Source organism: Cupressus sempervirens, chromosome 9 (assembly GCF_028749045.1).
Source record: "Cupressus sempervirens isolate cs-2001-9-10 chromosome 9, ASM2874904v1, whole genome shotgun sequence".
In the NCBI taxonomy this organism is placed as follows: Eukaryota; Viridiplantae; Streptophyta; class Pinopsida; order Cupressales; family Cupressaceae; genus Cupressus; species Cupressus sempervirens.
The window spans coordinates 760,110,335-760,254,513 of record NC_143126.1 but is presented as its reverse complement, the minus strand read 5'-3'; the positions used below and the strand labels follow the sequence as shown (position 1 = coordinate 760,254,513).

The window sequence follows — 144,179 nt, the reverse complement described above, 5'->3', positions numbered from 1 at the left end:
TTGTCAATTTTCCAATCCTGATGCCCCCTATCCATGGGAAGCCTTTTCTTTTGTACATTTTAGTAATTGAAACATCTCTGGGAATCTTATTGGCTCAGGAAGACAACAACAACAAAGAAAGAGCTATTTACTACTTGAGTCACACACTGATCTCTTATGAGAGGAACTACAGCATCATTGAGAAAGCTTTCTTGGCAGTTGTCTTTGCTTCCTAGAAGTTGAGGCAGTACATGCTTGCCCACACTACGTGGCTCATGGCTAAAATAGATCCATTAAAGTACTTTCTCAGTAAAGCAGCTCTTATAAAAAGATTGGCTAAGTGGGTTATGATACTCAATGAGTTTGGCATCCAATATGTTGAATACAAAGTTATCAAGGGACAGGCAATTGTAGATCATCTGGTCAATGCACCTATGTAGAGTCTCCTGCCAATGAACATTGATTTCCCTAATGAGTCAATCCTGACACTCACACACCAAAGGTGGGTCATGTTCTTTGATAGGTCCTTCACACAACAGGGATCTAGTGTTGGATTCCTCTTCATAACACCACAGAGATATTCATTACCCAAAGCATACAAGATTATGTTTCCTTGTACAAACAACATTGTTGAATATGAGGCTTTGATCAATGGTTTGAAAATTGTAGCCGAATAGAGAGTCGACTAGTTAGACATCTTTGGTGACTCTCAGCTTGTCATCAATCAGGTTAATGATGTGTACCAAATACAGGATGAGAAACTAATTATGTACAAGCACATGGTTGATGAACTGAAGAAGTATTTCATGCACATTACCTTCCAACAAGTTCCACAAGTAGATAATAAAGTAGTTGATCCCATTGCTACTTTGGCCTCCCTGCTACAGATGCCTAAAAATGATCTCTAACATGAGTTCTTAGTAGAAGCATTACACTACCCAGCCAATGACACCTCTGATTCTAGGATGATCTATTCTATTGTAGGACAAGATTCATCCTGCTACCATCACATCTATTCCTATCTTCATAATCAAACCATTCTGGAAGGTCTGACCTAGAATGAGAAAAGTTATCTAATCCATAATGCTTCACGTTATGTCATTATTGCTAACAATCTGTATAGGAGAGGTCTAGGTGTTTAGAACCCAAAGAGTCCAAATGTGCACTAATTGATGTTCATGAGGGCATTTGTGGATCTCACTCAAATGGCCTAACACTAGATCGCAAACTCCTTAGAGCTGGTTACTATTGGCCTAAAATGGAGCAAGAAGCTATCAAGTATGCTAGATCCTACAAGCAGTGTCAGCTTCATGGGAATCTGATTCATGCTCCAGCTAGAGAGCTGATTCCCTCTACTATGACATGGCCATTTCAACAATAGGCCTTCGACATGGTGGGTCAAATTCACTCAACCTCTTCTAATGGACATAAGTTCATTATCACGGCTACAAATTACTTCACAAAGTGGGTATAGGTAGTACCTCTTGCAGTCGCCAATGGAAAAACTGTAGCTCTTTTTATCACAAACTACATCATTTGCAGATATGGTGTACTGTCCTCAATCATTACTGACAATGGAGGACAATTCAAGAACAAAGACCTCAAGGAACTATGCAAGAAATTCAAAACCACACAACATTGGTCTTCCATCTATTACCCCCAGGGTAATGGCCAGGCTGAGGCATCCAATAAGGTGATTCTCAAAATTCTTCACCACATAGTCAACAAATCTGGGAGAGATTGGCACCTCCATATTAATCCAGCCTTGTGGGCGTATAAAACAAGCATTAGGACTCCAACGGGCATGACTCCCTTTGCTTTGGTGTATGGAGCAAGTGTTGTGCTTCCAATAGAGATCAAGATTCCTACCTTGAGAATCTCTATGAAAGGCCTTATTACTGATGAAAATTATAGGATAGCTTAGCTTCAAGAGCTAGTGTTACTGGATGAACATCAACAAGTGGCGTGTGATCATCTACGAGCCTATCAACAACGAATGTCAAGAAGCTACAATTGGAAGGTAAGGCCACATGACTTCCAGCTAAGTGATCTCATCCTAAGAGAGAACCCTAATAATCAATAGCAATGAGTCCAAAAAGGGAAATTTGAACCAAATTGGTTTGGTCCTTACATCATTACTGCAGTATATGGATCCGATGCCTATCAGCTTTCCACAACTGAAAGAGAAGTGCTCATGGAACCTATCAACACTCTCCACCTGAAGTGATTTTACAGTTGATCTGATATCAGTAGCTCTTTGTACATATCTATATGTCTTGAAAAGAATCATAAAAATTAGAAAAAGTCCTGAAAAAAATTGTTACCCTAGTGAAAACCTAGCAATAGGCGCCTTGGTAACACCAAAAAAATACAAAAAAAAAAACTTAAAAACATCAAAAAAAAAATGGAAAAAACAAGAAAAGTGTCATGGTGAAAACCTGGAAATAGGCATCATAGTGCCAAAAAAATGAAAGCTCTACCAAGAAGGTGAAAACTTGGTAAATGGGTGCCTCTTGTTCCCAATGCTCCATCTAGCAGTGCATCTTCTGGCCCTCTGTATAGTTGCTTTATTATTTTTCCTACTTTCTACTCATGTATCCATGGATTGAGTCTTTTCATAGCTCGAGGGCATCCCCCTTTAGTGTCACTCTTCTTAAGATTCTCCTCATAAATTCTCTTCTGTGACAGTCACCAGTTGCTCTGGCTATGTTTGTCTACTGTTGCTAAGTGTCACTCTTTTCAAGATTCTCCTCATAGAATCTCTTTTGCAATAGTCACCAGTTGTTTCAGTTGTGTTTGCCTACTATTGCTTGGGTCACCCTCCAGATTCCTTTATGGAAGATCTCTCTTGCGTCAATTACTAGTCATCCTAGCTATGTCTATCTATTGTTTCTCAGTCCTCTTAGGTACTTCAACTCGAAGATTCCTCTTTGACCTCAGTCACCAATCATTCTGACTACGTATGCCTACTGTTTTCACCCTACTAAAGATATTTCTTTCAAATATGTTCTAGACACTGATACTTGACATCAACCCTATAACACAAAAATGAACTCAAAACAACATACTTGTTTAGATATGCTGAGAATTTTCTTTATGTGTTTTGTTTTTGCTTTATCACGTCTACTTGAGAAACTCAATGATGTCATTTTGATTAGAGAAGTAATGATTGAGGGCATGATCTTTTCTTTGTTTTTTGTCTGCGGTTTAGTTCCAATTAGTTGATCTATTCCAATAAAAGGGGTGTCCACTATAAGAGCCTCCATCTTGTATTGGATGGTTGGGTGTACCTCAACTTTTTTTATATGAATATATCAATAACATTGGTTCTTCTCCTTGTTTGTTGGAGTGAACTCTTTATGCTATAGTAAATACTAATACTCATCCTGTTAAGTGAACGTATGGGTCACTATGAGTATAACAGGCACACTTCTATCTCAAGTTACGAATGCAAGGGTCATTGCAGATAGAATACTTACTGAATACTTAGCATCAAATAGATCTTTTGTGCGTTTGGTGTGTCTGACACGCAAACAACATTCTAGTCATCCTAACGTTTATGTTTTGATGCTTATGTTAACTTGCTACAGTAAAAGGGACAAATGTTCTAATCATTATGGCATCTTGTGCCTCAAATGTTTACATTTAATCTCAACAAACTTACAACATATGTCTTATTCATATTCACATGAGTGCAATGTCAATGGGAATTGTATGACATATGGGATTTTTTTCTATGCTCAATGATTATAAATGGTTGAGGCTTGGTAATCAGACCTAGGGTTGCATTTAACATAGTCTTGCATTGCATACTTCATTTGCATAAGCACGTGATTCCATTGCAACTATGTTTCATCCTTCATGATGAGGGACTCTAGATCTCTACAAATGTACTAGAATTCTCCATGGCTACACAAGCATTTGGTTCTTTGGTTCGTATTTGCACACTCCTCGAGGGGTACCTGTTACTATTGAGAAAAAATATGCAACACTACATGGGATGTTAGTTCATTTCCATATGCATTGCATCCATATGATCATATCATCTACACTACATAATCGCATCATATCAAATCAAACATGCATTCATAACATAACACATGCATCTTGTAATCATCACATAAACATCTCAAGTACATCAAAGTAAAACACAAACATGGACAATGACATGTACATAGGGATACTCAGCTCAAAATCTCATATATATGTATATCAAAAATGTGTCAGTACAAAAAATGGGTGCTCCTCGAGCACTATCAGTCAAAAATGATACAAAATGGTGCTGGCACACCAATGGATACATAGCCAAAATCAAAATCAGGGTAAGAGCATCAAAGAGCTAGCTGTGACCTGCACCATCTCCCCTAGCAGCTAGAGGAGGGGGAGGAGGTGACATATCTGGTCTGGCAGGAGGACATGCACCCTTGGAATCTCAAGCATATTGGGAAAATCACGGCACCTGCTGAGCCTCATCAGGCACAACTGTAGAGTATGCTGAGAAATAATAATCTACTCGGGCCATCTACAATCTGACCTCATCCTGCAGCATCTCCACCCTCTGCTCGGCTGTCTGCACCTACTCCCATAGTCTCAAGATCTCGTGATCCCGCTCAGCCAATTGTGCATCCCTCATCACTACTGCAATTTGTAGCTCTCCAATCTATTGGGAAGCCTGTCAGATCCACTCCCTCTATCATCAAAACACCTCCTGAGATCTTGTGGCAGGCTGCTCCTACATCTCCTCATCAAGCATCTCAGGTGCCTACTCCTCCACCCTCGGCCTCTATCATTGTCTCTTCCCTCCACCACTACCTCCAACCCTTGGATCTATGGTGCAGGAGCACCTAGGATAACCTCTACTAGTTAGTCAATTTTGGCTTGTACTTGACTCTAGCCAAGTCAAGAAGTTAGTGTAATTTGGTTGAGGACCTTAGAAGGTCTTTTTTTATGTTGGTTAGGTGAATTAGTCACTAGGACTAAGGTCACTAATTAACCTTTGTTTGTTGTTATTTCAATTTCCTAGTGTTAGGAGCTTAGCTTAAGTTGGAGTCTTAAATGTGTTCTAAATACATAATGGTTGTTGTAAAGATTCCATAAGGTCATAAATGGATTTGGATCCATGAAAAATGGGTGGTTATGAGTCCTAGAATATAGGATTGAGGCACATGAAAAAGTTGCCAAGTGTTGAGAAGAAGTTGTCTTCAATTTTGCAATTATTGCAAAAGAGTGCATGCCATTCAGGTATCTTTGGATTCCCTAAGTTATAGGATGGTTATGCTGCATCCAATAGGCCCTAAAATGAAGGAAATGGAATCTAATGAGACCTAATACTCAAACACAAAGTATGATGGAAGTATTGTAATAGTTTAGAGAAAGTTTAGAGAGCTCTGCAAGCATTTTTAACAGATTTTAACTGGTGTTTGTGTTGACAGTCATATTTAATGGAATGAACGACTAAATATAATTCTTGATTAGTGTTCTATAGTTTTTTTATGAAATTTTTCATTTGGATATCAGGTCATTTTGAGTTCATCTAAGTACTGGTTTTGGGCATTTTAGTTCAGGCAGTCTATTTTCAGCTTATTTTGAGTAGTTTAGAGAGTCATGACTCCTCCATGAAATCTAACCATGGATAATCATTCATGATAGATGGAAATGGAAGAGGAGTCATTTTTGTATATATTTTTATGAGTTAGGAGTTGTGAAAGCATGAAGAACTATATATTATGCTAGGCCCTAGGCGAGTTTGTGCAACCCGGTTAGAGGTTTAGAGGGGAAAAGAGTGAAGAAACATTGTATGGTTGTGCGTATCCGTACTGCTCCAAGAATTTTTCATGAAGATAAACATCATATCTATCCATTCTATGCATATAGGAGTCATACCAGTCATTTAGGATTTACTTTGAGCAAGTTTGCTATCAAAACCACAGTTCAGTCCTAGAAATCAGGCCTATTAGGCATCTTGTCCTTATTTATAGGAACCCCGTGTACAATCACTTTCAGACCCAGAACCCTTAATGAAAGTTTTAAAAATTCCAAAAGGGTATCCAAATCAAGTTTTATTTTTTTTAGTTTTTTGGAAAAAATTTACTAAAAAGGGGGAAAACGGACTGGTGAAGACTACAAGGAAATAAACCTATTTTAAGGTCTCTACATGATGAATTGTTGAAGCTGATTGGAAGATGATTCAAGATCCTTCCAAAATAGTTCAAATGGAAAATATTATGATTTTTTACATGATGGAGAAGACCCCTGCAATGTTGGAGCATGTTTATAGAGATTTGGCACTTAGAGCCTTCTAAGGGAGTGTGGAGAAGTGAATCAAAACTAGGGTGTTGATCATTCAAGGTGAAGTTTTCAGAGATCGACTCTTATAGAAGAGTTTGAATAGGTCTTAGTTAATGATATAAGCCTATTGGAAGATCCTATAGAGAAATAGGATACTAGGAGGCAAGTGAAGTCTCTTGGAGGGTGTGAAAACAAGCCTTGGAGTTTTATCTTACACCATATTGGTATCAGAGCTTGGTTGATCAAGCTTGTGGTCAATGCATCAATCTTTTGAATCAGTAGGAGAGAATACACCAGCCCAAGCCATGGTGACTAATTCTGAACTAGCAAAGAAGGTTGAGGAACAAGAAGAGGATAACAATTTGTTAAGACAAAGAATAGCTCAAATGGAGCAGCTCTTGGGTGAAGTCCAAGACAAAGCTAATAGGGTCAAAGAAAAGATTGACCTTAAAGAAGAAGCTGAAGAAAAGGAGAAGGAAGTAGAGTTGGAGGAAGAAGCACCAGCTCCTGATCCTGTTCTTCCTGAAGAGCCATTCTTGAAAGCATTGAAGGCATTGAGTGGCAAGGCTTTAGAAGGTGTTCCACTTTTTAGTGGACAAATGGATCCAGATTCAGTTGTGGATTGGATAGACAGCATTGAGAACCATTTTGAATGTGATGGTATCTCTAAAGCACAAAAGGTAATGGTGGCCAAGTCTAGACTAAGAGGTTCAGCTCTTACTTGGTGGAAGTTTGTGCAAACCGAGAGGGAAAAGGATGGTAAAGGTCCTATTGTGACATGGAAGGGTATGGTATCCAAAGTCAAGAAAACATATCTTCCTGATGACTATGAAGTCCAAATGCATAGAAGGAGACAAAATCTTAGGCAAAAAGATTTGGATGTCCAAGCATATACCGAGGAGTTTCAAAAACTGTGTTTGAGGTCCAAGGTAGTTGAGGATGAGAGCATCAAGCTAGCAAGGCATTTGAATGGTCTCAAATGGTCTATTCAAGAAGAGATGAGCCTAGTGAACTTCAAATCCATTAGGCAATGCTATCAAATGGCCTTGAAGATAGAGGAGAAGAGCAAGAGAAAGCAAGATAGCTCCAAAGGTAAAGGCAAAGGAAAAGATACAAAAGGTCAAAGAGGTGGCTATGGTGGAAGAAGTTCTGATTCTAGAGCTCAAGGTGAGGTAAAATTCAGTGAGCAGCAAGAAGGAAGCTCAAGTAGAGGTGGTAGAGGAAGGAATTCTAACTCTAACTTTAGAGGAAGAAGTGGTGGTTCTTCACAAAGTGGAAGAGGCAATTATTTTGCCAATATGAAGTGCTACCATTGCAATCAAATGGGGCACCCTGCCTATAGATGCCTTGAGAAAGGTGGCTCATCACAAGGAGGTGATAAGAGAGCTAACCTTGTTCATGAAGACACTAATGCAGCAGCTAAACATTCTGAGATTCCATTAAATTCAGAGGAAGGGGAGAACCTCATGATGAGGAGAACTCTAATCAAGGAACCGGTGAAGGAGGAGCCAAGCCAAAGAAGATCTTTGTTTAGAATCAAATGCAAGATAATGGGAAAAGTATGTAGGGTCATTATTGATTCAGGCTCTACTGATAATATAGTGTCAGAAGAAGCAGTCAGCAAGCTCAAATTGAAAAGGATATCCCATACCAATCCTTACAAGGTCACTTGGCTCAATAAGGGTCAACATGTGTTAGTAAATGAACAAGCATGGGTGGAGTTCTCCATTGGAAGGTACAAAGAAAAAGTTTTATATGATGTGTTGCCTATGGATGCATGTCATTTGCTCCTAGGTAGACCTTGGCAATTTGACCATCAAGCCATACATGATGGAGGAAAGAATTCCTATTCTTTCAAGAAGGATAATACTACCTTCAAAATTCAGTCATTGTTGGAGGATGCTGAAGTAAAGACAGCAGGTCCAAATGTTCTTATGGTAGGTGAAAAAGAGTTCCTACAAACCATGGAAGAAGGTGAAGGCATAGGGTATGCATTGATGTTGAAACCAAGAGAAGGAGATGAAGACAAGGTGACTAAGAAGACTGGATTACCAAAGGAGATTCAAGGTATGTTGCAGACTTACCAAGGCATTGTAAGTGATGGTCAACCTTCAGCCTTACCCCCTCAAAAAGCCATAAGTCATAGGATAGACCTTATCCCAGGAGCTACCCTACCTAACAAAGCAGCCTATAAGATGACCCCTCAACAAAATGAGGAAATAGCAAGGCAAATACAAGAGCTCTTAGACCAAGGCCTAATTAGAAAGAGTATTAGTCCATGTGTTGTACCCACCGTACTTGCACCTAAGAAGGGAGGAAATTAGAGGCTATGTATTGATTCAAGGGCTATCAATAGGATAACCATAAGGTATAGGTTCCCTATCCCTAGGATTGAAGACTTAATGGATTGTTTAAGTGAAGCAAAGTACTATAGCAAGATAGACTTGAAGAGTGGCTATCACCAAATAAGAATCCATGAAGGAGATAAGTGGAAGACAGCCTTCAAGACTAATGAAGGACTGTATGAATGGCTTGTCATGCCATTTGGATTGTCAAATGCCCCCTCTACATTCATGAGGCTCATGAATGAAGTACTCAAGGACTACATAGGCAAGTTTGTAGTTGTATATCTAGATGATATACTGATTTTTAGCAAGACAAAGAGTGAGCATTTGAAACATCTTGATATTGTCTTCAAGAAGCTGCATGAAGAGAAGTTGATGATCAATTTGGAGAAGTGTGAGTTCATCAAATCAGAACTGGTATATCTTGGGTTTGTTTTATCTCATGGCAATCTGAAAATGGATAAGAGCAAGGTAGAGGCTATCATGAATTGGCCTACTCCAAGGTCAGCAACTGAGGTAAGGAGTTTTCATGGTCTTTCACAATACTATAGGAAGTTTATAAGACAATTTAGTGCAATTTGTGCTCCTATGTTGGATACTATCAGAGGAGGAATGAAAACCAAGTTTGTGTGGAATGAAGATGCTAACAAGAGCTTTGAGTTGTTGAAGGAAAGAATAGCTACCCAACCTATTTTGGTGCTGCCAAGCTTTGAGAAGCTATTCACCATTGAATGTGATGCTAGCAATGTAGCAATTGGGGCTGTTCTAAGCCAAGAGGGTAGACCGGTGGCTTTCCATTCTGAGAAGTTAAGTGAGGCTAAGAGGAAGTACTCCTCATATGACTTAGAGATGTATGCATTGGTCCAAGCTCTAATAAAATGGAGGCACTACTTGCTTCCCAAGGAGTTCATTGTGTATTCAGACAATCAAGCACTTAGCTTCCTGAATTCACAAGAGAAGTTGAGTCACAAGCACATGAAGTGGGTTGAGTACCTACAAGCCTACACCTTCCATATCAAGCACAAGAAGGGTGTACTAAAAAAGGTGGCTGATGCATTGTCAAGAAGAACCCTCACACTACAAGAAATCCAGTTGAAAAGCATGGGGATAGATCATTTCAAGGATCTATATGTAGATGATGAGGACTTTGCTGACATCTATAAGGTATGTGCTGAATACAAGAATCATTTTCATAGCAAATATGCTGATTATACTTTGCAAAGTGATCTCTTGTTCAAAGGGAATCAATTGTGTGTTCCTAGAGGTTCTATTAGAGAGAATTTAATTCAAGAAAAGCATAATGGTGCTTTGAGTGGTCACTTTGGGATCACTAAGACTCAAGACCTTGTTTTACGGTTTTACTTTTGGCCTAGAATGAATCTTGATGTTAGGAGGTATGTGGAGAGTTGTCTAGTAGTCAAAAAGCCAAGGGCACTTTGACAAATGCTGGTCTTTACCAACCACTACCTATTCCTACTAGGCCATGGGAATGCTTAAGCATGGATTTTGTAGTTGGGTTACCCAAGACAAGACAAGGAATGGATAGTGTGTATGTGGTTGTGGATAGATTCAGCAAGATGGCTCACTTTGTGCCATGCAAGACTACACATGATGCAAGTCAAATAGCATCTCTATTCTTCAAAGAGATAGTGAGAATACATGGACTACCAATCAGCATTGTTTCAGACAGAGACACAAAATTTATGAGTCATTTTTGGAAGACTCTTTGGTAAAGATTGGGATCTAACTTATCCTTTGGGTCAGCCTACCATCCCCAAACCAATGGTCAAACTGAGGTTGTTAATAGAAGTCTTGGAAACCTTCTAAGATGCCTAACTAAGGAGTATGGACAGCAATGGGATCAGTTGATTGGGCAAGCTAAATATGCCTATAATGACACCATAAATAGATCAACCGGCAAGAGTCCATTTGAAATTGTATATGGCCTACATCCTAGAGGTGTCTATGAGTTGAGAGATATAAAAGATGGAGTCAAGGCAAGTGCATATGCTGATGACTTTGCATTTGCTATGCAAGAAGTTCATGAAACAGTGAGGAAAACATTGACAGAGAACACTATAAAACATAAAGCCAAAGTGGATGAAAGTAGAAGGACAGTTGATTTTAATGTTGGTGACTTGGTTATGGTGCATCTCAACAAGTCAAGACTACAAAAAGGAGTCCCCCACAAGCTACAAATGAGAAGGATAGGACCCTGTCCTATATTGGCTAAATATGGTGACAATGCATTCAAGGTTGAACTGCCGGAAGACAGTGGATTGTCACCCATTTTTAATATTTCTGACTTAGTCCATTATAAAGGACCACAACAAGACATGGATCAGAATCTTCATGAAGTGATCAGAGATGTAGAGGATCTCCAATTACCTACTGCTACAGTCATAGGCCCAGACATCGTACTAGATACAAGAGTCTATAAAAAGACAAGGACTAAAGAGTACAAGGAGCATCTCATTAAAAGGCATGGACAAAATGATGTTGATGCTGTTTGGATAAAAGAATGAGAGTTCAAAAAGAGGGATTTGATCCTACCATCATCAATCCAAGGATGGATTGAACTTCTTATTTTGGGGAGGATGGTGCAGGAGCACCTAGGCTAACCTCTACTAGTTAGTCAATTTTGGCTTGTACTTGACTCTAGCCAAGTCAAGAAGTTAGTGTAATTTGGTTGAGGACCTTAGAAGGTCTTTTTTTATGTTGGTTAGGTGAATTAGTCACTAGGACTAAGGTCACTAATTAACCTTTGTTTGTTGTTATTTCAATTTCCTAGTGTTAGGAGCTTAGCTTAAGTTGGAGTCTTAAATGTGTTATAAATACATAATGGTTGTTGTAAAGATTCCATAAGGTCATAAATGGCTTTGGATCCATGAAAAATGGGTGGTTATGAGTCCTAGAATATAGGATTGAGGCACATGACAAAGTTGCCAAGTGTTGAGAAGAAGTTGTCTTCAATTTTGCAATTATTACAAAAGAGTGCATGCCATTCAGGTATCTTTGGATTCCCTAAGTTATAGGATGGTTATGCTGCATCCAATAGGCCCTAAAATGAAGTAAATGTCATCTAATGAGACCTAATACTCGAACACAAAGTATGATGGAAGTATTGTAATAGTTTAGAGAAAGTTTAGAGAGCTCTGCAAGCATTTTTAACAGATTTTTACTGGTGTTTGTGTTGACAGTCATATTTAATGGATTGAACGACTAAATATAATTCTTGATTATTGTTCTATAGGTTGTTTATGAACTTTTTCATTTGGATATCAGGTCATTTTGAGTTCATCTAAGTACTGGTTTTGGGCGTTTTAGTTCAGGCAGTCTATTTTCAGCTTATTTTGAGTAGTTTAGAGAGTCATGACTCCTCCATGAAATCTAACCATGGATAATCATTCATGATAGATGGAAATGGAAGAGGATTAATTTTTGTATATATTTTTAGGAGTTAGGATTTGTGAAAGCATGAATAACTATATATTATGCTAGGCCCTAGGCGAGTTTGTGCAACCCGGTTAGAGGTTTAGAGGTGAAAAGAGTGAAGAAACATTGTATGGTTGTACGTATCCGTACTGCTCCAGGAATTTTTCATGAAGATAAACATCATATCTATCCATTCTATGCATATAGGAGTCATACCAGTCATTTAGGATTTACTTTGAGCAAGTTTGCTATCAAAACCACAATTCAGTCCTAGAAATTAGGCCTATTAGGCATCTTGTCCTTATTTATAGGAACCCCCTGTACGATCACTTTCAGACCCAGAACCCTTAATGAAAGTTTTAAAACTTCCAAAAGGGTATCCAAATAAAGTTTTATTTTTTTGATTTGTTTGGAAAAAATTTACTAAAAAGGGGGAAAACGGACTGGTGAAGACTACAAGGAAATAAACCTATTTTAAGGTCTCTACATGATGAATTGCTGAAGCTGATTGGAAGATGATTCAAGATCCTTCCAAAATAGTTCAAATGGGAAATATTATGATTTTTTACATGATGGAGAAGACCCCTGCAATGTTGGAGCATGTTTATAGAGATTTGGCACTTAGAGCCTTCTAAGGGAGTGTGGAGAAGTGAATCAAAACTAGGGTGTTGATCATTCAAGGTGAAGTTTTCAGAGATTGACTCTTATAGAAGAGTTTGAATAGGTCTTATTTAATGATATAAGCCTATTGGAAGATCCTATAGAGAAATAGGATACTAGGAGGCAAGTGAAGTCTCTTGGAGGGTGTGAAAACAAGCCTTGGAGTTTTATCTTACACCAATCTGATCCCATCTATCGTGCAGGTATCTCTACCTACCTAACCCTCTACCTCACCTTTGGTAGTGGGCCCTATGGTGTCTACTACTAGACATCCTATTGTGGGGGAGCCTACTGCTGTTGTGTTGGTGCCTGCTATGGGGTTGGCACTACTCCCCCCAAGGGATCTATGAACTATTGGAAGGGGTGACCAATAAGATACACCTGGTATGCTGTCGTCACCCCTGCATCTACTACCTCTAGATGGTAGTCCCACTGTGTTGCAACTAGGTTGTGCACATCAATCATAGACGCCCTGCATCTAGCCTCATCGGCCATCATCATGTAAGATTCTTCGTGACTCGTGCATAGGCACAAAACTCCTTGGAAATGTCCTATTGCCTCCCATATTGCCTCCATACTCTATTAATAGCAAGCCACTCAATAATCGGTGTCTTCCTCCCCACCAGCAATTGTGAACAAAACATCCATCCCATCTCTCTAGGAGCATCATCCCACTCCTTTGTCTCTCACCAAGGCTGTCATACAATGGAGACTAGGTCATCGAGATGGGCCCGCCAGTGCTCCATCTTACCCAGGCTTGCCTGGGTAATCTGCCCTTTATATCTACAAATGTATGGCTCTACAAGCTCTCGAGTATCCTCAAAAATAGGTCATGTGACTAGTAGGTGCTCCCGTGCCCAGACCTGTAGAACATACACAGCAGCATCCATACTCTTCTGCTTGTGGTACACTATCTCATGCATCTCGTAGAACATATGGGCGAGCATGCACTGACCCCATCCAAATCTCTCTGGAGAATCCAACATCCTCTAAAGTAAAATCCCCCATCCACACTCTAGTTTGTGCTACCCTCTATCCAGCACCAAGAAACAACCGATGAATATGGCCAAAACTACGGCCAATTTGTGCATCTGTCCATATGTGTGGACGAGCTCATCCCAAGTAATGGCTCCTCTAATAGCTAGCTCCCTCTAAAAAATGGTACACAAGGGCTCTATATCTTCCTGGGGCACTATGTCATATGATACTCTCACCCCATGAAATGGTATGCATAGGATCTTGTATATGTCTCGGGAGTCACAGTCATCTCTCCCTGAGAAAGGTGGAAGGTGTTCATTTTCGAATGGAAATGCTCCGCCAAGGCAATCAGTAGGCTGTGATTGACCAGTAATGCTAGGATCCGGCATAAAGAAGTGAGCTCCAATCTATCAATATGTGCCATGTCTGATGTATCCAAGCTCCACAACAATGCCCCATACAGCGAATAATGGGATCTGAGTAAGATGTCACCAAATACCTCCTACACACACAAACAACAACAGTGACAAGAAAATAGTCAGTACTCGATCAACAAATCAGAACGACAAAGAAGGTTGAAAGCACAAACCTGTGTCACCATTTGTGATATTTGGAGGGGTTGCGACCGAAATAGTTCTAGTTGTAACAGTTATGGCCAAACACATTTCGATCATAAATACATGGCAGGTTTTCTTGTCGACGTGGCATGCAAGGTTATGGCCGAAACACTTTCGGCCAAAACAATTCCAACCATAACCCCCATGTATCAAATGACTCAAAATATCATTAAAAATAGCCAAAAAGTGATTGATGACAATTTTATAAGCTTGGGTGTTTTGGCTGTAACTGTTTCAACCAGAAGTGTTATGGTCATAACTGTTTCGACTGGAACTACCTATGTGGCATCCTAGGTGGCAACCACACAAGCAAAAATAAGAACTTCTTCAAACTTCTCACTTTGAAGGCCAATTTGACTTACTAAATTGAAGTTTTTTTTAAAACTCAAAATATATTTTTTTAGGTCTTGGAGTCAAGATTATGATCATATAATTTTTTTACTATTTTGATTATGGATAATATGTTATAATTTGAAAATAGTACAAGTAGGTATTTTAAGATTCAGGAAGATGTCTATTCAAAAATAAGAAAAAAATAGTAAATCATGTTCAAAAATTATTATTTTTTAATGTTGCACTAGAGGAGAGAGTCTTCTTCAAGAATATGTAATTTGTTTTAAAAAATATGTAGATTTGATGAAAAAAGTTTGACGGGAGAAAAAAATTGTCAATTTCTGATAACTTTGACTTTGACCCGTTATAACTTGGAAAATATTAGCCAAATTTCAATTTTTCTTTTTTGGTGCACTAGGTATACATGTCAACTCTAACATATTCAAAAATAAAACCAAAATATGAATATTTGCATATATTTGTTTGACAGGAAAAAACTCTATATTTTTAGCATTTTTTAAAAATTAAAATATAGACTTAAAAAATTAAAAAATAGATAAAATTTTCACTCAATTTTTTTAAAAAAATTATAGACATAAACTTCATCTAATTTTACACGTTTCATTAGTTTACATCATCTTCAAATTCTAAGCACAAATGCCACTTTTATGTCATTAAAGATGAAGATTTTAAATTCTGATATCACTTTTACTTTATAAAAGGTGACACAGGTTTATGCTTTTACCCAAAAACAAATGCAAAAATCATGCTAAAAATGTAAAAAATGCAAATTTTCACTACACTGCTATAATGGATTTTTGTGCGAGGATGTATTTCTTCGGGCAAGAACTCATTTCTTCGCGCGAGATTGTGTATCTTCGCGTGAGAAAACAAGTCCTCGTGCGAAGAAATGTGAGCCCACATGAACGATCAACACCCCGTGCGAAGAGAGACTCTCTCATGCGAAGAAACAAGTTTTCGTGTGAAGAGAGACAGTCTCATGCGAAAGGCGAAAACCACCAATGCAAAATTCTCACATTCTTCGTGTGAGAAGTGGGTATCTCCCACGCGAGAACCCCCACTGACGCGCACGAAGATACGCCAGGTTGGTGAATCTTTGTGCGAGAAGAGACTGCCTTTGCACGAGAAAGGATAGTCTCACATGAAGACTAATTGGGACTTCCTAAAAACATGCTTAAAATGCAATAAATAACCTCAAAATGTGTGAAAATGAAAGTACAAAGGACGATTATCGATCACTCACTGGTGGTCCATAGTCTGCCAATCGACTGTGTCGTCAAGGGCACTCAAAACGATGATATCTCACATTCACTGCCATCTGCCTCTCAAAGCTCCTATTCACAAAAAGTGCAAATGAATTGAAAATGACCCCTTGGGCCCTTATATAGGGTTTGACCTAATTTTGCAAAGTGCTCTAATTTGCACAAAAATCACACCCTAGCTAATTTGACCATTCTAAATCCATTTTCGGGATCGAATTCAAAATTTGACACACCTAAGCAACCCAAAAATGTGTTTTGAAATTTGTGGGACCGACGCGATCGAATGCTTGTGCAATCCAGACTTTTCTGATACTTTGTGATTCATGGACAAAATTCTTCCAACTTTCAATTTTTATTTTGGAAAAAATCACCTCAATTCAATTGTGGTAAAATCTGGTCAACTTTTGGTCAAACTTGGTCTTCTAGACCTCCAAATCACTTCAACTCAACTCTGAATTTTCTTCTAATCATTTTGATATCGTCTACATTTTTCTCAATCTTCAATTTCTTATGTATCTCTCAACATATTGTTTTGCATCATGTTTCTGGTGTGTCATCTTTTGATTTCACTCCCGAGGGGGCAGGATGATTACATCATTGAATCCTTATTGCTCAGAGCATCTCGTTCCCATCTTATGTCCTCATCATTCGAGGCATCTCACCACTAGGGGCATCTTGTTTCCCTCTTTCTGGCATCTTTTTCATCTATTTCATCTTGTCATCGGTTGATTACAGGTATCGAGACAATCTAAACCTCGACTCCTGAGGATTAGGCCTCGTTCTAGGGATGATTCTATGACTCATAATTCGATTTTGATCTCTTATCAATCTCAGGTATCTAGGTGTTCTATCTGGATCTTTAAAGAGTAAACTTCGTTCTAGAGATAATCTTTTAAATGCTATCAATCTCAGATATCTAGGTGTTCTAACTAGATCCTTAAATATTAAACTCTTTTCTGGAGATAATCTTTTAAATGTTATCAATCTCAGGTATCTAGATGTTCTATCTAGATCCTTAAAGATTAAACTCTGTTCTGGAGACAAATTTTTAAATGCTATCAATCTCAGGTATCTAGGTGTTCTATCTGGATCCTTAAAGATTGAACTCCGTTCTGGAGATAATCTTTTAAATGCTATCAATCTTAGGTATCTAGTTGTTCTATCTGGATCCTTAAAGATTAAACTCTGTTCTGGAGATAATCTTTTAAATGCTATCAATCTCATGGATCTAGATGTTCTATTTGGATCCTTAAAGATTAAACTCCATTCTGGAGACAATCTTTTAAATGCTATCAATCTCAGGTATCTAGACGTTCTGTCTGGATCCTTAAAGATTAAACTTCGTTCTGGAGACAATCTTTTAAATGCTATCGATCTCGAGTATCTAGACGTTTTGTCTGGATCCTTAAAGGTTAAACTTTGTTCTGATGGAAACCTTCAAAATGCTTATCATTTTGGGTATCTAGGTGCTCTACTTGGATTCCTTGGGATTAATCTTCGTTCGGGAGATAGTCCTTAAAAGTTTATCAATCAGTCTTTGTATCATCAACTTTGGAACCACTCCCATATTTGCATCATGCTTCCTAATTTTCTTTGAATTGAATGTGCTACTCACACATTCATTCAAAGAGGGGCAAAATGTAACACCCCAAAATTGGCTCATTGCCATGATCACCAATTCTGGTCTATTTTAATCAATCCTAAAGCCCTATCTCATTAGGCAACTCTCATTCTGATTGTCGCTAATTGACTTAATTGTCAAATGCAGAAAAACATCATCTGCATTAATCATACTCTCTATTTAATTCCTAAAGTATCGACTCATATTAGTCACATTAAACCTATTGATTAAGATTTAATTTAATTTAAAGTGTTTATACTTTAATTAAATTAAATTATCACCTAAGGCTAATGTACTAAGGGATTAAATTTATTTAATTTAATAATTATGCTTATTTTAATTAATTGAATATGATTATTCAATTAAAAAGAAAATCCATCTATGAGATCATACCTCACTTTATTAAATTAAATAACATCTTCAAAATCCTCTCTTCAATTCTAAATGGAAACTCTGAGTGAACTACTTCTCGAAATTAGAATCAATCGAATTAACTTGCTCTCACACTTATGAAAAGTTCAGTTAAACTACTTATCACACTCAGATTAGAAACAATTCACTTCACCTGCATAAGTAAGTTTCCATTTCAACTGAATCTTCTATCTAATCCTAACCGTTAATCAAGATTGATCCTGCTCGTTGATAGATTTTAGGAATTCTATTTAAGGGACTCATAATTCCTCATTACATAGGTTGGATTTTTATGCTATCAAATCTCTACTAAATTGCATACTCATTTAAGTTTAATATTTTCATAAAGCTCTCATTTTCTTAGATTAATATCATTTTGAAGTGATATGCATTCATTTAGTTAATTCTATTTATATGTTCTTAGATTAATTGCATAATCATTTAGATTACTTGCATGTGCATATAGATTAATCATTTTAAAACCTTCATTCTAGATGGTCCGATTGCCTGTACCTCAAATCTGAGAGCGTAAACAGGCAAAATCCACCAACAGTTCATCTTGTAGGACTCCTCTTGGGTGAACAATCTCATGTTCATTCTAGGATGAATCCGCATATAAATACCATGTTGAAGTGTGTGTGTTAAACAGAGCCCACATTTACACATATACAATTACAAATGCATGATCAATTTGGTGAAGAGAGCTATAAAGGACAAATCAAATATCAGCACTATTAGAAATGTGTGTGTCTATACCTTTTGTATAAAGATTATACCATTGTATATGCATGTTTGAGCAGTGGGCTCAACTTGCTACTTTTATTGTAATACCAATTGCTAATAGTGTTGAGGCTTCTAAAAAGGCCTAGTCCTCTAACAAGGACATATACACTTTATTATTGTAAAAGACTTCAAATGGGGTCAATATCTTTCACAAGATACTATTGATCAATGGATCATTTTGTGGGTACCATCCCCATAGGGGTTTTCCCTTGGCCAAGGTTTCTCTAGTTAACAAATAATGTTGTTATGAGTTGCATTATGTTATTTTTATGTTTACTTTTTAGTTTGATCATATATGCAATTTTAAAGATTGTTAAAGATATCCATAGTTGGGCAAAAGTTTGTGGAACATTGATTCAACACCCCCCCCCCCCCCCCCCCAACCTTCGTAATTTGCATTTCTAACAAGGAGGTAGCCACTAGGTTAGAGGACTTGGAAAGACATTAATATAGCATTTATCAATCATGATTTTCATATTGGATTGGTTGTAAAAGTTGGAAAGAGAATGAAATAAGTTTATCTATAAATTTTTAAGCTAATGTTATGTGTATTTTTTCCAAAAACTTGACGTTTATTTCTATTATTACAAACTCATATGAAAAGATACAGGCCTACAACTTAGATTTTTAGAATGTTCTTTGAGTTAGATTTGATTTGGGTTTAGTTTGGTTTAATTCTATTGTTATTTGAAGAAGATGGTTGTTTTTACTGCAGATTGGTTTGAATCTACTTCTTATGTAAGTAGTTTTGGTAAAAGAGTAATACCTTTTATTCTACTTATTAGTTTGGGTTGTAACTTTGGAAAAACATGTTTAACTCAATTATATTCAATATCATAACAGGAATTCGTGAAGCTCATTTGTAAAATTTATGAGTGAATCTTCAAAGAGTTTTGATATTATCTTAGCTTATTAATTTGGTTCGAATTTATATGATGTGATAGAGCCCACTGTTGAAGCTTCTTATATGTTAAACCCACGAGAAGTGTTCCAAAGGTATAGCTCTGCATCATTCGTGATAGGGACTAACCACCTCCTATGGATTTTATGACTCTATTAATTGTATCAAGCATTGGCAAGTTAGTCTTTTGGTGCAATGGCAACCACAACTACAATAAGTGGTATCAAATCTTTGACACAAGTTTGAAACCCCATGGATAATGCTAAGGGGGGAATTATTGGCAAAATAATCAATGCTTCTCTCAAAGTTTGTGATAAGGAACTAATTGTCTCATGTGGATTTCATAAGTCTAGTGGTTGTATCACACATTGATAGGTCAATCTTTTAGTGCAATGGAACCACACTTGTAACAATTAAACTATATTTTACTCCATAAACCTTTGTTTTTGTATCTTTTTGATAAGTCATTTTCTATGTTATGATGACAACCTATAGTTTTTTAGTGAGGAGCCTCATCAATCCCCAAGTGGGAGATTGTTAGATTGTGGTTCAGGGTTAGGTTGGGCCCCGAGTGGGGGTTTGGGGATGGCAACCCACAATACAACTGGGGTTGTTAGGCCACAATTCTCAAGGGTTTGGTGGCAGAGCCTCTAAGGGAAAAAAAATTGGGACTACTATATCGGCATTTTATGGTTGACATGTTGTAACTAATTTTAACCCTAAAGCGACAAAAATACTTGTATAAAAGGGTTTAGGGTTAGGGATTCTTTCATAATGTGTGATGCAAAAATTGCTTCTTGCAGCAGTATTGAGTTGTAAGGGATTACATATTGTAATCAGATTGTAATCACTAGATCGTAATAATATTGGACTTGTTGTTTGGTGGACGTAGCCTATGGATTGGTTGAACCACGTTAAATATTGGTGTCTTATGTTCTCTTCTGTGTGATCTTTTTTTTTTTTTTATTGTTTATGTTTGCATGTAATTGTTATTTCTGCCTAAGGTTTAATCCTAACACCTATCCTATTATGATGATGTCATCTTTTATAGAAACTATGATCCTTGTAAGTACAAGAAAAATATAATTTTTCATGAATTATTTTGGTAATTATTGTATTTGAAATATTAATGCATGAACAAAAGATATGTGTGGTACTAACCTTTTGAGTGCAACTACTTGATTAAGTCAAAGGATATCAAGATTCAGCAAGTCTTTTGAAGTAGTCAAGGCATGTCAAGTAAGGGGGAAGTCAACAAAATTTATGAGCAAAAATTTAGTTGTCTCTTTCACAAATACTTATTCAAAGCAGTTGGAAAAGCGTTTACCTTCCTAAGTGATTTGCATGACTGATTATAAAGAAAATTTAGGACTAAACTTGGTTCAAATTATGTTTTTACAAAGTCCACTACATTTCACTCTTTTTTTGTTCCTAGTTTCCATTTTTTATTAAAAGAACTCTCCCTAGATTAAGATGTTGACTTAGTTCATTCTAGATCTCACGTTCTATACAATCTCCCACATTTTCTTTAGAAATTGTTGGTTGAGCAATGTAATGAAGTATTGGTTTTATTCTCTAAATAATAAGCAATTTCCATCACCTTTTTGTTATCAGTATGGTTAAATGATGATGTCTTTGATGTTTATCTTGATAATATAGTTGTTAACGAGGAGTATCCATCCAAAGGGGGGGGCACTTGGTGAGGAGTGTTTTTACTTGTTTTTTTTTTTTTTTTAGTCTAGATGTTTAATGCTTTATTTCTGTTATTTTAGTTATTGATTATTCTAGCTACTATCGAAGCTCAACTTTGTGACTATTCTTGTAGCCAAAGAAAAGTAGCATAGCTAGCTTAGTTAGTTGAATAATTCTTGTTTCATTATTAGTTCAAGTTGATTTCTAACATAGAAATATATAGAGTGGGGTTTTTGTGCATTTCCTTTTCAACATTCAATTTGGTGTTTCTTCCATTAGAGATAGGATACTATGGCTTCAAAGATTCCTAGTGCACATACTATGTTGTCCCATTTCAAGTTGATTTCTAACATAGAAATATATAGAGTGGGGTTTTTGTGCATTTCCTTTTCAACATTCAATTTGGTGTTTCTTCCATTAGAGATAGGATACTATGGCTTCAAAGATTCCTAGTGCACATACTATGTTGTCCCATTTCAAGTATGTGTCCCTCGATTGAAAACTAAATGAACCTTGATAATAGAATTTGATAGTTAGCAGTTAGGGCAACATGCCCCTAAGCTGAGGTATTACACCCAATTATCTAGATATCATCAGGAGCCAATAGAGTCATTCACCCCTAGGGATTTCATTATCTCAAGAGTGGAAAGTCCCCTTCTCTAAATAGAACATAGTACATAAATTAACACATATATGTATTAGGTCAACTCATAATGGCTAGTAGAAGCAAGTCAAAATTTTAATTTTAATGTTTAATTTTTCACACTAGCAAAATTGATCTAATTTAAAGAATAATAAGTATAAAAATAAAGATAAATTTCTAGAACGAATAACAGTAAAATTAAAATAAGATAATAGCATGTGTAAAAACCATACAACTCTGTAACACTCAAAAACTTTTTAATATATAAAAGATACAAATAAAGAATAGATATTAAAATATAAATAGATATATAATTATTATTATTTCAAGTACAGAATGGCAATTCATGATTGAGGTGTTGTTTCCTAGAGTATGCTCAGAAAACTATTATATGATTTTTCCACAAAAAAATTATTATATAATTCAACGAATACATGTTATATTGCATTAAATATGATGAAACATGATCATTTTTTAAAGACCATGGAGGGTACAAAATAAGATAATGAACATTGGGATGATTTTGGGGATGGGCCTAGATCCAAAGAGCTTCTAGTTTAGTGCAAATCACAATTATCAATTTGACGCAATTGGACCCTTCTTTGACTTCAAATATCACAAAGATTTGCATGCTCCTGGTTTTGTGGTTGCCTTTGACAAAACATCCACTCTATTGTGACTTCCAAGATTATCATAATTTGAGAGTCAAAATCAAAGCAATGGTCTTTCAACTTTGTCTTGTCCTTGTTAAATGTCCTTTAATTTATTTCTAATCAAAGCTACCAAAAGAGAAGCGGAAAGACATAATGTATGATTTCTTTGAATATGGTTCCATAATTACTAAATCAAACTTGTGTAAAGTTCCAAAGTATATTGGGAATAAAGCCCACTTTTGCATAGTTTCATCACATTACTAAATTCAATATAAATGTCATGTTATGTAGTAGCTTTTTCTTACACAAATTAATAATTTTGTCAAGGACAATTTAATGAGGCAAATATTTTGTAGTTTTGGGTTAGAATATCTGATTTAAAAGGATATTTATTTATAGATTATTATTGTATCATGAACACTATTCGAAATGATTAATTATTTGATTATAAAAGTATTCAAAAAAAAAGTAATTAATAAAAAAAATCAAAAGATGTATTTGGTCAATATAACTAAGGATGGATCATGACACATAATTGTTATCTTTATAATAGAGTTTTATAATCATTTGGAAAGAATGGTTTTGTTGGCTTTAATGAATATTAAAATAAAACACTAATTTTTTGAGTTTGGTCTAGTCAAACAAACTTAAGTAAACAACATCATGGGGTCCAGGGTAACTTTCCATAACTAAAATTTGGACTTATATGGTGATGTTTGAGTTCAATTAAAATATTTTGGAGGGGGCATGTTTGAATATTTTCAACAAAGTGGGTGGCACATGGACTTGTCCATTATAATGTTTTTTGTAAGTATAATATGGACTAGTACACCACTTGGAAGAGGGAATTGAGTCTTTTAATACCTCGAAAAACATTATACATGCACTATATGATGACTTTTGATATGTATTCAACTATTTTATTGTTTGTACACATAATAAATCCAAGGGTTATAAGCCCAATGATCAAATTATTTTATAATCATAAAAGTTATCTCTTCAACACAAACCAAATTGTCACATTGGTCAATTTCAATCCTTAAGTCTTTTAAGAATCCCCTAAAACGTTGAGATGGAGAGCAAGACAATGCGATGAGTGTGTAAAATATATGTTTCGGCCATTCCACATTATGTTGATGGTGAGATTTGGCATGGTGCATTAGAATTTTTCTATTATTCAATTGTGGATTCCAATTTTCACTTTAATGTTGTTTATGGTGGCAATTTGGAAGACCAAAAGGAATGGCTAACTTGAAGGTGATAACGAACCTAGGATTTGGATGGCCTATTCTACGAAAATTGTTTATAAGAAAAAGTTTAAAATAAATTTCCTAATTATACTAGTAATAATTGATTGTTTAGATATATGGGTTATGTTTTATAATATAAAATTTATTTATTTTTAAAGGGAGAAATGTAAATTTATTATTTAATTGTATAGATAACATTATTTATATATAGTAATAAGTTTGATTATTCTTGATTGATGATTGTAGTAAGAAGTCACGTCTATAAAATTAAAGATTTTAGTTTTAAGGTCTTTTTATTAAATTTAGAACATGTTAGGTGGGTACCTAAAAATTTGGTATTTCTTACATATTTTACAAAAATATATACGTTATTTCTCTAGATTATATAACAGTAAACTAGTTATAACTATGGGGAGTTTACTAAATTATATATGTTCACGCTCTAGCGACAATATATATGTTAGTTAGGAGATCAATTTAGTTTGTCTCTTAGATAAACTTGAATAATCATTTTTTTGTCCATAATTTTTTTAAGACCTCTAATAAAACATCACAAAAATTTATGGATTAGATATAGGTGGAACTTAGACAGGCATACAACAGTCAAGTAGAGATAGTTTTAAGGTGTTAGGATCAAAATTTACTAGTGCCCTAATGTTTAAATGGAAAATAATAATGGCCGACTATATGTGTGAGAAATCTGAACATTCATTACAAAAGGCCTAGATCAATATCCTGGTTGGATGTTGAAATCTTAGATAGGTTAGAGAAACTTAAATTTACAAAATCCACTTCTATATTTTTTGAAAAAAAAAATCATATCATTTTATTTATCTTAGGGTGCATATTCGTCTACTAATTACCACTAACAATCCTATACTTGATTTTTTTTAATACAAAAAATTAATAGTTGATAGTTTAGAATAAGATGAAGAAAACTTGTAAATATCAAATTTCTTATATGGTTATAAAGCTCAAAAGATTAACAAACATGAAATAAACATGTGATTACACCGTTCAAAATAAATACAAAATTGTCATACCAAAAGAGACATTAGTTTTATGTGGAGAAACCCTTTTGGGGAAAAACTATCAAAATAAGGACAACTATATTTTTAATCTTCAAAAGAGAGACTAAAACAATAATACCCTTCATTTCGCTCCAATTAAAATTGGAATTTCTCAGACACCTTAAAGAGGCTAGTGATAAAACAATTATGTCTTTGTTCCAATTATGGGAGAGAGAAAACCATTGTTGTTTTCTTAAAGCAAAGGGCAATAACCACTTTCAAAAAACCTACACCTTAGAGAGAGAATAGACCATAGACTTAATAAAAACCCTCTTCAATAGACTCATTTTTAGTGCCAAACCCAAAGCTACTTAAGTTGTTGACATTTGGAATGCTTTATAACTCCCAATTTAGATCCCCAAATAAACACTTCTTTTATTCCCAAACTTGGGAGTTTAATGTATGATCCTTAATGTCTCAAAGGGGATGGTGGAAGTAGTGTGTATTTTTCATTTTAATTTATCTTTATCTCATCCTCATCTTCACCTCTATAAAATTCAATTATAATTAGTTTTGAAGTAAAAATATTAAATGTTTTCCTCATATATCCTAGGGAACACTTTCATAGGAACATGGAGACATATGAATGGATTAGGATTACCAAGGTTAATGCAATTGCATCACACCCCACTAGGGAACCAGAAGGACAAGGCTCAAAGTTGCTAAGTCTTGAATTTTTTTTTTAAAAGGCATATTTACCCAATGGTTCATCTAACATTAAGTTATAGTCCCTCTAGGTTCCCTTACGTTACTAGTTTTATTCATAAATTCATTAACCATTTACATGTATTAGTTTGAATGTTCAATCCCGATAATATAGATTGAATTCCTAACATTCAAACTACAACTACCATTTCATTTACTTGATAAATGGATGATTTAGATAGCGATAATTTCCAATAATAAACTCGAAACTATCTGCATTCATTACTTTTACTTTTCTTTTCCATTTCATAAACTATTTAAATTTTGTATAAAGATAGAGAAGAGATTTCACATACATGACGAAACTTTCTTTAGTTTGCATAAAACATAAATTTTCATTGTTTTACATTAACTATCATTCTAATGTATATTGTTTTTCTCAAGTTTAGACAAAAGAGGGGTAGGGTAGAGCTTTCTAACATAATTTTCTTTTATGATTAATCTATCTACATGATGTATATTTTCTCTTTGAACCATTTTCCCTAAACTGCCCTTCACATTTACATTACTTTTCCATCAAATACATATACATCAAAATAGCCTTTTAGGGTTTACATAGCTTGATTACATCTTTTACATCATAGAAAGTGATACAATAAGAAAATCTTTAATTTCATCCAACATGCTTTCTTGAATCATAAACAATACCTCAAAATATTTCACCACCCAACCACACGAAACCATAAATGATCCAATCCCTTGAGCTAGGAGATAAGACCATGATCCACATAAGTTCTAAGGCAAACTAAGGTTATTAATCACCTTACACAAACACTCACAAACGCAGGGGTAAACAAATACACACAAGAGAACCATAGGCAACAACATCAATAATGGTCTAGAGGAGTGTCATTACACATCTTTTTTGTGTTGGAAATTCAGCCAAGTGATCATGGCCAACCCGACGCACCTAGGTCTTCTCAGTGATTGCATATTACATAGGTTCTCTAACAAGACATATACAATCATAATAACATCCTTATTATCTTGTTTAGTGTAATGACCTAAACCCATTAAACTCGATTCATTTTATTAATGTTTTCACTTGATTACAACTCACATGTAGAGCTAGCCTACTCAAGGCCCTAACTTCTATTAAATAGCTCCTCCAGTTAGCCACTCGCCTAGGGGGCACCTAACCAACCCCACTCAACATGCAATCAAGATGTTTAGGCCCATAAAACATCAAAATATCCACTCATGAATGTTTAGGAAACATCCTCGATCCCATACCCCTTGGATGACATTAAACCCTAATCCCACTATTAAGGGATTTGCACAATGCATCAAGAAGAATACAAACATTATGATCAAAGCATAAGCATGATAAATCAACATCATACAGACATACTATGAACCTTTGGTGACCCTAAGACATAGATTTCCACCGACAAACAAATATGCAAACTATTACATTCTTAACTTTGGCAATATTAAATTAACTTAGAAAAATACTTATAAAAAAAAAATTACTAATTAACAATTATTAATAATAAAATGTTTATAATTAATAACTGTCAATTAATTAAACTAATTTTAATTTTAAATAAATAAATTTTAAAATATATATATATATCAATTACTAATATGTGTTATGAATGGTTATCAATTTCAATTAAATTAATTCTATTATCTTAAAGTTTTAAAAAAAACACATAATAATTAATGGGGGATACTCTATTTTTACTCCTCTTGGTATTCTTTTTTATTTTAGTAGGGAAGGAAGAGGACCTCCAAACCTCTTGCTTATGAGGGCTCCAACTTACCAATATGATAAATGATATCCTTAGAACAATTATCTATTATGATAAAAGAATAATAAACTATATATTAAATACTAGTATTTATGTAAGTAAAAATGAACAATGTTTAACTAACACTTGCACCCAAAGAAGGTGCAAGGGGTACACCAATAAGGAAAATAAGTGCAAGTTTATATAAGATATATGTGTTTGGGTGTATTAAATTGCAAGTATTATACAATTGAGAATATTGTAGACATATTATGGCATTTGTTGTTAAAATGTAATATAAAACAAAAGGAAATGTAGAGGGGAAAAATTAAAACAAAGATATTTAAATTAATTTGTGATTTCCCCACAATATGAACTATTTTTGAAGAAGAATAGTATGAGCATGTACATAAAATTTTATTTGTAAGTTTAATATGATGTGTGCATTAAACATTAGTTCTTGTCTTGCACATTCACATTAATTAAATGTCACCATAAAAGATTAGCTATTTTATTTTTTAACAAGAAAATGTTTTAATACATCAAAGAATATTGTTTATAGGTGCATGACATGAAATAGTTGCTTCAACTTTGGCTTTCAAGAGAGTTTCACAAAAGACTATTTATGGTAAGATTTTGAGAATAATCAAGATTCATGCTCAATGGGTGTGTCCAAATGTTTCATCACCTTCACTAATGACAAGCAAAGCCCATAATAATGAACACAAATATCTCATATCAAGACCCAATCAGACATTAATTCATAATTTAAATGCACAACACATCCTTTTCAAACCCTAATTCTTCCCAAGGGCCCAAAACAACTTCTAGAGATTATTTTATTGTGAAGAATCATATAAAACTCATTTTAAGTATAAACAACTATTGAACTACAAAAACTTTCAATTAAACCATTAAATTATGAAAATCATTAATTTAAATATTAACTCATAATTGCAATAAACTTCTTATGAAATGCATATAACTGTAAGAACATGCTTGTAATGGAGTCTTGACATAGAGTCAAGGTCGTTGAACACTACCAATAATAGTACCTAGTGGGTAATGTGACTCTCATAATTATATAGATTGTAATCAACTATTCATGATGAGGCCCAGCTTAGGGATATTTTCCAATGTGTCCTCTCTGAGAAACCACCATTGGGGAATAGGCATGTTTAGACCTATTGAGATAGGTGGAGTCAGTGCTTTGTATCTACAACCACTATAATACTCACATGTAGCCAAATGATATATATGAATAATTGGAGCTATTGAAATGGAATTTTATTAGCTTAATCATTTTTATTTATTTGAACGTTATGATGCCACCCATTTTATAAATACTCATCATTTATAGCATTATTGTAATAATATCATCTAATGACATCCATGAAATAGCCACAAAGTCTTCATTGGAGGGGCAATACAATATCATGTGCATTCATATTGGGGGGTTTAAAATGAGAAAAAAAGGGGCAAAATATTGCCTAAATGGGGGGATGTGACTGGGGGTAGGGGTGACGGTATTGGAGGGGGCCAACAAAAAATGAGTTTGGGATAATAATAATAATAAAATTAAATAGGAGAGTTATTTAGTATGCAATGTATGCACGTGCTATGCTTCAAGTTTACTAAGTGAAGCCCTCATGGAAATAGTGAGATCACATAACCACTAACCTCATAATAGTCCACTTCAATCTAACATATATTTTTTACTACACTAATTTAGAATTTAATGTCAAATATAATTCATTGTACATAAGCATCAATTCAAAAACATAATGCCTTCTTGCCATGACAAGGTTGGAGTGGCACTATAATTTGTCATTAAAAGTGAAAAATAATACATGATGATGCAAGGAGAGGTTCTAGGTCATTATGTTTCTTAATATGGGAAACAAGTTAATCCTATGAGGAAGTTATAGAAAGACATTAATGTGTCATCCAAGCAAAAGGATGTATGAAATTTTCTAAGATATCTTGGTTACTGGATAAGTTTCACTATGCAATAAGATTGTGACACCATTATGCATTATCAAATATCAGGTGTTTGTACAAACTAATAATTCAATAATAAGATAATAAATAAACCTATTATTGGTGGTAGGTAGGTTAGATGGTTACTTCTATTATAAATTTTGCATATAACCATGCTAGATAAACCAAGTAGGGCCAAGTAGTTGTAGATTTCCTTTTTAGGTGTGGTCATGATGAAGATGGATACCCTATTATGATGAATCCTTTATAAATGAGCATCTCTCTATATTCCAAATGCATATCCCATGGTACTTAAATATTACCAATTAAGTAGTATCAGAAACAACACCAACTTACTTCTCTTTTAAATAAAAAAATGTTAGCTATTAGAAAAACATTTTCCATACACTTGGTTGCATGGGGGTATTCATAAGGGACAATGATATAGATGATATTTTTCATGCTATTCATGATGAGCCATGCGGTTACTTTGTAGCTATGCATTCTTTCATGACCACATTGAATATTGGTTATTGTTGGCCATTGCTACATAGGTATTTGATAAAGTATACAAGATAATTTCATTTATTTAGTAGATAGGGAGCTTAAAAGATCATATAAAATGCCACTACATCCTCAAAAGTAGTGATCACATCATTTGGTAAATGGGGATAATCGTCATATGTTTAAAAGATCCACTATCCAACAATAAGGAGTATATAATGTTATATACTGATTAATTGACTAAATGGGATGAAATCGGAGGAATGAAGCATAAATAAGGTGGCAATATTCCTTTGTGAACGAATTATTATGAGATATGGAGTTCTCAAAGAGATAATATCAAATGAAGGAAAGCAAGTCACATAAACTCTCAAAAGCATTGATGAATTTGTGTGGATAGGTAAGAAATCCACTCCATATCATCCATAGTCAAATAGAAAAGTAGAGTTGACAAATAGGTAAATATATCTTAACATTCTTACTTAAATAGTTTCTATACATAAGGAGGACCAGGGTTTATGTCTACATGGTCACATGGAAGGTAACTAGATGGTTCACCTTGCTTGAGCTTATATATGGGTAGAAAGTTTCCAAAACATAAAACACTGAGGACACCATTAGATCTAACCTCTCTGAAGGAAAAAAAAAATTGTTGATTATGACACATAATTAATCGAATGAAACATGAAAAAAATTGCTCCATCAACATAAGTAAATCTAATATTAACATATGAAATGATATATCATATATGTAAAAGAAAATAGTTTGAAGTTTACTAATGTACATTGATTACAATTCTAGATATAAGGATTGACAAAGGAAGTTTAAGACACGTTGTGTTGGACCATATGAGATTTCAAAAAAAAATCTCAATGGGTTTGTAAGGCTACAAACCATTGACCCAATGACATTCTCATTGTTGCTCAAAGGCCATTGAATGCACCTATGTAAGAAACCCTTGAAAAATGATTATTTTCTTTCAAACATGTAACACAGCGCATTTCTAGAGTCTCTTTCGAATGCATCGCCCATGTTACAAGCTAGTTACACTTTTGTAAACATATGTAGCAATAAAGTTTTCACCTATTGAAAGATTTTCAATCTCCAATAAAGCCTCGTCCTAAGATTGATTTATAGGAATATGCTTATTGAAGGACCCATTCGAGAAGGAAGAGGACCTCCAAACCTCTTGCTTATGAGGGCCCCAATTACCAATATGATAAATGGTTTCCTTAAAACAATTACCGATTATGATATACTTAATTACTTGTTATCTACATATGAACTATTAAAAGAATAATAAACTATATATTAAATACTAGTATTTACATAAGTAAAAATGATCAATATTTAATAATGAAATACTTGTTTAATATTGATAACAGGTATTCAGTTTAAAATTTAAAAAAGCTATCTTCACTATATTCTCATTATTATCAACACCGAATATAACTAAATACGAAAAATATTAAATAAGTTTGTTGATGATATTACCAACTATTATGGTAACAAAGGTTTATGTATTGTATATGCCTACCTATCAATCGAGAATGTTTACGTCAAAAATATTCCGTCATGCAGAATGGAATGGTTTCAGATCTGGGTACGAAATTTGAGAAGAAAAAAATTGGGTGATGGAAGTTGTTTCTTCCCTATAAACTAAGTTGTGAACTAGTTAAAAAGATACTTTTAAACCACCACATGCCGTTACCAACATCTCTAACATGAATGTAATAAAGGATGGGCAAACTTGGGGCAGTGATGTTTTACTTCTTTTTAAATATGACGATAAGTTAATAAAAATCTGAATGCTATTAGCTATGGAGTAGATAACAATGGACCGAATGCTATTAACTCTTGGGTGGATAACGATGCCCTAAATTGCATGTCTAATTTGATTAGAAATCTCATGCCAGCTATTAACAATAGTTTCAATGGTACGAAGTTATTTTACATTTAACCATTTTTCCAGATGCAAGACTTCTTCTCCCACTGAGCAAGCCCTACTCATGGAAATTGGCTAAACAGCTAACTCAACCGTAAAATAAATAAGAAGAGTTTGATAATAAAAACTAAAATCAGCTAACTAAACCGTAAAACAAAGAAGAGTTTGAAAAGAAAAAAGTACCCTCCTTGGTAAGACATGCATTTTAGTTTGCTGTTTGGACATTGCCATACTCATGCAGCAGACACATTAATTACCAAGAACCTACCTGATAATTTGAATCGGGAGAGGTCTGAATACCAAATGTTGTAAGAATAAGTGTACAGTAAAGAGGCTATTGAGGTTTATAAAATCTCATTTGAGGCTGGAAGGTGTTAATCTCTTTCCAAACAATGCCTACTGAATTTAAGCTTGAACAAGAGGTTGGGGGGTCGGAAAAAGAAAATTGGTTTTTCCTGTCATGGCTACGCTCTTGTAGTTTTGTTCATTGCTATCGTTATGTGCAGCAGTATATATGTCGAGGCCACATGGAAAAGAGGCCCAAACAGACTAAAACAAGCCGCAAGTTGGATTTGGTCAAAGTTCCAACAAATTTATTTTTTCAATTTTCTAAAATCTTGAATCAAAACTGTGAACCAACTAGGGAAAGTTATGTACATCAGAACTGATTTATTTTTCACTGTCCAGAACTTAAACAAGAATCAGGCAAGCAAATCCAATATTCATTTTTTTCATTGTTTGCCAAAACTACTCAGCAGACACACTTATTTTTTCGATTTCTAGCATTATGTGTCAAAAATGTACAAGGAAAACTTATTTAAATCAGTACTTCAATTTATTTAACACTTGAATGAACATAAAGAAGAATCAGGCAAGCATATTCAATGCTAATATCTTTCAGTGTTTTGCCAATGCTGTAAACCATCTGTAAGCTATATGATGACTCCAACTGCATGGCAGCCTTTCAAATTCCAGGTCAATTTAAACACTGTATAGCTCCAAGTGCATAACAGCCTTTCAGATTCCAGGTCAATGGAGACATTCGTGAATGAAGAAAATAATTATTCTTAAGGTCTTTCTATTCACAATTACTCAGAGATAAAGTCTTCAACTAAAGCATAGTATACAGAAATTGTCATTGCATAACCAGAAGTTTGAAAGCATATCATCTCACTGAGGCAAAAACAATTTTTTGCAACATTCTAATGTACAGAATAGGTTGCACAAAATATCTACACGTAATAGATCATACCCACCTCAATAAGGCTAATATGTGGAATATTCAAGGCTACAGCAGGACCCCTGCAATTCTTTCTAAGAAATGAATACCCTACATCAATTGCAAATTTCTTTAGAAATGATGATGACTTCCTCGCCTTGATATATGAGTGACCTAATATGTAAGCAATTCCTGCATCCTTTGCCTCAATTAATTCCGATAGCTCCTCCATTACTGAGGGATCTATCGCAGGATTCCTAGGCACTTCAAATCTTATTTGACGTCGCCTCTCTGATCGAGGGGACTCTATCTCATACATTGTCTGAAGAGATTGTAAAGTTGGAGATTTACTGCTAAGAAAACTGCCCACGTCACTATTTTGATCTGAAACCACCATCCTCACAGCAGATCTAACTGGAGTGCTAATTACTGCCATCCTTCCATCCAATGACTCGCAGCTTGAAGAGTGTGATCCTTCTGCTTCCATCTGAATGAACTCAGCAATACTGAGAATAAGACGATTCTCAAAATCATTGTCATCTTTCTGAACATCCTTGTATCCATACCTCACAATGCATCTATACATGCGGTATACTTTTGGACCAATGCGGCCAATAAGATAGCGTTCTTCATGAGGGACATAAGGAACAGGCACTGATTTTATGCACACAAACACAAGTACCTGATGAAATGCAGGGAGATTTGTTACAAAATGTGAGAATATGGCAGGAACCCCTGTAACGAGTTCAGTATAGATCAGACCAATCCCAGGAACACGAACAATTCCAAGGCTTGGCCCGAGTGTAAGAATCCATTTCATAGAAACTTTGTTCTGCAAGTCAAACATATATTTTCTTCTTGTACCATAATGCCATACATACATGATTACCATAAAAACCATTGCCAAAACAAGAGGAGCCCAACCTCCCTGGGGCACTTTTGTGAAAGAGGCTGATAAGTAAACTCCTTCAGTCGATCCAAAAAACAGAAGAAAACCCATAGCCAGTATAACGCTTTTTCGCCACACAATGACTATAACAAGTGTCATAAGGCATGTTGTCACAAACATAACAGTAATAGCCGCAATGCCTGTGAAGCAAAACATAAATTTGAAAACATGAGCCCCAAAAATATGCACCAAAATCCCCACCATGCAAATAATATGATGAATTTAACAAGTAGCCTGAGGCACTCTGTTACAAATATTATGATGACAGAAATGCTTCAAGCAAAAGAGAGAACTATTTAAATTTTAAAACTTGAACCTAGATAAATATGCTCAATCTTGTTAACCACCAAGGACAGAAAGTGGGGATGAAATTCCCAACACATACCATAAGCATTGCCAATAATGGTTGTGTCCTGGAATCCTATTGTGACAGCCAAGCAGAGAATCATGAGAATCCAGTTTATTTCTGGTATGTAGATTTGTCCATTAATATGCCTTGAAGTATGAACAATTTTAACACGTGGGAAGCAACCCAAAGCATGGCATTGTTTGACAATAGAAAATGTTGCCGAAATAACAGCTTGGCTCCCAACAATTGCAGCAAGAGTGGCTACCACAAACACAGGCCAAAAAACATGCTCTGCAAAACAATATTGCAATAGTATCTTCAAAAACACATATTTAAATGAATTGTAGAGGCGAAATCCATACTAACAAAAATATGAATATTTAAGAAATTTAAATATATTAATTGTTAAATTGTATACGAGAAATCCATGCTTAAAAAATATGAATATTTATAAAACTAGATATCTCTAATTCGTACCAGGGATGGATTCATAAAAACTTTCGATAACCATATTCTTGGAAAGAAAAGCAGCTTGTCCCAAATAAGATAATATCAAACAAGGATAGACAAATCCTGCAAAGGCAATCTACATGAAAAGGGATAGAACATTTAGAATGATGTGAGTCGCTCATAAGCATTTTCAAGGAATGCATTTTCAGAAATTGCACAGACCCGGATTGACAAAGGAGTGAAGTGTCCAAGATCTGCAAACATGGCTTCTGTACCTGTAGCAAGAGCAGAACCAGGTGATTTAACACTATATTCATGACAAAAACATTTAATTAATTGGCTTCTTCTTCTAGTCATGTTAAATTTGACTATAAAGTGACAAAAATGCCTTCTAGGAAGACATAATACATTCTCCACAAACCTGTAATTGAAAGAAGTATCCCTCCAAGAGCCATCCAGCCATCTTTACCAGTCCGCCTAAAGAACTTGTATACATAATAAGGAGAGAAAGCACGCAATATGCTAGGATTCCAATGAACAACATTATATATGCCCACGGCACTGATGCACAACAGCCAAGCGATCACAATAGGAGCAAACAGAAAGGCTACCTTCTGGGTACCAAAATGCTGCAGAGCAAACAAACCAACCAATATGATGCAGGAAAGCAGCACCACCTCCTCTGCAATAGAATATAAATTCAAAAACATTAAAAGTTATACTAATAATTAATAAACAATTTGTATAAAAGACTAAACAGGTCCCTTTGTAAGCATCAGATTTAACTTTATGGATCATTTCTCATACAAAATGTTTCTATTGATAAAAAGATTTTATCAAAGCATCCCAGCTAGGCAATATAGCCAGTCTCCTTCACCATAATAACTTGGTGTTTTCATTGTGTGAAAGTATGATGTTTTCATCAGCATTCGACTGAGTAGTTTTAAGTCAAATTCATTGACTTATGTTTCAGCAAGAGCATGAATGATCTACTTAGCAATTTGCAACCAGATAATGCTCACAAGAGGGATGCATCAGTACTTCCTGGAAGGTTACCAATCTCAATATTACTCCAACTCTCTCAACATAGAGTTTCTCCAGAGGTCAAATCCACTTAGCAAATGAGGTAAAAAGTGAAGTAGGCATAAAGCGAAGTGAGCTTGACATTAGAGAAAACTTCATGGTTAAGCACGCACGAGTTTTAATAGTACTAGAAAGGTGACCTGCCACAAAATCCTGATGCTTCCCTCATATGCACACTCCTAGGAGCAATAAATACTAACGTGAACATTCATGCTCGTGAGAGACAGGTTCATGTGAACCACCACTCATGAAATATGAATCGATGAATTTGACTAGAAGACTACACAGTTGAATCCTGATAAAAGTATCATAACTTAATGAAAAGATTAAGTCATTGACACTACAAATTTTTCTGATGCCTTTCACTTTAACTCAAATCTCAAGTTGCACTATTCCAGGGCAGCAATAAATTTTACCAGACGTCTCAAATACAGATAATTTAATTTTGCATCTTTACAAGTCTAAGTTATCTGTGTTCTTAGCATAAAATATAGTATGATCATTGCCAAATATTTTCTGTTACCCGAATGATAGTAATCCACAGTGCCAATTCATTGACCAGTACTTGCACAATGCATATGCTAACAACATAAGGGATAGTTTGACTAAATTACTATCTCTCTTGCATATTTTATGATGTTCAGTGAATATTTTTATTGGTTTTTGAGAAGTGGAATAAAATCTAATTTAAATTAATTACCTCGCACTACAATCAATATTCCATGGGGACACATCCCCAGGGGTCTGCTTGACATCCCGTACAACCAAAAGACTTCGGAACATTATAAAGGCATCCTCTTCTAAAAATTGTACAACCTGTTCCATTTCCTGAATAAATATTTTAAAAGGTATAGGTATCTTTGTAGGGACAAAGCTTATCATTGAAAATGTGGCACATTCACTATAAAGTTTCAGCTGTTCTTAGTTTGCTTAAGGTATTAAATAACCATCCCCCTGCTCACCCTCTACTGTCACCAAATTTGGGGAAAATATTGCTGTCCACAAAACCCCATTCCTTGCATCCCACAGGAAACTTAGAGAAACACTGTAAACATAATATTTCTGTTAATCTTGGTGACCTTGATCTCTTATCCAAATTGATAGAAATTCTCGTTGGCCCAATGCATTTATGCTCTGACCACCAAGAAATAGAGACAAACTTTCAAACCAATATGATCAATAAATGAAAGGGCCTATCAATTACCAAAAATTAAGCTAGGAAATATACATTATTTTAAATTTATTATATCAAATAAGTCTAGAATTGGAATCACCTAAATTTTGGTACAATGCACAGTTGCGATTGGTAAGATTTGCATCTATTTCAAGTCCAGCATCTGGAAGAACATAATGCCCAATAATTTCCATGCTTGATTGATCAAGTCAAATATATAACAAATTTTGTTGAGTTTGATCGTGCTCAGGGCCATAAATTTGCCTCTAATGGCCTTAATAAATCTCTAAAATTGAATCTACTTTCTTCTTTTTTACTTCTCCTGAACACTTTGAATATGCAATAATAGAGATTTCCAGTTGTAGCAAGCATAGCATTTATGTTAATTGGTGGCCTTGATCTCTAATCCATAATGATAGAAATCTAATAGGGCCATGCATTTATGCTCTGACCAACAAGTATAAGGGAGATACACTTTCGAACAAATATGATAAATAAATGAAAGGGCCTGGCAAATAACAAAAATCAGTAGCAGAACTGGTAATTTAAGCTGGAAAATATATATTAATTTATAACATCAAAGAAGTTTAACATTGTAATCACCTGAATTTTAGTATGAAGCATTTGAGACTTGCATTTAATTTAAATCCAGCATTTGGATGAACATAATGTCCAATTATTTCCATTCTTGAATAACCCAAAAATGTAACCATCCAGAAGTAAATATATCTGTAGCATCCCTGAGTTTGACCATGCTCAGGGTTGTCCAATTTGCTCTGATTCCCTTACTAGAATCCCTAGAATTGAATCTCTTTTCTTCTTTCAGTTTCTACTTAACACTTTGAATAAGGGTATTTTCAAGGTACTTACCAAATTTAAAGTAATCTGTATCCCAGAAAATCCCAGGTTCCTACAGAAACAATAATTACTCATTTGCCACTTTTTTTGTCACATTTGAACTTAAATGTCTCACTGGTATGGTTTCTAGAAAGGAATAGACTTCAGGACAGGTTTACTCTCAGTTTTTGCGGAAATTAGACATCTCTATCATAATTTAATGCACAGGAAATTTCAAATCTTCCTAAGAGCTCCTTTTGCATAAGCCAAAACTAGAGCTGATGATGCATATATTTTAGCAGGAGAGGATTGAGGAGAAGATGAGACAAATACTACACATTTGGACAGTCTGCTGATTTTATAGCTAGAATGAATGGGTCAGGTTTGTGTTCAAGCTCGGGTTTGTGTCAGGATACTGGGATTCAGTACGCACTACAGTGGAATAAATTGTGGTTTGGGTTCACAAATTCAAAGGAACTGTAGAAAAACTATATGTACACAGCAATGGAACAGCAATCCAAAAGTATAAAAGGAATTTTATTACGCAGGTTTGAAAGGGGGGAAATACAAGTTAAAATACTCTAGATATAATTAAATTTACTATGATTTTGTAGCTTTGGTTTTATATTTTACAGCTTGCTTCTGCACTCACTGTGTGATGTTAATACTTTGATTTATATTAAATGTATTCAGATGGAAACAGAGCATATAAAAGCAGGGTTGTCCTTCAGTGGACTTGGAAATAAGAAAATGAAAGAATCACAAATGCTGCTTTTGACTTTGAGTGCTAAAATCGCACATCAATGGAAGATGTCACTATTCTCAGTATTTAAATGGGAATACCGATATCAGCCAATCAATTGATGGTCAATAAATAAAAAATTATTGACCTCCACAAGAATGTAGTTCTTTTACCATGTTGCAATACACAATAATGACAAGACTTTTAAAACAGAAGCTACTATTGACTTATATGAACCAAAAAACACTCCTGTGAAAAATTAGTCGATGCAAAATGAATATTGATCTTATTTCTAAATTGAAGGGAAGCGAACAATTTAACCACAATCAATTCTATCATAGTATTCACAAAATGGAATCTAGTTACTTAGATTTTCCGAAGGAATCTAATTGTTTCAAAAATTAAGGAAATTCAAGAAACTTTTGAAAAATTGCTGAATAACATATACATCTCTAATCATATGATACAATGATTATTTGGACAAATCAAAATTCATATTTGTAGTCAATACATGCATTGATTTATATTGTTTTGTAACTAGTTATGTAATATTTAAGTAAACTTAATTTTAACTTTAATTTCCTAACAATGTATCCTTTGAACCTCCAATGGATGCAAGTGTTAGTGAATATACCATAACCATTATGCCCACTACCAACTTTACTTTCAAGTTTAGTTGGTTTATGCAAATGGCATCAAATCATTTAAGCCCATTAATAACTGTTGGATGATTTGGAATCAAGATAAATGTATTCCAAATAAATACTGCAATGTGAAATACGTCGAGGAATTGTCTGAATTCTATACTACAATTAAAGGCTTGCTGGCAGCATTGTTACATATGTTCAAATCCTATACAGAAATCGTACAAACTTAAACCTCAAAACAAATAAAGACAACTAAGAAAGAGGACAACAAGAGAGATTAAGAAAGGCCTCATCCAGTCATAATTCCGCACTTCTTCAAACAGACCTCTATATTCTTCTTATTCCTGGAACAATTTCTAATACCTATGACATGTCAGATTCATGTTGAAAGGTGAAGAAGAAGGCAAAGATAGCCAAGTTTCTCCAATGAAACACAAACTTGTGGGGGATCACCATATGTTCTTTCTTCCACTGCTGCTCAAATGGGTCTCTTTTAATTCTTTTTGTTGCTAGAACCACTATGAGTTCCCATGGTGAAGATAGTTGATATTCATGCTGGAAGATGATGCATGAGATAGATGGTTTCTCAAATCCACTTGTCCCTTTGATGGTGTAAATCTTATGCTATTCTATCACTGTATATTAATGCAATTCTGTTTGTAGTCCAGGTATTGAAGATACTACATATGGTAAGGCTTATATCAAATCATTCACCCATTAACCTATCCCACCTGTTGTTCTGAGGTTGTAAATGTAACGTCCACATTTCAAAAAGGGATTTGATAATAAAATAAGATATAAAAAATATGTAATATCATTAAATTTAATGATATGGCATTAAATGAAAGGTTGTGACTCCCTCAAAAATAAGATATAAATGAGAGAACATTTCCTTGGGAGGAGATATACTAGGAAGAAAAAAAAGCAATGGTGAATATGAATCAAGGAAGGATTAACAGCAAGGAATGGGAAGAAAATAAAGAAGTGGCTATTTCAAAGGGCAGAAATTATAAAAGGTTTTACCCTTTCAGCAGAATGTAATTGTAAAAGACTGTGACTCTGTCAAAGGACAGATGCGATTAAAAGGTGTGACTTCTCCCTCAAAATGGGAGATATAAAAAGAACATTCAAATTGAGGACATGGAAGAGAGATCGATTTGGAAAAAAATTTATTGTTCTGAAAAGGCAGCAACAGTGGGTGGTGACCCAATTCTTATGAAGGTGGTCACCCTTTCACCAATGAAGGAGAAATCATTGCAAGCATTCAAGGATCCCTTATCAATCGTCACTCACCAATACGTCAAATCAGCACTCACCCAATCATCACTCATCACTCTATGTTACCAATATATCAAATCATCAAATCAAAGGAAATCATTCAATCATTCAACAAACAGTTAAGAATAAAGGAATCAAGAAAACAGACAAACAACCAATCCTTCCATCAATTCAATCAGCCTAAAATTAATATTTCAAACATCAATAATTCGAGCATGAACTATTCTATCATCAAATCATTCAAATATTAATCATTAAAGCATCAATTATTTAAGTATCATTTAAGCACTGACTTATGAATCCTTCAAGAAATTATGATAAAGAGAAATCAAGCAATCAGTGATACTCTAGAAAACTCCTTGAGCAATCAATTTTAAATTTAAGGAAGTGTCTTGTAAATAAATGGCCCCTTTCCACAAGAGATGAATGTATGCTCCACAACTCATGCTCTTATAAAGTATGCCACACTGAGATGAAATGGGTGATCAGCCTTCCATGCTCATGGACCAAGAGATGAAATGGATGGTCCATCTTCTATGCTCTTAGATTTGATCAAGGGGGATGCCCCCCTTCAAAGTGGACTGGGAGTTAATGGGCCCCTTACATACTCTCGCCAATATTGAGGATGACCCACCTTAATATTGTTATTTGCAATTATTTCTAAGAATTTCACAATATAATTTGCTATGAGGAGCATGCTATGATGTATTTATCCTAATAAAAATGATGATATGATAACACTTACTTGTGGCTTGCTTACACAAGCATGAGAAACAACATCAACAAATGTGGGAATGTGTCTTCAAAATCCTCCATCTTTGCCACGTGTGAATGCAATTCTGCTAGGTGGAAGCTTCGGTGTTGTAAACAAGAGAAGATAGCAAGGCAACATCAAACAGCTTGGAAGCAAAGGAAGATTGATCATAAACCCTAAGATATGCTTGGAATCACCTCCAGTGTTGCACTCTTTATAAAATGGTGTGGTTTCGAATGCCCTAGTAGGTAGATCATAGAATGGTCGATCAGAAGCTGTGGAAAAAGGGTAAGTATTAGTTCGCTCTCCTATAAGTCACCGAGGAAATTCCCACATTAGATTACATTACATGGCTTGGCCCAGAACTATTCCAACACTGAAGCCAATAGAAAGATGGGTAGATGTGGGCACCCTTTTGGAAGTCGGGAAAGAATTTTTCTTTGGAAAATTGGACTTGAAAGAAAAAATTCATGTGTACCTAGATCAAGATAGGGAAACCTTCGAGGATCTAGAGATAATCATAGAAAACAAAAAATGCCCACACAACATCAAAATTAGTCAAAGGGAGGTTGGAGGTTGTTGCATTATGGTAAAGGTATTGAAACAAGGCTACTCCCCAAGGTGCTAGGGAGCCCCAACAACCTTAGAGAAACTCAAAATGCCTCTAAATGAATAAAGAACCTTGAGCCAGTGGCAAGCCCTTAATAGGTTGCAAAAGAAATACTTAACAAAGGTGAATTCATGTGCTCAAGGCAAAGATGGAGCAATGGTCTTATGGTGATAGCAAAAACAAGGGAGATTTCCACAAACACAAGCTTTCTCTAACCCTTGTTCCTTAGAGAAAATGTGCTGGCAATCTAATTGATGCTAGGGATAGCCTAGCTCAACCTACGTTGGTCCAACTCAAGGAAGCTCCCTAGTCTCAACAAATCCTATTAAAGTGTCACAACAGATAAATGTGGTCATTAATCACTTTTCGAGCTAGGATCAATTGAAGTCTTGTTTTCAATTATATTGCAAAAATGATACACAAGTTTCTCTTTGTTGGGGACTTAGAAGCTTTGATCTTCACTTCAAAAGTTCAATGCTTCCCTACTTTGGCTCAAACCATTTTTTGATCCATCTACAGATTTTGGTGGAGATGTACATAGCAAGGTACTCTCTCCCTTTGAGCTTAAAAACATGTGAATGAAAGATCAAGATTATTCAAGTCGGTAGATGGTTGGTGGAAGGAAGAATAGCCCAATGGCTACAAGATCTTATGTTTCGTCACCAAGCTCAAACTTTCGAAGCAACGAATTTGAACATTGGAATCTAAATCATTTTAAAAACATAATCAACACCAAGGAGAAGATTGACAGAGGATATGAAGGATATCACTAGAGAAACAGTAAAATTTTTCTTCAAACTTATAAACAACCTAGAAGGTTCATACCTTCGAGCATTGCATAGGTTGATTGTCACATCCCCTCTTAAGTTAATGGGACCAAATACAAAATGCTAAATGAGAATGTTGGTAAACGTATTGTTCTTTTTTCTTTTTCTTTTTAACTCTTGGTTGCCCAAAATGTTTGTCTTCTTGGAGTTGAGAGATGAGCACTTGAACATCTGCAACAGTGGGATCTTTAGTAATAGGCATTTCGGAGATGCTTGCTAATGGGGTGACCAGTTGCCTGATGAAGCCATTCAGTTCTTGTATTTTTGCCTTCATCCGGAGCTTTGACAACTTAAGGCTCTCCAGCTATCCTTCAATCACTTCATTTGTTGACTTCCATAAGCCAACTTTGGTATCATGTCTGGCCTCCCCAAGATCCACTGAATGCAGAGAAAAATCATCAGTAGACATATCCTCAATCCTTCCCTCCTTGGTAGGCTTTGTTATCTCCATTGTTAGATGCCCTGTTTCTGGATCTTGTCCGAGAATGGACAATGTCTTTTGCTTCTTAACCTTACTCAATGTTGATCCGGAGCTAATAGCAAGAGATAAGGTATCCTTGTTGGGGACGACTCCATCTTTCCTTTTTCTCTTCCTGTCTAGAGTATCCTCCAACCACGAATCTGTGCTTATCACTTTGGAGACCGTTCCAAGTGATTCTATGCTAAACATCTTTCTCCAAATCGGAGTGATAGCTTTCACAGTCGAAGAGAAGGGATTCTTTAGGGCATGTGAAATGAGCTTCGAAGAATCTTGGCCTTTCTCTGCGTCCGAAGTCTTCTTTGTCGCCTCATCAGATTCAATGGATTCGCTATCACTACTTCCTCCATCTCCTAAATCCACTACCTGCACTTGAGGACTACTCGATTGGAGAAGTGCAGCACTTGTAGATGGAACTGGACTACCATGAGGTGAGGGGACTGGAGTAGCTACAGTATCTTTAGGATCTTCTGCTTTCTTCTTCTCGGCTTTCTTCTTCTCGGCTTCTTATTTATTTAAATAGCTCATGCAAGTCCCAGTGATGGTGATGCTCCTGTGTCTAATTATTTTCTGACAATGCTTCCACCCCTTCGACATGTTTCCTGTAAGAAAATTCTCCGCAGTTAAATCATATTATCAAGGAGGTAGATAATCGTAAAGGAACATGAATTTCCTAGAGGGTGCCTTATAGAACATGACGATATATCTTCCGGTCATCAGAACAGAGTTTCCAAACTCTAGAAACTTGGTCGCTGTGTACACGGGGCCATGGAGGAAATACAAGATCGTTTGAGTGTTGTCAAGGATTTGGCCAGAGAGCATTCTAAATGGCTCTTGAGATATCCTAATCTACATGTCCATAGGCATGAACAACTAATTCCAATCATTGTAGCCGATAAGGCCTATAAGACAAAAGCAGAAAAGGGAAAGAAGGCGAAGTGATTCATATTCTGCCTCTTTCATATTTTGTTGTAATCATTGTAATAGACAAACTGGCTCCTTGCCATTTGTCATTTTTTGAGGAGATGAACCGATTGAACTTCTTTTGTAACGGTCATCTCGGAACCCTATATGTATTGTATTGAAAGATTAATAAAAGGTTGACGAATTTTGGTGTGAAATACTTGATGTTGCAGAGTCAATTGAATGGTATTTTATGTCAATTATTTTCTATTCCATATTGTTAGTTGTTAATTGTTTGTTTTCTCTTTTATCTGAATTAAAACAAGGAACGAACAAAGCTTCATTCCCCTGTTTTGAGGCAGCAAACTGAATGTGATAAGTATTGTCATCATAGGTTCAAGGGAGATCCCTTAGATGTTTTCTTCTAGTTAATCTTTCTTTCTCCATATTTAGTTTTTCACTGAATCAGTTGGCATTAATTGTTACGCAATATTGAATCTTTAAGTCTTATGAGTTCATAAGATGTGTGAGTTCATAAACTTAATTTATCCTCTGAAATCTTATCTTGCCTGAGTTAGATCTTGTATAGGTTTGGCTTGGTTTACCTCTCCTATTCTTGGGTTAAGAACATACCTGCTTTTTAGATTTAGGAACAAACATATTTCATTGCAAATTTGCAATAGGGAGATGTACCTAATAATTCAAAGGAAAGTTAGTCTTCTTAGAAGCAACTTTCTAACTGTTGTAACCATACATTGTTCATAAAATCTTGGCACCCAAGAGTTAAATTAAAAAAAGGAACAATGTTTACCAATAGAGACATTCTCCATTCAAGATGTTAAGGAGGCTCTTTTCCAAATGCACCCTAATGCATCTCTTGGTTTTTTGTTTTTCAAACTTGGGCACCTCCTCTCTATGCTATCACTACTTCTACTTCAGTGTTTTTATTGTTTTCCTTTATTACCAGCCCAATGCATTCTTTTCTCACATCATTCCTTGACAAATAACACCTTACACATTTCTTGGTTGTTGGGCAAGGTTGTGGAATGTTATTTTACACCTGCCAAATGCATTTGCTTGGAACTTACAACTTAAACAATTCTATTTGAGCATAATCTGTAACCATTGTATTTCATGGAACATCTCTTTAACAAAGTGTGTTGTCTATAATTCCACATTTTACAAACACGTCTTCCATAGCAATTGCCCTTCAACATCTAACCAAAAAAATTCTCTTGATCCTTTTTGTTTTAATGGATGCGATGGCCATACCATTTCCAAATCTGATGTAATGTCCCCATTGGTTGCCAACATCAGAATTTCAGGGATTAGCCTAATATTGGATCCTCATACGCTAATGAGGATGGTTAGAGGGTCTTCTGAGGATTGATTCATCTCCAACATTCAGCGATTTATGGATTTGACCTTCGTTCGATGTCATTTGGACTCCATTTGCCATACTTAATATTTATAGTAAGTCAAGGGTAATAGAGATGGACCCTTTCTATTTTTAGAAATTGTATTTGGTCACATAGGGAATTGTGGGGAGAGATTCCTATTTTAGACGGTATGGCAATCAGACAAGTATTTCAAGAGATATTAAAGTTCAAGTGACTTAAAGTGATTTATTTAAATATTTTAATGTTATAAAGTTATAAAGTAACTTAAGTGACTAAAAGACGAAATTGGCTTTTAATCCCATATTGCCTAGTTTGTGTCTTCCCCCATATCAAAGTTATAAAAGCGTGGAGCTACATCGGGATTGACACCACGAATATATGTTATTTTACAAATCTTAAAGGTTTCTTAAATATGATTGGATATTTCCCAAGGACGAAAGCCCTTGAGGAAAAGAGTGAGACTAGACGCAAACCTAGTATCTCATATTGTGTTTTCAGAATTGAGATTCAAACTGATATTGAGCTACAGGAAGTTTAAGTTCCACAGCAGGAAGGAGAGCAGGAGACTGAAATCTACACCGAGTTCTTGCATGTATAGAACATTGTCCAGCAGTATTGAGCTTGTTTGGTAGGCAAGGTTGGCAGACGCTCATAGTTGAGAGGTAAATACAGCAGTTAAATTCATTTACAGTGGCATTGATTCACATCACAGACTGGGAGCAGCTTGAAATGTATATGACATTGTCTGATCATTTGGAGTTTGGACGGCAAACAGAATGGATTGTCATACTAGCTAAGATAGTGTTGGCAGACTTTGTGTGAGCCAAGTTCCATATTATCCAAAGTCTTCTCTGTCATATCATTTGGAGTTTGGACGGCAAACAGAATAGATTGTCATACTAGCTAAGATAGTGTTGGCAGACTTTGTGTGAGCCAAGTTCCATATTATCCAAAGTCTTCTCTGTCTACGTTCTACTAGCAGTGCAACGGCAATAGCTTTGCACGTGACAGTGAGCAGCAGCAGACAAGCACTCCAAGCTTTACCATGGGTACACTTCACATGCGTCACCTTCAGTGCAGCAATAGCGGATAGGAGTGGACATTCAGAACAGCAGGCAGATTGATTACGGCAGCCACATTTTCATTTGCAGGGAGGTCACAGGCCAAGGACGTGACACTAAGTCTGAACTGTGTGGACGTGAGAGTGACTGGGCGTTGGCACTACCAAAACTGAAGTCTTTAAAGCATGCCTTGGACACCCAACTAGCTGCGATTGTTATCAGGTTCCCTTTTATCATTTGTTTGTGCTTGTATACTTGTGTAGTAATGTAAACCAAATTGAATACGTTGGACTTCATTCAGAGCTTACTCCTTCATGATTTAAAAAGATAAATTGTGTATGTGATCTGCTGTTGAAGGATAGTATAAATTCAGGACTGTTATTTCCGATACTTTCACATTATTTGCAAGTCCCTTTTGCCATATTTCTGCATTTTCTAGAGTTGAATTTACTGGCAGCAGTATCAAAGTTTCAGATCTGGGTTACATGCCAACTGCTTGACAAAATATCCTTAGTGGAGATTTAATTATTTTGATCATTTTAAGCCCAGATCATTACATCTGCTAGGAGAACGGTGGTATTTATTTCAACAAATCCATGTTGTACATGCTGCAATGAAACCACATTTCTTAGAGGCAAACAGATCACAGGCTTTTCTCTGCTTGCACACATTGTACTGATGACACTATTTTAGAATGCATATTGATCACTTCCAGTTTGAATAATATGTCCGTGAACTTGTCTTCCATGTTCTGAAACTGAAAAGATTGATAAGCAATTAAATTATTATCAAAAGTAAATTGATCTGTTTTTCCGCTTTCTAATGCTAAACATACCCTGTAATCATGGAATTTCGAGAAACCATATTTTCACGAGTGTTATATTGAACAGTTTACCGTCTCATAGTATGCCTTTAAAGTGTCATAAAGAGGTCACTAATGCCTTAGAGCTAAGGTGTGAATGATACTCCACAGAGCTTGAATAAGAGATGCCAAGACCAAGCCAAAACAAAACAAAACAAATGGGAAACATTTTTAGGGGTGCTGATTGCTTGTCAGCCTGGATGCTCTTGACCAAGGGCCCACTCTGAGGTGTGATATAATTGGAGGAAACAATAAGTGCCCATGGTTAGGAAATTACATATTAAGCATAGATAGAAATCATGTCTTATCTATCATTCATAATTCAAGGTGCCAAAATAATGATGTATATATTGTGAATTGGTTTAGAAAATTATATGCATTTAAATAAATGGCCATTATCTCATTCATATAATTTTCATAATTGGTACAGCTACCAAAAAAATATCATAATTAGTACATTGAGTGTAGCGTGCATATCTTGAATCCTTCCATTTTTGTATATTGATTGTGCTCAAGAATTGAATGTATAAGAGCTTACAAAATAGATTATCTATTGCATCTAATTGCAAAAATCTTTAAAAGGAAAAAAAATTGTCTTGGGAAAACAAGGAGCCTTCTTTGACAATTGAGCACAAGTATTTCAGATTTTTCTGGTAGGATTGGCAAATATTCTACTTCTATTCTTGTGGATTGTCAACAATTTGCAAATTAAAACCCTGAATTCCTGTGGAGATTCAACGTTATTTGGGAGAAAAAATAACTCTAAGAATTAAACCAGGCCATCTATACCATATTGCCTGGATGAAGCAAACATGCATAAGATTTTTGAAACCAAAACGAAGCATGCAAGTCAAGTAAAGAGGCCATACCACTTGTCATAATTTTAAGCAGAAGAATTTACTTACTATCATTAAGCTTTGTAGTGCGTACTTGGAGCCCTGACATTGATGAAAGAACTGCAAATAGATATCCGAGATTAAAATAGCTAACAATTTAATTATTTTAATTTGTCACCCTTATTTTCTTTAATTTAATTGTCCTAATATGTTTGATGGCTGGCAAAAGTGGGGCCATTCCACATTTTCATACCAATTTATGCTTCTCAGAGATGTGCAGAGTAAGAAAATAGTTGACTTCAAAAAAAATTATCATACCAGATATTGCAGGTGTCAGAACACCGTCTCCTATCACCATGCAAGTGCCTACCAAAACCACAATAAGTAAACCTGTACGCATTTTTTTATGCTTTTCAAAAAACTTTTTCAATGTAGGTGTTCCTGAACTCTGAGCTGCCTGCCCAAACTTATGATATGTGGAGACCTCCTCATCGGCTGCTTGCTGATTTGGAAGCAAACTCAACTTCGCATGTCTACAAAGAAGTGAATATAATGCAAATGTCCCTCCTTTTCAAAAGAAAAAGGTAATGTATTTAGTTCTACTGGTAAAATTGATATTAGCTTGGCACATTTAGTAATGCAAAGAAAAGTATTATTCTGTTACCTTCCCCATTGTCATCTGCACTCAAAACAATGACAACATACTTAATTAAAGGAATCAAAGTGAACGTCCAAAAGATAGTTGAAAAGACCCCAAATACTGTCTCTTCATCCATATACCCATGCAACTTCCCTTTAAAGATACTTTTGTAGACATAAAGTGGAGATGTGCTTAAATCACCATAAACCACCCCAAAGCTTTGGTAAGCCAAGAGCAAAACTGATTTGTAGTAACTCTTCCATGAAACCTGTCAGATACTATCTTGGCTCAGACAATAGAGTCAAATTAAGACTCAATATAATGCCACAGAAATTACAATTGAAAATAATACAGAGAAAATGTGCATGATTATTAACTAATACAGCGAAATGCTAATAAAGAAATAAAAAAATATCATGTACGTGTAAGTTCAAAAGCTCAACATCATCATCATCAATATATAAGTTTAATAACTCAACGCTATTATCAATCTTTAAGTTCAAAAACTCAAGATTGTCATCAATATATAAGTTCAATAACAACTAAAAGCAACAAAATCACTTGATAGTGAGAATGATTACTCAATGCCACACAGCTTATATTTAAATCAATGTAAAATTTAAATGGACAGAATGGATACGAGCACTTGTACCTTATAGGAGGTTTAAGGGATAGCCAATAGGATATTAGAGATAAAACTAGATGGAGTTTAACATTGAATAATTAGCTATATAATATAGCCTTTGGGATTGATACAAGGTTGATTGGAGACAAGTATGGCTATCTTCCAAAATACTTGGAAATGCCATTTTTAATATGATTAACCAGGTGCAAAATTCTCCGAGGCAGGAGACACATCGTATTCTTCGACATGCATCCCAAGGGGTTGGGAAACGTGTCTCCATGCAACTATGGATTAACATAAATAGTGGAGAAGTGAGGTAGAGTGCAAAGAAATTGAGAGAGAAGATTAAAAATTGTTCTTGAAGGCCTAGCAATAGTTGCATGTATATATAATTATTATAATGTTCATATTTTAAATATATGGTAAGTATATATAATACTATCATATCCGCTATTATAATATATTAATAAAATATTAAAATTTAATATATAATAATAAAGTCATATAATATATACAAGTACAAATATATGATAATTATTTATTATTAAAGTAGTATTGTAATATATAGCTTAGAAAGGTTATTTAAGTCATTTTGTTAGTTTTTAGTAGCTTTCTATTCTATAAATCACTAAGTTATTACCTAGTATCTTTTTATTTTGTCTTTAGTTCTCAAGTGTTTATGGAAAGATCTTCTGTAATTTCTTATATAAGGAGTATTCTTCTCCTTTATTCAATACGAAATTCAATTATCATTTCAATAATTATTTTTAAGATTATAATATCTATTAATATAATATAATATAATATAGAATTTTAGTAAATTAATAAAATAGATAATATAATTATCTTATATTAATATAATCTATTTATTAATATTATAATACACGTGTAACAATTATATACTATATTTTATTTAATATTAAGTTATTATTATAATATCTTTTTTATTATAGTATTATTAAATTTTAATATCATCTTATATTACTTGTTCATACTTTTTGTCTTATTATTATGGCACACAAGGAACAAATTCGCAGAACGAAGCACAGTAGGAACGAAAAGCAAAACCACAAGGATCAGCAAAGGGGGCAGCTCAAACTGGCAGATGGGTAGACAAAGCATACAGAGAAATACCGATAAGGATATTCAAGCTCAAGCAAACAGAGGAATGGAGTTTTAGGCACCACAACCAGGTCTGAACTTTTTAGCTGGGTTAAACAGAATTCCACTAGGGCAAAGGCACACATCAGGCAAAATGGGAGAAAGAAAGAAATGGTGGGCAGAGCGACCCATCAACATTTTATTCAAGACTCTAGCAACCAAATGAACCAAAGTCATTCTGAAATGGATGGAGGAACTTGGGGAAGCAACACCATTTTAACACCTTTAGATTCACAAGGGAACAGAAGGCACCTAGGATTGCCCTTCCTGACAATTTTAATCAGAATTGTGGGCAACAAAGACAATTTGCAGATTTATTTCACTGAGATGGAATAAGGAATCAAGGGTTTTGATGATTTTGGCAAGACAACTGAAGCAGGGCGGAAGCTTCCAGCAATTGGAGAACTATGGATCATTTCAATTGGAAGCCGGTGAGAGGGGTCCAAACAAGCAGACATTGGAAGGGAAAAGGAAAACTATATCTAGAAATGGGTTCCCAGCATAAATCGACCAATCCACAAGGTGAGACTCAAAACCCTAACAAACCCCTAGCTAAGTGTATTTGTATTTTCATAGAGGGAAATCAAATGGAAAATTCAATATCATGATTGGAAGATGTAGGGATGTTTATTAAATGGGGGGAGGATGACAAGCATTTGGTAGAATTGGGAACAATTAGGAACTGGTCACATAAAAATTGGGGGAAGAATGTTTTGCTTTGTGCTCTGCCAAATGGTTACCCTTAGTAGAATTTCCATCCAACATTGAAAGCTGGAGTGTAATGAATAGTGGACCTTAACTAACTGGTGGCACTGGAATTTTCATGAAAGAATGGAGCCCAAATTTTGATCCATGGAATCAAGAGATTGAAGCTAGGCCAGTATGGATTTGCTTATACAATCTCCCTGTAGAGTCTTGGGAGGACATTCTTGCTAACACTGGGACAAAACTTGGACCTTTCATCCAGGTGGCTAGAAAAATGCAGGACAAAAAATTTGGGTCTTATGCCACAGTGTGCCCCATCCTCCCCTTTCACAAGAAAACAAAACTCATACTAATCTGGGTGTATAGAGACAGAAGATAAAAAGGGAAGATTAAACAGTCTTATGTCCCACATGTAAATCAAGAAGCCATGGACAACTAGAATGTTGGGTTATCATGATGGCTCTAAAGTAGACTCCTGTGAAATAAGATCGTAATAGAGTTCAGAAAGAAAGAGGCAACATTTCTCCATTGAGGAACCTTCCAACTAGAGTGAGCAACTGCTAATGGCAAAAGAAAAGTAGAAAAAAACACACACAACAGATAAAGCCTCTAATCAATATCCTACAAGGAACAAAAATGGAAACTCCAGGAAGGAGACAGAGGTCTTGTACAAGGAGAAATACATATTGAATCTCACTTTAAGATTGGAACTTTTGAGTCTTCAGCAAGATTATGATAGGAGAGGAGTGTAGGCAGGGGAGATCACAGAGAGAAAAAAACAACTTGGCAGAAGAAGGAATGGTGGCAAATACGGAGCTGGAAGAACCATCAGAATAAGATGCACTATTAACAGAATGCCCTAATGGTGAAAAATAGGATACCACTTCTCTTAAAACTCTAGAGGGAGAATCTAACCATGAAACAGATGTACACATCGATTCAAAAGCAGAAGAAGAGGAGTCTTGAAGATGAAGGGGAGATCCTGGCAAAAGAAGAGCATTGAACAATCTCAATCCGAGATGGAAAAACCAAATATAAAACCTAACTCAGAGTAGAACAAAGTAAAATCGGAAATGACTGCTAATGCAAAGGGGCAGAGCAAATTGAGATCAAGGAAGGAGATTCTCCTTTTTTTGTAATGCTGTGAAACTCGTAACATGAATTGTTTGAGGCATCAATACCCCTAACAAATGGTGCCTGGTCAAGCACCATTGACCAATGTAAAGCTGATCTAGTCATTTTGAAAGAGACAAAATGGAGTAAGGATGAAAGCACTATTAGAATGAGCACATGGAGAAAATGGAATGGCCCTTTTGTGGAATCAATAGGGGCTTCGGGAGGTCTTGGCATGGTCTGGAATCTCTAACAATATCATGCATTTTGGAAGAGGAAAATCAGAATTGGCTGTTTATGAGACGTAAGCTTTTGCAGAAGAATAATGGTTTCTTTCTTGTCAATGTATACATAATACAACCATTGGAAAAGAGACACGTGGCATCATATCACAAATTGAGAGGCCTTGGAAGAGAAAAGAACAATTGGCAGGGACTTTAATAATTAAATTCAACACTAAGCAATTCTATGAAATGGGGTGGACTCCACAATCTCTCTCAGGTTCAATTGGACATTCAAGCTTCGCAAATAAATATAGGTTGAGATATGTAAACCAAGAATTGCATTTACACTAGGATAAGCTGGTTTTACAAGAATTTCTGAAAGACTGGACCAATTTTTTTTCTCTATGGTAATTGGGACAGCCAACCAGACACACAAGAGGCTACCATTCTGCCTTACCCAGGGTCTAATCATTTTCCAGTGCAGCTAATCATAAGCCCTGAGGACCCCCTAGTTGAAAGTCCATTCAAATTTGAATGTGTGCAGCTTAGAGACCCAAATTTATATGATTTGGTTAAAAGTTGGTGGAATGAAGTCAATATATGAAATCAATTTGAACTCTATCAGCTCCACAAGAGGTTAAGTCACATCAAGAACAAACTCAATATCTGAAAGGGTGAGCATTTCAAGAACAAAGACAGCGAAAAAAGATCAAGCTATCCTAAATGAAGCAATGATTGAAAAAAGCATGAGCACAGGTGACTATGAAGTAGAAAACTGTATACACGGGAATTAAAAGAACTAATGGCTAGGAAGGAATGCTATTGGCGCCTAAAATCAAGAAAACTCTGATTGGCAGATGGAGACAGAAACACTAAATACTTTCACAAAAGAGCAGTTGTCAATAGGAATAGGAAGAGGATAGTTGAAATCAAATAAGACAGGACTGTTACAGTCCTTGGAGGAAGTAAATCGGGAGACAATCAAATATTTTGAAGCAATTCTGAACAAAGAAACTCATGAGCACTGACTAGAAAGAGATTGCAATTGGAAAATATACAACATTGATCAAAGATTTAGAAAATGTCCAACTTTACAAAGAAATCTCAAAGGAAGAGGTTAGGAAATCTAACTTCCAGCCAACCTTGATAAGGCCCCAGGGTCTGGCAGCTTTCCACCCAGTTTTTTTCAGCACTTTTGGGAGAGTGTTAGTGAAGAACTATATAGGACTGCTCAGAAATCCAAAAAGAAAGCCACTACGCTTGGTGCTCTGAACGACTAAAAAGAGATTGCAATTGGAAAATATACAACATTGATCAAAGATTTAGAAAATGTCCAACTTTACAAAGAAATCTCAAAGGAAGAGGGTAGGAGATCTAATTTTCAGCCAACCTTGATAAGGCCCCAGGGTCGGGCAGCTTTCCACCCAGTTTTTTTCAGCACTTTTGGAAAAGTGTTAGTGAAGATCTATATGGGGCTGCTCAGGGATCCAAAAAAAAAACCACTACGCTTGGTGCTCTGAACCACACCTTGCTTGCTCTAATCCCTGAGAAAAAAGATGCTCAAAGCATGAATGAGTTCAAACCAATTGCTCTTTGTAATACTATCTATATAGTATAAAATAATCAAAAAGATCATAGCTATTAGACGAAAAGGGGTGCTCAAGGATGTCATATCAGAGGAACAGAGCAGCTTCTCCCCTAGGGGCTCAATTATAGACAGCACAATTGTTGCACATAAAGCAATACACTTAACAAGGAAAGCCAGAGCAGCAAGTATGATGATAAAAATTGATATTCTAAAGGCCTATGATCTAGTTGACAATCAAGTTTTAGCAAATGGCTAAAAGTTTGGCTTCAATGCCAAGTGCATAGACTGGATCATTAGCTGAATTAATGCCCCAAAACTCTTGTTTTTGTGAACAGTGCCTCACGAGATTCTTTGCCCCCTCAAGGAATAAGATTGGGTGATCCTCTTTTACCCTTCCTTTCCATTATAATGGCTAAGGCTTTAGGAAGGAGCATTACTCATCTGAGAGCTGCAGGTCAATGGAACAGGATAAGTTTCTCTGGGCCTAAACCTAATGACAAATTAGCAGTTTGTTGACGATACCATGATCTTTGATATTGTCAGTGGGTCTGAAGCAAGAGTTATTGAATCACTCCTAGATAATATTGCAAGGCTTTGAATCAGAGCATCAGCTAGAGAAATTCATAAGCATTTTCCTAAACACTCAACCGAGATTGCAAAGAGATATTGCCAGAATTTTAGATCTGAGAGTAGCAAAATTCCTAGGAAGATTTCTGGAGATGCCACTCTGTGTGGAGATCAATAAAAAATGTCACTAGGAAAATTTGCTAAACGGCTGCAAGAATAAGATGAAATGTGGAAAGCAAGATGGCTCATGTTAGGAGGAAGAATCGTAATCTTGAAACCAGTCTTATCTAAGTCTATACGTCCTACATGCAAATTCCAAAGGCAATGGAGGAAATACTAATTCAAATTATGGGGTATTTTTTTGAAGTGGGACAAAGGATCATCGAAAATTCCCACTCATTTCTTGGGATAAGATATGTATGCTGCAAGAAGTCGGTGGCACAAGAATCAGACAGTTGAGTATAATGAATTTAGCCACGGGTGCAAGTTAGTCTAGAACTTATATACTAAAGGGTGAAAATCCTCAGAGGAAAGTAGTTAAATTTAGACTAGCCCATTTATATCCTAACCACAAGAAATCTACCAAGGCATCAGCATTTTGGAATTACATCCTAGAGTGCAAAGACATAATCAAAAAGCATAAAACATAGGAAGTCATAAATGGAAGGAGTGCTCCCTTTGGTTGGATTCATGGGAAGGGTATCAACCATTGAAAAAAACAAAATTTAGAGTGTTATAAAAATGAGGCCACTCAAGAATGGAGAAGCAAAGTCAACTTTGGGGAGTAGAATATTTAAAATGGATACTTGCAATGGAACTAATACTTGTTTGAGAATCCAAATGTCCCCAAGGAGAAAAAAGAAGCCCCACAAGACGCCCTAAACAACAAAAGCTTCTCACCATCCAATGAGATTGATGTATGTTTAGGCAATTCGGCAACTCAAGAGTACAAGGTGAGAGTTGGAAACGAGGTGAAAGAGGTGACCCTAGCTAAGCAAAATTGGCCAACCAAATTAGTGTAGGGCAAACATAAGTTTGCCTAAGGCAATGGTCTTTGCATAATTACTTATTCAAAGAAGAAATTTGATCCACGATAGACACAGAAAACTTAATATCCTAGAACCCAAAAGATGGAACTTGTGCAAGTCAAAGGAGAAAGATGATCACTTATTATTGGCTTGCCCATACATTGAAGCGTGATGGTAATATTTCATGGCAAAGTTGGACATCCAAAGTTTAGTCCCACAAGACCTCAAAGCTTGGTTTGGTATGTGGCCTAGGAAGGCCAATAAAGGATTATTTGGTAGTCTAAAATCCTCCCCTTTACCATAGTGTATGAGTTGTGGCAGGAGTGAAAACGTTGAGTCTTCCAAGCCAAATCCATTGATTAAGGGTATTCCACTTAACAACACAACACACACACAATAAAATATAGAAACAAACAAAAAATTGCAAGAACCCAACAACCGCAAGTACAAGAAATTTGCTTCTATTATATGTTATGAAATGACATTACAACAATCAGAAATATGACATGTTGTAGCGACATGGGCATTTTAATTACAATGATCTTCAAGCCAAAGCTACCATATACACCATCAGAATTGCCCCAGATAACACTATTGACCCTTTTTATAAAGGGGGAATCAATTGCCCAAGAAGGTTCTAGAAATTCTAGACCCTAATTTTGAGGTTGATCGTCTCTAAAATTCTATTATTTATCTTTTCTTACATTGGAAAATGCCCCTAACAACTTTTGGAACTTGGATGAATTTTTGAAGGAATTTTACTTTCCTATTCTAAGTAGTGCAACTTTTAAACACCTTAACTCTTTGCATGTTGACCAAATTGATTATTATAGCCCCATTTAGGAAATGTCATGTAATACTCTACAAGCTTGAGAGGTAAAGCGCCACTCACACCAAGGTTTGACCATTTTTGGGAGCCTCTACAACCTTCAAAACTGAGTTCACAATTTTTGTACCCCTCTGCTAAAACCAAAAAGTTTCAATATCTTCAAAACCTGACTTGAGCTTGCAATGAAACTTTACTAGCTGGCTGATAACTAGAGTGAAACTCCAAGGAAGGAATTAGAACATTCTAAGCTCAAGCAGACAACTTACTAAAAATAGTAAAATTTCCAAAAATAAGAACTCTACACAAAGATAGTCCCTTATTGGAAAAAAAAGGCTATTTTTTGGGTGTTGCAAGATTGTTCTTACACCCCAGATGCTCTTGCATCAAACACCCGAGGTAATTTGAGAAGTGACCTTGTCACTATTCAACTACTTAGAGGAAAACCAAGGCAGTTAAATCCTCCTTTGATAGCCATGATTAAACTTCAATAGGTCTTTTGTTCCACTTGACCAAACACTCCTCATATTTTTTGTTTCTTATGCCTCTGCCAACATGACTATCCAACATGTCCTCTAACTACTTTAGAGTTGCAGTAGGTGTTGTAATATCTCATTGTGCTCCTATTATCTCATCCTCAACACACACTTCATGATACTCTGTCAAATCAAAAATATTAAAAACTAGTGAAATATTGAGTTCATTAGGTAACTCTACTTTTAAGCATTTCCTAAATCATGCTTCTTCAATATTTTGCATGGTCCAAATTTCTTTATTTTCAGCTTATTGTATGTCCCTAGTGGAAATCTTTCCTTTCTCAAATGAACTATGACTTCATCTCCAATTTGGAACAACTTATGCGTCTTTTCTCATCTACCTTAGTCTTGTATTGTGTATTCATTTTGTAAATATGCTTCCTCACCTCCTCATGTAAATTCTTGAAGTGTTCTGCAAAGTCTTCAACTTTGACACTACTTGCCTCTCCTTTCTCCAAAATCCTTAATTCTAAAGCATTTCTGGGAATACTTGTTGGCAATATGGTCAGATAGATGTATTGAGTGTTGTCATTTATGGAAACATATATTCAGCATTTCATTTATGCATTTAGAGATAGAAAACTGCCTAAGTGTTAGACAGTTTGCAGCAGCACAGAGAACAGAATGTGATGTGTACGGACAACGCATTGCGAGTTGGCTTATGTGCAGTTAAGGAAAGCTCTATGATAGTGTCATGATGACATATACCAATGAGCAGGTGTGTACGAACAATACAGTGCGAGATGTGATTGAAATACCAATACAAGTATTTAACAGAGCAGAGCAGAGCATAGCAGAGAATTGGATTGTACGACTTGAAGAATTATTTTGGTAAGAAAATTATTGCTTAGTCATGATGAGCCGACTATGTGTATATTATTCAATTAATTATTTCATATTATGCCAAGCGTGCGAAAGCATGAAGACCGACTAAGCAATGAATTATGAATATGAGAGGTATAAGTAAAGATCTTATCTAGCGAAGATAAGTGTGCGATGTATGATGAACTGTGCGACATATATATGATATATGCGAGATTTGTGATTGATAATATGTAAACTAAATCTGATGTATGATCAGAGCAAGTGCGAAATACAGCAAACAGAAAGTATTGTATGTATATCTTTTCCTGTGAAGAACTAAATTGTATAATTGCATGTTAGGGCAATGGGCTCTTCTTGCATACATTGTGTTTGATCCACCAACTCCTAACAAAGTTGAGGCTTCTAACAAGGACTCGAGACACTATATGTACTTCATAGACAAGGTCAATATCCTTAACAAAATCCTATTGTTTACTAAATCATCTAGTGGGTATCATCCCCACCAAGGTTTTTCCTTGGCTAGGGTTTCCCTAGTTAACAAATAATGGTGTTATGAGTTCTCTATGTGCATGGTTATATTTACTGTTCAGCATTGTTGGTTTACTTTCATATGCAAGTTTTAAACTAATTAACAATATTTTGTTGTGGGCAAAAGTTTGTAGAATACTGATTCAAGCCCCCCCCCCCCCCCCCTCAAGTTTATCTATTTCTAACACTACTTCAATATGCTATCTGGAATGGTGATTTATCGGTGCTCCTATTCCCAGAATTTGTACGCAAATTATGCCCGTGGTAAAATCAAATCTCATCCCTTTGGCTTATATCCAACCAAGCACCACAACAGATTCCCCAAACTCCTATTCACCACTTATGTTTGCCCCTCAGTCTGTGGAAGGTGTTTTGAGCTAAACTTCAAATGTCTTTAACATCTTTCATAGTGTTCTCCAAAAGCACCCAGCAAACTTGGTGTTTCGATTTGAAATTGTGCTCTTTGGTAGACCATGTAGTCTCACCACCTCCCTAAAAAATAATTTTGCCACATGAATAACATCATTAGTCTTCTTACAAGGAATGAAATGTGTCATCATTGCAGACTTGTCTACCACCACAAAAAAGGATTCATGCCCTCTCTAAGTCCTTGGTAAACCAAGAACACTATCCATACTAATATCCTCCCACGGCTTCTCAAGTACAAGTAATGGCTGATATAACCTTGATATTTTGTTTAGAACTTTTTTCATCTAACATATTCTACAACTTTGAACAAACTTCTTAACATCTTGATGCACCTTTGGCCAATAATAATGCTCACCAACCAAATTGTCTAGTCAATCCTCCACTATGCTTCTGCTTTATTGGGTTCTCCCTCATGAAACTCTTCGGAATGCACAATTGATTGCCTCTGAATAACATACCATCCCAAATTATAAAGTCCAACCATCTTGTCCTATCCAAAGTTACGGGTTATGTACAAGATCTCCAAGCCACTCCAAAATCAAGATCTTCACGGGACAAACTCTTCCGTTATCAAATTGTCATTGTCTCCCTAGCAACCAATGACAAACATCCATAGGCATCATGATAGTTTTCAAATTTGAACTTTACCAAACATTTTTCACTGACCAAAGCCTTATGATCCTTCTACAACCAAGCACTCTGGTAGGAATTTGAATACTTCCTTCTCTCTAACTTCAAATTATTAACCATTTCCTCTAAAACAAGGTTATCAATACTACCATCATCTATGATCGCATTGCATACCTTACCAATACACTTGCAGCTTGTGCAAAACAAGTTCTTCCTTTATTTAGGTTTGTTCTAATCATTCAACAAGTCTCTTCTAGTAATGAGGACCTCACCTCTTTCGATATCTTCATAATATGAAGACTCAAAATTCTCATCTACATGTGTAATTCATGTATTTCCTTCTGGTCTTTTGTTTATCCTTCCTTGATGTTGGGGACACCAATAATCCTAATGCCCCCCTTCTCTGCAATGGAAACATGTCCCACGCAAACCTCCTCTTTATGGACCTTGCCCTCTTCTTCTTCCTCTCTGATCTTGGTTATTTTGATTGGATGATAGGAATTATTTCCCCTCTGATTCTAACCACTAATAGAGTCAGTATTCTTCTTTTGGTCTTCATTTCAACTTCTATAAGACCGCCCACTAGGCTTTCCACCATGACCTCTTCCACTTTGTCCACTCTCAAACTTCTTGTTTAATTTTTCTTCTACCTTCAAAGAAAATTGATATGCTTTTTCAATGGTGGTCATTCTTACCATTATCAAGTCTTGGATCTCAGCCTTAAGTTTGCAATGGGAAAACTTCTCCTTGTTGGCTTCTCAACACTTGTTCTAATGAGGTCTTGATAGAAATCTTCTATATATTCTTGGAAAGATCTTCCAGCTTACTTCAACCCTTGCATTTTCTTCAGCAAATCAAGCCCATAGTCAACAAAAATGAATTGCCTCTTTGATTTCTCCAACTCGATCCCATCTTGATCTCTTTTCCTTCCCTCTTCTATTTTTCTCTAATTGAACCTCTTCCCACCAAATTTTAGCATGACCTTTCAGCTTGGCCTTCACAAATTTAACCCTCTCACAATCTACTTCTTCACACTCAAAATACTCTTCCATATCATTGAGCCACTTAATTAGTTCTTTCATATTTAGATTTCTAGAAAATGCGAAACTTCAATTTTAGGTCTCTTTTCAATTCTAGAAATAACCCTTAAAAACCTATCTTCCTCTAAGTCTCTAGTCTCTTCTAGATGATCTTCTTTAACTTGTCCTATGAATACATCCTCACTTTCATCTCTTGACCTAATATTGATTCCTCTATGCAGCTCCTTTTGTAAGGCGTGTACTTGCTTCAAGAGGGCTTTGAAACCCTCTTCCATCACACCCGCTAATCTTCCACCACAGTTCCTTCATGGAGGCATTTTTCGCTCTTCTCACTCAACCAACAACCACAGTTCTAGTGCAATTGGCTCACGTTTGGCAATCTCTCTACACACTCAAGAACTTCTACTCTGATACCATTTGATGAAGGGTGCACCCCTTAACAACATAACATACACAACAGAACAAAGAAATAAATAACAAATAGCAAGAACATGATATTTGTTTTATATTATCTAGAATGAAATGACATTACAACGTTCAAAAAAATGACACACTGCAACCAGATAAGCATTTTCATTACAATGATTTACAAGCCAAACCATCATATCTGCTCCAAATAACCCTACGGGTCTTCTTTATGTAGGGGGATTTTAACCGCCCAAGAAACTTCTAGCAATTCTAAACCCAAATTTTGCGATCGACCATCCTTTTAAATTCTACTATTTATCTTTTTCTTTAATGCATGAAAAGCCAACAATTTATTATCAATTACTTTGATAGCATCATAGCAACAATTTGATCAAGTCTCTCCCTTAGCTAACCTACTCTACCTCTAGCTTTCAACTAACTCTGCTAATTGCTACAACGAGAAGTCCTTGACCTTATATACTCGTTCAATTACAAAGTCCCATGCTCGATTCAAGATAAAGGGCCAAGATTTCTCCCTACAAACCCTAATTAGGGTTACCATAATATCAACCAATTACATAATGGCACCACCCTATGGGCCAATAAAAAACTTACAAAGCTTTTGATAGCCGATGAGAAAATTGAACACTTGGCATGATTCAATTTTCTATGCTTGAAATTGGAATTTTCTTATTGGAGAAGACAACTAGGTACCACCTCATCATAGATTTATTTAATCTTTCGATAAAGAGAAAACATATCTTAATACTCTACATCAAAGTTGGAAAACTCTCACTCAGCAACAACTTGCCAAGCCCCAAAAATTTATTGGGGAAAAAACTGGCTAGTTTTTCAAAAAAACTTAGGAACCTAAAAACCCACTAAAATTTAATTAAAACGCACAAATGAAAACTGGTCAAGAAGAAATGTAATATCACTAGCTTGTGCACGTGGGCAAGTCGTTTAAACTCTACCATTTATCAACGAGTTTTTTCAAGCTGCTGAGTTTTTTAAATAGTGATTTTTGGCAAAAAAACTCGCCTGGCAGAAATACTCGGTGATTTTTGACTAATCGTAGATTACTCTGCGATTATGCCAGCTATGCTCTACATTGCCAACCTATTCTATATGATGCCATATTCCCAAATCGCTTCATCTTTCAGTCCTCTGAAAATTTTCCCATTGCGTTGACTTGAACTTGCATCTATTAATCTTGTAAACTTGGCTTGAATTTGATTGCACTTGTAATCTTCTTCGAACTTCTCGATGGGGTCTTCATGCGGGAATACTCCTTTGAGGCAAACTTGGATTCCAACTTGATCTCAACTAGAATTTTCCTTGGACAGCCTCGTATTTGAATTATTTTTCATATGAAAATCTTCGAGCATTATCAATCTTCTAATAGCATCCAGCTGAAGCCTTTGAAGTCTTCGACACCTCACTTTTTTGCCCTCCTTCAACAATAAACACTTTGCAAAATCAAGAAAGAAATTTCAAAGAAAGGAGTTTCAATAGGTCCATGAGGAAAAAAAGAAATCCGACAACTTCATAAATTGCATCAGATCAGCATAAAAGAATTTACGCTAGCTCCAAAGCCACTACCATTCCTCGTACAAATTCTGAAATGTCATTATGGAAAATCTGGAAAATATATGGATATTGCAATTGGACACTTCCAAATTTTAATTCCTCTTAACATCTTTGCCTTCAGATTTTGAAAGAGATTTGTCAAAATTACTGTTCAGCAAAAGATATCAGATTCATCATTGAGCAGATTTGATGTTCAAGTTGTAGCTTCAATCAAATAAATTTGATCTGAGATACATTATTATTATTGGTAAATCATCATTTTCTATAAATATATATGCGTATTTAAGTAATAATAATATATATTATTATATATAGTATATAATATACATATTATAGTCTATAATATATATTATATATAATACATATATATAAATATACATATGTATATATGCATATGTATATACATATATACATATATTAGACCATATTTATATGAGATCCAAATCTGCATTTGGAACATATCTATAACAATGGCAATACAATTACATTTGTAGAAACAAACTGCGTTATTCAACATGATATCAGAGCCTAGTTCAACACAATTATCCACACATTACAGGGAACAAATCTGGAGAACTCTCAAAACCAGTTCTAGGTTCATCGAATATTTTATTTTCTTGGGATTTATCAAACATCTTTTGAATGTGTTTTGATCCACTATTCTGCTTTCAGAAAAAAAAATTTAGGCCATTTTTCTCAACGTATTTTTTATATTCTATGTCTAATAAGACTAAAATTTCATCTGAGCTGAGAAAAGTTTCTTCCTAACCATGACACTCATTGTTTTCCAATTCTGCAAAAGTCTCATCAATCTGATCTAAACCTTCTTCCTCATTTGGAATTATATTTAACTCATATGTCACTTCAATCATTTAAAACAACAGTGAATAACACGGATCGTTTATGCAAATGTAATTATATTGCCATTGTTATAGATATGTTCCAAATGGAGATTTGGATCTCATATAAATATGAGAGAAGACGTGTCTCTTGAAAAGACATGTCTCCAAGGTTTAATCGTCATTTAATCAAATACATCTATTTCATAATAATAATTAGCATTATATATATATATATATATATATATATATATATATATATATATATATATATATATAATATAATACATATCTATATATATAATACATATATAATATATATATATGTATGTTATAATATATATATGTATGTTATATACTATATATAATAATATCTATTATTATTACTTGAATATGCATATGTATAGAAAATGATGATTTACCAAAAATAACAATGTATCTCAAATCAAATTTATCCGACTAAAGCTACAACTTTAACACTCCCTCTTAGCTAGGGAGGATTTGTTAGAACACCTTGTGCTCTCAAGTAAATGAAGAGATATCAACTCAGTATGATATTCTTGGAATGACATATATAAGGATATCAACATAAATCCATCAACACAAATATATATATTAACATATATTACATATGCAATTTGCTTCAATTCACTATGAGGCTAAATTTCTCAACACTCCCTCTTTAGCAAGGAGAGAATTTCAGCAATTATAATACACGATTTGAATACCACCTTAAGTGTGGTCTAAGATAGATTTAAGTTATGGTGTCCAACAAGATCCGGCCTAGAGAACCATAACAAATTGATTTTCATGGTGTCTGGCAAAATCTGGCCTGAAGAACCATGATGAGTTGGTTATCAAAGTGTCCAGCAAAATCTAGCCCGAAGAACCAAGATGACACTCGCTCCAACACATTTTGATGTTAGGAGATAGGTCAACTATTGATAAGATCATCACACAATAGTTACCTTCTATTCGCTATCATAAACTTTGGCATTGCAAGACAACTTAATGTAATCTGTTGTGATAACAGGTCCAACTATTGATAAGATTGTCACTTTCAATAGTTCCCCTCTAAATATGTACATCAATGAAAGATTATCACCTTTCATGAGATAATCACAATAGCATCATATAGTAACTCGCAAGATATCCACTATGAACCAAGTCAAAGGGTGGACCCACCATAGCTGCTACTAGAGGGTGGAACAAGGGTTTTCACCTCAAACTTCTCTCTCATAGAGGAGAGCACATTACAAAGAATCACTTAGAACTTCTCCTCATTGAGAAGACATCATCCACAAAGGATTGCATCTCAATATTTCTCCCTTTGAAAAATGATCCTAGGAAGTCGAGTCCTACAGTTACTCCCTTTGAGACTCTCTTCACCCAAGGATGCCTCTCGAATTCTCTGAATATGATATTAATCTTTCAACCTTCAATGATAAATCGTTAGTTCCTCATGATGTATATACAGGTAGGCCCATCAAAATCATGCAATCACATACATGTATTTTTAGACTCCCTCAAAGTATCAATCTTCTAAGCTCCTGCGTTGCCTTTAAAGAAATGGCATACTCCCTCTTAAAGTAGAAGAATCTCATAATCTTAATCATCAAAGATGTTTGCTTCAAGAGCCACATTTTATCCATCTTGATCATCAGGGTCTTTGGAGCTACTATCATTAGGTTGAGTTTGCACAATATCTGGTAGCATGTGTAAAGTACCAACTTTCTTTTCCTGTAAAAACATCCTCAAACATAAAAAAAAGATCAAAGCAAATAACCTTTATAGTATGTATAGAAATTACAAATAAGAGAGAGACTATAATGAGTAGATGAAAGTAAAACTCAAAGGTAAGAAGTACTTATCTGCACATGAAGTGGGACTAGAACATTGACTATTGTTCCCCCTCCACAATGTTAAATTTCCACTCATTCTTATATTGTTGAACAATTTTGTATCAAATATGACAACTCTTTTCTAAGTTCCAACTTGCTCTTTTCGTTCATTGAAGGTCCAAACGCTCATTTAGCCTAACAGAAGAAGCGAACATGTCCTTCCATTTTCTCAAACTCATCCATAATACACCAGTACCTTGATTGAGTATGATTGTGCCACATGTATGAATCTACAACTCATTAAAAAAATGATGGTAGCCGGTTTGGTGCTATCTCCCTCCATCTCATGGGTGTAATTTTTCATCCTCACATGCAAAACTAACTTTTCACTATTACATAAAGTTCCATATCTCTATATGCAGGGTATCCTAGAGATCAATATTGAGTGTACAAACCATGTTAAGGTTTTAATGCCAAAGATGCAAGCAATGTTGGTGCCATTAATATACACAGGGGGTAGACCCATTAAAATCACAGTCATGAGATATATTCACGAATTATAGTCCTCTTGACAGCTGCAATTTATTGCACTAGAGAATCCATCTCAACATGGTTTACTCCCTCTAGATCAATATGATTGAGATCACCATAGGTTGACTGAATCATATCCTCCATCTGCTCCCTCTCTTGCAAGGTTGCCTCTAATGAAATGATAGACTCCCTGTAAATTGCAATCTCCCTCTTCCTGCAATAACATTCTCAAAGGAAAAGATCAAGGCACATAATTCTTATAGTACATATTGAATCAATATAAGATCTTTTCCAATAGACTATATTACAAAATATTGATATATAAAATATTATTATTACTTTTATAAAATTTGTTATAATTTATTAATTTTAAATTTAGATTAGAACTTCTCCTTTGTTATAGCACTCAAAAAATGTACATATATATTTATTCCATCATTTATCAAAAAATTGTTTCCTTAGAGCAATGTTAAGAATTATCCTTATATATATATAATAATAATCTCAAAATAAAATTATAGTGATGTACCTTAGAGGTGGGTCTCTCATGTACCCATCACCTGTACTTACCTCTTTGTAACGCCTTTCTTATTTATTTCTCTTTCTTCCTTTCGATGGCCATGTTCAGGGGGATCGTGTTCAATATTTCATTTTCGTACTAAATCTATCATGTAAACTACCACATATGCTCATTCGAGTTGTCTTTGCAATAAACAATCACCTTGCAGACTAATTGAACTTGCAGGGGTTGTTGAAATCGTATAGCTCGGCACGATCACCTAACATACTTGGCAGTACCAAAAATGCTCCTCCAAGCTACATGTTGATTGTGCATACTAGGGAGTCCCCTTACTAAATACAAGTTAAGAATCCATCAAGGGGAATTCGCCTTGTTATTAAATTAACTATTTCCTATTCCATTGTCCCTTAAACCGTTTGGCTTACTTTCTTCCATGAAACAATTTAATGGTTTATTGACTTTCTCTAGCCGCGGACTTGTTTTTACCCTATATAAAAGAAACATGTCACAATTTTCTTGTAGTAAATAAATTTCTCAAATATCCCACGTCAATCATCATTGTCATCCAATTTTATCACTTTTCTTTGCGAGGCCTGCACAATAGTGTTTTCAAAGGGTACAAAATCCCTCACACTGGTCCAAATTGACACTACAAAATGCTTTCAAGAAGATATATAATTCTGACTATCCTATTTAAATTGTTCCAACAAGGTTAGAGTTAAGAGACATATTGGAAGTGTGTTCAAGTTTGAATAATCCAATATCATCAATTCTTCCATGGAATAAAAAAATCATAATCGCTAATTAAACTCATAACTAAGGATGATTCTATTGTCAAAGAAAGATGTTTGAGCCTGGTGTAAACTCCAAAGACATAATTAGAATACATGCATCAAACGTCTTCACACTACTCACACGATGTCTATTTATGGCCTTTACTTCTTTCACAAAAACATGACAAAATGGTAGTGTACACAAATGACGTAATATATGGATATCCTACAATTCATTTAACCCCACGTACAAAATTTCTCTAGCAGTCAACTTGATATACTTGTCTAACTCGCAAGGTAATGTATGTATGGTTTAATGAAACACTTATTAGGATGGATGTTTGTCCAACCCAATAATGAATCCTCGATATTGTCTATTTACTCCCACAAACATGCCATACTCTAATGTCTTGTATTTCCTCCACCTTGTCATCGTTATAATTTTGATACATGTTGCATAATTTTCTTACTTGCCAAAGACTGGGATGTACGAGATGTTGGAGGAATATTTTTTTAGTTTGAATGGAACTCCATTTCCTACATCAACTTTATAATACTCTGTTATTGAATTAGGATATCTTCATAAATTGATCCATTTTCTTTCCCTCCTTGGTATGAATTATTTTCCATATCACTTCTATTTTTTCTCACATTTGCAGACTAGCTCTAATACCATGTTGAATAACACAAATCGTTTCTAGAAATGTAATTATATTTCTCATTGTTATAGATATGTTCCAAATGCAGATTTGGATCTCATATAAATATGAGAGGAGACATGTCTCTTCTCCAAAGTGTAATCATCATTTAATTAATACATATATTTCATAATAATAATTAGTATAATATATATGTATATATGTATATGTGTGTGTGTGTATGTATGTATGTATATGTATATTATATACCATATATAATAATATATATTATTACTTGAATACGCATATATATAGAAAATGATGATTTACCAATAATAACGATGTATCTCAAATCGAATTTCTCCGACTGAAGCTACAACATTAACACTCCCTCTTAGCTAGGGAGGATTTGTAGAACACATTGTCCTCTCAAGTATATGAAGAGATATCAACTCGGTATGATATTCCTGGAGTGACATATATAAGGATATCAACATAAACCCATCAACACAAATATATATATTAACATATATTACATATGGAATTTGCTTCAATTCACTATGAGGCTAAGCTTCTCAACATTTAATACTTGCAATCTTAATTTATCCATTTGTGAGATCATTAGCCACTCTCTATAAATGGATTTCTCTGTTGATTCAAGGAGAGCTTCACTGCTAATGAAGGTTGTAATTCACTGCAAATCAAATGCAATTCGCTGGCTTAATGGCAAAGACAAGATCATTTCTGAATTGGTGTAAAAAAATTGTTAATACCTCCTTATACAAGTGGTGTAAGTTAAGAGTTGCAACTTCCAATGTGTTACATCCCAAATTTTGACCTAATTTGAAATATAGCCATTGAGGTTCGCATGAAGTTAGTTGACAGTTTAATTTGATATAATCTGGCGAAATGGTAAGTTGGTTGGTTGTTATGATTTCAAGTGCAGATGACATGTTAGTTGATCGTTAATTGTGAATTCATGGAATTAAGACGAAAGGTTAACTGATATAATTATTTATAATTTATAATTTAATTATAGAGAAATTCCTTGCAAGGAGCATGTCGAAGGGGTGGAAGCATTGTCAGCAAAAAATTAGGCAGGGCATCACCATCATTGGCAGACGGGTAAAGGACCTAGCGATTTGAAACAGGATACATTTGTGGAATTGCATGAGTTATTTAAATAATAATTGAGTTAAAATAAAATGTATCTTAAGGGCTTTCATTTTTGAAAAAGGATTTTAATTTATCTTTCGTTATATTGTTTTTAATAAATATTTATAAACGTATATTTAATTATAAAATCATTTAGCACCATTATAATTTAATAATCAATTGAGTGATGTTTATAAGTGCATGTAAGATTTTAATAGTATTCGAATTGTAATAACTTTAGAATTATTATAACTTATTCCCTTTCAATTTAATATTCTTTAATGTTATAACTTGGAATAAAATAATTGATTTGAAGGAATTCGTATGGGTTCTTTATAACTGTTGAGTAGCCGTAAGGTCGGCTTAAGTTTATTTATGCATTCTTTGTCGTGTATCGGAGACCACGGTAGAACCATTATCCTTCTTGCACGAGTTTGTGTCTGTTTTCGGAAAACTATTTTCAGTTGTGCCGAGGGTCTGGTTACCTTGTTTCCTGTTAAGTCACCACTGCATTCAGATTTGGGAGTTGAATTAAAGCCAAGTGGGAGTCATCATTGTATACTGTGATAGTGAGTCACGTCAGATGTAATCTTCTTCTCTTCCATTTACTATCTATTTTATCATGCTGAGTTGGCTTATGTAAACCAGTATAGAATTCGCTGTACCCAGTGTTAGATTGCAAGATTATTGTTTTCCTCTTTGAACTCAATCTGTGTTATGGACAAACGCATAGCAGTCAGTTCTCTTCTTAAATGTTAAGAGATATTAGAAGAAGCAGACTACATATCATAATCTTAATATATTTTTCCAGGGTAATAGATTGCCACAGTTTTGTTTTTAGTTACAAGATTATCACCATCATAATACCCAATTATGTTAAACTCTGCCGATTTCTTCAAAGATTTCTTACTTGATAAACATGTATTGTATGAGAACACATCAAATAAATCTGATTTTTCCTCAAACGTAACGTCTAGAAGGTAACCATTTGGAATAGAAGTTTGATGGGAGACATTAAAGTAGAAATGCATTCATTAACTTTGTTGAAAAACTCAGTCAGGGATACCAGATATGATCATCCACAGCACATGTAATGTTTTGGAACGCATTTGGTAAGATTATGTCTTAATGGACATCCAGTATTATTTTAATATGTGTCCACCGGTGCTCAGTTTATATTCATCTCTCCATGTTAACACTGATGCATGTTATATACAATCTGAATAAATTATGCTGATAGATGTTTTAGTATAGCTTTTTAGTTTGCAGATAGAGATTTAAACATAGCTTCTTAGATGAAATCCTCAGGGTCTGATAATCATGTCACCTGGTGATTGTTAATTGGTAGAACTATCACAGTTATGAATAAGGAAGATAGTGATAGCCATTAATTAATGATCCTGCCGAATTTATTTCTAAAGTATCTTTTATTCATCATACTGAAATGTTAATATTATCATGAATTCATCAGCATTGTTGCCATGAAATGGTGTAAAGGTGGAGTCAAAGGGAAATCAGTTATGATTATTATTTTAATTAAATTAAATTTTAAATCTTTTAATCATAGACTGTGAGATGCTGGATGCATGTAGTCTTCATGAATAAATTGATAGAACTGGTTGTTCTAAAAATTCGTAACTCCTGGAACTCACCTAGCTATGTAGCCAAGAAAAAGGGTGACAAGGTGAATAGAGGAATCTGAAGTAACACGATTCGAAATCAGTAATTAGTTATGGCAATTCAATGTTTATCGTTTAATATAAATTAATTAATAACTCATGCATATTCCTGTTATGATGATCTTCTGCTGCCAAGTCGTATGGTGTCTTATATATCATGATGCCCAGTGATGATAAGATGTTACTTGCCACTTCCGAGTAGGGAGGGCCTTTCTCAATAGAGAGCATGTGGGGATATGTTGTCGTCCGAGGTTGGGTGGTTAAGCCCCTGACAATGTTTCACCCCACTCAAGATGTCAGACATGAGTTAGACAGAGATAAGCTTTGCAGAAACAAGTATTATCATTTTATTATGAAGAGGTAAGATTGAATTAAGTTAAATTCGTTGTTATCACTATTTTACACCTGGATTGATTTAAGAATTGTTTTCATTTATATGAATATTGAATATAAGTATTTATCTAATCTTGAGAAACTGTCACAGATAAGTAATCGGAAGGAAAAGGAAATCCGAAGCCCTAATTGATTGAGTGACAGCTGGAACCTTAATTGATACAGTGGTATTGGAAGCCCTAACTGAATCTGTGGTATCGGAAGCCCTAGTTGAATCCGTGGTTGCAGAAGCCCTAAATTGAATCCGTCATCACGAAAACCCTAGACAAAATCCATCGTCGCGAAAACCCTAAATTGAATCTGTGGTCGCGAAAGCCCTAATTGGTAAAGCGGTATCAGAAGCCCTAAATAACCGATGGTAATTGATGCCCTAATTGGTAAAATGATATGCGATGCCCTAATTTAAGTTATAGTGGTATTTAGTTGTATTCATCAAATGATTTTTAAGATAGTAGTCGATTTGTGATATTGTTATAGTGTATTTGTGGACTAACCTAGGTGGTTGCAAAAGCATACTTAGATGATTTTTCAGTCTCAGTTTTCCGAGGTATGTGATTTCAATTTCTGAAGTAATTTCATTAAAAGGTATTTCAAGTATTTAGTTAAGAAATTTTTTGTTTAACTAACTTTAACGGTAAATCTTCTTCACATGAACATGAATGATGTAACTGCCTTCTTATGAAATTGAAGTTATAACCATATTCTATGCATATGTTAAATGTTAATTTATTTATTTAAATTGCTTTACTCCCTCAAGGCCGGTTCTAGTAAAGGGAAGAAAATTATATTTAAAAATCACCCCTTTTATTGGAGAGGAATCTTGGGTGGAATTCCTCCAATCAGAGAAGTTTTGCCAAGAACCTCTTGGCTTTCTCTTGTTCTTACGGGTCAAAAACTTTTCAGCTCTCCCTCAAGATTTCACCATTCAATTTCGCTATTTGCTGATCAGATTCAGCAAGAAAGCTCATGTCAAAGGGAGGTGTAGACTTCAGCCCTTGAGGAATTCATGGGCGGATTTCCTCTAATGAAAGGAATTCAGCCAAAGTTGACTCCATTCAACCTCCTCTTTCAATCCCCAAACTCACTCCATTATCATCATTTGATCACTTCTGTCTATTCTTTTCCTCTAGCAGCATCTGATCACTGAATTGCAGCTAACTATTTCTCTCTTTGCAAGGGCAGAGTTTTTGATATTTTGAGGAATTTCAAGGGTGGAATTCCTCTAATCAAAGGATAATGCCATTTCCATCTCATGCTAGTTTCTGGCTTAATCTCCTCTACTCTCACCTTTGTTTTCAATTTTTTTTCCATTTAGATGATTGCTGTTGTAAAAGAAGCCCAAAATCCATAGGCAGAGAATCCTGGAGTTCAAAAATTTCCATGGACAGAATTCCTCTGATTTGAGGAATTCTAACCAGACTTTATGCACATGGATTTGTCTCGAAAAAATGCCACATAACTCCATCATTTTATCACTTTGATTCTGAATTCTACTTTCTTTACTTAAGCACTTAGACTTTCCTCAAAATCTAGGTCTTAGGCTGAGTGAAATTTTGGGAAAGGGGGGAATTTTTAAGACGGAATTCCTCTAAAGAGAAGAATTTTTAAGATGGAATTCCTCTAATTAGAGGAAAGGAATTCCGACCTGATCTTTAACATGCCAAAACCTTCTTTTCATAATCTTATAGTTGCCCCAAACTTTTCCATTTTCATCATTTTGAGCATCAATCTTTACTCTCCCACCTAGGCATACCCACCTTCATCCATTTTCAATGCTTTTGTTGGACAGATTTTTCAATATTGGAGAAGTTCTCAAGGCAGAACTCCACTAATTAGAAAACTCCGATCGCCACAAATCTTTCATTGCATGGCCTCAAATCTCAACACTTTGATCCTTCTCAATTTTCTAAGATCCTTTCTTATACTTAGTTATATTTCTATAAATAATGTAAGGATAAAGTTATATTTCTATAAATAATGTAAGGATAATTAAGATAGGTTTCAACTCCATAAGAGTTAAAATAAAGATTCCAGATTTTTGTTTTGGGGGGGGAGAAGGGAGGGGGGATTTCAAATATTCTAGACTTAGCCAAATTTTAGGATTCAACACGCCTTCGGCATTCTAACCCCCTACAACTAATCCTGACTTTTTAGGACCAAATTAAAGTGGGAACAAGGATTTTCAAAAGGTTTTAGCTCATTTCATCAAAAGTCCCTTGATTTCAACTCCACCTCCCTAACTAGCTTATAGCCCGTCTTTCACGTATATGCCTGACAGACTTAATTTCCCAACAGGCCGAAATTGCCTAAACTCACACTCGGACTAGGAGTCTTGAAAATTGCTACTGCCTAAGACCATTACTCCTACTGCCAGAACAAAAAGAGGGGGCCCCCATTTGCAATGAGGTGATGGTGTGAAAAACTCACAACACTAACGAACCCGAAACCCTTTTCAAAATTTTGGCATATCGGTGAACTGGATCTTTGAACCCGAACTTGAACCCAAACCCAAACCAGCAACACACACACAGATATGTGTGTGCGTGTGCACAGATGTGTGTGTGTGTAAACATTTTTTTGTAATATTGGACCCAAACCCCAAAAAATGAGGTGAACAAGGGAACCAAATCCCCAATCCCCAACAGGCAATCTAGGTTTTTTTTATGCATTTACAATAACAAGCCAAAAAGCAATTTCTATGTGCTAATGTTGAAATTAGCCCACATTAGAACTATGGCTATGATTGCATTTGAACACAAGTACAACTTAAGGACATGAAATGTTAAAAAAGTGAATGTTCTTAAGCTTCTTTTTTTTTTTTTTTTTTGGTAGTTGAGCAATATGGATGGATGCTAAACAGTCTTTCTCAGATAAGGTGAACTCCTCGGCAACCAATTAGATGAGATGAATGCCTCAGCAACCACTCAAATGAGATGAACTTCCCAGCAACCACAGGCAACTGATTTTATGTCCAGTAGTTTACACTTCAGTAATGGAGAAAGGATAGGAAATTTAACACCACAATCAACTTACTACAAATCTAGTTTATAGCAGCATTAGGTTTTGGCACAGCCCCAAAGATTATTTTGACATTATGTTTTGGAACGATTTCAGCTTTCAAGTTTGAGGTATGCTATCAAACTCCAGAAAACTTTCCTTTCACTGCTAAAAATTTAGTGGCTCAGAAACCCAACAACAAACATTGATTTGAAATTCTAGCATTCAAATGTTAATCATTTCCAATAAGTAACAAACTGCAAAACAAACAAGTATTATGTAGATTAAACATTTTATAACCAGGTAGATAATACCTTATTTTAAACAATTAAAATTTTAATTAAACCAACTAAAAAATATCTAAATAATATTCTATATTGAGAACATCTGTCTTTGTCATTTACACAAGATTAGATCCACATTTACACAGTCAGAAACACAAAGCCAGACAAAATAAGTTCTCTCTACAAAAACCATTGTTTGAATGCTTAAAAGGGTTTAACTTCACATTTACAAGAACAATGACATTAATTATATTCCATACTGGGAGCTAATATTAAAAATTAACTCACATAAAGAACTACAGATATAATTTCCGACAATACTCTGCTTAAGAGAGGCTACAAAGAACACATATAAACACTGCTTAGAATACATCACAAAATTACATGAAAGTATGTACCTCATCAAAACTCTAGTTTTGTTCATTGCCATGTATTACTATTTACATTTATAAGCAAAATGAGCACAATGCTGATACAGCACCATGTTGGAGTTTGTAGCTGCAATAGAAAACTTTATCTCTAAGAGTTAATTCCGTTATAGTCGCCTTTAGCTGAAAATGAAATTTATGATAATTGTAATATTAAATATAATGACATGTGTCATTCATCATGCGTTAAGGCATGGAAATGCAAAGAGTTGTATTTGTAATAAAGAGTTATATTGTTGGGAAATTTCAAGAGACCTTCCGTTGTACAGTGAAGAGTCTCTCGTGTTATATATATTGCATCTAGTGAAAGGCATTGTACTCTCTAACATTTCGTTATCAATAAAAGATCTTTTGTTGGTGTGGCTGGGTTTTTCCCTTCACTCTATAAGGGTTCTCACAGGATATTTCTGTGTGTCCCTTGCATCTACTTTGGCTTTCCTTATTCCTGTTATCTCAATTTTCTGGGCAAAATCCCAACATGGTATCAGAGCAAGGCTTGATTTCAGCAACGACGGAAGCTTGTACATGTTGATAATGTAACTGAGATCGAGATCTCTCAATTTATTGCTCCTATTGCACTCTATGTATTCAAGTCTCTATTTTGATTCAGCGATTGTGCAATATTCTCATTATTGGTCACATTTATCATTTTTATGAGTCTTATCTCGGATATAATAAGGTGGACAGTGATGAGTCTTTTTGAGTGATTATGATATTCTGTTAAGTGTGACTGTCCTGAAGCTTTCTGAGGATATTCACAGTTCAATAAGGACAACCTTAGTGGTGGTTGAATTGTGTCACTTTCTGTTGCATACATATTTTCTGCTTCTTCCTGCATGCGTGCGTTTGGGCTTCTATGTTAAACATATTTTGCAAAACATCACCTAGGAAGTGTAGACTCGAAAATATACAGATAAGATGCAGCAACGCCAGAATAATGGCAATCTGTGGCACTCGAATGCAAGCATTTTACAATACATGTCAAGATGTGTTTTCATTTTTCCTACATTTACACTATTTGTTTATTATAGGTTGCAGGATACATTTTATTTGGAGATTTTATTGTTGCTCTAAAGTGTTATTTGCAGGCTCAAGTATGACAAATCTGATTATAGACCATTCCAGGTGTGCACTCCACCTGATAGACCTTATCTACACGACAAAGTCAAGTTAATCCAAAGACTGAACACTTCTATCAAGCTTCATTTATGACACTCTATCATGTTCTTAGCTATAGCAACTATTGAATCTTTAAGGTTGCCACAAGGGATAGCTCCATCGGCACCCAGGAAGGATGCAAAGCTCATGGAGAACATTTGTAAGGAATAAGTCACATGATCTTCATTTGTAATTCTGGCAGTGGTGAATATTTTCTGGAAGCCGTTTTCTCATGCCCGGTGCCATCACTTTACTCACTTCTTTATTATGGGTTCTTACGGTGCAATCTTTTGTGTAACGGGTCTTCCATGACAGTCAAGACAATTATATTCGTGAATTGTACTTTAATGATCAATAGCTATCTAGTATTTCATGTTACAGGGATTGTCAACAGTTTTGATATCTATTGTGTAACCGCAAATCAAATCATGGCCCTTTCAGCATTGAATATGTTCTATATTAGCATCGGGAGCATCTAGAGTTAATGTTTCGTAACATGTTGAACTTTTAGTGTCTCCATCGTCAGGAGTTAACACAACTGCCGTTTTAAATTTGTATTCTCGCCATTTCCACCATGGTGATTATACTTTAATGTGTCTCATGCTAGAATTTCGAAGATGACTGTTATGTATTTGTAACTACATGCAATCAAATCAAGGGTTGAGCAGTGTTATTTTGAGTGTTAGGTGAAGAGATCGAATCCTGCAATGGCTCTGATTGCTGTTAGAGACAAGATTACAGACAGAATCCTCGCTTATTTCAATAAAGAGGGTAATCTGCAGCGTGTGTCTATGCTATCTTAACTGCGTAGATGCAGCATTTCAGCGCTCATCATTCTTCAAAAGGTTTCATGGATTTTTGCCCAGTAAGATGTTTTCAGGGTTCATGTCTGGTAATCGGCTTCCTATGCAACTTGTGCATGACCCATGACAAGTTTGATTTCTAATGCTGCAGCTTTGAATGAGAACGTTCACGTGTTAAGAGTCTTACTGGAAATGAATGAGAAAATGCATCATTTTTGTAGTCATCAGTTTCCCAAGAGAAAGGTGTGGTCTTTGTCAGGACCCTGATCAATACGTATTTATGAGCATTCAAAGATCCAGGCTGTGAAAAGCCAATAGAAGGTAAATTTCAAAATTCTCAGAAGCTGTGTAAAAAGGGGACAATTTCTCTATGCACAGAATCACATGCCTTGATCAGCTGGGTGTTGAACTCGAAGAAGAGAATTTGCAGAGAACACATCTTTTAGCCAAGATGGATCAAGATGCCACTACTTTTAGCAAGTTCTTCCCAGGTGTTTCTGATTATTGCAGCTATGCTTGTAATATTCAGACAGCAAGAGATAAGTCTTTTGTTTTATTGAATCTTATTTCATTACTCGAAATAGTATAGAGCATTGATCTCTATTTGATTTTATTGCAGGATGCATTGAGATTATGCAGACTGCATGAGGATGTTGTTTACTAAATGATACATATCTATGTTCAGATATGAATTTCATTGTCAATAAATTTATCTTTTATCTCTCATCATTGCAGGATGCAACAAGACAGGCAATAGGTTGCTTTAATTAAGAAGGAGATGTTGAGCTTTATAGGGAGATTTTAGCTTCAGAGGGAGGCTCCATAATTAAGAGGGAGTGCTTATGAAATCCCCATCATTCTCATATATGCTTGTGATGCTTGTGGTATTTGTAAAATTTGAGACTTAAGTGGAACTAAGTCTTGTTTTTGTTATTCATATTTTTATTCTTGTGTGAATAAATAAGATTGTAAGAATCAGCTATGATAACTCTTTTAACTCTGGGAAGTGAACATCATGTTGAGAAATTCTATAATGGGAGTTGGATGTCATGTTAACAAATTCAATGACAGTTCACATTGAGAGAGTCCGTGATTAAAGGCTTAGCTATGATTCTTAAAAGTCTTGAGTGATTCCGTGATTATGAGTAATAATTACAGGACTATCATGTTGAGTGATTCCGTGATTATGAATAATTATTACAGGACTATCATATTGAGTGATTCCATGATTATTAACAATAAGTATATTGTTCTCTTAGTGGCATGTTGATAGATTCCATGACAAACATCAAAACTGTTTGTGTCTCTTGCAGAGTTTTCATGTTCAGTGATTCCATAAAATTTTATGGGATCTATGTGATTAGATTTTATCATTGACATTTTGGTTGTAGCCTAGTGTGTGTTCAGCTAAAGATTTCTCTCTCGCTAAGAGGGAGTGTTGGAGTTTGTAGCTGCAATAGAAAACTTTATCTTTGTGAATTGATTCTGTTATAACTTAGTTACCGGATTCGCATGTCGAACACCGGATCCGGATTTGGGTCCGATCCAGGTCCAGATCCTCACAAGGATCCATGAGGATCTGGGCAATATCCTGCGGATCTTGACGGATCCACAAGCAGGATCGAGGATCCACCACAAATCCGCATGAATCCACAAGAAAGGGAGCAAAAAAAGATTAAAAAGTGAGCTCCAAAAAAAGCAAAAGAACTTGTGTTCATTCACCACAATTTGTGCTTGTTGTCACGGAAGGATCCTAAGTACAAGAAAGGGCCCGAAAAGCTTTGACATGTAGCACCCGAGACTCCTGATTTAGATATGACCATCCAGGATCTTGCTAGATCCACTTTGATTGATGTGGATGATGATGAGGATTATGAGTTCACAATCCCATATAGTACTAGTGGTTTGGGTTCCTCTACTGATACAGATGTAGCACTTGCAGCTCATCAGTACACCTTTGATGCGAATGTTCTTGAAAATTCATTTGATGATTAAATCAAAAACTTTAATCTTGACTCTTAACTCTTTTGTGAGTAAATCATGTTACAAACTTTAAGTTTAATGATCTATATTTTGAATGTTGTAAACTTTCGCTTTCAGTAATTCAATGTGAATGTGTTGATTTTCTTTAGGATCATGAAAATAGATCAATTATCAAGTATACTAGATTCATAGATGCATACTAGAATCATAGATTCATATTATGAAATGATTTAGTTTTAAAGTTATGTGTATATCTTAATTTTTAGTGTGTATATATATATATATATATACATATGCATGAATCCTCCACAAATCATAATTGGGAAAAAAAAATCCTGAATCCATGGATCCGATTCACGTGCCCAAATCAGATTCATGTCACGAATTGGCAACTAAGCGTTAATAGTCACCTTCAAATGAAAATGATGTTTATGATTATTGTAATATTAAATATAATGACATGTGTCATTCATCATGCATTAAGGCATGGAAATACAAAGAGTTGTATTTGAAATAAAAAGTTATGTTGTTGGGAATCTCAAGAGACCTTCTGTTGTATGGTGAAGAGTCTCTCTTGTGTTATATATATCGTATTTAGTGAAAGGTGTTGTACTCTCAAAAAATTTATTATCAATAAAGAAGATCTTTTGTTGGTGAAGCTGGGTTTTTCCCTTCATTTAAGAAGGGTTTTCTCAGGATATTTCTGTGTGTCCCTTGCATCTACTTTGGCTTTCCTTATTGCTGTTATCTCTATTTTCTGAGCAAATTCCCAACACTCCATATGTCATGGATCTAAAGCTTGCACAAAGCTCATGAACCACGGTTTACTGGTGTGGGCTCAAGTTACTCACTTCAGAATTCAGATGTATTTGGGAGAGTGTGTCATCGATTATTATGCTTTTTTCCCCTCATTTTAGCCACTTGTCTTCTTTATCATAAGTAATACACATTTGACCACTTTTTTATTGAGTGCAAAGCTTCTGGAAAGTCTGTGTTTACTTATAATGAAGTAATTCGTGTTGAATTTAAAGGATTCTTTTTATGGAAATAAGAGGCAACTGGTTGTTTTTTGGTTTTTTGTTTTAGGTTTTAAATACATTTCTTCCATTTTAATACTGTTATGAGGTTTCAATACTTAGTCGTTTTTAGGCGAGAAGGGGTACCAATAAACCACTTTGCATGAATCCCTGACCAAGATGTGCGGTTCTTCAACACTATTAAGCTTTAAGTTACACGAGAGTGAGTACTCTCCTTGCTACCTATGAGGAAAAAATTAGAAGAGAGGAGAAGGGGTGTACCAACTTCAACCATAATAGCAAAATCAGCAGATGAATGCTCTCCTTGTAGTGTCCGTTTACACAACACAAATAGACAGGTCAAACCTCAAGTTATGTACTACAAAGTCAAATGAATGTAAATGCCTCAGTAAGAACCCTGAATTGTAACATGAGTTTAATTCGGTACCCTGCCGTGGTGTTAAGACTTATTCGACACACAAAAGTTACAGTTGAATGTCAGTTCAAGTCGGATATAATTTTACATTACAGTGTAACAAAGTATATCAAAAACAATATCGTAATATAAACAACTGCATAACAGACGTAGCCAAGTTATTTTGCTTTATAGTAAATCCACACCAAAATAGGGTTTTCACTAAAGCACGGGAAACTTTTCATATTCTTGTAGCCTTCGTCCTTTTAAGTACGGCTGGGGTAGAAGAGGGCAGCAAAGACTTTTAAATAAAGCGAGGAAAAAATTTCAAATTATTGTACCCTTCTCAACCAAAGCTTTTGAGTTCAGTTGACGTAGAACAGGGCAGCATAGGGTTTTCACTAAAGCGCAGACAACTTTTCAAATTCATGTAGTCTTACTCAAGCACAGCTTCCAAGTTCGATTGGCGTAGAACCGGGTAGCATGCAATTCAAACTCAAATCATTTCTCTAATAAAAGTAATTTTACACTAAGACTAAACCAGGATATTCTGCACTTCAAGCTACCAATCCATTCTACCACACTACTAATCTTGCTCAACATCATTTTATTCGCAGATACTTACACATACATGAAGATCTCAAAATACATCTAACGAAACGCTCGGCATACGAAATCTCGAGAAACAAAACACTGACCTGTGAAGTCGTTGGGGACGGAATATACACATTGACAGCGCTGTCCATCGTTTCCCCTCTGCTAAAGTACAACCACAGATCTCGTAAACTGCCGTAATATTACCCGTTGACGAGCTCCATTGATGTATATACAATTCGTAACTGAACCAAAAACAAATTAACAATAAATGTAGAAAAAGCCCTCGAAATTTGAAGGCCCGGAAGACACCGAAACATATATTCCACAATCTTCAACAAAATATTCTTGTGAAAGCAAATGATAGTGAACACTGCATTGCAAGGGGCCCCAGCGGGCAATATTTATATATAGGTTAGTAACTGTGAGTTGTGTAGCTGACCGCAGATCGAATCTCCGGAGGAATAGGTTCTGTTAGGAGAGAGGGCGCGAATGAAGAGAAGAAACGAGTGCCAAAAATGATTGGCGTGGGCCATGCCAGCATGAGCTTATCGGCTGCGGTATCCTCGGATGCAGGAGAATGCTATAAATATTGGTTTCATTTTCGATGCGTAAATCCCTACACGGAGAAGATACGGTGTTCTGGTTGGGATGGAACACTCTACACGAGGAGAAGTTTCCTTGAAGCTTGACCTACCCGTCTTATTCTGAGACCAAAATCTCTTTCGATTTTTTCTGGAGATGGGGGATTTAGCTTCCTAAACACATTTGCGCTTTACCTTTTACCTTCAATTAAATGTAACAATTAATTTTGGAAAAAAAATATTCCTTCTTCTCTTACGTTTTCCCTATAATTTTAATAACAATTCATTTTAGAAATTTTCGTTCTTCCTATTTTCTTAGCTTTTGTCTAATAATTTTTAAAATTATTTTTGAAATTTTATGCTTTTCCTTTTAATCAATTTTCTATTTTTTTGGTTAGAGGTTGAAAGATTTTTTGTCATTAGGAGTCAAGGATGGAGAGTTATTCATTGTACCAAATCTATATGAGGTATGTTTTCCTCTTCATTCCTTATGTTTGGGCTATATATCGATAAGTTAGAAAAATGTTTAGATAAGAACAATGGAGATGGGGTTCAATGAGCTAATTATGTGATAAAGCTACTCCTATATGCAGATGACCTCATTCTAATTGCTAAAACGGCTAAGGGTTTGAAGGAACACTTGAAAGCACTTGATATCTTCAATTATTTGGCTAGGATGTACATGAACACATAAAAAGAATCCAAAAGCATTTAATCATCTGCAATCTCAAAATTAGAACCATGGTTCCTTACAAGATCTTATTGGCATAAACATGCATATTTTCTTTAAAGGCGACAACCATGTTCTATGATGAGGCATATTAATGTCTCAAATTTGATATAATTTTTATATAGTCTGAACTTACTCTTTGAGCCTTGTGAAAAACATTTCCAACACATTTGTCTTGTGTTGGATGCAACTAGAACTTATTAAACCTATGGATAATGGATATGATATACCTTGCTTAAAATTATATATAAAGTGCAGTATTTCATAAAAATATTTTAAACTATGTTCTAATAGTTGAATAAGAGTATAAATGTTGTTGTACATATGTGTTTGAATGTTTCTAATTTTCAGGAAATGGAGAAGTGGCGCAAAGAGTGGTGAACACTGTATTAAAGGAGTAATGAAGATCAATCGTAGCATGAGAAGCGCAAGTCAATTCCGAGTGTCAAGTCCTGTCTGCGAGAAGAGGTATTCCAAGAGACCCGACTTGCTACATTATCTACAAACTATTATTTTGTTGCTCAATCAATGTTTTAAAGTCGTGGTTGACATTCTGCCTTTTTCTTCTGACAATGTTTGCTCATGGCTTTTATGTTATGTTTGTAATAAGTTCCAATCCTCTATATATATAAGGAAGAGGGGAAAAGTTAGTTAGTCAAAGGGATTCTAAAGTTGCTCTTTTTTGTTCTCTACAAATTATAAAGTCATGTAACAAAAGAAGAATTATAATGAGAGAGTGATTTTGGAATACCTGTTGTGTTCTTAGTTAGTTAAAGCCAACCAAGGGGGCCCACTTTGGAGGTGGAATAGATTTAGGTAGAGTAGATTCATTTCTTGCAATTTCCTGTTTTAAGATAGATTTACTATATTAGTCCTACAGCATAGTTACTGTGAAAGTTCCTGCAGCACTTGTGGAAAATGATCATAGTGGATGTTTGAATTGTTAACTAGCTTAAAATTCCTTTTCTGAAGTTTTCTAGAGTTATCTATTGTTAATCCAAGCATGCTTATTGTTCTGTATCAGTAGTATAGATTCCTTTCACGCATTTTACTTTCTTGCAGCATAGGTGTTAAGACTTAAAAGAACTCAATGCACATACTATGCTGACCCATTTCAAGTTCTACGTCCTTGGGTTGATGATTCAAGTGTAGTTCATGATGGAAGAGATAATTCTCAAAATAGACATAATATCCTCGAGAGGAATAACAGCATGATTATCTTTATCTATTGTGGAAGCACTACATTTTTGGCATCATTGCCGGGAATGGTGTCAAACTAGGAACCTTCATGAGTCTTCTACTTTTAAATTAGTGTGTTAATTAGAAACCACAAGATTGTGTGCTTGATTAACAAGTCACCAATTCAATTGCATGCATCGAAGAGGAAGACAACGAGATGAATATGGGAGATTTCTTCCAAGGGAGTCTGTGAATTTGAACCAAGAAATTGAAGAAGAAGCCAAGTTACCTTTTGAGGACGCGAGTCCTATTTTTCCTACAGAATCATCCTCGAGAGAAGAACCTCTACATATAAGTGATCTTCAACCTTTTGCTGAAATTTTGGCCAATTTCCTTGATAGTACTGCTCCAAATCCACCAGTTGTTAACAATCTAGTACCCAATGTTCCTTTTCAACAACAACCTTATAATCAAATACCTCTAGTAATGGCACAACCTACTTTTCCATTTCCTCTCCCAAGCCTTGTAACCAATGCTAATCTCAAAAATATACCTTTAAATGCTCTTCCAAAGTTTTATGGCCTTGCAACTGAAGATCCTAACACTTTCTTGTTTGAATTTGACATACTCTATCATAGCTTTGACTACAACACTAATGCCCATAAGCTCAAGCTATTTCCAACAACACTGAAAGAGTCAACTTTACGATGGTTCACAAGATTAGGAGCCAATGGAACAAGTACTTGGGATGAAATGCAAACTCTGTTTCTAGACAAATACAAAGAGTATTGCAAAGCAAATGATTCAAGAGGAGATGATATCTTTAGAATATCACAAAAGGAGGAAGAAACATTAGAAGACTATGTTTCACATTTCTTGTATACACTGCAGAAGAAACCTCAACATGCGTTGTTCGAGGATTCACAAAAGCTAGTCTTCTTGAGAGGCATTAATGATAATTGTCTAGAAGCATTAGACTTTATGGTTGATGGAGATGTATATCAATCTTCTTGGGATGACCTTAAGAAAATATGTCTTAACTACTCAAGGTCAACAATGAAGAAAGGAAAAGGACACTGGACTACAGCTACTAAAGGAATCGATCAGGGTATTTCAAAGCTTGAGATATCTAATCTACTCTCAGATTTCAAGCAAGACATCATAAATGATGTCGCTACACATCTCGACACAATGACTGCAAAGAAGAAACATGCAAAAGCTGAGGTACAATTAGCTAAGTACTGCCCACACTGCTGAAAGCAGAAGAAAGATTACCAATGCAAATTGGTCGCTACCATGGAAAACTAGCATCTTCCAACTAAGTACATCAAAAATATATGGAGAGGATGAGCAAGTATTCTTTGTTGCTCAACACTGGCCATGGGCCCAACGTCAAAGTATCCCTCAAGACCCTTTGCAAATTTCAAATCTACATGGTAATCAATGGAAAAATGTAATACCCAAGGTCCTTCACAATATAGTCAACCTAATTGGAATAATGCTTGGCAAAATGATCCACAATAGCCTAAATGGCCTCATGATTCCCAACCTTCCTAACCAAACCAAAAAAATAATCAATGGCAGAATCAGCAGAACCAATGGCAACCACCTCACGGGAATTGGCAATCTACAAATCAATAGAGAGGACCTCAACAATGGCCTAACCAAAATACTGGTAATCCACAATTGCCAGCTCTAGTCCAATAACCTGCACTAATGCCACCACCTACAAGTCCTAGACCTCAAAAGTAGACCTAGTTACCTGCATAGCCTCAACCAAATCCAAATAACCAGCAATCACAACAACTAGTGTATTATGTTGATGCTCAACAATGCCCTGCTTATGTTCTAAATGTTGCAAATATACATTTGAGATCTAGTACAACACTACTAGTGCCTAAATTGCCTCTTATAACTGAAATACTAGATACTCCTACAACATCAGAACCCACAGTTTCTAGAGAGGTTGACCCAACTAATGCCACTAGCTTAGCTCAAGCTCAACCAGCAATTGAACCTCCTTTTCCAAAGAAGCTCATACAAAGTAAACTTGCACAAACAAAGGAACAATCTTTTGATATTATTAATCAGTTAAAGAACATGCATGTCCAAATACCCCTATTCCAAGCTATTAAAGATATTCCTATCTATGACAAAGCCATCAGGGAAGCCTGTCTGAAAAAAGCCTAGGAGGAAGAAAAAAGACCCAACTATAGTTCATGTTGTAGGACAATTGGCTACCATTATGTTAGGAAAATTGATCATTCCTAAATATTCTGATCTAGGAAGTCCAGTTGTGAATGTGATTATAAATGGTTATTCTATTAAAAATGCTTTAATTGATCTTGGTGCTACTATAAATATTATGACTAAGGATACTATAAAAAAGTTGAATATAGAAGGATTAAGGGCTACCCCAACAATTCTGCAACTTGTAGATAGTTCTACTATCACTCCTAATGGGATGTTAGAAGACATAGTCGTAACCTTAGACTCTCTAGAGTACCCTGCAGATTTCATGATTCTATCTCCCAAAGTCAATTTATCTAGTTACCCTATCATTCTAAGATGACCATGGTTATCTACAACTGATGAAAATATAAGTTGTAGGTCAGGGAATATGACCAGATCTAATGATCAAGCAATAAAGAAATTTGATCTATATCCTCCAACACAACCACAACTGGATTTAAGTACATCTGTATGGCTAGATTTAGGGGATGGAGAAGAAGAGTTAAACTCTATAGCACAATTTATGATGCTACATAGACAATCTTTTCTAAAGCTGTAGGAAGAGGATTCAATAATTCAAAGTATTCTTAATAATACTTGTATGGTAAAAAAAAAGATGTATTTGATAGTTCTGTATTAGAATTAACCACATACGAGGAATGTAATGAGAGTTGTGTTATGCTCAAGGAGCCAGACATTATTCATCGACTCTTACCATGTGAATTAGATACAATTCCAATCTCTGAAGCTACTATAATTGATTCTACAACTACTGTCAAGTTGTCAAAAGGTCATAATATCCATGTCAATCCCAAATTATCTTCTACACAAATGAAAAAGTTAACAGAGCTTCTTCAAAAACATGAAAAGGCTTTTGCATGGGACTATGGGATACGAAAGGTTTGAGTCCTACATTATGCACTCATAGAATATACATCAATGAAGGGTACCTGCCACTCCATCAACCCTAGATAAGGATTAGTCTAGCCCCTAGAGAAATAATTAAAACTGAATTGCAAAAATTGCTTGATGTTAGTTTTATATATCCTATATCTGATAATAGATGGGTGTCACCTCTAGTCATAGTGCCTAAAAGGGGAGGGAAATGGCAGATTTGTGTAGATTAAAGAGAATTGAATAAGGCAACTAAGAAGGATCACTTTCCTTTACCATTCATTGATCAAGTTCTAGATACTTTGGCTAGAAAGAAGTATTTCTCCTTTCTAGATGGGTACAGTGGTTATAATCAAATAAGTATCACTCTTAAAGATCAAGATAAAACCACACTTGCATGCCCATGGTGTACTTCTACATATTCTATCTTGCCATTTGGTATTTTTTTTGTTGATATATCACATGATTGCATGGAAATATATATGGATGATTTCAGAACATTTGGAGTCACCTTTGAAGAAGCCTTGATGAATCTTGAAAAGGTTCTTATCCAATGTAAAGGACATAAGCTATCACTCAATAATGAGAAATGTTTCATGCTCATGCAGGAAGGAGTGGTGCTTGGTCATTTCATATCAGCTATAGGAATACAAGTGGATCCAGCTAAGATAGAGGTAATTCTAACATTGCCCATATCTACAAAACCAAAAGATGTAAGATATTTTTTAGGTCATGCTAGATATTATAGGCATTTCATAAAAGAATTTTGTAAAATCAGTAGTCCTTTGTATACACTGTTGACTAAGGAAGTTGAATTCATTTGGACCCCCGAATGTGATGAAGCCTTCCTGCAACTTAAGAAACTCCTCACTACAACACCAGTTTTAAAGGGACCTAATTAGTCAATTCCATTTCATATACATATTGATGCATCAGATTATGTTGTAGGAGCTATATTAGGACAAAAGCCTACTAATCTTAAGAATGCCATTTACTATATCAGTAAAAGCCTTCATGGACCCGAGTTGAATTACATAGTAACTGAAAATGAATTTTTACCTATAGTCTATGCATTGAACAAATTTAGACATTATGTAATTGGATATCTTTTTTTTTTCATATTGATCACTCAGTTATAAGGCACTTAATGAACAAACTAGCTATCATTTTTAGACTGGCAAGATGGCTCTTGTTGTTACAAAAGTTTGATATTACCATTATTGACAAGCCAAGAAAATCCAACATTGTTGTTGATTATTTGTCTAGATTAAACATTACTACTGAAGATCCAACTCTAATTGAAGATACCTTCCTAGATGAGCACTTGTTCCATATAGCAACTCATACACCATGGTATGCAGACATAGCAAATTATCTTGTTGCAAATAGAATGCCCCCACACTTCTCTCACAAAGAGAGGAGGAAATTAGTAGAGAAAAGTTTTTATTATTCCTAGATAAATAACAATCTCTTCTATGTTGGACCAGACCAAGTCATGAGGAGATGTGTTAGGGAAGATGAGATATATGATATACTGCATGATTTTCATGATGAACCATGTGGAGGCCATTTTGTAGGAAAAAGAACAACATTGAAGGTACTCACAACCAAATATTATTGGTCAACCTTACATAAAGATACAGTAACTTATACAACTAACTGTGACAAATAGTAGAGGATAGGTCGACCAACCAAAATTGATGAGATGTCACTTAATCTACAAATTGTTGTAACACCTTTTGACAAGTGGGGTATGGACTTCATAGGCCCAATTGACCCACTATCAACTAGAAAATCCTACATCTTAGTATGTATGAATTATGTAACCAAATAGATGGAAGTTAGAGCAATGGAACATGCAAAAGATAAAAAAAAGTAGCAAAATTCCTATATGAAGAAATATTCACCCGTTATGGAGTCCCTAGATAACTTGTTATAGATCAAGGAGCTCAGTTTACATCAAACTTGATCACTGAGGTTATGAAGGAATACGACATAAGGCACCATAAATCCAATCCTTATTACCCTCAAGAAAATGGGCAAGCAAAGGTCACCAATAGAGAAATTAAAACCATTTTGACTAAGATAATACACATACACAAGAAGGATTGGACCAGCAAATTGACTGAAGCTGTTTGGACATACAGGACCACATGGAAGACAACAATTGGATTCACTCTATTTGAGCTTGTCTATGGTAAAACAAACTATGTTACCTATTGAATTTGAGCATAAAATATTACGCACTACTTTAGAGTTGAACATTAGTCTTCCCGCAATACAAGAAGAGAGACTTCTCCACTTGAATTTGCTGGATGAAATAAGAAAGATAACTTTGGAAAGAACACAAATTATTCAATAGCAGTGAAAGCAGTGGCATGATGCACATATCAACAATAAAAAAATTCCAAGTAGAAGATTGGGCTCTCCTCTACAATTCTCGCTTCAAAGAGAATCTAGGGAAATTATAGACTCGATGGTTAGGGCCTTATGAAATTCAGCATGTATTTGACAATGACACAGTGCAACTAACAACCATTGATCTTATCTAGTTTAAGTTACTTGTAAATGGCCATAGGTTGCATCTCTATCATAAACCACAAACTAAAGCACATTTCCTGCAGCAATTCCAACCAACCAATTCACCAACTTCTATGAGCACAATTCCTGCAATAGAGGGTGAAAACCTTCTTCCCGAGCCATACCATGACAGAATTTTAGGAGCTTTCATAATAAAACCTCATTTAATATGAGGTCCATTCTTCCATTCACTTTTCTCTTTCTTCATATCAACCCATCTCATTTCTCTATCTACCATCCACCCACACTCCACGTCACCCACACATTCTATTTTTACTACTTCCAATAAACAATTTCGTCAGCATTTTTTCTGCAGTCGTCAGCATTCACCACGTCATCAACCTACATACCAATGTACACTCTCAAATTTTTAGGTATAACGTTTTCTTTTACCCTTTATTCATTTTTTGGAGCATAGGTTTCGATATTTATATATAATACTACATTATATATATATATCATATAAGACTTGAGCTAGTTTCTCCTTCCTATGCCAAATTTTTTAAATTGCGAACACTTGTAAAATTTTAGTGGGGCCCAAGAAAGTGTATAATTTCCAAATGACATCTCTATGTTATCCTAGTCATGTCTACATTATAGGGTGTACTTTGGCAGCAATATGATATTTTTCATTAATTTTTAAAATTTGTCGTACCTTTTCATTGAGATTTTTGGGAAAAGATCACTTGTACTTGTCATGATTGAAAGGACTAAGAGTTATTATGAGAACACCTTCAGTTAAAGCCTCGATGTCCTTCATTATTAATGTATCATAATTTTATACATCGAAAATAAAGGGGTCTTGCTAAGAGAAGTGGTAATGACATACGACATTTTTCATAAAGATTAGTTTGAAACTTAGAGAAAGAGGGAATTTGCACAGATAAAAGGGGCAAAAATTTAGCATAGTGGTGAGAGTGGAACCTAGACATTTTGAATACGGGGGGATAGTTAAAGAGGTATGAGCAAATCATTCATAATGTTTTACTCACAGACATTGAAGTAATTCGGCGATTTCATGCTTGTGGATGGCTTGGTTACTTCTTACAATTAACAGAGTTCAATGAAGAAGTGGCAATGCAGTTCATGACAACATTTGATGAAGGGGAAGCCTCAATTTGGGGATTAAGAGTGATTGCTATTGAACAAAGGATAGCGAAAGTCACAAGATTACCAGCAATTGGGGAAAATTATCCAAATAAACATGATGCCAGGTCCTCAAGGGCACAGTTCACTCAGCCAAGTGACCCTCAACTGGACATTACAAAATAAGGATGTAAGAGACTTTCTCTTCCACCTCTATATCTAGAGTTAGCAACCCATGTTATCAAGTATTTAACCTGTGAAGGCAGGTTTTCAAACTTGCATGCTCATCATTTTAAATTGCTTAGTTGCATAAGACATAACATACAAGTTAATGTCCCCAACTTTCTTTATGATATGTTGTGTTTAAGTGTTGAGGAAACTCAAAAAGGAAAGGCAAATTCTATTTCCCATCATGCCCTCATTAAACTTCTAGTTGAAAATCTCTTAGGGATGCCTCCCCTATTTCATGGGCAGAATTTGTTGAATCCAAGACCTTATAGCCTCAAGCCAACTCTATTCCTCAAAACTTAGAAAATGAGGAAGAAACCACAAAGCCAACTCAAAATCCGACTGAGATGGAAAAAGAACCCTCTCCTGATAAGCCCATTGAGCCTAATTTAGAGTATGATATGTTGAGCTCTTCTAGGGGTAAAGGCAAGCATAAGGTTAGCCCTAACCTCAAAAGGGAAGTACAAAACCCCTCTATTAAAGTAATAAAAAGAAAGAGGTTTGTTCCTGCAGCATCTACTCTAGTCACACCTAAACCAAAGCGGACCTGCAAAGTGGTTGAAGCTGAAGAGGTTCCTATGCATAGAAGCCCTCATATGCAAGGTTGAGTATCTCCAGCTTCCATTGAAAACCCAAATGCCCCAATTTCAAAGTCTCATACAGAGTCAGTAGTTGAAAATGTCCTTGATGATTCTCTTATGCAATTGGAGCCCCAAAATGTAGAAACACATGAAAATGCGTCAGTTAAGGAGATACTACAAGAGAATCAAGAAATGTGTAAATCAAACCGTACTATTGTTCCAGAAAAAGCCCCTAGCAATGATCAATCTGCCATGCTATCAGTCCCTAAATATTCCAATGTTTCTCTTATACCTTATAATGTTTCTAGTACACCCAACATTTCCAACAAGTTGCCAAAGAACAAAAGATGAAATTTGAAGCTCAAGAATTTTCATCATCCACAATTCAATCAATATTGTTTGGTCTATACAATCATTTTATTTTTTAGAAAACCTTGTGGAAGTAAGAAAGAGACTAGATGCAAAAGGCAATATTTGACAGAGATGAGGAAATTGAATCATTAAAGGAGCAACTAGAAAAACAAAAGCAACAAATGAATAAAGCTTTGAAGTTAGTCGATCAGGTTATGGCCTATAGACCACCCCCAAGGGTGTGTGCTATTTGTTTGAAAGAGTAGTTTATGTTAGTTTAGTTAATGATGACAATGATAAATATTGATTGTGAATTTAAGAATGCTCAAGATTTTTATAATGTGTATCAGACTTTTCCTTCATGGCAAAATAACTTGTTGTGTGAGCTCTATTTGCATAATTTCATAATTCCACATGAAACAAGTGGAATCCCCTACTTTACATAGGGGATGTTCACTTAAGAGCTCTAATGTCATGGATGCACAATGAAACAAATTATGATAGATAGTTGGATACCTATAGAGATCTTGAAAAGTCTGAACCACTACCACTCTGGGCTAAATCCCATAAGCCTTACGATCTCTTGAGAGATTAGTTCAAATTAACTTGCGAAAGGCCAAAACCAGAAATTAGAGAAAAAGTGTTTGAAGAAAGGGAAAAAGTTTACAAAAAATATCACACTTCCTAATTTCACACAACAAAGAGCAATTGCAGGGCTTAGAAATAGATGGAGTCGACTGCATGAACCTTTCAAGAAGGCTAAACCACACATCCCTATTAATTTTGAGGCAACAGTTAATAGAGTGGCTAAATATATGCAATTGGGAATGCAAATAAGGAAAGAGCTATGGATGTCACTAACTTTTCAACCTCCTACCCTTCTCTGGCCCCTGTATGAAAACAGTGCCACCGGGTTAGACCCATTAGTTGAAGAACACTTGGGTGAGCATTGGAGACGAACCAGAGGATATTTCTACACCTTCGAAAGTGGGAAATGGGGGAAGACTACAGTGGGAGATTTCAAGGCAATGGCAAAGAAGTATAGTGCTTGAGGATAAGCATTTGCATAGTGCAAGGCAGATGATGAGGCATATTAATGTCTCAAATTTGATATAGTCTAAACTTACTCTTTGAGCCTTGTGAAGAAAATTTCCAACACATTTGTCTTATGCTAGATGCAACTAGAACTTATTAAACTTATCGATAATAGATATGACATATCATGCTTAATATTATATATAAAGTGTAGTATTTCATATAAATATTTTAAGATATGTTCTAATATTTGAATAAGAGTAGAAATGTTGTTGTGCATATGTGTTTGAATGTTTCTAATTTTTAGGAAATGGAGAAGTGGCGCAAAGAGTGGTGAACACTGTATTAAAGGAGTAATGAAGATTGATCGTAGCATGAGAAGCACAGGTCAATTTCGAGTGTTAGGATGAACCAATGGCTGATCTATGATCTACAACTCTGATTTGTTGGTTGAGATTTCTTTGAAATGTAAAATCACCTTGCTATGATAAATAAATCTTTGTTGTCCCTTATACTGCTTGTAGCCTTCTTAATTCCCACTTCTGCTCTCTCTATATTCACTTCATTCCTACTTCTTATTTGGATGTGATACAATATATTACATATATACCAATCCAAAACACAATTCATCATAGTTGGGTACAACATAGGTTTCCATCAAGATCACAAAGTTGGCCAAACTGCTTGCACTTGGTTTCAAAAGACAAACTCGGTGAGGTTTCGATACTCAAAAACCATTGTCAACACTCGGCATCATCATGCACTTTGTAGACATAGAAGCATGGTTCATACGAATCACTTCCAAGTAGCTTGAACTTAGTCAGCACTTGTGTGACTAGGTGAGCACTGTGAAACTCGACATATAAACTGAATCACCTAGTTAACACTCCTTGACTTGGTCAACATTAGATTCACATCACTAATATTGCAAGCTTGATAGATATTGTAGACCATGATTAACACTACGTAACTCAGTTAATACTATGAATCTTGGTTAGCATTGTCATTGATCAACTTGATAGATACTGCTCGGCATGAACTATATAGTGATTCTAGAACTCGGTAGCAACTGTAGAACTCTATAGTAATTGGATTAGTCAATAAACACTGCAAATTGCTAGATAAGCTCAGTAGTAGCCTAACCAATTGACTAAGTGTGAGTCACTAATAAACAAACTTTGACATTAATGTCAACAATTATGGACTAGCCCATCATGGTTTATTTGATTATGGAGATCACAAACTACAAAGGTTATCTGAAAGGCATAAACAAATCAAATGTAACTGGATGTTTATGTTGGCTCTTACAAAGACCAAGTTCTATGTAGATTTGAATGGAATCGACTAGTCTTTGAAATGCCAAGGTTTTGAGGATAAAATGCTAGAGTTGTAGGGCCATGTGCCTATAGGTTATAACTATACTAGATATGTGCAAGGTCATCATGGTCTCTCTTTTAATAGTATTAGGTGAGTCTAGTTGTAGCATTGTATATAGTAGATATGCACCCAAAAGGTTTAACAAAGGCTCAATTTTAGCCTTAGACTACTTATAATCTTGAAAAATTTGAAATGATTTTTTCCTAACATACATGGATAGTTTTGTAATACATAATATAATTTTTGTTTGCATTAAATTTGTATCTTCAAGTTAAATGGTATGAAGATTGGTGGGGCTTTTTATCATTTGGCTTGTGTTATGGTTAATCTAGGTAAAGGGCTTTCAAATATACAAAAAACAAGAATTCTAATGGTTATCAATTTATTACCAAAGTATATATGGGATGATATATGAATAATCATATGAATTTCTAGTTATTTCATGCAAATCCAAAATGCAGGTATGCATGAATGCAAAATTATGGGATTGGAAAACCAAAAAGATACTCGTTAATTCATTGGTTACCCCAATGATCCTTTATGAATCTGAGATCTGAGGTAGCAGCATGTCAAATAACAAATGAAGACAAATTGAAAGAATCCAAAAGCATTTAATCATTTGCAATCTCAAAATTAAAACCAAGGTTCCTTAAGAGATCTTATTGGCATAAACATGCATATTTCCTTTAAAGGTGACAACCATGGTCTAGTTATTATGTTATTTAAAAAAACTCAAAGAATGGAGAATCAACGTTGGCCTAAATTGATCACAAAGGAAAGACTTGATAGAAGAAAGAACAGGTGGATGAATCAAAATGTCAAATGGACGAAAAAATGGAATATTAGTATGCATGAATGCCTAGATAATAATTAGGGAATAAAAAAAGTTTGTGAATGAAAAATTCAAGAGTGTCATATGGTCAAAATAAAAAGGGTGCAAAAAAGAATATTATATCAAAGAATTTAACCTAATGAGTGATTATGTGAAAGGTAAAATGTTCATAGTGCAGTTTAGAATGAATTCTCACCATCTGAGGTGTGAAAGGGTAGATGGATGATATATGAATAATCATATGAATTTTTAGTTATTTCATGCAAATCCAAAATGTAGGTATGCATGAATGCAAAATTATGGGATTGGAAAACCAAAAAGATACTCGTCAGTTCATTGGTTACCCCAATGATCCTTTATGAATCTGAGATTTGAGGTAGCGGCATGTCAGATAAAAAATGGAGACAAATAGAAAGAATCCAAAAGCATTTAATCATTTTCAATCTCAAAATTAAAACCATGGTTCCTTAAGAGATCTTATTGGCATAAACGTGCATATTTCCTTTACAGGTGACAACCATGGTCTAGTTATTATGTTATTTAAAAAAAAACTCAAAGAATGGAGAATCAACGTTGGCCTAAATTGATCACAAAGGAAAGACTTGACAGAAGAAAGAACATGTGGATGAAACAAAATGTCAAATGGATGGAAAAATGGAATATTAGTATGCATGAATGCCTAGACAATAATGAGGGAATAAAAAAAGTTTGTGAATGAAAAATTCAAGAGTGTCATATGGTCAAAATAAAAAGGGTGCAAAAAAGAATATTATATCAAAGAATTTAACCTAATGAGTGATTATGTGAAAGGGAAAATGTTCATAGTGTAGCTTAGAATGAATTCTCACCATCTAAGGTGTGAAAGGGTAGATGCATACTATCAAAGGAAGAATGGGAGGAGAGAATATGTTTATCGCTTCGACCCTTTGATGTTTATAGCTTCAACCCTCTAAGCGGACTCGATAAAATTTTTATTTAACTCTTGTGCATAAGAATATTTAAAGGGCCCTACACAAAGGATTTAGATGAGGTGACCGTTAACATTAGAGGAGACATTGCTATTTCTAAACCCATATTCTAAAACCAAAAATGTAACTAATCTTCTATATATATTTTATTAAGTTGCACACAAATTTTTAGTCGAGGATTTGTTTGTAGCTGGTTGCTTGTAGTGCCATGATCATTTGCGGTTAAGGCTTCAATGGATGCCCTTTTCAAATGATGTCTTGTAATAGGGAAATGTCTTTTTTGGGGTGAGGTTACTAAGTCTAGTATAATTAAAATGGTTAAGGTCCACAACATACTATTGTATAGAGAAATTATGAAAGTTATAGCAAAAGAATTCTTCAATTAAATAGATAGGCAGAAACATAATATGGATTTTATGGCAATGTTTATTTCTATGATTCTTCATATTGATCGTGACAAGCCTACCATAATGGAGTTTTGTAGGGCGGTATTCAAAGGTTACGTGTTGAAAGAGCTCAACGCACTATTAGAAAGTATCAATGACAACCTCTGTATCCCAAAATACAGTGAATATGGTATTATGGACCAACCCCTCATGGTTTATCTGATTGTGGAGATCAAAAACTACAAAGATTATGTGAAAGGAATGAACAAATCAAACATAAATGGATGTTTATGTTGGCTCTTACAAAGACTGAGTTCTATGTAGATTGGAATGGAATCGATTGGGTCTTTGAAATGCAAATGTCTCAAGGATAAAATCCTAGAGTTGTAGGGTCATGTGCCTATAGGTTATAACTATAGTAGATATGTGCAAGGTCATCATGGTATCTTTTTTAATAGTATTATGTAAGTACAGTTGTAGCAACACATATAGCATATATATGCACCCAAAAGGTTTAAGAAAGGCTCGATTTTAGCCTCAGACTACTTATAATCTTGAAATATTTTAAATAACTTTTTCTAATATACATGGATAGTTTTATAATAAATAATATAATTTTGGTTTACATTAAATTTGTATCTTCAAGTCAAATGGTATGAAGATTGGTGGGGTTTTATGTCATTTGGTTTGAGTTATGGTTAATCTAAAAGTTTTCAAAAAAAAATTTAAAAAAAATTCTAATGGTTATCAATTTATTACCAAAGTATATATGGGATATCTAAATAATCATATGGGTTGTTAGTTATTTCATGCAAACCCAAAGTGCAAGAATGCATGAATTTAAAATTATGGGGTTGGAAAACAAAAAAGATACTCGTCAATTCATTGGTTACCCCAGTGATCCTTTATGAATGTGAGATATGAGGTAGCAACATGTCAGAAAAGAAATGGAGACAAATAGAAAGAATCCAAAACCATTTAATCATCTGCAATCTCAAAATTAAAACCATGGTTCCTTATGAGATTTTATTGGCATAAACATGCGTATTTCCTTTAAAGGTGACAACCATGGTCTAGTTATTATGTTATTTAAGAAAAAACTCAAAAAATGGAGAATCTATGTTGGCCTATATTGTTTATAGAGGAAAGACTTGACATAAGGAAGAACGCGTGGACGAAACAAAATGTCAAACGGATGAAAAAAATGGAATATTAGTATTCATGAATGCCTACATAATAACAAGGGAATAAAAAAGTTTGTGAATGAAAAATTCAAGAGTGCCATATGGTCAAAATAAAAAGGGTGCAAAAAATAATATTATATCAAAGAATTTAACCCAACTAGTGATCATGTGAAAGGTAAAAGACTCATAGCGCAACTTAGAACAAATTCCCATCATCTAAGGTGTGAAAGGGTAGATGTATGCTATCAAAGGAAGAATGAGAGGAGATAATATGTTTATAGCTTTGGCCCTTTGATGTTTATAGCTTCAGCCCTCTAAGTGGACCCCGATAAAATTATTTTTGAAATCTTGTGCATAAGCATATTTAAAGGGCCCTACACAAAGGATTTAGATGAGGTGACCATTAACATCAGAGGAGACTTTGATGTTTCTAAACCTATATTCTTAAACCAATGTTGCAACTAATCTTCTATATATATATTTGATTAAGTTGGACACAAATTTTTAGTCGAGGATTTGTCTGTAGCTAGTTGCTTGTAGTGCCATGATCATTTTTGGTTAAGGCTTCAATGGACACCCTTCTCAAATGATGTCTTGTAATAAGGAAACATCTTTTTGGGGTTAGGTTACTAAGTCTAGTATAAGTAAAATGGTTAAGGTCCATGACATACTATTGTATAGAGAAATTCTAAAAGTAATAGGGGAAGAATTCTCCAATTTAATAGATAGGCATAAACATAATATGGATATTATGGAAATGTTTATTACTATGATTCTTCATATTGATCGTGACAAGCCTACCATAGTAGAGTTTTTTAGTGAGTTATTCAAAGATTATGTGTTGAAAGAGCTTGGCGTGCTATTAGAAAGTACCAATGACAACCTTTGTATCCCAAAATAGAGTCAATATGATATTATGGACCAGCCCCTCATTGTTTATCAGATTGTGGAGATCACAAACTACAAAGTTTATGTGAAAGGCATAAACAAATTAAATGTAACTAGATTTTTATGTTGGCTCTTATAAAGGCTAGGTTCTATGTACATTGGAATGGAATCAACTGGTCTTTGAAATGCGAAGGTCTCAAGGATAAAATGCTAGAATTGTAGGGCCATGTGCCTATAGGTTATAACTATAGTAGATATGTGCAAGGTCATCATGGTCTCTTTTTTAATAGTATTAGATAAGTATAGTTGTAGCAATATATATAGCCTATATATGCACCCAAAAGGTTTAAGAAAGGCTTGATTTTAGCTTCAGACAATTTATAATCTTGAAACTTTAGAAATGACTTTTTCTAATATACATGGATAGTTTTATAATACATAATATAATTTTGGTTTGTATTAAATTTGTAGCTTTAAGTCAAATGGTATGAAGATTGGTGGGGTTTTATGTCATTTGGTTTGTGTTATGGTTAATCTAGGTAAAGGGTTTTCAAATATACAAAAAAATTGAATTATGATGTTATCAATTTATTACCAAAGTATATATGGGATGATATCTAAATAATCATATGGATTGCTAGTTATTTCATGCAAACCCAAAATGCAGGAATGCGTTAGTTCATTGGTTACCAAGTGAACCTTTATGAATGTGAGATCTAAGGCAGCAACATGCCAAAAAAGAAATGGAGACTAATAGCAATCCAAAAGCATTTAACCATCCACAATCCCAAAATTAAAACCATGGTTCCTTATGAGATCTTATTGGTATAATCATGCTTATTTCCTTTAAAGGTGACAACCATGGTCTACTTATTATGTTATTTAAAAAATACTAGAATCTGTGTTGGCCTAAATTGATCATAGATGAAAGACTTGACATAAGAAAAACACGTGGATGAAACAAAATGTCAAATGGATGAAAAAATGGAATATTAGTATGCATGAATGCCTAGATAATAATGAGGGAATAAAAAAGTTTATGAATGAAAAATTGAAGAGTGCCATATGGTCAAAATAAAAAGGGTACAAAAAAAGAATATTATATCAAAGAATATAACCCAATGAGTGATCATGTGAAAGGTAGAAGGTTCATAGCACATCTTAGAATGAATTCCCATCATATGGGGTGTGAAAGGGTAGATGCATGCTATCAAAGGAATAATGGGAGGAGAGAATATGTTTATAGCTTCGGCCCTTTGATGTTTGTATCTTCAGCCATCTAAGTGGACCTCAATAAAATTATTTTTGAACACTAGTGCATAAGAGTATTTAAAGGGCCCTACACAAAGGATTTAGATGAGGTGACCATTAACATCAGAAGTGACATTGGTATTTCTAAATGCATATTCTAAAACCAATGGCGTAATTAATCTTCTATATATTTGATTAAGTTGGAAACAAATTTTTAGTCAAGGATTTGTCTATAGCTAGTTGCTGGTAGTACCATGATCATTTCTGGTTAAGGCTTCAATGGACACCCTTTTCAAATGATGTCTTGTAATAAGGAAAGATCTTTTTTGGGGTGAGGTTATTGAGTCTAGTATAAGTAAATTAAGGTCTGCAACATACTATTGTATAGAGAAATTCTAAAAGTAATAGGTGAAGAATTCTCCAATTTAATAGATAGGTAGAAGCATAATATGGATATTATTGAAATGTTTATTACTATGATTCTTCATATTGATCATGACAAACCTGCCATAGTAGAGTTTTGTAGGACGGTGTTCAAAGGTTACGTGTTGAAAGAGGTTGACGTGCTATTAGAAAGTATCAATGACAACCTTTGTATCCCAAAATAGAGTGAATACGGTATTATGGACCAACCCCTCATGGTTTATCTGATTATGGAGATCACAAACTACAAAGGTTATGTGAAAGGCATAAACAAATCAAACATAACTAGATTTTTATGTTGGCTCTTACAAAGACCAAGTTCTATGTAGATTGGAATGGAATCGACTAGTCTTTGAAATGTGAAGGTTTCAAAGATAAAATGCTAGAATTATAGGGCCACGTGCCTATAGGTTATAACTATAGTAGATATGTGCAAGGTCATCATGGTCTAATTTTTAATATTTTTAGGTAAGTATAGTTGTAGCAATGTATATAGCCTATATGTGCACCCAAAAGATTCAAGAAAGGCTCGATTTTAGCCTCAGACTACTTATAATCTTGAAAATTTTGAAATGACTTTTTCTAATATACATGGATAGTTTAATAATACATAATATAATTTTGGTTTGCATTAAATTTGTATCCTCAAGTCAAATGGTATGAAGATTGGTGGGGTTTTATGTCATTTGGTTTGTGTTAGGGTTAATCTAGGTAAAGGGTTTTCAAATATACAAAAAAATTGAATTATGATGGTTATCAATTTATTACCAAAGTATATATGGGATGATATCTGAATAATCATATGAATTGCCAGTTATTTCATGCAAACCCAAACTGCAAGAATGCATGAAAGCAAAATTATGGGATTTGAAAACCAAAAAGATACACGTTAGTTCATTGGTTACCCCAGTGATCCTTTATGAATGTGATATCTGAGGTAGCAGCATGTCAGAAAAGAAATGGAGACTAATAGAAAGAATCCAAAACCATTTAATCATTTGCAATCTCAAAATTAAAACCATTGTTCCTCATGAGATCTTATTGGCATAAACATGCTTATTTCCTTTAAAGGTGACAACCATGGTCTAATTATTATGTTATTTATAAAAAAACTCAAAAAATGGAGAATCTGCGTTGGCCTAAATTGATCATAGAGGAAAGACTTGACATAACAAAGAACACATGGATGAAGCAAATGTCAAATGGATGAAAAAATGAAATGTTAGTATGCATGAATGCCTAGATACAAGGGAATAAAAAAAATTGTGAATGAAAAATCAAAGAGTGCCATAAGGTCAAAACAAAAAGGGTACAAAAAAAGAATATTATATCAAAGAATATAACTCAATGAGTGATCATGTGAAAGGTAAAAGATTCATAGCACAACTTAGAATGAATTCCCATCATCTGAGGTGTAAAAGAGTATCAAAGGAAGAATGGGAGGAGAGAATATGTTTATAGCTTTGGGCCTTTGATGTTTATAGCTTCATCCCTCTAAGTGGACCCTAATAAAATTATTTTTTAACTCCAGTGCATAAGAGTATTTAAAGGGCCTAACACAAAGGATTTAGAGAAGGTGACCATTAACATTAGAAGAGACATTGGTATTTCTAAAAACCAATATTCTAAAACCAATGGTGTAACTGATCTTCTATATATATTTGATTAAGTTGGACACAAATTTTTTGTAGAGGATTTGTCTGTAGCTAGTTGCTAGTAGTGCCATGATCATTTATGGTTAAGCCTTCAATGGACACCCTTTTCAAATGACGTCTTGTAATAAGGAAGCATCTTTTTTGGGGTGAGGTTACTGAGTCTAGTATAAGTAAAATGGTTAACGTCCGCAACATACTATTGTATAGAGAAATTCTGAAAGTAATAGGAGAATAATTCTCCAATGTAATAGATAGGCAGAAACATAATATGGATATTATGGAAATGTTTCATACTATGATTCTTCATATTGATCATGACAAGCCTACCATAGTAGAGTTTTGCAGAGCGGTGTTCAAATGTTACCTATTAAAAGAGCTCGACACGCTATTAGAAAGTATCAATGACAACCTTTGTATCCTAAAATAGAGTGAATATGATATTATTGACCAGCCCCTCATGGTTTATTTGATTGTGTAGATCACAAACTGCAAAGATTATGTGGAAGGCATAAACAAATCAAACATAACTGGATTTTTATGTTGGTTCTTACAAAGACCAGGTTCTATGTAGATTGGAATGGAATCAACTAGTCTTTGAAATGCAAAGGTCTCAAGGATAAAATGCTAGAATTATAGGGCCATGTACCTATAGGTTATAACTATAATAGATATATGCAAGGTCATCATGGTCTCTTTTTTAATAGTATTAGGTAAGTATAGTTGTAGCAATGTATATAGCGTATATATGCACCCAAAAGATTTAAGAAATGCTCAATTTTAGCCCTAGACTACTTATAATCTTGAAAGTTTTGAAATGAGTTTTTCTAATAGACATGGATAGTTTAATAATACATAATATAATTTTGGTTTGCTTTAATTTGTATTTTCAAGTCAAATGGTATGAAGATTAGTGGGGTTTTTTGTCATTTGGTTTGTGTTATGGTTAGTCCAAGTAAAGGGTTTTCAAATATACATAAAAAAATTGAATTTTGATGGTTATCAATTTATCACCAAAATATATATGGAATGACATCTGAATAATCATATGGGTTGCTAGTTATTTCATGCAAACCCAAAATGTAGGAATGCATGAATGCAAAATTATGGGATTGGAAAAACAAAAAGATACTTGTCAATGCATTGGTTACCCCAGTGATCCTTTATGTATGTCAGATATGAGGTAGCAACATGTCACATAAGAAATGGAGACAAATAGAAAGAATCCAAAAGCATTTAATCATCTGCAATCTCAAAATTAAAACCATGGTTCTTTAAGAGGTCTTATTGACATAAACATGCATATTTCCTTTAAAGGTGACAACCACGGTCTAGTTATTATGTTATTTTAAAAAAAAAACTCAAAGAATGGAGAATCAATGTTGGCCTAAATTGATCATAGAGGAAAGACATGAATAAGAAAGAAAACGTGGATGTACCAAAATGTCAAATGGATGGAAAAATGGAATATTAGTATGCATGAATGCTTAGATAATAATGGGGGAATAAAAAATTTTGTGGGTGAAAAATTCAAGAGTGCCATATGGTCAAAATAAAAAGGGTGCAAAAAAGAATATTATGTCAAAGAATTTAACCCAATGAGTGATCATGTGAAAGGTAAAATGCTCATAATGCAGCTTGGAACGAATTCTCACCATCTAAGGTGTGAAAGGGTAGATGCATGCTATTAAAGGAAGAATGGGAGGAGAGAATATGTTTATAGCTTCAACCCTATGATGTTTATAGCTTTAGCCCTCTAAATGGACCCCGATAAAATTGTTATCGAGCTCTTATGCATAAGAATATTTAAAGGGCCCTACAAAAAGGATTTAGATGAGGTGACCATTAACACCAGAGGAAACATTGCTATTTCTAAACCCATATTCCAAATTCAACATTTTAACTAATCTTCTATATATATATATAATATTTGATTAAGTTGGACACAATTTTTTAGTCAAGGATTTGTCAGTAGTTGGTTACTTGTAGTGCCATGATCATTTCTGGTTAAGGCTTCAATGGACACCTTTTTAAATGATGTCTTGTAATAGGTAAATGTCTTTTTAGTGGTGAGGTTACTTAGTCTAGTATAAGTACAATGGTTAAGGTCCACAACATACTATTGTATAGAGAAATTTTGAAAGTAATAACAGAAGAATTCTTCAATTTAATAGATAGACAAAAACATAATATGGATATTATGGCAATTCTTATTACTATGACTCTTCATATTGATTGTGACAAGCTTGCCATAGTAGATTTTTGTAGGGCGGTGTTCAAAGGTTACCTATTGAAAGAGCTTGACGTGTTATTAGAAAGTATCAATGACAACATTTGTATCCCAAAATAGAGTGAATATGGTATTATGGACCAACCCCTCATGGTTTATGCTATTGGAAATATAGGATAGAATAGGTTACTAAGAGGGGAGAGGTGAATCAGGAACCAATAAAACTCAATCTTACTTTACTAATTAATCCTTCATATATATTCTGATCTAATTGCATGCATACAAAATTGAAAGCATTAAAACATTCATAATAGTTTGACACAAGATATAGTGACCCAAAAACCTTCCAAATAGAAAGTAAAACTAGGGTGGGGATGATACCCACAAGCTTTAATATTGCAGTATAAATTTGGTCAGTTAAGGCTTACAATTGATCACTTCCAATGATCTTCCCTGTTAGGAGCAATAAGGACTGCTAGATCCACCTTATGAAAGGATTTATGAAACATACAATGAAGTATGCACTTAGTAAAGAGATTTGAAAAAGACTGTTAAGTCTACCTTGTGAAAGGATTTAATTAATACACCTATTAGGATGAACTAGTGGCTAATCTCTAATTTGCAACTTTGATTTGCTGGTTGAGATTCCTTTGAAATGTAATGATCACCTTGATGTGATAGATAAATCTTTGTTGCTCCTTATATTGCTTGTAGCCTTCTTAATTCACACTTCTGCTCTTTGTAATTTCTTCTTATTATATCTCACTTGGATGTGATACAATACATTACATATATACTAATCCAAATTATAATTTATCATAGTTAGTTACAAATTAGATTTCTAATAAGATCACAAAGTTGGCTCAACTACTGGCACTCGAGTTTTGAAGACAAACTTGGTGAGGTTTTGATACTCAGCAACCATTGTCAACACTTATCATCATCATGCACTCGATAGACGTAGAAGCTTGGCTCATACTAATCACATCCAAGTAGTCTTAATATAGTTAGTGCTGGTGACTCAGTGAACATTGTGAAACTTGACATATAAATTGAATCACCTAGTTGACACTGCATGGATTGGTCAACTCTAATACTACAAGCTCAATACAAACTAAATCACTTGGTTGATAGTCCTTGGCTCGGTCAACACTAGATTCACATCATTGACAATGTGAACTTGGTAGCAACTGTTGAACTCAATACAACTATATTGCTCGGTAGTAACTGTAGCATTCAATTAATACTACAAACTAAAAGATAAGCTTCATAGCTACTAACCAATTGACTAAGCGTGAGTCACTAATGATCACCTTGATGTGATAGATAAATCTTTGTTGCTCCTTATATTGCTTGTAGCCTTCTTAATTCACACTTCTGCTCTTTGTAATTTATTCTTATTATATCTCACTTGGATGTGATACAATACATTACATATATACTAATCCAAATTATAATTTATCATAGTTAGTTACAAATTAGATTTCTAATAAGATCACAAAGTTGGCTCAACTACTGCCACTCGAGTTTTGAAGACAAACTTGGTGAGGTTTTGATACTCAGCAACCATTGTCAACACTTATCATCATCATGCACTCGATAGAGGTAGAAGCTTGGCTCATACTAATCACATCCAAGTAGTCTTAATATAGTTAGTGCTGGTGACTCGGTGAACATTGTGAAACTTGACATATAAATTGAATCACCTAGTTGACACTGCATGGATTGGTCAACACTAACACTACAAGATCAATACAAACTAAATCACTTGGTTGATAGTCCTTGGCTCGGTCAACACTAGATTCACATCATTGACAATGTGAGCTTGGTAGCAATTGTTGAACTCAATACAACTATATTGCTCGGTAGTAACTGTAGCATTCAATTAATACTACAAACTAAAAGATAAGCTTCATAGCTACTAACCAATTGACTAAGCGTGAGTCACTAATAAACAAACTTGACCATAATGTCAACAATCTCCCCCTTCGACATTAGTGACAAAAACACTTATCAATCCAAAACTAAATTCTCAAAATTTCAACTCCAAAACATTCTCCTGTGTCTTCAACTCAGTAACATACTTTGTTTTTGAGATTTTTCAAATTTTCTTTTGTAAGGAATAGTTTCTTATTATCTGTACATGTATATGTATAATATTATATTGCTCCCCCATACATATATCACATATTATACTTCTCCTCAATATATATACATATATCTCCTATCTTATCTTCTCTTGTTTATATATCACATCTTTTCCCCCTTTTTGATAGAAATGCCAAAGATGTATGCTACATGGTAATGCCAAAATGTGACAAGAAGTTAGAATGTACCTTCAAAATTAGTGCCATTGTCTTGTCCCAATTTTCCTATAACACCTTACTTGCATGAAGTACAATCTGTACTTCTCCTAATAACTCCATCATGTGGTCAACTATGGAGAAGTTATTTTCATGGATGAGAGTTTTGGCATGTGCAATGTGTTTTTGCAATGCATCCATGTTTAGGAGAATCATGCCTTGGATGTCTACAAGTGTGGCCCTAATCATGGCTTCTTCCCTTAATAATTATGCTTGTAAATTAGTCAAAAATATTATCTTTGAGTAATGAGTAGAACTGTAGCTTGGGTCAAGTGATAACTGGTGTGCACTTGCCTTCAAGTCTTCATCTATCTTAGATACTTTGTCTTCGATTACCTGAGTGAAGATAGATGTATCACATAACTTTCTGAATAATGAAGTAACATTATTTGTAGAGGCTTCCAATGAGCTAAGAATAGTAGACAATTCTACTTGATTTATTACAATTTTCTGTGCAACTTGCTCCAATACTTTGTTCTCAAATTTTCTCTCTTCTATCTGTAGCAACTTCTCTTGTCCATTCAGATCTTCATTGAATTTCTAGACAATTATGAACCAAAATAGGTTGTGTACTACCAACCTCAGTACCTAGTGCATCTACAAGGATGTTCTTCACATCTTCAATCACTTGGTTTTCTTTTCTTTTCTCTTCTTTAAGCTTTTGTTGCTTAGCTCTCTTTTGCAATAGCTCACCCATATGTTCATTTGATCAGGATTCATAGTAGAGATATCCCAATTTGGGATAACTATATCCTCATCTAGATCAATGTCTTCTTCTTTACCTTTATCCTTGCTTGAATCTTTAGTACTCAGTTGAGACTTATTCTCAATTGTCCTTGTACTTGTTATTTGCACACTTGGAATTATAACAATAGTAGAAATAGAAGGGATAGAAACAAAAGTAGATATTGCACTAATAGTAGAAATACCTTGTTGTTGTGTAGCCAAATTTGATGATGGAGGAGGCACTAGCTGCTCGGTAGATGAAGAGTTGATCACTTTAGTCAATATGGTACTTAGCTAAACAAGTGTAGAAATTGGTTGGGTGCATGGTGTTGTAGTGGTTGCCACAACCAACTTGGCAGAAGCTTTCTTTGAGCTTGATAGCACTAAATCTTTTCTCAAAGAGTGAGGAAATTAGGCCATCAGTGTTGTTGCAATCTTCTTTGGGTCGGTTTTCTCAATACTCTAAATCTCAAGGAAATTCTCCTCTATAGCTTCATGTTCTTGCTCCTCATCATCTAGATTTGCATCATCTGTTTCTATATCTTCTTCATCATTATTGTCATTATCTTTCCTTGTCATATTCATCATCTATGTCACTAACATGGATAAAAATAAATCACCTAGTTGATGAAGTTTGTAAATATTCTTCCATATAATTGTAGTTGTCTTCACCACATGTTCAATGTCATTTACCAATATCATGCATGTGTTGAATTTTAGAGTGAACTTTTCTTCATTTTTCTTCATGGATTCTTTCACCTCTTTGTCACTAAGACTCAACATGAGCTGCTTTAGAGTCTATTCAAATATATATTTTGTAGTTTTCTACGCATTTTCCCATCCTGGATTGATTGCTTACATAAGCTCATTGGGAATTTGTTGTACATTTTGATCAGGAGAGTATTTCCATTTACCTAATTTTGACATCATCATGTCTTCAACTTTCTTCTTCTCATCTGCATTCTTGGTTTCATACCAGAGATATTTGAAGTTTTCCATTCCAATTCCTCCTTCAATTTCCTTTAATTTTTCTTGAAATGTAGGTGGAGGATTCTTGAATATAATTTCCCCATCATCCTCCTCACCTAATTTCAATTTCTTTATTAATCTTGATGCTCTTCTTGTGAATACTATAGTAGATGACTTGGTGGGTCGCTAATGATAACCTTACCCTTCTTCCTTATAGGTTGTTCCTCTTCAAACTTTGTTTCTTCTACTTCACCTTCTGCATCATCTTCTTCCACATCATCTCCTTTTCCTTTAGTCAACAGGAGAGTAGAACTTGCTTGCCTTAGCTTTGCTATCCTCTTCTTTCCTTTATTGACTGCTTGAGGAAGCTTGATTTCAAGTTCTATTCTAGCTTTGGCTTCATCATAAGTACCAAAATATGTGGCCTTGGGATCCACAGGTTCATTCAAGAATGCCTCAATGATATCCTTGGTATCATCAATGTTAACCTCATAGCTTAGAGGCTAAACCCACACCACTCTAGGTTTGACTACTTGAATGTACACTTTATCACAGTCCACCATGAACAAACATCATCCTTGTAATCTTCTACAAGTTTTTTTGGAATTCTACATCTTTTCCTTGAATGATTCAAAATAGTTGTCCATGATACTGACAAATTTCTCACCCATCTTTGCTATATATTCATTAATTTGACATAACACTTTTACATCTTTTCTCCATATGAATAAACCTTTAGAAGGGAAAAAAAAATTGCACAAAGAACAAACAAGTCAAGAGTGAACCAAACTTAAATGGATTGTTCTTTGAAGTCCTAATGCTCTCCATGTTCTTGTTGAATTGATTCAACATTAACTTGGCAAGGTCAAAGGACATGTTCTTCTTCACTACCTTGAGAGCTAGATCAACTACCTCACATAACACATTGTTGAGATGATTGGAGCTATAGATCTTATGAGCTATCACATGAATTCCAAATTTCAGCTCCATATCAGTCACATTGTTGATCTTCATACCTCTTCCATTCCACTTGGCAAGAGTCTTGTTTTCCAATTCTACTTAACTTATGGTTTTGGTAGTCTTTGCTTTGTTCAACATCGGGAGCCCTGTGATTTGATGAATCATTTTCTTTATGATTTGAATAAGCTTCTCCAACCATAACTACCCATTGTGTATACGATTGAGAATAAACCTTATCCATTTTATCTGAAAGTCTCGGGGCATATGTGGAATGTGTGTTAAACCCTTGTTCTCTAAATGTTGATGCTTAGTTTTCAATGCACTATTCACACATAACCTTTTCAAAGTCTCATCCATCTAACAATGAAAATGTGAATGAATATCATTAACAAGTAATACCTTGGGCAGAATCTGCAATTGAGCTCCAGTTGGGTCAAGTGTTTTTGCAATTGTTAGACTCAACTTGAAGTCTAGTGCCTTTTGATTGACTCCTCGAAACCAACATCTCATATACTTTCCTAATTTTTCTACTGGAAGACACCATGGTTAGTAGGGTTTTAAGAAAACACGAAAATATTCAACAACAAACACATAGATCGCTTGGAAGCACAAAAATTGCCCTTTGCAAATAGCTCTTCAAAAAATCACGGTGATAAATGAATTTGATTTCCTTCCTTTTAACCAATTTTCACTTTTTAGTTGCCATAAATTCTTGGTATGATCACTCATTCGGTGACAAACTGTCTTCCACTTAGTTCAACTTTAATGCTTGGTAGAGTCATTCATAACTCAGTGTCCACACAATATTTTAGTGTATCCCGACCTTGCTCAGTAGGGTCTTTCAACCGACCTATCTCGGTAAGGTCTTGATTTTCCATAGTCACTTGTTGATCCCTTTGCATCTTGAATGCTGATATGGATATTTCCTTCTAGCTGGCTGAAACTAATGTAAGATGTCTACTTCAGAGTCTCAATTCTAGTCATTCTTGTGAGAGATCAAGTTGAAATGCTTGAGTCACCCAATTCTTGAGTGACATGTGCTTCATGACTTAGACTTGCATTCTCAAAAGATTTTGGAATCCATTGTTGCCTCATCTGCTTTCTAATATTGTTAGCTTTGGCTTTCTTTTCATCTTCAATCCTTCCAATATTCATATAGTTCTTGGCAAGATGTCCAAGTTCTGTACAAATAAAACATCTCTTGGTGGTGTCTCTTGTCCTCATGTGATGTTTCACACAATTTGTTCCAATGTGCCCAAATTCTCCATAGTAGTGCCATCTACACCATGTATTGTAGTTCCAACCAAAATATAGCTTTCATAATCTATTCTACTGGGTTTAATATCTTGGTTTTTCATTCAAAAGATTTGTGTCCATGCTTCTTGCAGTTGTGATATTTACCTTCAAATTTAGGTTTCTCTTTGCATTCACTTGCTCTATGATCATGCTTATTGCAATTGTAACACTTTCCACTTTCGATTGAATTTTGCTTTACCATTACTCCAACATTTGTTTGATGTATGACCTAACTTACCATATTGATTGCAAGTAGGCCTTTGATTCTTTTGAGCTGCTTGCTTGGATGATTTTTCTTCTTCTGTGTATCCTATTCCTACTTTGTCTTTCTGTTTGTATTGACTTTGCTCATTCAAATGATTCATGTCTGCTTGAGATTTCAACATTCTCTCATTGGTTTGATTTTTCAGTATTTAGATCATTTTTCAATCTTTCATTCTTTGATCTTAGATTCATGATTTCTTCATTTAAATTAGTAAGTTGATCAATGAAGTCTATTTGTTGAAGAGATAGATGTTGAATTTCATTGTTCTTTTTTTCTGTCTCTTCTTTGCCTTTGTCTTTTTCTTCAATGAATTCACATAATCTTATTGACTGAATTTCTTGTTCTCTTTTCAGCTTTCTAACTTCTTCTTGAAAATTGCAATTTTTTTAATAGATCTTTGATTGCCTCATCAACTTAATCTGAGTTTCTTTTTGGATAGATATCTTCAATTCTTTCTTTGGTGTAGAGATTGTCATTCATTTGTACTGCAATATCTTTTCTTCTTTTCAATGATCGAGAGAGTTTCTCCTTTGCTTTGTTTAGTTGTCCAATAGCCAATTCCAAATCCAGATTTTCATTATCAATAGCCTTATCTAGCTTGTATACCTCTATTGCCTCTAATCTTTGCTCAAGCTGCTAAACTTATTCTCTGAATACCACAATAGCTCTAATATCAATTGTTGGAAATATAACATAAGCTAGGTTACTAAGAGGGAAGGAGTGAATCAGGAACCAATAAAACTTAATCTTACTTCACCAATTAATCCTTCATATATATTCTGATATAATTGCATGCATGAAAACTTGAAAGCATTAAAACATTCATAACAGTTTGACACAAGATATGGTGACCCAAAAACCTTCCAAATAGCAAGTAAAACTAGAATGGGGATGATACCCAAAAGCTTTAGTACTATAGTATAAAGTTGGTCAGTTAAGGCTTACAATTGATCACTTCTGATGATTTGCCCTATTAGGAGCAACAATGACTGCTAGGTCCACTTTGTGAAAGGATTTACAAAACATAAAATGAAGTATGCACTTGGTAAAGAGATTTTAAAAAGATTGTTCAGTCTACCTTGTGAAAGGATTTAACTGACACACCTATTAGGATGAATCAGTGATTGATCTCTAATCTACAACTCTAATTTGTTGGTTGAAATTCCTTTGAAATGTAATAATCACCTTGCTGTAATAGATAAATCTTTGCTTCCTTTTATACTACCTGTAGCCTTCTTAATTCACACTTTTGCTCTTCAAACTTTCTTCTTATTATATCTCATTTGGATGTGATACAATACATTACATATATACCAATCCAAATTACAATTTTTCAAAGTTGGCTACAACATATTTCGAATAAGATCACAAAGTTGGTTCGACTATTGGCACTTAGGTTTTGAAGACAAACTCGATGAGGTTGTGATACTCGACAACCTTTGTCAACACTCGACATTGTAATGCACTTGGTAGATGTAGAAGCTTAGCTCATACTAATCACTTCCAAGTAGTCTAAACTCAGTCAACATTGGTGACTTGGTGAACACTGTGAAACTCAACATATAAACTAAGTCACTTGGTTGACACTGCATGGCTCAGTCAATACTAGATTCACATCACTAACACTGCAAGCTCGGTAGCAACTGTAGAACTCGGTAACAATTGTGTTACTCAGTAGTAACTGTAACATTTGGTTAATACTACAAACTAAAAGATAAGCTCAGTAGCTACTACTAATCAAAAAATTTGACCATAATATCAACATATTTGAATGTGGAGATAACTAACTACAAAGGTTATGTAAACGACATAAAAAAATCAAACATAAGTGGATGTTTATGTTGGCTCTTACAAAGACCAAGTTTTATGTAGACGAAAATGGAATCAACTAGTCTTTGAAATATGAAAGTCTCAAGGATAAAATGCTAGAGTTGTAGGGCCATGTGACTATAGGTTATAACTATAGTGGATATGTGCAAGGTCGTCATGGTCTCTTTTTTAATAGTATTACGTAAGTATAGTTGTATAATGTATATATTGTATATATGCACCCAAAAGGTTTAAGAAAAGCTCAATTTTAGCCTCAAACTACTTATAATCTTGAAAATTTTGAAATGACTTTTTCGAATATACATGGATAGTTTTATAATACATAATATAATTTTGGTTTGCATTAAATTTGTATCTTTGAGTCAAATGGTATGAAGATTGGTGGGGTTTTATGTCATTTGGTTTGTGTCTTGGTTAATCTAGGTAAAGGGTTTTCAAATATACAAAAAAAATTGATTTCTAATGGTTATCAATTTATTACCAAAGTATACATGGGATGATATATGAATAATCATATGGAGTGCTAGTTATTTCATGCAAACCCAAAATGTAGGAATGCATGAATGCAAAATTATGGGATTGGAAAACCAAAAAGATACTTGATAATGCATTGGTTACCCCAGTGATCATTTATGTATGTGATATTTGAGGTAGCAATATGTTAGATTGGAAATGGAGACAAGTAGAAAGAATTCAAAAGCATTTAATCATCTACAATCTCAAAATTAAAACCATGGTTCCTTATGAGATATTATTGGCATAAACATGCATATTTCCTTTAAAGGCAACAACCATGGTATAGTTATTATGATATTTTAACAAAAATCAAAGAATGGAGAATTAGCGTTGGCCTAAATTTATCATAGAGGAAAGACTTGACAAAAGAAAGAACACGTGGATGAAACAAAATCTCAAATGGATGGAAAAATGGAATATTAGTACGCATGAATGCCTAGATAATAATGAGGGAATAAAAAAGTTTGTGAATGAAAAATACAAGAGTTCTATATGGTCAAAATAAAAAGGGTACAAAAAAAGAATATTATATCAAAGAATTTAACCTAGGATCTGAGGTGTGAAAGGGTAGATGCATGTTATCTAAGGAAGAATAGGAGGAGAGAATATGTTTATAGATTCAACCCTTTGATGTTTATAGTTTCATCCCTCTAAGTGGACCCTAATAAAATAATTATTGAACTCTTGCACATAAGAGTATTTAAAGGGCCCTACACAAAGGATTTAGATGAGGTGACCATTAACATCAGAGGAGACATTGCTATTTCTAAACCCATATTCTAAAACCAAAAGTGTAACTAATCTTCTATATATATATATATATTTGATTAAGTTGGAGACAAATTTTTTAGTTGAGTATTTGTCTATAGTTGGTTGCATGTAGTGCCATGATCATTTTTGGTTAAGGCTTCAATGGACACCCTTTTAAAAGGATGTCTTGTATTAGGGAAACAACTTTTTTGGGGTGAGGTTACTAAATCTAGTATAAGTAAAATGGTTAAGGGCCGCAACATACTATTGTATAGAGAAATTCTGAAAGTAATAGGGGAAGAAATCTCCAATTTAATAGATAGGTAGAAACATAATATGGATATTATGGCAATTTTTATTACTATGATTCTTCATACTGATTGTGACAAGCTTGCCATAGTAGATTTTTGTAGGGCGGTGTTCAAAGATCACCTGTTGAAAGAGCTCGATGCGATATTAGAAAGTATCAATGACAAACTTTGTATCCCAAAATAGAGTGAATATGGTATTATAGACCAACCCCTTGTGGTTCATACAATTGTGGAGATCACAAGCTACAAAGGTTATGTAAAAGACATGAAAAAACCAAACGTAACTGGATGTTTATGTTAGCTCTTACAAAGATCAGGTTCTACATAGATTGAAATGAAATCAACTAGTCTTTGAAATGTGAAGGTTTCAAGGATAAAATGCCAAAGTTGTAGAGCCATGTGCCTATAGGTTATTACTCTAGTAGATATGTGCAAGGTCAACATGGTCTCTTTTTTAATAGTATTAGGTAAGTGTAGTTGTAGAAATGTATATAGCATATATATGCACCCAAAAGGCTTAAGAAAAGCTCGATTTTAGCGTCAAACTACTTGTAATCTTGAAAATTATGAAATGACTTTTTCTAATATACATGAATAGTTTTATAATACATAATATAATTTTGGTTTGCATTAAATTTGTATCAACAAGTTAAATGGTATGGAGATTGGTGGGGTTTTTTTATCATTTGGTTTGTGTTATGGTTAATCTAGGTAAAGGGTTTTCAAATATACAAAAAGATTAAATTCTGATGGTTATTAATTTATTACCAAAGTATACATGGGATGATATCTAAATAATCATATGGAGAGCTAGTTATTTCATGCAAATCCAAAATGTAGGAATGCATAAATGCAAAATTATGGGATTGGAAAACCAAAAATATACTTGTCAGTTCATTGGCTACCCCAGTGATCCTCTATGTATGTGAGATCTGAGGTAACAATATGTCATATAAGAAATAAAGACAAATAGAAAGAATCCAAAAGCATTTAATCATCTGCAATCTCAAAATGAAAACCACGGTTCCTTAGAAGATCTTATTGGCATAAATATACATATTTCCTTTAAAGGCGACAACCATGGTCTAGTTATTATGTTATTTAAAAAAAACTCAAAGAATGGAGAATTAGCGTTGGCCTAAATTGATCATAGAGTAAAGACTTGACAGAAGAAAGAACATGTGGATGAAACAAAATGTCAAATGGATGGAAATATGGAATATTAGTATGTATGAATTCCTAGGTAATAATGAGGGAATAAAAAAAGTTTGTGAATGAAAAATTCAAGAGTGCCATATGGTCAAAATAAAAAGGGTGCAAAAAAGAATATTATGTCAAAGAATTTAACCCAATGAGTGATCATGTGAAAGGTAAAATGTCCATAGCACAACTTAGAACAAATTCCCACCATCTGAGGTGTTAAAGGGTAGATGCATTTTATCAAAGGAAGAATGAGAGGAGAGAATATATTTATAGCTTTGACCCTTTGATGTTTATAGTTTCAACCCTCTAAGTGGACCCTTATTGAACTCTGGTGCATAAGAGTATTTAAAGGGCCCTACACAAAGGATTTAGATGAGGTAACCATTAACATTAGAGGAGACATTCTTATTTCTAAACCCATATTCTAAAATCGTGTAACTAATCTTCTATATATATTTGATTAAGTTGGACACAAATTCATAGTTGAGGATTTGTCTGTAGCTAATTGCTTGTAGTGCCATGACCATTTGTGGTCAAGGCTTCAATGGAAACCATTTTCAAATGATGTATTGTAATAAGGAAACATATTTTTTGGGGTAAGGTTACTGAGTCTAGTAGAAGTAAGATGGTTAAGGTCCACAACATACTAATATATAGAGAGATTTTGAAAGTAATAGGGGAAGAATTCTCCAATTCAATAGATAGGTAGAAACATAATATGGATATTATGCCAATGTTTATTTATATGATTCTTCATGTTCATTGTGACAAGCCTGCCATAGTAGAGTTTTGTATGGCAGTGTTCAAAGGTTACCTGTTGAAAGAGCTCGACATGTTATTAGAAAGTATCAATGACAACCTTTGTATCCCAAAATAGAGTGAATATATTATTATGGGCCAACTCCTCATGGTTTCTCTATTTGTGGAGATCACAAACTATAAAGGTTATGTGAAAGGCATGAAAAAATCAAACATAATTGGATGTTTATGTTTGCTCTTACAAAGGCCAGGTTCTATGTAGATTGGAATGAATTTGACTTGTCTTTGAAATACGAAGGTCTCAGGGATAAAATGCTAGAGTTGTAGGGCCATGTGCCTATAGGTTATAACTATAGGATATGTGCAAGGTCATCATGATCTCTTTTTTAATAGTATTAGGTAAGTATAGTTGTAGCAATGTATATAGCCTATATATGCACCCAAAAGGTTTAAGAAAGGCTCGATTTTAGCCTCAAACTACTTATAATCTTGAAAATTTTGAAATGAATTTTTCTAATACACATGGATAGTTTAATAATACATAATATAATTTTGGTTTGCATTAAATTATATCTTCAAGTTAAATGGTATGAAGATTAGTGAGGTTTTTGGTCATATGGTTTGTGTTATGGTTAATCTAAGTAATGGGTTTTCAAATATACAAAAAAATTGAATTCTAATGGTTATAAATTTATTACCAAAGTATATATGGGATGATATTTGAATAATCATGTGGATTGCTAGTTATTTCATGCAAACCCAAAATGCAGGAATGCATGAATGCAAAATTATGGGATTGAAAAACCAATAAGATACTTGTCAATTCACTGGTTACCCCAATGATCCTTTATGTATATGAGATATGAGGTAGCAACATGTCAAATAAGAAATAGAGACAAATGGAAAGAATCCAAAACCATTTAATCATCTATAATCACAAAATAAAAAAATAACAATTTCTTACAAGACATTATTGGCCTAAGCTAGCATATTTTCTTTAGAGTTGACAACCATGGTCTGCTTATTATGTTATTTAATGAAAACTCAAAGAATGGAGAATCGATGTTAGCCTAAATTGATCATAGATGAAAAACTTGACATCAAAAAGAACATGTGGATGAAACAAAATGTCAAGTGGATGGAAAAATAGAATATTAGTATGCACATGAATTCCTAGATAATAATGAGTGAATAAAAAAGTTTGTGAATGAAAAATTTAGGAGTATCATATGGTCCAAAAAAAGTGTGCAAAAAGAATGAGTTCCCACCACTTGAGGTGTGAAACAGGTAGATGGACACTACCAAAGGAAGAATGGGGGGGAGAATATGTTTATTTTGCAATATGGGAGTGGTAGAGACATAACAACATTTTTATTGTAGAATGTCCTGCATACATTGACAACCACTCTAGCTATGGTGATATCCTAGAAACTGACAATTAGACACTCATTTTGAGGAAAAATAGCTAGATAAGTGATGGGGACACAAACCAAGCACAGAATGGACACAATAGTAAAGGGAAAATTTTATTAACTATGAAAATATGCTAGTACACTTAGTGCGGAGAAACAGACTCCAAAACATGCCCTATGGGCTTACAATAGCATAAATCTGGAGATAAATTATTCTCCCAATACCTTCTCTCAAACTCCACTCCGAACTTCCTTTTACAATGCCATAAATGTTCTTAAATAGACCCTGAAGGGTTAAGGATTAGGAATACATTCTAGAAAGTGCTAGTTGGCATCCACCGACCAAATAGAAGGCTCCAGAAGTCGCATTAGAAGTCGACACAAAATTAGAAGAATCTAGAAATGGTAGTTGAACTTCCAGGAGGCATAACTTTTGAATTGTAGCTTCGATTGACAAACTATTTACATTTTCAGAAAGCTCTCGAAGCACTCTATAGCCATGTGAACAAGCTGTGCTCATCCCCCATTTTTCGGCCCTGTTTGAGGTCATTTAATGCCCCTAACCTGACTTTGAAGCATTCTTAGGATGTGTCCAGAAACTAAAAAATTGCAATAACTTTCAAACTGTGGGGCCTTTTGACCTAATTCTTTTTTTGGAATGCTCTAAATTACAATTACATTCATCTGACCAATTTACACCTTCTAGTTCACCAAATGTATAGCTCTGCAAGAACTTTACCCACTTCATATGCCTCTGATTCAATTTACCTTAGCTATTTAGGTACTATAATGCCTGATGATCAGTATACAAAACAAATTCCTTTGGCAATAAATAATGCCTCCATTTCTTTAAGGCCTAAACTATTGCATAGAACTCTTGATCATAAACATAATACTTCTTTTTTGCATCATTCAATTTTTCACTAAAATATGCAATAGGCTTACCTTCTTGGCTCAATACAGCTCCAATAACACTGCCACTAGCATCACAATCCACCTAGAACACCTTTCTAAAATTTGGAAGTGCCAACACAGGTTGTTCTGTCACCTTCTTCTTCAATAATTTAAAACTTCTCGCAGCTGCCACAGTCCATTTGAACTCTTTTCTATCCCCTCTTGTTGTGTCACTCAGGGGTGCACATATGCTACTAAAATTCTTAATGAACTTCCTGTAAAAACTAACTAGACCATGAAATGATCTTACCTCAAAAGCAGACCTTGGAGTAGCCCATTCCAAGATGGCTTTTACCTTCTCTGGATCCATTTTAAGACCTTCAGGTAATATAACAAACCCCAAGTAGACTAATTCCTTTTTAGCAAAGGTACACTTCTTTAGATTAATTAACAGTTTCTCTTCCCTCAACCTCTCAAGAACACTACAAATATGCAATAAATGTTCTTCCAAAGTCTTGCTGAAAATTAAAATATCATCCAAATAAACAATAACGAATTTTCCCAAGAACTTCTTAAGCACCTAATTCATAAGCCGCATGAAGGTGCTTGTGGTGTTCGTCAATCCAAAGGGCATGACTAACTACTCATAAAGACCCTCCTTAGTCTTGAAGGCAATTTTCCACTCATCTCCTTATCGTATCTGTATCTGATGATAGCCACTCTTGAGATCTATCTTTTTGAAGTACTGAGCTCCACTCAAACAGTCCATAAGATCATCCATTCTTGGCAAAGGAAACTGATACTTGATGGTTATCCTATTTATAGCTCGAGAGTCTGTACACATCCTCCACTCTCCATCCTTCTTTGGTGCCAGTACTATAGGTACTGCACATGGACTTAGGCTCTCCTGAATCAAGCCCTTCCTCAATAGCTCCTGAACCTGTCTATTTAGCTCCTCAGTTTCAGTAGGAGTCATCCTATGAGCAGCCTTTTTAGGCAAACTAGCTCCTGGGACTAAATCTATTTGATGACTGATTTGCCTTACTAGTGGCAATCCTTCTGGAACATTACCAAAGATGATATCTCCAAACTCACCTAGTAAATCTGAAACTTCAAGTGGTATTTCACTACTACCTTCTTTATCTTTCCTAGGAATCAAAGCATAGCACATACACTGATGTTTCATGCCATCTAAAAGCTTCCTTCCATCAACAAGACAAATCCTAGCATTGCTACATATCTTTTCGCCTTCCTTTTTCATGGGCTTCAGTTTGTGGTGAACTCCATCCTTTGTTAGAGAGTATATGTTTGCATGACCATCATGTACTGCATGCCTATCAAACTGCCACGGTCTACCCAACAATAGATGGCAAAAATCCGTTGGAATAACATCACAAAGAACTTCATCATGGTAACTCTGAATTTTGAACTTCACTAAACATTGTTCACTTACCAGGACCTTATGATCATCTTTCACCCAAGCAATTCAATAGGGCTGGGGGTGTTTCTCCCTCTTGAGCTTCAACTTAGAGACCATCTCCTCTGATACCAAGTTATCAGTGCTACTGCCATCAATGATCACATCACAACATTTATCCTCACACTTGCACCTGGTACGAAATAAACTCCTCCTTTGTCGTGGTTCAATTTCACCACTTAGTAGGATCCTTTCATTTACTAAAGTCTCTCCTCTTTTTGCATCCTTTGAATGTGATGATTGTGCATCCTCATCCACATGAGCAACCCTAGCTTGACCCTCAGCTCTCCTATCTTTCCTTCCTTATCGTTGAGGGCATTCAAAGGCACGATGACCTTGTTCATTGCAATGGAAATAGGTACCATGGAAGCCTCCTCTTCCTTGTCCATGTCCTCTACCTCTTCCTCTCTGATCTCCAAAGTTCTGATCACGGGAGCGGTTGAAATCCTCGTTCCTCTGGTTCCTGCTAGTACCCACATCTTCATTTTTCTTTTGGGTTTCATTTCGGCCTCTAGATGACCTACCACTACCCCTTCCTCCTTGACTGTGCCCTCTTTTTCTCCCTTCAAACTTTTTATTCAGCTTCTCTTCAACTCGCAGGGTAAATTGGTATGCCTCTTCAACACTGGTCATTCTTACTAGACTTAATTCCTCCTGGATGCTAGGTCGCAACCCATTGATATAACGAGCAACCTAATCCTTATTTGCTTCTGCATGCCCCGCTCTAATTAGAAGTCGATAAAACTCCTCTGCATATTCTTGGATTGATTTTCCTGCTTGCTTTAACCCATGCATCTTCTTAAACAAATCAAGCTCGTAGTCAACAGGAATGAGCTGCTTCTTTAGTTTGTCCACCATGCGATCCCACCTTGTGATTTTCTCCTTTCCTCCTCTATTTCTTTCCAATTAAACCTCTTGCCACCAAATTTTGGCATGGCCTTTCAGTTTGGCCTTTGCAAACTTAACCCTATCTGGATCCCTCATATCCTCATACTCAAAGTACTCTTCCAGTTCATTGATCCAGTCGATCAACTCATTTGGTTTTAGATTTCTCGAAAATACATCCACATCAATTGTAGGTCTTTTCCCAAACTTAGTAATGGCCCTAAAAAGCCTTTCCTCTGCCTGATTTAGAACTTCCCTGTCAAATTCCCCTTCTGGTCCAATTTCCTCTTCTTCATTGTCGTCCTCACTTTTGTCACCTGCAGTAACATTTGTTCCTCTACAGAGCTCCTCCTGCAATGCTTATACCTACCTTTGGAGGGCTCTAACCTCCTCAGGATTAATAGCTCTAGCCCTTCCACCATGCTCTCTTCATGGAGGCATCTTCTTAATTCAAACCCACAACCACACAGTCCTGGTGCAAATTGCCTCATAGTCGGCGCTTTGCCTACACACTCAGGAAAACTAGCTCTGATACCACTTGATGGGGACACAACCCAAGCACAGAATGGAGACAATAGGAAAGAGAAAATTTTATTAACTATGAAAATATGCTAGTACACTTAGTGCGGAGAAACAGACTCCAAAACATGCCCTATGGGCTTACTATAGCATAAATTTGGAGATAAATTCTTCTCCCAATACCTTCTCTCAAACTCCACTCCGAACTACCTTTTACAATGCCATAAATGTTCTTAAATAGACCCTGAAGGGTTAAGGATTAGGAATACATTCTAGAAAGTGCTAGTTGGCATCCACCAACCAAATAGAAGGCTCCACAAGTCGCATTAGAAGTTGGCACAAAATTAGAAGAATCCAGAAATGGTAACCGAACTTTCGGGAGGCATAACTTTTGAACCGTAGCTCCGATTGACAAACCGTTTACATTTCCAAAAAGCTCTCAAAGCACTCTATAGCAGTATGGACCAGCTTCACTCATCCCCCATTTTTTGGCCCTATTTGAGGTCATTTAATTCCCCTAACCTGACTTTGAAGCATTCTTAGGATATCTCTAGAAATCGAAAAATTGCAATAACTTTCAAACCGTGGGGCCTTTTGACCTATATTTTTTTTGGAATGCTCTAAATTAAAATTACATTCATCTAACTAATTTACACCTTCTAGTTCACCAAAATGATGGCTCAATTACATACTCTTATTTTTTTGACATTTACATGTATCCCAAGGTGATTAAAAACTCTAACCCAGAATACTAATAGTGGAACTGTGACAGTTGGAACCTTTATTTGACCCAAATGGGTATCTAGAAATGAAAACACATGAAATAGAAACTAAGTCTAAGTACATTTTTTTGGGTGACACATGATTGCCCTTATACCTCTAGATGCTCCTGCATCAACAAGACAAAAAATATAATGATCAACGACCATTGTCATATAGCAGAGCTATAGAAGCAATTTTAAAAGGATTAATGTTCTTTCACCCTTCTTGCAGGGGGCGGGGGGGTGGGGTGGTGGTGGTGGTGTATGTGTTTTTTTTCAATGGTTCCATAGGTTGCTTTGGCCTCATGGATGTTATTAAAATCTTTCATTTAGTCATCCACCCAACAAGACTCGATCTCAAATAGAGGCTAATTCATAACCATGTAGAGAAAAGATCCATTGAGAATTTAAAAAATATTTTTTATTGATTAGAAAAATACTATTATTGTACTTGTGGTAGGCAATATACTATTGCATTTTCTTTATCCAAAAATTGAAATAGATTTCCACCAATCACTAGTAACTATTTTTTAGTATTTGAAATATTTCTTAAATTTTATTATTTATTTATATATAGTTTTAATAGTATATAAATTAATTGATTGGTTGAATCGATTTTGTGTTATAGTTATCTAAATTTAAGAAGTGGGTTGCAAACACGATATTTGGTGAATCAAAATACATGCGATACCAATGTTCAAGTTCTGAAAAATCTTGCAAAACTCAAAAGAGTTGTATGCAAACCAAAAGCCATCGTATTGATTGAAATTGAAAGAATTTATACAATGATGGAATATCAACAATCCCCATAGCCATGAATTCAAAATGTTTATGTGGCTATAATAAAAAACAAAATTAAACAAAAACTATTTAAAACTAGGTGTTTAATTACCCCAACTTGTCAGGATCATAACTTTTGACCTAGAACTCAGATTTTGAAATTGCTTACACTATTGGAAAGAAGAACTAGAAATCTAATTTCAGTCTCTAAAACAAAAAGTCTATAGTTGACCAATTTTAGGGATTGGTGAAAGTTTTAGCTTGAAATTTTGAGCAGAAGACCCCTGAAAAGGCCAAATAAAAAGACAATTTTTTTTTAAAATATGAAAAGAATACTTTCAAACTTTTGATATTCTATATAATTTGGATCATTCCTCCCCCCTTGAGTGGAAATGGGCCCCATTGCATCAATATTTTGCAATAGATGAGGAAATTGTGCTGCAATATATTCCTTGGTTAACTATTTGCCTTTATGAGAGAATTGACTAGCTTGAACCACCCTATATAGCAAAATTTTCAGATTTCTCAAAGATTTCAGCATGACTTCAGTGACATGTTCATACTATAATGGAGTATTAATGGATGGATTTAATTCTATAGAATGAATATGTTCAGCAGCTTGAGAGATGTCCAATAATGGAAGAAAGTAGGGTCACAAAGTTTCACATTTAAAACTGGATGTAATCCCAAAAACTATGGTAGATCAAGTTCAAAAGCATTTTGACCAACTTGTTTCTTAATGGTATATGGTCCATACCAAATAGGATGAATCTTTCTATAGGGTCCTTGGAGGCACTCCTTTTGAAGATGTAGCCATACCTTGTCACCAATCTAGAAATGATGGGGAGTTCTATGTTGATCATGTCTTTCCTTATACTTCCTTTTTCTTTGCTCTAGAATATCATGAACTTGTTGCTATAACTGTTTGATCTTTTCAATAAATTTTTCTACTTTATCTACCTCCTTTTCAGTATTTAGTGGCTGACTAGATTGCAAGATGGGTAGCACTATATCTATAGGCACTAATGGTTGATACCCAAGACAAACCTCAAATAGACTATGTCCTATAGTACCATAGAGTGCACGGTTGTAGCTATGTTGCATATAAGGCAAGCTCTCATCCCATGTACATGGGTGTTTGTAGTGGTACATTCAAAGGATATGGATAATCATTCTATTGACTACCTCTATTTGGCCATCTATTTGAGGATGGAATGTTGTAGACTGTGTCAACTTTGTGTCCATTCTAGCCCATAATGAAGACTAAAAATTGTTAAGGAACTTGCTATCCCTATCTGAAATAATGATTTTTGTTTATTCTTTGTCCACCAAATTTTTTCTTGTGTTCCAACTTTGAGTAATTGATTAAGAGGTCATGATAAATGTGAAAAACCAAATTCAAATATGTGATAGAAGTTGGCTAGACCCAAGAAAATGCTAAGTTCTGTGAAATTTTTTGGAGGTGGCCAATCTCTGATTATTTGTATCTTTGTAGGGTCCACATGAAAACCCTCATAGTCAATGATGCACCCTAAGTACCGGATGCTTTGCATATCAAAAGAGCACTTTTCTATGTTGGCATAGAGTTTATGTTTCTACAAACTCAAGTATACTTGTTCAACATGTTGCAAATGTTCAAACCAAGTTTTACTAAAAATGAGGATATCATCCAAATAAACAACTACAAAAGATTTAATGAATGGTCTAAGCACATCATTCATCAACCTCATAAATGTAGTGGGAGAATTTGTAAGGCCAAAGGCATAACTAGCCATTCAAACAACGCTTCCTTGGACTTGAATGCAGTCTTCCATACATCTGCTAAATCAATTGGTACTTAGTGATATCCAAATTTCAAGTCAATTTTTGTAAAGAACTTAGCCCCATTAAGTTGATCCAAAAGATCATCAATTCAAGGAACTGGATATCTATTTTTCATGGTAATTTTTCTAAGTGCCCTATAATCAATACAAAGTCTCCATGTTCCATCTTTCTTTCTTGCCAAAACAATAGAGCTACCACAAGGTGAAGCACTTGGCTTGATATGTCCCTTTTCAATAAATTATTGATTTTGTCTCTTAATTTCATCATTTTTCATAACTGGTCTCCTATATATTGGCTCATGCGGTAATGGTGTTCTTGGAACTAGATCAATAGAATGCTTTACTTGACAGTGCATTGGGACCCTTGCTGGTGATTTAAACACACTATGGTATCCTGTCAAGATTTTATCCATCTCCTAGTGCTGGTCTATAGCTGTGGCCACCTTAGTGTGTGTGTTAAGGACAACTAACTTTTATTTCTAAGAATGAATCACGAGGAGTACAAAACTTCTAGTTTGAGCAATAAAACATTTACATTGTTTAGCACTGATTAAAGTAGTAGCTTGAGTTGGGCATACCCTTGATATTTGATATTTCTTTTCACCAAGCTTGATTGTGACACTACGTGGTCTGGATTCATACACTCCATGCCTTTGATACATCTATGGCTTCCCCAATAGAACATCACATACATCTAAAGGTGCTACATCACAAATTACTTTATCCTTGAATGGTTTGATTGAGTATGATAGGCGACACTGCTGATTTACCTGAATGTCTTTTCCTTCATTAACTCATCCCATAGAGTATGGTTGTGGGTGTCTTGTCATCTTTAAACTTAATCTTTTAGTTGTCTCCATAGAAATTAAGTTCTTTTGGCTATCACTATCAACAAGAAAATGTAGAGGCTTTCCATCAACCCACATCTGTTAATGGAACAATCTCTCTTCATCTTCACGTGGAACTACTTTCATTGTTGCAACTCTGGCATACAGGTTTGCTTCTATCACCAAATCATAGTTAGGAGTTTCTATTGGTGTGGATTTATGCTCAACTTCATCTCCTCATATTTCTGTCATTAAGTTTTTAATTCTTTGACACTCTTGTATGTTATGAGTTGGACTCTTATGTATCTCACACCACATGCCTGTATCTTTTTGTGTCTTTTTAGTAGCCCACCAGGTATTCTTGGGTGAATTTGAGGGAGGGTCCTTCCCCACTTGTTTTCCTCTGAATTTATTATTGCCTTCACCCCTTGGCTTATTATTTGCAAAGTAATATCTTTATCCTTTCTCTTTGAGTTCAATTATATAGCATATTTGTAACCGATTGCCAATGTTTCAATATTCAAGAATTCCATTTTATTTTGAATGTATCTATGAAACCCACTATGATATTTTAGAATTTTATGCTTCTCTAGATCTTCTATACCAAGTTTTCTAGAGACTGCATGGAATGTATTGGTGTAATCTTGTACAGATTGGTCCCTCTTTTCGTGAAGCAATAGTCATTCTATATATTTATGTTCATATACATCTTTAGGAAAGTATGCTTCTTTTATGTATTCCACAAATTCTCCCCAAGTGGGCTTATTATCAAAGAGTATTTCCAACTCTTATCCAACTTCACTTTCCTTATTCAATAATTTTGTTTCCCATGCTAGTTTGACATGGATTTCAGCTTTCAAGAGGGCAAATGTTTTTTTTTTTTTTGCATCAGAAAATTATTTACAGAGAAATATCATTCTAACTTGGACAACCAATTATTAACAACATCAACATCAACTTTTCCTTCAAAAATTGGGATATCAAAATTCACCTGCACTTTAAAACGGGTGTTCCCATGGAACAATGCTACTGAATTGGGCACTTGTTGGGTCTTCAAAATTTATGAAAACTTACTCATCATATCTTCTTTTTGCTTAGCCAAATCCTCTTCCACCATCTTCTTTACAGACTTTGCCAAATTATCTAACATCTTTGGTTTTGTGCACCGCAAAGGAAAGTATTGCAATAAATTTTTCGTGGCCAATCCTAATCTTAGATAGGAAGTTCTTGTGTTAGTTGGCATACATGAATGTTCTCCCTCTGATACTATTGATTTGAATTTAAGAAGTAGGCTACAAACACAATATCTGGTGAATAAAAATACCTATGATACCAATGTTCAAGTTCTTGAAAATCTTGCAAAACTTGAAAGAGTTGTATGCAAACCAAAAGCCATCTTATTGATTGAAATTGAATAATATATACAATGATGGAATATCAACAATCCACATAGCCATGAATTCAAAATGTTTATGTGGCTATAATAAAAATAACAAAATTAAGCTAAAACTATTTAAAACTAGGTGTTTGATTACCCCAACTTGTTGGGGTCATAACTTTTGACCTAGAACTCGAATTTTGAAACCCCTTACACCGTTGGAAAGAACTAGAAATCTAATTTCAATCCCTAAAATTATGAGTATATGGCCATCCAATTTTAGGGATAGGTGAAATTTTTGGCTTGAAATTTTGAGCAGATGACCTCCTTTAAGGCCAAATAAAAAGACATAGATTTTTTTTTTTAAATATGAAAAAAATACTTTCAAACATTGATTTTCTATATAATTTGGATCATATAGGATCCCTTTTTCAGAGGGTTCTTGATATAGCATTTTTTTGGGCCAAATTTTTTATAGACATTATCTATGAATTATTAATAATAGTCTATTTTACTATGAAATAAGAAATATATAATTATATTTCATAAAACTATAAAACTATATAAATATTGCTATTAAAATTTATATATCACAATGAATTCTATAAAATTTAAATCAATATAAATTATATATTTATTATTGCTATATTTTGAAAGATATTATAATATATCACTATTGTATATTAAAAAATATATATTATATGAAACTTGTAATATGTACATCCCTAAGTTTAATCCCTCTCAACGTCAACTCTGACTAAACTTAGGGCCCAAATGTTTAGATAACTTTTGATGAACCTATCAATGGATGAAGATTAAGAAGTATTATGATGTTAACACATTTTCTAGTAGTAAGAGAAATCTACCAGTGATAAATTTTGGGTGAATTCTGGCATCCCTTCAATGTTTATAGCTTCATCCCTCTAGGTGGACCCCGATGAATTTGCTATTGAACTCTTGTGCAGAATAGTAATTTAAGGGCTATACTCAAAGGATTTAGATGAGGTGATTATTAACATCAGAGGAGACCTTGCTATTCCTAAGTCTAGATTCTACAACCAATAGGTAGTGAGAGGTAGATTGATTCCAACCTTCCCTATTTTGAAAGTTGACGATATGAATAGGTTTCTTAACTAGATAGCACCTATTAGGAAAAATCTAGATTTTCTTTTATTTTTTCCTACATATTTTTCCTCCATCTTTACTAAACTGGATAGAGACCTTTATTGTGAAAGATAGAATTAGTGCTTGGGAATGGGAGTCAAACTATTTCTTGAATGATGAAATTGTGGAAATCTCTAATGATAGTTTATTAGTGGAATTGGACTCAATGTAGACTTCTCATTTTTCATATTTTTCATAAGGAAAGTTTGAATGTTATTGAATATATTTTTGAATTATTCATTTCTCCCAATTGTGGCATATCAATTTATCATCTTTTTTATTCTAGCAACTTTCTAACCCTTTTTTAGTTGCATGACTAATATTTCTTTATTTATTATTAGCTTCCAATACTTCCTATATGAAAATGGTAGCATAAAACTCCCTTATTTATGCAATGATAATTTCATAAGAGATCAAATTATTAAATTTATCTGATTAAAAAGTGATTGATTGCATTTATGAATTTTCAGAGTGACATTACGAAAGTGGTGCAGAAGCACCTAAAACAATGGACATAAAAAATACATATCTCATTAATGTTTATTTTGAAATTTCAAATAAATGTTTTTCAATATATTTTAGGTCTATTCGAGTCAACATGTAAGGCTAAGTTAAGCCGTGGAATCAATTTGTAATAGATTGTCAAAGCTGTTTAGTATGGTCAAATTGTGTAAATAAACTCATGGAAGGGTAAAATGTCATAAAATGTCATACAGAGTCTATTTTTATATGTTAGTAGGGTTTTTATAAATTTAAAAGGTCATTTATGAGAAAATGCAAAAGTTTTCAAATATGTAATAAAATATTGTCACAAAAATTTGACAATATGAAAAGTAGATGTAAAGAGGAAGGTCAAGGGTCATAGGAGGTATCCAATAGTTAAAGGAAGTGAAAATTAATTAAAATATCATTTAATGGTTGTGATTTATAGATTGGAATGGTTGGAAATATTTTTGAGAAGAATAGAAATGAATGGAGTTTTGATTTTGCAAGTTTTATGTTAATTTTTGGTATAATTTTATAGAAACCCGATTGTTGTTTCTGTTGCTTCTTTTGGTATAAATTAATATGAAATGACACAGACCTAAAACTTATATTTTCAAAAATATATTCAAGTTATCTTTCTTTTGGCTTTTGTTTGGTCAAATTTCATTAAGTTTTGCAAAAATTATGACCATTTTGGTGATTGCAGGTCTGAATCTGTCCTAGTTTGTTGATTTGGTTAAAAGCTTGCAAAAGTATGCAATATTGATAAGTAATGACACTTTTTATCATGTTATTTTTTATTCCTTTTATTCCTTGCATCAAATTGGTATCAGAGCCCAAAAGGTCTGGGCAAATGAAATTGTGTGGGATTGGTGTTTTCGTTTTGCAGGTTGAAGAGAGAACTTGGATGCCAGGAAATGAGGTAGTGGAAAAGAGAGGAAAACCTAGGTGAGGCAAGAAAAGATGGGGCAAGAAGATATAATATTGCTTGGAGGATTAAAATTTTTTATGAAGTATTTGCAAGGTAAGGATTCACAAAAGGAGAAGAAAGAGGATGAAAATAAAAGGAAAGAAGAAGAAAAGAAGAGGAAAAATGAAAAGAGAAGGAGGAGAAAAGAAGAAGAGATGAAGGAGATAAAGGAGGAACCAATTAATTTGAGGTAAAGTTAAAGAATATGGAAGAGAAAACTCAAGACCTGGGAGGGAAGATTGCAGTTCAAGAGGAAGAGGCAAATCACAAACCTATTATCTAAATTGTGAAAGAAGATGAATGAAATTTTTTACACATTGTGGAACCTACATAAGAAATATTAGTGTTGATAATATGGTTGTGGCTGAAGACCACAAGGATGGTACCATTTCTGATGAATCTCATGATGATATTTCTATTGAAAAAGAATAAATCAAGGTTGTGGATGAACAAAGAGTAGAGAGTGATTGAATGTATGATGAAAGTGAAGACAAATGTGAAGAGTTCCCAAGAAGACTTGAGAGAAAAGCTACAAGATTTATGATTGACTTTGATACTAATCCCATTTATTTTATCCATGAATTTTTCATTATGTTCTTTTCGATGTAGGTGATAGAGAAATCAAATTGTAAAGGGCATAAATGTTTTCATGTCAAAGTCATATTCTTAAGCAAGAGGATTGAGAGACCAAAAGTGAAGATGAAGAAAAGCTTTCTTTTTACCCCTTTCCAAGGGATTTGGAAAGATTTGAACATCGGGAGTATGGTGCAGGACCACCTAAAACAATGGACATAAAGAATACTTATCTCATTAATGCTTATTCTGAAATTTCAAATAAATGTTTGTCAATATATTTTAGGTCTATTTGAGTCAACAGGTAAGGCTAAGTTAAGCTTTGGAATCAATTTGTGATAGATTGTCAAAGTTGTTGAGTATGGTCAAATTGTGTAAATAAACCCATGGAATTGTAAAATGTCATAAAATGTCATACATAGTTTATTTTTATATGTTAGTAGAGTTTTTATAAATTTAAAAGTTCATTTGTGAGAAAATGCAAAAGTTTTCAAATATGTAATAAAATATTGTCACAAAGTTTTGACAATTTGAAAAGTTGATGTAAAGAGGAAGGTCAAGAGTCATAGGAGGTATCCAATATGTTGGAATTCTTTTAGAATAACTAGGAGCGAGGTGGGGGGGGGGGGGGGGGGTGGTGGTGAATCAATTACTCAAGGTCCAGATTTATAAATAAAACTTTTCACAGCTTAGTGAACCCATAAAATATTCTTCATGCATGCATCCATAAGATTATGCAATCACTAAAACTTGTAGGTTAATATCAAATCAACTTGCAAAAATGTAAACATAAAACATAACATATTCATCAACATACTTGACATAATGATTTATGTGGAAACCCAATTTGGGAAAAACCACCAATAACATGCTACTCTTTTTCACTCTTTTGAAGTGATGTCTTGTGACTGTTAATTGTGACCCTGTTAAAGGATTTCAATCACCCTATTAGGGGTGAGCCTTGTTAGAGGACTTTAGACCATTCACTTGGAATGTCACTCAGTTAAAGGATTTACAAATGATTGTTAGGTCAACCTTAATCCAAAAGATTTACCCTAGTCTGATACAATTGTTAGAGAGTAATAGTAAGGTTTGATTTGATAACAACTTACAACATTACTTGCAGATTACATATCACTTTTTCAACTCAATTCGACTTGGCCTTCATACTTTTTAGCTCTGACAACTTGTTTTCCCTTCAAGCATTCATATCCTTAAGCCTTGTTGCTTAACATGCCAATGCAATTTCTTCTCTTAGGTCACTTGATGAAGCAAAACTCTTAACTCCCTATCTTCCTTAAGTTCTTGCACATGACTCCTTTTGCTTATGACCAGTCATTCCTATAAATAGAAAATTAAGATCTTTTCCCACTCATTTTTCATCATCCAATTTAGGGTTAGGATAGATTAGGTAGGATAAAATGAATCTATCCCACATTCCATAACTCTTCTAGAGACTTCTCCTTGAATCCTCTTTGAATTTACCTAAAAATAATTTACCTTGAATTTTGTACCACCAGCTCATCAATCTTATCTTCCACCTGGTTCACAAATTTCAAGAAAACAAACTTGTCAGCTTAGATCCATCGAATTCATGATCTTTTGAATAATGTAGCCACTCGACATTATTTGGCTTTTGATGCTCGACACACACTACGTTGCTTGACATCCTTTGTGAAATCACTCGATAGGAACCAAAGTTTATTGGTACTCGACATCAACTAAACTTTACTCAACATCCACTATTCTACTCACATATACTAGAATGAACTTTTACATTTTCTACTAAGCTTGCACTGTCTTTGCTTGACACCTACTATCTAGTTGGTCAAGGTTGACAGACAAACTTTGTGTAACTTGTTCTTCTAAACTTTCTTAGTGTAACCAACCTTTGTAACCTTAAGTAGATTATCAATACATCATGTTATCACTATCTTAACTGATTTTTGTACTTCTTTACATAAGCATAACTCAACCTTTCCTCTAGGTGCTATTGTTACATCTTTTGATCAAATCCTCTTCATCAATCAAATAAGTGATAGTACTTAAATCATATAAGCAGTTGTCTTACTAGCCAGTAGCAAGTTTGACATCAGTGATAAAACAATGATTGAAACATATTGATCATACTTGTATGTTCTCAATAATCTCCTTCAAACAATCTCCTTCTTTTATTGTTTTCAATCTATTCTCAACAATCTCTCTCTTTGGCATTGATGGCAAACCAAATTAATCAACCAAATGGCAAACACCTTGTTCAACCAAACTGACTAGGTTAAAATAGTAAGACAATACCAAAAAAGAAATAGTTCCTTGTATTGAAATCTCTCCCTCTATCAGCAACTTCCATCTTCTAAATAGGTTACAAAATTCTTTCTTATAACTACCTCTGAATTTCTTCTTGTATCTCCTTCTCTCTATATCTCGCTCTTACTAGGTAGATGTTAGGATTTCTCTTTCTTTGTTCTCCTAATCAATAACTAGCTCCTTCCAAGATCCATTTTATATTTATCCCTCTAATTAGTAAATCTCTCCCTCGGTAATTATACTGACTTGATCAACAATTATCTCTCTTGATCAGTAATCTCTCCCTCTTTGACAACAATGCCAAAGACTTGTGATCTTAACATGTAGATATAAGCTTTTCTTCAGTTTCTCCCTCTGTTGCCTTACTTGTGACTGATTTTGAGGTTTTAACTCTTTGGTTACTTTAGGAAGCTCCTAAAGTAAGATCCTTTGCATAAATTTTTAGTATTGAAAAGCAACTTGTTTGATGTAGAGCACTTCTTTTGTTACTTAGATAGCTTTTGATACAAAAATTACCCCTAGTTTACCTCTTAGATACCCATGAGCATCCTTAGGTAATGATTTTGTGAAGATATCAATAATTTGTTACTTAGTGTTGACATATTCCATCTTCACCTCTTTATCTTGAACTAATTCTCTAAATTAATGATACTTGATTGCAATGTGCTTAGTCTTTGTGTGCATCATAGGATTCTTTGATATATTGATAGCACTTGTATTATCATAATAAAGTAAAACTAGGTTTGTGATCTCTTCCTTCATTCCTTTGAGTAGTTGTTTGATCCATACAATGTTTGTACAATTCACAACAACAACAACATATTCAGCTTCAATAGTAGATTGTGAGGTGTAATGTTTTTTCTTGCTAGTCCATGTAACTAGTCTCTTGCCTAAGAAAAATGCTCCCTCATTGGTGTTGTTTCTGTCATCAATGTTTCCAACCCAATCAACATTAGTGCAGGCTCTTAATTCAAATTTCTCATTTTTCCTATAGTATAGACCAAATTCCTCTTTTCCTTTCAGATATCTCATTATTCTCTTTACAATCATCAAATGATTCTCCTTAGGATTAGCAGAGAATCTTACAACTATCTCTAAAACATGTGTAATGTTAGGTTTGATACGTACAACATATTGTAATTTTCCAATCATAGACCTGTATAGTGTTTGATTTACTTCAATTGAATCATCATTCCTTGACAACTTGTGTCCTGTCACCATAGGTGTACTTATTGGTTTTGAATCCTCCAATCCAAAAGTTTCAGTATTTGCTTGACATACTTTGACTGAGTTATGTATATACCATATTTCATCTGATATACTTGCAAACCCATAAAGAATTTGATTTCTCCAAACATAGACATTTCAAATTCTTGCCTCATTTCATTTGCAAAAGCTTTACATAAAGCTTCTTGTCCTCCAAATATGATATCATCAACAAAAAATTTAGATAACAAAATACCTTTGCCTTTCGCTATCTTTATATACAGATTGTTGTTATCATCAGTCCTTTCAAATCTAATCTTCACAAGATACTTATGAAGTCTCATACCATGCTCTTGGTGCTTGTTTCAAACCATATAGATCTTTATGCAATTTACATACCATGTTCTTATTGTTGACATCAAAAAAACCTTCTAGCTATTCTATGAAAACTTCTTATTCGACTATGCCATTCAAAAATGTAGATTTAACATCCATCTGATAAACTTTGAAACCTTTGTATGTAGAATAAGAAAGTAAAGTTCTTACTCCTTCCAACCTGGCAACAGGGGCAAATGTCTCTCCATAGTTAATTCCTTCTTCTTGTGCATATCCTTCGTAGACTAATCTTGCCTTGTTCATTTTCACTTCACCATTTTCATCTAGCTTGTTTATGAATACCCACTTGGTGCCAATCACATTTTTGTCTTCTACTCTAGGAACTAGAGTCCATGTCTTATTTTTCTCAATTTGTTTGATCTCTTCTTCCATGGCCCTAATCTAGTCTATATTCTCCAATGCATCTCTTATTGATTTGGGTTCTTTCATGCTTAGAAAACATGTATCATTTCTTAATCTATTTCTCGTCATTGGTCTAGCATCTTTATCTCTAATAATTTGTGTAGAAGGATGATGTCTCTTGACATATTTGGACAATCTTGGTTCAGCTTTAGTTTCTTCAATTTGTCTCTTAGCTTCAAAATCAGTGTGTACATCTCTATCAGGTAACTCAACATTTCCACTAATCTCAAAATCACAATGTGCTTTAACTTCATTCTATAACTCAGCATCTGATAGTAACTCAGTTCTTGAATGTAGCTCAACATTCATAGTTTGTGACTCGACAGTCACTGAAACTTGCTGTTGGTTTGAAACTTGATTTGTTGCATCTTCTTTAGTAGGCATACCTTCATAAGAGTATACAAATTATATTCTTTTGGTTCTTTCATAGGTTCATCCTCATCTACATCTGTATATTCATCAAAGTACACATTTGCACTTTCCACAACTTTGTTAGTGGTAGTGTTCAAACACTTATAAGATTTACTTCTTGTGGAATAGCCTAGGAATATACCTTCTTTACTTTTTGCATCAAGTTTACCATTCTTGAAATCTTTAAGAATGTAACATTTTCTTGCAAATATCTTAAAGTATTTTACATTGGGTGAGTATCCATACCATAATTCAAAAGGTTTTGAATGGGTACCTTTCTTAACTTGTACATGGTTCAAGGTATAGACAGTTGTACTTACAACTTCTCTCTAGTATTTCAAAGCAACATTTTTCTTCATCATGAGTGTTCTAGCATAGTCCATTATAGATTTGTTCCTTCTTTCAACAATTCCATTTTGTGGAGGGGTTCTAGGGGCAGATATCTATCTTTTGATTCCTCTATCATTGCAAAACATTTCAAACTCATTTGATATAAACTCTCCTCCTTTGTTAGATCTTAAACACTTCAAAATTTTACCTGTATCCTTCTCAGCTCTTGCTAAGTACCACTTAAACATTTGGAAAGCATCATATTTCTATTTTAGAAACATAACTATCATCATTCTAGAATAGTTATCAACAAATAGCATAATATATATTTATCTCCTTTGTAACTTTGTACATCAATTGGTCCACACAAGTCAGTATGAATAATCTCTAATATTTCTTTAGAGGTATGAGTTTTACTCTTAAAACTTGACTTTGTCATTTTGCCTAGCTGACATTGTTTGCACATTATATTATCAGGCTTCTTCAACTTAGGCAAACCTCTAAGTTTTCTCATGTTACTGATACTGACCAGGTTATCAAAATTGACACGACATAACCTTTTGTGCCACAGTTATATATTATCAGATTTTACAACTAGACAAGTAGTATCCTCTAAATCAAGATAGAATAAATTACTTCTGGTTTGATCACCTTTTCCAATCAATCTTCCATTTATGTCATATATCTTAGCAACTTTGTTTTCAAATTCAACCTTACATCCCAAATTATTCAATTGTGATACACTCAAGAGATTATAGTTAAGTCCTTCAACATGGTAAGCATTGTCCCGTAAGATCTTGTCTGTGAGTTTGATATAACCTTTTCCTATTATCAAACATGGTGCATCATTACCAAATCTTACACTATTTCCACCATAACAATTTAGGGTAATGAACTTACTTTTGTCTCCAGTCATGTAATGTGAACACCCACTGTCAATGATCCATCTATCATTCTTGTTTACACAAGTCACAAGTATAGTTGACTCATCTTCATCAAATTCATCCTTCATTGCAACATACACCACTTCATCATCCTGTTCATTAGATTCATCTTTTGTTTCCTCTTTAACAATGTAGCATGAATTTTTGCCTTTGTCTTTATAATCCTTGATGTCTTCATCTCTTCTACTTTTGTACTTGTCAACACCTCTGTATTTCCTCTTGTCTAGACATCAAGCAACAATATGACCAACCTCATTGCAATTGAAACAAATGATAGGTAGTTTACCTTTGAACTTACCTTTACCTTTGTGGAATCTTCTTGCTAGTAGTGCTTCAAGCTATTCTACATCCTCCTCATCTGTATCACTATCACTAGACAAATACTTTATCTTTTTCTTCTTCTTCTTCTTCTCATCAAGTTCCTTCAATGTCACTTTAGCTTTGAAAGCAGATTCAATATTTTTAGGTTTGTAATTATCAAAGTTAGATAGCTCAAAAGTAGTGAGTCTACCTACTAGACCTTCAAGTGATAGATCATTTCTTGGTATACATCTTAGTTCTTGAATTGCAAAAACTCCAATAACACATACAGGCAATAGTGTTCTCCAAACTTTGCTTAGCACAATATCATCATCTACTTTTTCATTAGCTTTTCTTATTGGATTAACAACTTCTTTTATCCTTGTAACATATTAAGCAATATTTTTGCTTTCTTCCATTCTCATGTCATTGAACTCACCTCTGAGACTTTCAACTTTGGCTCTAAGAACATTGGTGTCTCCTCCATAGATGGTGGCTAAGGAATCCTACATTTTCTTTGCACTGTTAAGACCTTTGTGTTGACATTTAGTCAAGTTTTTTAATAGTGACAATACTTATTTAGATTCTGTATGGCTACCGAGCTCATTGAGTAGTGTACAGTGTTTTCCATGTAATTCAGTAGCCACCGAGCTTTACAGTTGCTATCGAGCATTTCAGTGGTTACCAAGGGAATTCAATTATTGTGAAGTGTAATAGTTCAAACCAAGCAAAATCAGGCAGTGTGAAGTCTAGCAGTTCAACCCAAGCAATTAAGTGATTACCAAGCCTTTTAGTTTCTACTGAGCTAGTAGTTCATGTGAAGCAAAGATAGTGTTAACTGAGCTATGCGATGATTAGTGTTTGCCGAGTGCAGTCATGGTAAATGAGTAATTCAATTTCTATCGAGTTACATAGTATTTACCAAGTCACCAGTGCAGACCGAGTTCGAGACTACTCTAAGATGATTAGTATGGACTGAGCTTCTACTTCTACTGAATGCATGATGATGTTGAGTAGTGACATTGGATGCCAAGTATCAGAACTTCACCAAGTTAGTCTTTAGAACTTGAGTGTCTACATTTGGGCTGACTTTGTAATATTGGTGTTAACTTGTATATTGGCTGACTTCTTAATTTTGTGAATTGGATTAATATATATGTAATGTATTGTATCATATCCAATATATAATGAAATTATGAAAGTGAAAATAGTATGTAAGTGTAATGGTAATGTGAAATAGAATCATGCAAATGTGAGTTAGTAGTAGACAAAGTGTATTGTAAGGCCATATCAGTAAGGAGCAGTAGAGTCACGTCTATCACAAAAAGGTGATTAGTACTTCAAAGAATATCTATCAACAATTCAATTGTAAGTCAAAGATCTACTATTTCATCTTAACAAGTGAACTAGTCCAAATCCTCTAACAAGGTAGACTTAACAGTCTTTTGTCAAATCTCTTTACTGAGTGCATACTTCATTGTGTGTTTGTAAAACCTCTAACAAGGTGGACCTAGCAGTCCTAATTGCTCCTAATAGGGTAGATCATCAAAAGTGATCATTGTAAGCCTTAATAGGCCAACTTTATGCTACAATATTGAAGTTTTGTGGGTATCATCCTCACCCCAGTTTTACTTTCTATTTGGAAGGTTTTTGGGTTACCAAATTGTTGTGTTCAGGTGTTATGAATGTTTTATGCTTTCAGTTTATCATGCATGCAGTTAGATCTGATTTAATGAATTAAATGGTAATTGGATTATTGCAATTAAGATATGAATTTGGTAAAGTTTTGAAGGTTACTGATTCACCCCTCCCCTCTCAGTAACCCAACATAGTCTTGAATATTTCCAACAATTGATATTGAAGCTTTGTGGTTCTTAGGATAAAGCTTGATAGCTTGAGCAAAGATCAAGGACAATGGAGATATTAAGACTTGATAAGGCAATTGACAATGAAAAGCTAGATCTAGAGATGGCCATTGCACAACTCAAGAAAGCTAAGGATAAACTTTCCCAATCCCTGAAAAGAAGGAAGGAACTTGCAAATCAAATGAATGATCATCAATACATTGAAGAAAAGATTGAAGACTTTTTCCTTTCAAGAAGTTCTGATGAAGCAAATGATGCAATCAAAGAACTCTTAGAGAAAAATGGTTCCCTGCAAGAAGAAGTAAGAAAGCTCAAAAGAGAAGAAATTCAGTTAGTAAGGCTATGTGAAATCTTGGAACAAAGAAACAAGATGAAAGAAGAAATGGATGTAAGTAACAACGAGATCCAAAACCAATCCTTTCAGCATGCAAATCTTATGGATCAAATCTCTAATGCAAATGAGAAAATCATGAGCCAAAGATAGATCAATGAAAGATTAAGGAATGATCTAAATTTAGAAAGATAAATCAGTGAAAGAATGATGAAATCCCAAGCAAATATGAATCAATTGAATCAATTGAATGAGTAGAGTCTCTATAGACAAAAAGGAAAAGTAGGAATTAGATACAAAGAAGAAGGTGAATCCTCCAAACAAGGTGCTCAAAGGAATCAAAGACCTACTTGCAATCACTGTGGTAAGATAGGTCATATATCAAATAGATGTTGGAGTAATGGTAAAGAAAAATTCAATGGTAAATGCTACAATTGCAATGAATGCAAAGAGAAACCTAGATTTGAAGGCAAGTGTCACAAATGCAAGAAACAAGGTCACAAGGCATCAGACTGCAGAACTAAGTCATTCAATCCAGCAGAACAAATTATGAAAGTAATATTCGGTTGGGACTATAACACCTAGTGCAAATGTCATTACTATGGATAGTATGGACACATTGACATGAACTGTGTTAAACATTACAAAGGGAAGAGAGATACCACCATAAGATGTTTCACTTGTATAGAACTTGGTCATATAGCTAAGAATTGCATGAATACAGGTAGAATTGAAGATGAAAAGAAAGCAAAAGTAGATAACATTTGAAAGAAGATGAGGTAGCAATGGATTCCTAAATCTATCGAGGAAGCTAGTTCAAGAAATGATGGTCATGTCACTCAAGAAGTGGGTGACTCCACCATTACCAACTAAGTTCTTAAAGAAAGAACTGGAACTATATTATCATGATCACATCCAAACAGTTCCAATAGAAAGGAAGCAAAGATCCTAATTAGTATTTAAGATACAAAAGGATCATCAAGGAGGATTGGTATTAGCTATCACTGAGTTACCTTCTCTATTGAGTAAGGTCGGGTCATGGACTCTATCAAGCAAGGTCAGGAGTAACAAGAACATGTTTGATTACCAAGCTATGAAGCCTTTACCGAGAAATCCGAGCAGATAATGGATGATAGCCTGTCATGCATAATGATGTCATCATAGCTACCTTCGTACCAAGCATCAATGGTAGAGTTTTAACAAAAAGTAGGAAATCAAAATCATTTTCATTGAGTATTATAAGTGTTATTGTGATCAAGTGAATTACAAAGCAATCAAGCGAATTTGAGCAAAATTTGACGCTAAAATCCTTCAAATTTTTTCATAGCTTACCAAGTAGCCATGGTAGCATCAAGCAGCAACAACAAAAGATATCTATGCACAAATCCAGAGGTAGTTGCTACTAAGCATAATAGATGCTGAGTTAAAAGAGTCCATAAAGAAAAATGAAGATAAGATGACTCTCAGATTCAATACTTGTTTAATTTTGTTAAAGGATATAGAGGATGTGGTCAAGAATGCCACAAGTATGTGGAAGAATGTTTATCACTTTCATAAACATAGTGACTTCCTTGTAGAAGTCAAGGATGATGAAAATGATGATAAGGAAGAAGAAACATACTCTAGCCAACACATTTTGACAGTGAAGAAGTTGAAGAAGATAAAGAGGAAGAAGCTATCGAGAAAGACAAAGAAGATGATGAGGAGACTAATCCTATGAAGATAGTAGCCATAGTCATTGCCTCACTTCCTAACTCTCCAAGAAAATTAGTAGCTACATCAAGTTCAGAGATAGCTTTAGCAAGTTTGATTGTGACCACAGTAGATACATCAAATGTCCAATCACTCTTCACTCCATCATAGCTCAACACATCATTGATAGAAGTGTCTACCACTTCATCTACTAAGCTGCAACCTCCCTCTTCTTTAGCTCCTGAGTTACCATCATTAGCAATGAGTAAAGTGGCTTCCACAATTTTGAGTTCTTCAGCTATAAGTACAATTTTGATTTCTACAATTTTGGATTCTACAATTTTGGATACTTCTATAAGTACTTTAGTTTTGGATTCAGTAAGCATACCAGTTAGTATTCCATCTATTGGTACTATATCAATTTTCACTGCTAGTCCTACTATCTCTACAATTGTTTCCATTTTGGATTCAATGGCATTAAGTAAAAGGATAGTTGAATCTAAGGCTCAACCAAGTACAAGATTTTTGAGTAGAAGAAAGGAGATAGAGGAGGATATAGACCAAGATGAGGAGATTGAGATTCCCAAATGGGATTTTGATAATATCACTATAGATCAAATGCATATAGCTGGGCAACTCCTCCAAAAGAAGGCAAAGTAGAAGAAATTGAGAGAGGAGAGAGATAGAGAATATAAAATTATAGAAGATGCCAAGAACATTTTGACTGATTTGATAGGTGTTGAAATTGATACTTCTCAACACATTCTATTTCAATTGGAATAGACAGTCCATAAGTTTAATGAGGACTCTAGTGGTCAAGACAAATTGGTTGAGAAAGCAAAAAAAGAAATTTGATAATAAAGTGCTTGAGCACATTGCTCAACAAATTGCCATTTAGTAAGTGGAGCTCTCATCAATTATGACCAATCTTGAAACCTCTTGCACAAATGTAACATCACTTTTTGGAAAATTGTGTAATGTTATCGAGTTCACAAAGGAAATAAAGAGAAAACTAACAAATATTGAAGAAGATCTGAAGGCTAGTGCATAAATGTTGCAACTTGACCCTAGTTCAAGCTCTGCACATCATATGAAAATTAGATTCTTGTTAGATATGCAGGTAGAGTTGTTGAGAGAAGAAGCAAGGATTCAGTCTACACTGATAGATATTCAGAATTTGATCCTTCTCATCATGGATACAATGCAAAAGCATATTGCTTATTACAAAACATTGATCCATGACAATAACTTCTTTATTGCAAATCACATGATATAATTCTCTATAGAAGTGCAAGTTGCTCTACATATGTGCAAAGTTTTGCAAGAGAACTGGAATAAGACTCAAGAACTCATACTTAAGGTACAGTCTAATTTTCTTTCTTATATTGGTACCTCCATGTAAATAAGTTTTGAATAAATCTTTGGCATTATTTCCAAAAAGGAGGAGAGACACTTAGTATGTATATATGGGGAGAGACACTAGTTATGCTATGTATATTGTATAGGGGAGAATCATGCAAAGGAAAGAAAAGTGTATATAGTAGAAAATTTGTAGATATAGTATACTTTATATTCTTACAAAGAATTTTTTTGAAAGATCTCAAAAAACACAGTACACCATACCAAGCCAGTACCACACTATGATGTATATAAGTTTTGGCTGATAAGTGTTTTTGTCACTAATGCTAAAGGGGGAGATTGTTGACATTTAGTCAAGTTTTTTATTAGTGACAACACTTATTTAGATTCTATATGGCTACTGAGTTCATTGACCAATCTATAGTGCTTGCCATGTAATTTAGTAGCCATCACGCTTTACAATTCCTATCGAGCATTTCAGTGGTTACCAAGGGAATTTAGTTAGTGTGAAGTGCAATAGTTCAAACTGAGCAGAATTAGGTAGTGTGAAGTCTAGTAGTTCAACCCGAGCAGTTTAGTGGTTACCAAGCTTTGCAATTTCTACCGGGCTAGCAATTCATGTGAAGCGAAGTTAGTGTTAAATGAGCTATGTGATGATTAGTGTTTATTAATTGCAGTCATGGTAAACAAGTAATTTAGTTTCTATCGAGTTACATGGTATTTACCAAGTTACCAGTGTAGACCAAGTTCGGGACTACTCTGAGATGATTAGTATGGACCGAGCTTCTACTTCTACCAAATGCATGATGATGCCAAGTAGTGACAATGGATGCCAAGTATCAAAACTTCACCAAGTCAGTCTTCAGAACCCAAGTGTCTACATTTGGGCTGACTTTGTAATATTGGTGTTAACTTGTATATTGGCCAACTTTGTAATTTTGTAAATTGGATTGATATATATGTAATGTATTGTATCATATCCAATATATAATGAAATGATGAAAGTGAAAATAGTATGTAAGTGTAATGATAATGTGAAATAGAAGCATGAAAATGTGAGTCAATAGCAGACAAAGTATATTGTAAGGCCATATCAATAAGGAGCAATAGAGTCATATCTATCACAAAAAGGTGATTAGTACTTCAAAGAATCTCTATCAACAATTCAGTTGTAAGTCAAAGATCTATTGTTTCATCTTAACAGATGAACCAGTCCAAATCCTCTAACAAGGTAGACTTAACAGTCTTTTGTCAAATCTCTTTACAAAGTGCATACTTCATTGTGTGTTTTTAAAACCTCTAACAAGGTGGACCTAGCAGTCCTAATTGCTCCTAACAGGACAGATCATCAGAAGTGATCATTGTAAGCCTTAATAGGCCAACTTTATGCTGTAGTATTGAATTTTTGTGGGTATCATCCCCAACCCAGTTTTACTTTCTATTTGGAAGGTTTCTGGGTCACCAAATTGTTGTGTTCAAGTGTTATGAATGTTTTATGCTTTCATTTTCTCATGCATGCAATTAGATCTGATTTAATGAATTAAATGGTAATTGGATTATTGCAATTAAGATTTTAATTTTGTAAAGTTTTTAAGGTTACTGATTCACCCCTCCCCTCTTAGAAACCTAGCATAGTCTTGAATATTTCCAACACTTTGATATCATCAAATTCAATATAACTTAGGGCAGAGGCAATCTCTAGCATTTCTTGGCTATGTTCTTTCTTCTTCTTTATATCCTTAGCTATTGGTACTCCAATAGAGTCAACATGCTCAGTAGTTATGGTAGATTGTGCATGATCTCCAAGTCCTCCAACGTGTAGCTTCATCAAACTTTTCCATGTAGGAAAGTTATCTCCGTTGAGCTTTGGTACTTCTCTTTTTGACATCTTGATCTTTGTGCTTCTAGTACCTTCAAACTAGTCCTTTTAAGCAGATGGCTCTGATACCAATTATTGGAATTCTTTTAGAATAACTAGGGGGGTGTGAATCAATTACTCAAGGTCTAGATGTATAAATAAAACTTTTCACAACTTAGTGAACCCATAAAACATTCTTCATGCATGCATCCATAATATTATGCAATCACTAAAACTTGTAGGTTACTATCAAATCAACTTGTAGAAATGTAAACATGAAACATAATAGATTCATCAACACACTTAAGACAATGATTTATGTGGAAACCCAATTTGGGAAAAACCACCAGTAACATACTACTCTTTTTCATTCTTCTACAGTGATGCCTTATGAAAGGCCAACCATGTTAAAGGTTACAATACACACTATTAAATGTGACCCTATTAAAGGATTTCAATCACCCTATTAGGAGTGAGTCTTGTTAGAGTAATTTATACCATTTACTTGGAATGTCACTCGGTTAAAGGATTTACAAATAATTGTTAGGTCAACCTTAATCCAAAGGATTTACCTTAGACTAATACAATTGTTAGATAGTAACAGTAAGGCTTGATTTGATAACAACTTACAACTTCATTTGTAGATTATAGATCACTGTTTTAGTACTCCATTCTGCTTGGGATTCATACCTTTTAGCTCTAACATCTTGTTCAACCTTCAAACATTCATATCTTTAAGCCTTCTTGCTTAGCATGCCAATGCAGTTTCTTCTCTTAGGTCACTTGATGAAGCAAAACACTTAACTCCCTGTCTTCCTTAGGTTCTTGCACACGACTCCTTTTTCTTTTGACTAGCCATTCCTATAAATAGAAAATTAAGATCTTTTCTTGCTCATTTTCCATCATCTAATTTAGGGTTAGGATGGACTAGGTAGGATACAATGAATCTATCCTACATTCCATACCTCTTTTAGAGACTTCTCCTTGAATCCTCTTTGAATTCACTTAAGAACAATTTACCTTGAATTCTATGCCACCAACTCATCAATCTTATCTTCCACTTGGTTTACAAATTCCAAGAAAATAAACTTGTTGGCTTAGATCCATCGAATTCATGATCTTTTGAATAATGCAGCCACTCGACATTATCTGGCTTCTGATGCTCGATACACATTGTGTTGCTCAACATCCTTTATGAAATCACTCGGCACAAACTAAAGTTTACTGGTGCTCGACATCAACTAAACTTTACTTGGCATATACTAGAATAAACTTTTACTCGGCTCCAACTAATTTTGTACTTGGCTTGCACTGTTTTTTCTCGACACCTACTATCCACTCGATCAAGCTTGGTAGAAAAACTTTGTGTAACTTGTTCTTCTAAACTTTCTTAGTGTAACCAACCTTGTAACCTTAAGTAGATTATCAAAA

At 34.6% G+C, this 144,179-nt stretch overlaps 1 protein-coding gene across 2 annotated transcripts; it reads right to left on the bottom strand.

Annotated features, from left to right (window-relative positions):
* Positions 1-32,859: 32,859 nt before the first annotated feature.
* On the bottom strand, positions 32,860-81,536 carry LOC149540900 (potassium transporter 7-like). Of its 2 annotated transcripts, XM_089801964.1 has the most exons (10): positions 81,222-81,536; positions 80,884-81,024; positions 48,934-49,177; positions 48,588-48,836; positions 48,339-48,389; positions 35,199-35,459; positions 35,000-35,052; positions 34,805-34,913; positions 34,364-34,618; positions 32,860-34,118 (listed from the first exon to the last, which is right to left on the bottom strand). In XM_089801964.1, exons 2-10 carry the CDS (start codon positions 80,929-80,931, stop codon positions 33,043-33,045), a joined length of 2,346 nt encoding a protein of 781 aa, XP_089658090.1. In that variant the 5' UTR covers positions 80,932-81,024; positions 81,222-81,536; the 3' UTR covers positions 32,860-33,042. The 2 variants fall into 2 exon arrangements, with proteins under 2 accessions (XP_089658090.1, XP_089658091.1); XM_089801965.1 differs by lacking the exon at positions 48,339-48,389 and having other exon boundaries at positions 80,884-81,516.
* Positions 81,537-144,179: the final 62,643 nt, after the last annotated feature.

Bases quoted from the DNA above. Each gene is read 5' to 3' on its own strand.
- LOC149540900 (XM_089801964.1), bottom strand. From the start codon at position 80,931: ATGGACAGCGCTGTCAATGTGTATATTCCGTCCCCAACGACTTCACAG. The intron at 34,914-34,999 runs GTCTGTGCAATT...CTTTTCATGTAG, and splicing joins TCACTCCTTTGTCAATCCGG to ATTGCCTTTGCAGGATTTGT. The intron at 34,119-34,363 runs GTATGTGTTGGG...TTTGCTTCACAG, and splicing joins CATTATTGGCAATGCTTATG to GCATTGCGGCTATTACTGTT.